This window comes from Nematostella vectensis, chromosome 4 (assembly GCF_932526225.1).
Source record: "Nematostella vectensis chromosome 4, jaNemVect1.1, whole genome shotgun sequence".
Classification (NCBI taxonomy): Eukaryota; Metazoa; Cnidaria; class Anthozoa; order Actiniaria; family Edwardsiidae; genus Nematostella; species Nematostella vectensis.
Genome location: NC_064037.1, coordinates 11,498,684 through 11,607,295, shown reverse-complemented (window position 1 = coordinate 11,607,295; position 108,612 = coordinate 11,498,684). Strand labels below are relative to the sequence as shown.

Genomic DNA, 108,612 nt, shown 5'->3' with positions numbered 1-108,612 from the left:
AATATCGTCAATAACGTACCAGACTTCACTCGTAGATTGTAATTTTGAAGTTTCCTTGCGGAATAAATATTTTTATCTATATCCTACTTTGCTGGATATAGATAAAAATACAAACATATATTTCAAAATCAATTTGTAAAATTTAAATCATTTTTTCTGAGTTGAGTCGATTTGATCTTTCTTAAGCCGATGATAAATCACACGGGAAGTGATCTTCGGGTATAGCGCCCGCATAGACAGCTGGGTCTCCGAGAGTGGGTTCGCAGACAACAAAGAGTTTAGCTAACTAACAACGGTTTACAAAAATAAAAAATCTGCTTTCCCAAAAAAGGTTCGGGACTCCTGTGTCCTCTTTTTTATCAAGTTAAAAATAATGAGGAAAAAATTAGGGAAAAAGTCGATCACAACGTAGAGTTGCTTTTTTACAATTTCAAATATCATATAGATAAAAAGTAACTATGTGTTGTGTCGATTTTTTAATTCTGCATGTCCCTAAATATCGACTCAGACCACAAGGTCCGACGCATACCAGCAGAATAGAAGTTTTAACAGTGGTTTTCTTTCTACGCGAATGGGTACGGGGAAAAGATTCAACCTAGGAAGTCCTGATATTTGAAGGCGCGATTGCCAAAAACGCGAAAAGAGTCGGTTTGGAGGAGATCAGAAGCGAAATCGAGACTGTTTTTGGAGTCCTGTGGTGCTGCCAATATGATGGATGTCGTCGACTTTTAATGAATGATATATAAATTTAGGCATTGCCTAAAAGCGGAGCTCCAAAAGACCAAATCTTTGATTATAGCTCCGCTATAAGTTCTTCTGTTACGCTTTTTTAAATAAATATAAGATTTTCTGTTACGCTTTTTTTTTAGATTAGAATTGTGAGCGGTTGGATAAATAGGGCTATATAAATAATCTATTTGCTATGCAAAACTGCACAAAGAAACAAAACAATACTAATAACGCTTTATCTCCATAGTACGGTGGCCCACAAGGGCACGGCAAAAAAATTTTCTTCATGGCAAAACTTTATTACCTCACGGCAGAACTTTATTATCTCACGGCAAAATTTTATTATCTCACGGCAAAACTTTATTATTTCACGGCAAAACTTATTTCTTCATGGCAAAATTTTTTCTTCACGGCAATTTTTTCTCTTCACGGCAAAATATTTTCTTTACGGCAAAATTCTCTACATTAAATAATGTATTAAGATTTTTTTGTGAACCAGTTGCATTTTCTAATATATTGATAACATAAATATAGCCTGATTTAGTCGAATCTTTTCATTTGCATGGACATTTAGCCGCTCGTTGTTAGGGGCTTTTGGCGCTTTTAGGCGGAAAAAGGCTGAAGGCGACTGAGGCTAAAGATGAACGTAAAAAAGTGGCGAGTAAGCATCAGTTTTAGTAATAGCGGAGCCAAGCGCGGCCGCAGGCCCCGCGCGTAGCTCCATAGGCATAGAAATATGGTATAGGTATGCGACTTGGTTTTTGTGGTCATCGCGCGGGTACCCTGTGGTGTCACTCGCCAGTCAGTCAGTCAGTCAGCCGCGCGACTCCCAGGCCCCACTCGGCCCCGAAATGGCGACTAAATACAAGCACGGAGCAAGGGAAAAAGTTCTCGTCGATTTGCGATGATTATTTATTTTGCCTCAAATTTTGTGACTTAAGGATAAAGTCAACTAGAGGAGATCTACTAACATTCATTCACGCCAAGATTTATCTGGTTTTAGCTAATAAATTTAAGCAAGTAGCAGTTCACATTAAAAAGCGAGCACAAACACAAGAAAGCGAAAAAAAAAAACAATGCAAGGTGAGTTTCGGACGACGATTTGTATTGTCTATTGAGGATATGACAGTTATTGGGCTTTTGTTGTCCTTTTTGTTTGCTTTAAGAATGCGAGTACTTTTAAGTACTAAATTAAAATTTAGTAATCAAATTATTTGAGCATAACAGCTTTTGTTTTGGCATTCTTCGTTTTATCTATATTCTTGGTTGTGTTGAAAATTTGACTCTGCCAAATTTTCGACTTTAATAAGACTTCTTCAGGGCAGATTGATTGGGTTGAGATATTTCATAAAGGCTAACCAATATCGTGTTGCATTTGTCAAATACTGCTAAAGAAGACCGTTCTTGTCTTTATATCCTGTGCTCTTAGTCCTAAGAAGATACATATCCTTAGAAGATACAGCAACTTTTTCAACTTACAAGAGAAATTTTGCTTACCGAGGATAAAAAAAAATCAACCCCTATTGTCAATATGTATTGTTGTTATTGTCTGCATCTTGCATCTCATGTGTTTATTTTTTTCAAATAGTTGTGGAAAATTAATTAGATTATAAATGGCTTGATGAAAAGATTGTTTTGAAAGATATAATAAATAATTGTTTTCACTCTTTCATGAACCAGGAACTACCTGAGGGCCAAGATGAATGCTAAAGACTGGAAGACATTTTAAAAAAAACCATGTCTTGGAGAGAACAGTAGGGAGTTCTTATTCACTAATCATTTGGTACCCCCACATCCATGGTCCCAGGAAAGGGTGGGGGATTAGACTTTTTTAAAAGCATGTTTCCAAGTTAAGAGTAAAAAACAGTCAATACCACCACCCCTCTTGACATATTCTGGTTAAAAAGTGGTCTAAAACCCCACATTAACCCCTGGCTTCTGCAGGACCATAAGGGAGGGGGCTCAAATGACTAGTTCATTACTATGTGATTCAGCAGTACACACTCAATATGTTTTTTTAGAACAAGATACTTATATAATATAAAACTAAAAACAAACTTTTGCTTTTTAAATAATAAATCTGTAAAGAAAACAGTTTTTTATCAACCTAAAGATAATGGGAATATTTTAGGAAAGTACTGAATATAATTGTCATATAATTATTATTGTTATATTTTCTTTTCAAACATTTAAAGAAGAGTCATATTTCTTCCTTTTACTTCTCCTACTTCTCCTATTTTTATGCAGTTGATGCTATTTGCTATTTCCCCTCTACACAAAAAATAAATTAATGAACAAATTTGATTTTTAAATTAGAAATTTTTATTTAGTACTTTCACTTATATCTTTTTTTAGGATTTCCTTTCCATGTCAGTCTCTTTCCCATTACATTTATTTTAGAGGTTTAGTTTTATTTTACTGGAATGGTTGGATCCAGGGTTTCTAAAAACACCAAAATATAATGCTTTACTGGATGTATATTTGTAGATATTAATTCCCATGAGGATGGGAAATCACCACATGGAAACTTCAGTATTGCATCTCATCTAAAACTGTGTCTGAAACTATACAATATCTTTGGAATCCTGTTTAATCCATTACTTGTTCTTTGTAAGGACAAAGCTTGTCAGAATGTAGCTTTACAAATGTACATTAATGGGACTTTTATGAGGGGAAGGTTTTTTTTAGGACAAGATACTTAAACTATATAACACTAAATAGCAACCATGTTCTTTTTCAATAATAGAATTTGAAGCTATATTCACATAGCTTGGATAGCATAGGCTTGGCCTCTTTAGAGGCCTGTGGTGGTGGAAGGGTTAAGATAATGGGAAAGGGGAAATGTCAATAAATACCCAATCAAATTATTTTCATTACTGTTATATTTTTTCACCAAACCTTTCAAGTTTAGTTGATTTCCTTTATATCTCCTCTCTCATCGACTATTTTTTTAGTCAATTGATATTCTTTGCTGTTTCCTCTCTACCCCAAACATAGATCAATGAAAGGGTTTGGTTTGAAATTAGAAGTTAGCATTTTAGCACTGTCAGTGATGTTTTTTCTCCATTGCATTCATTTTGGAGTAGGCCAACAACAACAACTATATGGTAAAGGGTGGGTGCACCAATATGTAATGCATTGAAGGAGATACATTTGTGGATTTTAATTTCCAGACATTTTTTCTGAATATTCAGTCCAATAAAGGAGAGAATCACCACTAAATTGATACCTTCAAATTACAGTATGGCATTTAAACAGTCTAAATATATATTTTTGGAATCTTTGAAATGCTGTTACATCCATGAAATATTCTGCACAAGGGCAAAGCTTGTCGGAGTATTGTTTTGATTATAAGAATATTCATAATGGAACTTCTTTGGTGGGGAAATAAGAATTTACCATTAGACTCTTGACAACTTTGACAGCCATATTTACACCAGGAATTGTGTTTGTTAACTTTGATGTACTGCATAATTTAAATTATTGAATAAGGCCTGGATCCATTTGGTTGGTCCAATAAATCTCAGTAAAGAGCAGGATCCTAGATCCCCCAAAAATACTTCGATCAGTCAATACAAAAGGAGTTCAATGCTGGCTCCGCTTTTAGGCAGTGCCTAAATCTGTATATTAAGATTAGAGCGCGGGTTCCGACGCATGCCTTTTGTCACATCCATTTACCCCAATAGGACATTCACGCCGTTTTTGCACCGATGTCTACCAGAGTATTTATAACGGGCCACTGTTTTGATTTGTGAAGAAAAAAGTAGGTTTCGACAACAAAAAATCTGTTGGGTAGCGTAAGATGTTTAGAAGTCGGGCCGCAAGAAAGTCGGCTAAGCAGCACAAAACCGTCCCGACATATCGGCGGGTGTGACGGCAAAGGGAACGGCAGAAAACAATTGGAATTTAAAGAGCCAGACATGAAATGTACTCTGAAATGGATTTTGCGTGATACACTTTAGCCGTTTTCCTTCAAACTACAACGTGAAAACTCCCAGTTTCCAGGTCTCGAGGACGGGAACGTGTATGCTGTTATGTCACCAGTTTACTTCCGGTCGATTACGTAACAATCTCCAATGATTTTTAACGGAAAACGCGAAAAATATTTCAACATATTGAAAGCAGTGTGTCTATTGCAAGTTTCTTCGAGGATGTAATTGACCATTTAGAGTGGATGGCATGTTAAATATCTTTTTCGGATGCCTGGGGCATTTTTTTAACTTTAAAAGATCCCTTAGTCACTTAAAGCCGCATTGTCACCAGTTTACTGGTAAAGCAGTATCCACTATTCATTTACAGTTGTTAATCAATGGCGCTCTTGGAATTGTCTGCTGGGTCAAACGAAACAAGTTGGCGATAAGTTTACACATCATCTCACACTGCTAGCTTCCGTAAAGCCCCTTCTTGAGAAAGCCTGGCGTCCTGCACCGAGCAGGGACGAGAGCGAATCGGAGCAAGTAGGACGACACCACATCTATCATATGCAGAAAGCTAGGTCTCATAGCTAGAGTGACTGCACCCCCTTCGACCGGCAAAAACTGTCATCTATTATTAAAGATTAATCAAATTATACATTTTAGTATGATTGCGCACCCCATGAACAAATCCTGAAGCTCTCAAAACTAGCATTATAATTGTTAAACCTTGTTAACTCTAGGCTATTCAAAACTTACGGGGAGAAGGCTTGTTTTGTTCATAAAAATATGTGTCCTTTCATATACATAAGGAATACTAGATATTACATGTGATCGTTTGCCCCAGGCGGTATTCTACCTGGTGCCGAAACACGGACTTCGACCAGAGTGTAGCCACCAGTTATACCGATACACGCTGGTCGGCGTCCGAGAATCCGTCGGGTAATTATACCAAGTGCAATAGGTCCCGGATGACGTTCCAAAATCACAAACATCAGCTACAGAAAAGATTATTAGAACTTATTAGAGATTATTATATTATTATACAATCACACATTTGTTGAAATTTGTGTGTGATACCTTGACTCTGATCGCAAACTGAAGTGCGATTAAGCAGCTTTTTATTGGCTCTGAAGCTGGTGTACTTATCATTGATATCGCATTTTTTCCCCTGTTGTTGCTGTTACTATTACAGCTATTTTGTCTATTCGTTGTTGTTGTCATTGCTGATGTTGTCTTTATAGCTTATATACACTTTTTTATATAAAAACGTCTAATTTTTCTATTTTTTAGTGTTCCAAGGCTTCTTAGGGATATTCTTAATCTGAAGTAGAAGAAGAGAATCACATAAAAGATCAATGACAATGACATTTAACAAGCGTGTTCCCGGGATTTTCTTAGGGGCTGTGGGGTGCGCAGTCATAGGTATCATATGGAAAAAGCATAGTATTTGAAGATTCCTTAATAAGAAATGACCCACTTGTTGGTCGCCACCCTGTGTACGCGCCTGATTTAAGGTTGTTGAACACAAATGAAATCTGCATTTTAGAACGCATCACAGTAAAAAAAAAAAAACACACAAATATTTTTAGTATGTTTTTAGAATATGGTGAAATCTCAGGTTTGAATTTCTTATATATGTAAGGCACGTGTTGCTTTGATTGTTGTTTTTGTTGTTGTGCTTCGGTAGTTGGTGACGCGCGCTGCCGTAATTGTTGTTGTAGTTACTGTGTAGGTACTGAGCGCATACCGGGTCCCAGTCTCTTTATTTTCTTGTGCCAGCAACGATGCACAAAGATTGAAAGGGCTCTGAGAACTAGCCCGCCTTAGTGTCTTACGTGGGATGGTTGGCGCATGCGTAATTGTTGTTTCTGGAGTGGGCAGTTGCAGTCACCATTCCTGAATGTGACGTCATCGAGAGCAATATCACCATAGTAACTTGTACCGCGAATCGCTTCAAACATCACCTTGAAGAGGTTGAACAGAAAAAATGCGATTAAAATGACAATCGGCTCACAAACAACCAGGAGAGAAATTGAATTCTTTTAAAATCTACCTGATATGTATCGCTACTCTTAATATCCACCAAGCCCTGAAGCCACTGGTTCCCATGGTTACCCCTCCTGGTCCACACTATGGCCATGGTGCGGGATGAGTTTACGAGGTAGACTTCCAGGCCCCCGATGCCGTCGCCGTACATGTGATAGAAGAAGCTGAGGCAGGTTGCTGAGGTCGCTTGGAACGCCTGGCTGATAAGGCGCGTCGTCTGGCCGTGGCGAACTGGAGACGAGGATTCTGCGTACACAAAACTTCCTAAAGGGGATAATCAGTAATAAATCATTTTTTGTTAACCCAGGTTATTTCCTATTTCAAGTCTGTTGATACGACTTGAGAGACGTCTCGTCACACATCGCTTGAATCACGGAGAAATTCAATTCATCCTAACATAAAAACTGCTCGGTTATATTTGTAACCATAGTATCAAACAATGCAGGGAAAGTTATATTTTCCTAAAAGGTAAGAGTTTAAAACATTCAAAACAAAAACAAAACAACAGGCAAGTTAGAACGAAGACTTTAAGGGAGATAAGATTGATTCCCAGACAGCCATAATGGCCTTGTTCGAAACAAAGCTCCACCATTGGGACTATGTGGCTTACTCGGATAATCTCTAAATGCTGGAGGTCCCTTCTCATCTACCTTTTGATAGAAATGGTTCCTAAGTATCCTTAGAACAAGCGCATCACCGTACCTAGACCGGAAGTATGGTCTTTTGATGGTCCAGTACCGGATGTGGGTGTGCCTTCTGAACTGCGTTTCCATGGAAATGGGCTAGAGCCTGTGTTGTCGTTAGACCAGTGACACCAGTTCTCGTCAAAGGTACAATCAGCGGTATCTTAAAAGCAAATGCAGAAATAAATTGACAATTGATTTCACTGTACATATAGTGTGTAGAGTATGTGCCTACGTGAAATGAAATGTTTGCGACATGCTCTGAATGACTAGAGGCCACCGTTTTCTACTTGATTAAGTCTCTTTCCAGGGGCGGGGAGTGGTCCCATAAGTGGGGGGGGGGGGGGGGAAAGTTGGGGGGATGGGTGGGTACTTGTCTAGAAGGTAGGGGTGGTTGGTGGCATCAGGGGGGACGGGTGGGTGGTAGTTTCAAATCCTATTTATAAGAACGCGGGGATTTAAAAATTTTTAAATCCCCGCGTTTTAAAAAACAGTTTTAAAAAACTGTTCAACAAATTTTTTGTCGGTTGCATATATACCGCTTGAAACCCGTTGTTTTAAAAAACGTTCATATATATCTAAAGAAACATCCGCTCAGAAGAATGGGGGGGTGGCCCCCTGCCCCTCCCCTTCCGCCGCCCCTGCTCTCAAAACTCAATGAAGGCTAGGCTAACAAAAAAATAGATTTCATTTTTATATAACATGTATTGTAACATTTTTGTTTTGACTAAGACTCAGGACTGGGAGAAGAGGGATGCGTGACGCCAAATATACACTGTAGCCAATAGAAGCCGTAAAACACCTCACCGGCGTCGCAGAATCTTGTCACGCAAGATCTGTGATCAGAAGCATTACCAACACAGGGTAACCCTTCATCAGACGGTACCGGGTCATCACAAGACCTCGTTCTGGTGCGGACGCCAAGGTCACATGACACACTGCAGCTAGACCATGAGGACCAGCGGCCCCAGTGACCATCCAGCGGTACTGAAAGACATTTTTAAAAACGTTTACTGAATTGTCTCTATACTGTAGGCTTTCTTATGATTGCAGGCAATAAACTGAAAGCAAGGTTTTCAGAACAGGGGTGCAGCCAGTCGAAAATGCAGTAAATGAGACATCTAAAATACAAGGAGAAAATGCCTTGAAATGGCCTTTGCCCCCCCCCCCCGTTAAAAGTCGTGGCTACGCTGCTGTAGAAAGCGTTCCGAGTTCATGTCCATGATGATATTTCATAATGAGGTCTTCTCCAAAAGGTGACGATGTCAAAGTGGGCTTAGCCAACTGTGATGTCATTACTGTAGTAACCGCTGACCCTAGTCAGTTAACACTTATTTGCCTTTCTTTACTGTCAATGCCTTTGCTTAGGCACCTCTGTTATGCACAAACCGTAGCAATATTAGCATTTAATAGCAAGGTTTCTTGCCTACACCCACTAGCTACCGTGACAGTCTTGATGCGCACACTCCAACGCTTCTGTCTGCACGCCGTGCCGGTCGGCTCCGGGGCACGATGTATCACGTGACTCTGATGTGCAGAACCGCTGGCGGTGTTTATTGCAGGCACTATCACATGGAGAGAAAGCCGTCCATGAACTCCACCCATCTTTTGGCCCTGATCACAGGAAAACCGGTTGAATGATATCGCTGAATTTTATATTAATTCACGTCTGATCAGTTATATGATAAAATATATAGTATCAATACAGAGCAAATTAACATCGCGAGACTTGTTCAAATGCGCTTCGCATCCAACTGACTTTACTCGTCGGTTTGTAGAGCACTGTTAGTCTGTAAGCATTGCCGTCAAAAGATCGTACAACGGGGGCGGTCCTCGCCATCATCCACCAACACAAGTTAAACCAATACAGGTTCATGATAACATTAACGTTTTTATCCGATGAATTTACAGTCCCCAATCTTCGAGTGAAATGGAAATAAAAAGATCCCGCGGTATCGCTAAGACCCCGTACCCCTAAGACCCCGTATTCCTAAGATCCCGTATGCCATAGATCCCTAACATCCCGTATCCCTAAGATCCTGTATCGATAAGATCTCGTATCCTTAAGATCCCGTATGCCGAAGATCCCTTATCCCAAAGTTCCTGTATCCCTAAGATCCCGTATCCCTAAGACCCCGCATGCCATAGATCCCGTATCCCTATAATCCCGTATACCAAAGATCCCCAATCCCTAAGATCCCGTATTCCTAAGACCCCGCATGCCATAGATCCCGTATCCCTATAATCCCGTATCCCAAAGATCCCCAATCCCTAAGATCCCGTATTCCAAAGATCCCGAATGCCATAGATCCCGTATCCCTATAATTCCGTATCCCAAAGATCACGTATCCCGAAGATTCAGTATCCTTAAGACCGCGTATCCCCTAGATCCAATATCCCTAGGATCCAGTATTCTTACGATCCCGTACCCCAAAGCTCCCATTACCTAAGATACCGTATCCCTAACATCCGTAACCCTAAGATCCTGTATCCCTAAGATCCCGTATGCCATAGATCCCGTATCCTTATATCCCGTATCCCAAAGTTCCTGTATCCCTAAGATCCTGTATCCCTAAGATCCTGTATCCCTAAGATCCTGTATCCCTAAGATCCCGTATGCCATAAATCCCGTATGCCATAGATCCCGTATCTTTATGATCCCATATCCCAAAGTTCCAGTATCCCTAAGATCCCGTATCCCAAAGATCCCGTTTCCCTAAAATCCCTTATCCTTAAGATCCCGTATCCCAAAGATCCCGTATCCTAAACATCCGGTATCCCTAAGATCCCGTATCCCAAAGATCCCGTATCCCTAAGATCCCTTATCCCAAAGATCCGGTATGCACCTTTACAGTCGTAAAGCGTGTCAATCTTGATCACGTCTCCTTGGCTCGGCCTTGATTGCCCCCCCAGTGGTCGCAACGGATTGCCCAGCGCCTGCAGCGTCTGTTTGCCGTTAGCGCCAAAGGCACGGTTACCGTAATGCAACAGACTGTTGAAGTCATATCTCAGCCCCATTGCGTCCACTCTGTCGTGACGGTATTTCTCAAAGTTCTGTTCTTTACCTGAAAAAACAATGATGCCTTTGATTATTTTATAAATTCTGATGCCTTTGAGTTGACTACTAATGACAATTTGTATTCGAGGTGTTGGAAGATGGAGAGATGAATTAAAGAATGAAATAATCATGTACATTTGGATGGCCCCCTCCCCACAAATCTTCATTGATGTGAGATGAAACTGGATTAATTGTATGACTCGGTAATGCGCGAGAGCGTATGATGGCTTTGTTATTGGCTTCCTTAACCACTATATGAATCAACTTATTTAATTAGTAGTTCTGTCCCATTTTTAGATATGGGGTCATACCCTAGCCCCCTCTCCACTCTTCCCCACCCCCTTGCCACACCCACCTGGCAAGATGTTCTCCCACATGACCTCCACGTGCTGGTCTCTATCAGGTCTCGACTGTTCGTGCCACAAGCCGATAGCGTGCATCATCTCGTGTAATATAGCACCTGGATTACTGCAACCACGTGACAACGACACTTCTTGGGCGCCTTTTTGCCAGTACTGCCTACCGACCGCTGACCAGCACCTGAATCCAAAACACATAAGCTTAAAGCTGCATTGTCACCAGTTTACTTCCGGTCGATTACGTAACAATCTCCGATGATTTTTAACGGAAAACGCGAAAAAATATTTCAAAATATTGAAAGCAGTGTGTTAATTGAAAGTTTCTTTGAGGATGTGATTGATAATTTAGAGCGGATGGTTTCCGTCGGACCTCCGGAAGTAAACTGGTGACAATGCGGCTTTAAATATAGATGAGCCATTTACAAGATTAAGATTTCGTGCTGTGGCCCAGATGAGCACACCATTTCCTAGAGGTATGATGACAAACATACCTACCAACCTACCAACCTACCAACCTACCAACCTACCTGCCTACCTCCTACCTGCCTGCCTACCTACCTACCTACCTGCCTACCTACCTACCTGCCTGCCTACCTACCTACCTACCTACCTACCTACCTACCTACCTACCTACCTACCTACCTACTCACCTACCTACCTACCTACCTACCTACCTACTTACCTACCTACCTACCTACCTACCTACCTACTCACCTACCTACCTACTTACCTACCTACCTACCTACCTACTTACCTACCTACCTACCTACCTACCTACCCACCCACCTACCTACCTACCTACCTACCTACCTACCTACCTACCTACCTACCTACCTACCTACCTACCCGCCCACCTACCCACCCACCTACCCACCCACCTACCCACCCACCTACCCACCCACCTACCTACCCACCTACCTACCTACCTACCTACCTACCTACCTACCTACCTACCTACCTACCCACCCACCCACCCACCCACCCACCCACCCACCCACCCACCCACCCACCCACCCACCCACCTACCTACCTACCTACCTACCTACCCACCCACCCACCCACCCACCCACCCACCCACCCACCCACCCACCTACCTACCTACCTACCTACCTACCTACCTACCTACCTACCTACCTACCTACCTACCTACCTACCTACCTACCACCTACCCACCCACCCACCAACCCACGATCTCCGCGACGCCCTGGGTCCCCGAGGATGATATGACACCACTCGAACAGGAAAAGACATTGAAGATGACTCCTAAATATAGTATTAATTTCCTAATAAGGAGTTGTCCGAGAAAGAAAGCAAAAGAAACCCGACGTTTTACAATACTTGATTGGGTAAGGTCCGTTTAATTAAGGATCCCTATAGGCCGATTAAGACAGCACGATTTAGTAGTATGCGAACCTGCCTACGACATGCCTTAACACTGAACTACACACTACTGCACTACGACTTTCGTAGCCGAATGTGTCGTAGCGGAGTCGTGGGCTGATTTTCACTCTACGACTCGAGTTAATAGAGGTGTCGCACACAAATGAATGCTGCTGTCTAATCAAGAGGTTTACTTACCCGTTTGTTTGAACAAAACGAACCCAGTTGACTTCGGTCCTCCTCGGCTCCCATTGTACGCATGTCAAGTTATTGAACTCGCCAATGGCGATGGCAATGTTTGTGGCCAGCAGGGTATCAGTAACTTATCAAAGAAATAGAAACAAAGAAGTGTAGGTTCTAAATTGGGGACTATACAATCCCCTATGGCACGGATGATTACGCCGAATGTCACCCTAATTAGGAAATGACCCACTTTTAGACGGACCAGGGGGGTACCATATGTTCTATCCCTCCCCTTTCACTGTAGAAGACTGGAGGATCCATTCTCAGACTGGGTACTAATCTGCGTAATCAAAGGGTGATTAAGCATAACGCGACTCTAATAGAAGACCAGACCCAGTAACTGGGATTTAAAACAATTCATGGGATGCAATTATCAATGTTATTTATGCATTGTATTCGGTATCTCGGTTCTGATTGGCTAAGAACATTCGGCCACTTATTTCTTTCGTCACCCTAACCGAAGGGATGCTATAAGACTCACGTGATGCGTCCATTTCGTACGGGATCTTTTTTGTCAGCCAAAGGCTTGCCCTGTGCCTCGGTGCGCTGCGCTTTGCGGGTTGGCTGTGGTGAGTTGCCGCTAAGACAATATCCCCTTCAAACAGATCGATATCGTCAGCTGTAAGAAGACAGAAAACAACTCAACGACAAATAATCCATACAAATATTAGGACTCAAATAAGACTCAAATAATAATACAAAACAGCTAGTGTCCATATTGATTTGAACAGTAGTGAATGAAACCATAGAAAGTGGCGGAATCTCATGAAGGGGGGGAACCATCCCGGAAGGAAGGGGTGGGGTATGGGCCTCCTGCGAAGCGGCTCAAGGAAAGGGGAAGGGTGAGGCTACATTTGACAGAATTTAAAATGCTACCAATAATTTCCCTAATATTATTCATGTAACCGTAATACCATCAAAACCTCCTCTCGCCCACCCCACACGCATTGTATCACACAGGAATTCCGTGAAAGGAAATACACTCTGAAAGAGAACAGATTGAAGTTATATGAAACGAAGAAAACTTTGGATTATACCTTGATTGGCGCGAATTATCTCATCAGCTATGCTAACATCAGGGAAGACTTCTTGGCCCGAGTTGAAGTCCTCTGTAATTTTCCGCTTGAACCCTAATACAAGCAGCATAATTATCTTACCACTTTGTAGCGCGAGATTATACACCTGTAATAGTTGCTTCCGGTCACTTCACATCCATTGGTCAGCGGTCATTGTTACCCGTGCGCCCTTGCGCCCCCTGCGTTGCCGCCATTATCTTTGTGTTTGTGCTCGTTAGAAGTGAAGCCACTACAACACCTATTTTTCAAAACGTTTTCATTGCAGATGTTCATTAGCAAATGGAAGTTCAGCGACCGAAAGGTATCATGGGTCTCTATATTTCTTCCGAATGTAGAATAGTAGGGATCGATCATCCAACTGTACAATAAGCCAGGTCTGGCTTTGGCATTGCTTAGTTCGTTGTCTGCTAACAATTAGTACCCATAAACCCATTTTGGTCTTGAAACGTACTTTTACCTGTTGCAGGAAGCGGAACGCTCTGCGCTGCGGACAGGAAGACGGTTGAACACAAGCAGAAGAGTAAGAACATGTCTTGTTCGTTGTCTAGTTTGTTGCTCTAACAAATGGTTAGAATGGTCCCTAGAAATAAATGACAGAGCGTCCTACTGCATACTCATCAGCACGCGCAGCTTGCATATTAATGGCGCATACCCACGTGCACACTGCACGTATCCTTGTGGTTTATCATTGGAAGCGATTAGAACACGACCATAGCCCCAATTATATCCGAGGTCTAATCATCCTAGCAACGCCCGTGGCGAAGCAATCACTCTTGTTATAACTCTTCATCTTTCCTTTTTTTTTTCCGACGTGATGACATGGTAGCTACTCGCAAATGCGCAGAAGCTACAAAAAAGCTTTAGTTAAATCCTCACTACTTAAAAATATAATTATGTACAAAACCTGATAACAAGGAATATTCGACAACAATAGCGTACTGTGTGTTAAACTCTAAAATAAATCAGAAAATAATATGAATGAATGGAAAACTAAGCCAGACGAGGAAACATGCCTTTGCGAAGAGAGTTGTGAAAATGTGTAGTTGCAGAAAATATCAAAACATCCTCCCCCTCCCCATAAAGGGGAATTGAAGTTCTAGGGGGTGGGGGTCGAACGCCCAGGAATTTCCAGAGGTGTGGGGGTCATACCTCCGACACCCTCCATGGGGGGGGATGGATATTTTCGGGAATTACACAATTGAAAGACCGAGAAGAGCCAGCTGCAGGTTTCTGCTGTCAGGGAGCCAAATAACAAATATTGACTTTCCTCTACAAAGCAGTTGCACCTTAGCTGCTAGGGGAAATTCATAATCGATGAATGAATGATACAGTTCGCGCAAAAATCGATATCGGGTCCAACAGTGAAATTTATCGCGAGTCGATGATGAACTATTTAGCTTTAACATTGAATTCTACATAAAATTATCAATCTGTCTATCAACAATAGAATTCTAACTAAAAAGTTTTGCTTTTTTATGGTATTTTCTATATAAAATATAGAGCAGATCGTATTGAGTTTTTGTTCCGCCAAGCCTACAATGTATAAAGTGGTCTTAATTATTCAATTCTATATGTATATTCTTATATTCTATAAGTTTTTGTGTTCTCTGCTTCATTCTATTTAACGCTTTAAAATATGTACCCATAGTTTTAGCGCATTATGAATAAATATATTACTATAAATTCTGTTTTACAATATGACCCATTAACATAATTTGCCCCGATTTTCAACTTAATTATGGTTCAAAATTAGATTTCAGTGTAGAAAAAGGTGCATTGTTAACCATAAAGACAGGTGCACAGAACAAAAGCGATACTTGAATTTAATAAAAAGAAAGTATCTCTCCAACCCATTCTCATTTTCGCCGCATACAACATTGGAAAAGGAATGACTTAAAGGATTAAAAATCACGGAGAAAAAACACGTGAGAAACCAGTTTTGTATCAAAAGTGACAAGTTCCAAGCTGGAATATAAGCGCCATGAACTGTACCAAGACATACTTTAAGTTAGACAACATTGCGCATTTGGCGGTCTACTTCGGTGTGAACGTACTTTTAGGAGCAATGTCAGCAGTTCTTAATGCCTTCATCATCTTTGTAATCATGAGTAGCGAGAGACTGAGATCATCACCATCATATCTCCTGATCTCAAACCTTTGTCTGACGGACCTCGCGACGGGCCTTATCAGCCAGCCGATATCCTTGATGGTCGTTTTGAAAGAGTCTTGGTTCGGCGTACACTGCTCCGTGATCAAAGCACAATTCGGGGGAGTACCCATCGCAAATTTTTTCTTCGGCGCTGCATCACTTCTGACCGCAACCGTTATCAGCATTGACCGCTTTATTGCAGTTCACTTGCAGAATTCGTACCGTCTTGTTGTATCTAAGAAAAGAAGTTACGTAATCATCGCTGGAATATGGCTTTATTCCCTGCTCACGCTGGCATACCAGGCCGACGCTCCTTTGCCGTTCTTCTACATCGTTGCGATCACAATATCTGTGTGTTTAATAGTGTTATGTATGAGCTACAGAAAATGTTTCACGGCCATACGAAATCATAAGCAAAGAATCGCGGACATGAGTAATGCTGCAACGGAAGCTGTGGATTTAGACAAGTACCGTCATGCAATGATCACGATGGTTATATCAGCTACGGTTCTATTTGGTGTATACTTCCAGCTTCTATGCGCACTGTCTCTTTATCGACGTATACGTTTCGGGGCGGAAATACTTCGATTATCTGAGACAATAGTGTATTTTAACTCTACCTTCAACCCGATTTTGTATCTTTGTAGGATAAGAGATATCCGTGTCGGCTGCGTGAGAATAATCAGAAATCTGCGATGCAATGCAGTTGTAGACTCCAATTCCCAAAAACTCAATGCAGTTAATCCTGCCGGCCATTAAGGTGCTACGGCAAGCAAGGCAAGAGGTTCAAGCGCAACCTAAAATATGTGAAGAATACGCACCGCATGATGGAAGTTGAGTTGAGCTGAGTTGCGTACCGCGTTTCGTAAGTGATGTATACGCATTGCACCTCGTGACGGAAGTTGAGAGTGTGAACCGCGTGACGGAAGTGAAGAATACGTAACACGTGACGGGAGTGGAGATCCAATTCAACATGACACATGTAAAGAATACGATTTACGTGACGGGATTGAAGAGTGCACAATGCGTGACAGAAGTCGTGAAGCTAGATAAAACGAAACGCGAAATGTGACGGAAGTGAGGATTACGCGCCACGGGACGGAAGTAAAAAGCTCGTACAGCGCAACGGAAGTGACGGTCACGCAAAATTTGAGGGAGGTGCCGATGGCATGTGTGACGCACAACTAACAGAAGTAAAAGCTGTGCACGACGCAAAGGAAGTGAGAAATATGTTTAGAGCGATGGTTGTGAAGGTCATTTACAACGTGATGGACGCGTACAGACTTATTCACTCCCAATCTCCTGTTCTTTTTTTGACCACGCCACAGGAAACCCGAAATATTAATAAAGCCCATTTTCCAAGAAAAGGCCCAAATCGCATACGAAGGAGGCTGATTCGTATTATTTCCAGTTTTTGAGCGCGTTATGTGGATATGCGATGTCCCTTTCTACTCTCCCAATGGCTATAAAATGTTTGTTTGATCGGACATGTTTCAGCATAGTGCAGTTTATGAGCACGTGCACGTGAAAGATCTGTACCTGCGCAACTGAGCAAAGGAGAACTAGGTTTTTAGGTTCCTAGAGCACAGCCTGCTCTGCATGATGACGAAATGAACACACATGATATCGACACGGTAATTCCCAAGAGACGCAAGCGTGATAATACCCCGATATTTTTCAGTCTATATATCAGCGAGCTGTGCGTGGCGTAACCGACTAAGACAGGGCTGGGATCCTTGTTATTGCCTCCCCATCAATGCGCAGGTCCCTCAGGTTCCTTTGCGGTGCTGGGGCCGAAATCTTCAGCCAGCCGTAAAGCTTTAGGGGCCAAACGGTGTTTCAGGGTGTGTGTGGGAGTATGGTCTATTTTTTCTCATATCTGATCTGAGGAGGTTCGATCTTCGGGCAATCGTGTCTGCCCTTCTTCTATTACTTTCTTTCTTTCTTTCTTTTTTTTATTCTGGTTGAATTCCCGCAATTTCGTACAACTACTTAAAGATCATACTAAAAGACACCGTACTATTTTCAAAATTCTCGCTTTTTGCGCGCTCGATTTGATCGAGTCCCCTCTCGGTAAAACCATATTATTATTTATTGGCAGAAGACCCTAGGGACTAGGGACATGGTTGAATTGGTAGTATAGTGGGCTCAGAAAAGGACAGCGCATAAATCATTAGACATGCGCGTCGAAGCTTACAAAATGATCAGTAACTCTAAATGACATGCGCTCTAAATCCCGGTCTAGGGTAGCGGCACGCGGTGCTTCAATCAAAGCGGGTTTCGACCTATGACAGATCCATTTTTTTCGCTAGCGCCAGCCCAGAGAAATGGCTCTGCTAGCAGCAAGGAAGCGCGATAATAGAAATAGATCTAAATGCAATCACACCGTAGGTTATAACACATGACCTAACCTTCTCTGCAGGCAACTAAGAAAAGAGGGAGAAAGAACGGGTTACCTGTGGGGAAATTAAGAAGGAGGGAGACTAAGGGAGAAGTAGAGCCCTGTTATTTACCTCGGGCTTTTTGCCCAAATCAGTTTATTTTTCTCTCTTTTTTTTTCTTTTTGCTCTTTGAGATTCCTGCGGAGGAAGCTTTGGTAAGCCATGGTGACACGCTTAATCACACCCTATTCACTCCATGAACGAGTTAAGGCTAACTTCAAACATCGTATTATCCATAAGCCGTATTCAATGCAAATTGCATTCAAATAAAGATGAAACAATCGACTCGATTTATTTGCATTTTATTGAATACGGCTCATGGATAATACGACGTTTGAACTTAGCCTAACTCGCACGAAAGAACAAAAAAGACAAGTAAAATACTCCTCGCGCTAATACTTTTAGGTTCTTGGGTTGTTTACTCTACTGTATTCAATGCATCAATGGATCACCCATTAATAATAAAAATAATAAAAAATGACTCGTCAAATACTCCTCAAGCTAATAATATTTACATCGAATATTCTCTGCTTTTTAACCCTGCTTATCCCTAGTCGTCTGCTGTTTATTTCTCCAAAACAAAACCCGAACGTAATTTTTCCCTTATCATCACACCTCTTCTGTACACTTTTCAAAAGTGGTGGTCAAAACACCGAGCATATACTCCAGATGTTGTCAGTCACTGACAGCAATAAGCAATATCTCTGCCTCCTCATTTGCACATAAATCGGTCTATTTTGCCTAAACAAACACATATGACACTTACTCTAATCCACATACAGCAGGTACAGGAATAGTGAAGAACTGGCGCCTGTGCGGAGTCGATGGAAACTTTCCATTGTTATGAACTCCCAGAGGATCTGCTAGATTATCGCTCAAGCGAATCACGTCGTAGGCTCAGCCGATGTTTGAGCAATGGCAGCGCCGTTCCTTTTCTTTCGTTATCGTCATGCTATAATACCCAATCCGAGCTGATGTTTTGTGGACTCTCTTCACTCGCTGTAACTCTCAATGCGCTGCGGATAGACCCGCAAAGAATTTGGAAAACCCCGTGGCGCTGGTTCACGGAGGAGCTTCTCGATAACTGCAGACCCATAGATGTGGTCAGAGAAGCTGGAGGAATCACGATGGAAGAGTTTTCGTGTCTCGCCAAGTGCAATGGTGCAGTGTGTAGCACGACGAGAGCTGAAGACACCGAGCAAAGCTTCCAGCTTTTTCGTGACACCGTGATAAGTGTCTGTACGGGTAGGCAAGGTTTGTGCACCGACAACCCTTTAGACACAAGAGAACAGGAACCGCTGGAGTTGATGGTTTTGTCGTTTCATCGCTCTGGATTGAATCAGATTGGCGCTGGTCATTATAGCCCGATTGCTGCTTACGATGATGAGAATGACTCAGCATTAATCCTGGATGTTTCTCGATACAAGTACCCGCCATTTTGGGCACCTGTTAGGAAGCTTTTCGATGCAATGTTGGCGAAAGACCCAGTAACAAATAAAAGCAGGGGATACTTTGTGCTGAAAGCGAAAAAGGAGGAAACCTTGGGATGTTGTTCTTGTCATCGAAAGATCGCATAATATATACGCCGTGTTTTTAATTTTCTTGTTGTCTTCGACGAAGAAGAGAAAAAGAAGAAAACAAAAAGTTTGAGGCCATGCTCTTCTCTTTTTAGTGGAGAAAGGATCACCACCGTCACACAATCAGCAAAGAGCTGCTTGGCTGACTAAAACCGTGGCTTTTTAATGTCTTCTGAAGAGAAAATGTTTAAGATATTGGCTTTCTTATTTGTAATCGTGAAAGTTGATGCTTTATATGTTTACTAGCATTCTGCCCGGATTAAATGAAAGTAAGAATTGCGAATCGAAGCGAAAAGACGCATATAATCATATACTAGGGAACATTGTATAATGTTTTTTTCTAGGTAGACGTGTGCTCTTTTGTTTGACAAATGACTATTCGTTATTCATGAGTTGAAAACCAGTCAGTTGTTTTTCTCTATGTCATAGAAAAAAATATAGCTTATTTTCGAGTGATTTTTGTGGTAAACCAATATTTTTAATAGCTATAAGCATGTCAATGTTCAGTTTTAGGATACAGTCCTGATGATGTAGTATCGTATGCACCAACAGGCTGCAAAAGAAACCAGTATAGCAGGCGCGAATCCCGCTGAACACTGTATAGCAGGCGCGGAACCATTAAAGCCGCATTGTCACCAGTTTTCTTCCGGAGGGCCGACGAAAACCTCAACCGACAAGAGACAAAAGAATTTATTAGAATCCGCGCTATTTAACAGGCCAAACCGCTCTGAACAAGAGACCATGATCCCTTGCTCTAAATTATCCGTCACATCCTCAAAGAAACTTTCAATAGACACATATTGCTTTTATAATTCGCAGTGGCCATATGCCCGACAGTTGGGAAAGGTCCTCAATGGACTGAATGCCCGACAGTTTTCAGTTTTTTTTCAAACAACCAAGTAAATTGTCGACCTAGTGAGTTAATCGTATTCTATATTTGTCGAGAAAGGGCAAACAAATCTGAATTGAGCTTTGTTGTCGGTATTGGATGTTTTGCGTCGTCTATGTACACTATAGAATCGTGATTTTAGTGGCAGTTAATTTTCTACAACATGCTGCTAAATGTATCGGCAGTTCTCATTTACAAAAATATATCACAGTAAATTGTCGACCTAGTGAGTTCAAAGTATTATATATTTGTGGAGAAGGGGCAAGCGAATCTAATTTGAGTTTTGTATTCGTAATTGAACGCATTTCCTTGCTTGTATACACTATAAAATCGTTATGAAAGTGACACTGAATTACAAACTACAACTGCCGGGACAGGTCTTCAATAGACTATATATGCCCGACAGTTTCCAATTTATTCAAATATGCCAGTATCTGTAAATTGCCAGCCTAGTAAGTTCAAAGTATCCTATATTTGTTTAGAAAGGGCAAGCGATTCTGAATTGAACTTTGTTGTCGGAATTGAATGTTTTTCCTTACTTGTATACAATATAAAATCGTTATTTTAGTGACACTAGCATTTTTTCTGATACAATAACACAGCCGGGAAAGGTGTTTTTGCGCGCACAAGAATGCACGCAAACCTAATGCGGGAGTCCGTCTCGATTTCTCTAATCTTCTTCCAAAAGCTCCCACAATCCCCTTGGGGTGTATTTGAGAAAATGTGCAAGCCCATGCGCCACTTTTTGTATATTGGTTTAGTGTACTCATTACTATCTTACATAAGCCTTTTTCTTACACGAGGTATCTAGCCTACCGTTCTACGTCATCGCAATACCTTCTCCATAATTTAAAACTGTATCATGGCCGCCATCTTGAATTTGAGATTCCAGCTCTCAGATCCATGTTTTTTTGCAGTTGAAGGCCCGATTCACGCTTTAATAACTGCATATTTTACCATAGCTTCAATTTCTACCAAGTTATTGTGGATTGATTTCGCTGTATTTACTCGTGTTTCCATTTGCAACCCGAAGTGACCCGGCAAAACACGTGAGGCTCGAGACAAGTGTCACGCGGGAAAATATCGCAGGGTGTCGGGGCTACGCTAGTACTTGCTACGCGGGAAATTAATACTAGGTGATGAGTTTCGCTATTTTTATAACTTCAGCATTTTAGTCAATTTACTGCCAACTTATGCCGGGAGTTAATGATGCGTTTTGTTTAGATATGAGTCGGGAATTGGCCCCTCCGCAATTGTAGGCGGGACCATATTGTTTTCAAGATATTTGTGAATCGTAAATCGAGCACCTATTTAACCTATGCCCGTTTCGTATTCATCAACCACCGGTATAAAGTTGGTTTTGACTTCGGGAGCAGGTAACTCTAGGTATCGTCCAGGTCTAGTGAAATTCTGGTATAACCAGAATTGGTATTAAGAAAGCAAGTGAAAAAATGATTGGAATGTTGTCAATCATGGGGGTCACGCATGAAGATTGTCATGCGCACTAGCTCGGAAAGCATGAAGTGCGTTACCTTCTAAGTCAACAATAATCGTATAATCATTATGTAGGTCACAGCAAGTCCAAGGGTAACCCACTGGCCAACACCCATTGGCCGAGAACTTTTATCCAAACGAAACTAAACGTTTTTCGGGGTGTCAGTGAAAGTCTCTTGTTTGGGCTTGCTGTCATTAGAGAGCATACAAAAGGGATGCAGTACGAAATACCAAAGGACTATTCTTAAAAGATCATCTTGAAATTACTTGTGCAAAGTAGTGTTTGTAACAGCGACCAAGTAAACCCGGTACCGTCCCCACATCTCGTCTCTGTCGTTTGTTACATAAGAATTACTGACTGCTTTAGACTCATACAGTTTACTTCAAGACGTAATTAAATGTGCTCTGGACACTCATGAATGGACTCGAGGTATTTACCTTGATTGCTTAATCTATTTTGAAGTGGAAGTAGTTTGAAACAATTAATGAAAATCGTCTCCTACAAATCGCTATGAATGAATCCCAAAGAATAGGCTACTCACATGGGATACTTGACCGGCTGTGTTTTCTTACTATAAAATACCTTGATCTCTCTCATTGAATGACATATCATTTTTACCAAGTACAGCATAGGTGTAGCTTGATACATTAGATTCCATTAGAGTATATATAGCAGCATACCTGTCAATCCTCCCGCATTAGGCGGGAGTCTCAAGATTTTGGACGCCTTCTTCCGCTCTCCCGCGTTGAGCACAAAATCTCCCGCTTTTTAGCGATTTTTATCGCTTCCGAAAAAATATTCTCTGGAAAATCGAAATTTTGCCTATTTTCTATTAAAATATTTGAAACATAAACCCTTGCGTAGCGCAATTTATCTAACACCCTTGTGAGATCTATAAGTGGTTTCGTGAGAGCGTTCTATACGACAAACGCCTGCAAGGTTAAACCCACCCCTCCCCCCCAAAAAATGAATATACCCCACCCCTCCCCCAAAAAATTCTCAAGCCTTGAGATTTTCGGAGGTTCACAGGTATGGAGCAGTTTTCATCAATAAGCGTCAACAATCTTGTACTAGAAAAGTTTAAAGCCTGCTGCTTTGTCTTTGGTATCTATTTAGAGAAAAACATGTCAGTAGTCATGTGTAGCGTAAGATGTGCAAATCTATGAAAATTATTTTGGTGCTTATCATTTTGGTATTTTGGTGCTTCCCTTAAAAAAAACATTTATACCCTCATTGGATGTCATTTTATTTTTACATTTTCATCAAAACCTAGATAACTGTTTGAACTATGTATGTGTTGTTGATCTCGAAAATATTCTATAGCCCTTTCACTGGACTTCACAATAAATAAATGTTGTTGTTTACTTAGCACTTACATAAATAAAATAATACATTTAAATAAAATTATTTTGTTGATACAATATGACTTACTTTAGGTGTTAAAATAAATTACCCCTTAGTGATAGCACATTGAGGGTGGTGAACCAAAGTAATTTTTAAGAAATAACAATTTCAAAACACATTCTCAGCTTTCCTTATTTTTTTTTTTTGGTGCCAACTCTGCTGTGGGGATAGTAAGATTTTTACACCGTAAAAGATAGGACAATCAGCCCTGTCTACTTTCATTGATATATATTTATTATATCCAAAGTGGTCATTCAAATCTTTGTCGTACATGTCACAACACAGTTCCCAAAGAAGTTTAGGATCTCAGATATCCATGTCAACCCTGCGAGCAGGGTCTAGTTTGAGGTTTACGTTGGAGCTACTGTTTTTTAACTTTTCTAAACAATTTCGCTGTTATAAAATGGCACAACTTCAGCTTTTATCTCGCTCGACTGAAAGCGAATCGGATTGGCACAGTTTTGCCACAATCTGACCAAGAAACGGGAAACAAATTGTGATGCAACTTCTGTTATTTCTTAAAGGAAAACCCCTGTCCTAAACAGCCATTTCCACCATCTAGCCCGCATTTTCTAACCTATAGTTACTCCTAGTATAGTGTATACTGACAAGAAAAAAACCTTTTCCGACAACAAAAGCTCATCAGATTCGCTTGCCCTTTCTAAACAAATATATAATACTTTGAGCTCATAAGGTTGACAATCTACCGTAATATTTTAGCAAATTGAGAACTGTCGACATTTAGCAGCAGATTGTAGAATATTCCACAAAGTGCCACTAAAATTACGATAGTGTATATAGTCAACAGAAAACGTTTAACCCATTGACTCCTGGCTATTTTTAAACTGAATTTACAATAAACAGACTGAAAACAGATACCTCCTCCCTATTCTGAGTTTTATACAGCCCGTCAAACTCCGCTGCACCTAGTCAGCGGTATCCTAGCTTTCCAACAGTGCTTTGCGGTCCCCAATTTTAATCCCTCGTCGTTGTGCTGAAGCGAGCACAAGTTGATGGTTGCTGGTATTTTTTATCAATAATATCATTAGTGTCGGTTAGGTTTCACGCTTCTTCTTTGAATGATAATACACGGAAAGTGATTGGTTTGCTTGCCATGGCGCGAACGGTTCTCGAAATATGGTACCCAAAATTGTATTGGCTAAAAGCAGGGAAGGAATTTAGTTCGAATCTGTGCAGCACCTACGGGCCGGGAGTGCTGTGTGACTCCGACCGCGAAGGAGACTAGTGCTGGCGCAGTTTGCACGTGGCTTTTAAGTGTACGAGCCCCCGAGAAAACAGCTCACCAGCAGGTACAAAATGCAGACTACATTTTTCGGTGATTCCTTTTGTAGCCCGAGTTAACGCTGGTGCAGCGTCTAGTTTTTCTATTTCTCTAAAAATCTCCGTACAACGTTTCAATTACTTGGGACCTGTGACTACGTCTCGAGTTCACGGAAATCCACTACCTCGTCTTGCTTTTCAGAAATAATCACAAATATGAGAACACTGTTTAAAAACTAAAACCACAATTATTAGTTAAAGATTCCCTGATTGAACTACAATTGGAAACTAGCATCACAGATGCGCTAATCCAGACCTCTGTTTAAGCCGCTAATTGAACCACTAATTGAAGGCTTGTAAAACCACTTGGATGCCATTACGGATTGCAAAGCATTCTGGGAGAGGGGAGGGCCAGTCAACACTTCTCTCCCCAAAGTCAGACGGTATTTTATAATCTTTGAAAATTAAAAACAATTTTGGAATCAATTTGGTTTCAGAAAAGACAACATTTAGGAGAGCTGTGGTGATTCATTAGAAAATTGTTTTCATCCAGTCGAATCCATGCAAAGCCAAACAAGAAAAATCCCCATGAATCCACCTTTGCTTGCAAATATCCATAAGCAAAGCACTCAATCATGCCCCAATAGACTTCATAAGCTAGCCGAAACTTGTTTGTTTAGTGCTAGTAATCCTTGTGAGATGCGGGAATGCTCGAAACACAAGACCAAACTGTTGCACTTGTTGACAAGATTCGGGTCAATTGGGGGAAAAAACCCTTTTGAGGTACTGGAACCTTTTAAGTCCAGCATCCTAAATCATTCTCGAAGTCATCATGGGAGAAAGAAGCGCAAGTAGTACATGGCGTTTGCGACGTGAAATTGCAACACTTTCGAAGCTTTTGGTGTTTTCCCATCGCCTGCAGCGCTAAGCAGACGCTTGATTCTCGGTTTTTCTCTTTTGAATGCACTTTTGATTTGTTTTTGTACATGTAGATTTGCTCTTTGAAAGAGCAAGAGATAATCTAAATGTACAAAAGCAAATCAATCTGTGTGACTCCGACCGCTTGGGGCTGCGAAGGAGACTACGCCAGCACCACCAGAATTTTCGCTTGACTGACTATAGGACAAATGTCAAAATGGGAAATTTAATTTCTGACATTTCCTTTGTCTAGTGGTCGGTCGAGCAAGAATTCGTGGGTCTATCGCAGACGGCGTGTACATTTATGTGAGTAGTGAGCGTCCCTCCGAAAGTCTTCCTCGAAAGCCGCCTCGCTTTCAGGTAGAGTATACCGCAGACCTCTGAGCATCGCAGACTTACACGTTTTCGACATGTAAACCTAGACTCGTGCTACCACAGGTAGCCCGAGTAATATAATGCATAAAAGATCATCTTAGGGACGAATTCTTCAGCCTAAGGGACAAATTCTATACCCTAAGGGACAAGTTCTGCACCCTAAGGGACAAATTCTACACCTAAGGGATAAATTCTACACCCTAAGGGACAAATTCTACACCCTAAGGGATAAATTCTACACCCTAAGAGACAAATTCAGTTTTATTTGCTTATTTATGTGCAATGAAGCAACGCTGGTTTAGACAAGCAGATTATTAAGGTGCAACCTTATTTGAGAAGGGTGTCTATAAATCATATGTACCTAAGTTTCTATCAGTGTAATGATAACACGTCCGTTGCCCTTGTTGACACCGCTCTCGTTGACGGGGTCACTGCCGTTGTTGAAAGACGCTCCCCCTCCCGCCACTACAAAGACATGTCTGTCACTTTCGACCCCGCCCCCGGAGTACCCTCCCCCTCCCCCTGGCCGTATCCTTGAGGATCCCCCTCCGCCAAACCCTCCCACGGGCCCTGCGCGGCTCTCACCTCCTTCTCCTCCGTTTAAGAAACTCTTCCCTCCCGTTTCAAAGTCACCAGGGGATGCACCTCCGTCCGAGTACAGCCCCCCTCCGGCCGACGCCCCAAAATTCATAGGGTTGATCCCCCCTACGGATTCAAACACGACCCCGCCTTTGCCTCCTCTGCCGCCGTGACGAGTACCATTTCCCCCGGCCTGTCCCGGGTCCCCATCCATACAATCTCCTTGACCTATACCAGCCCCACCCCCACCCCCACCGGCGATTACCAAAGGTGTATTATCCATAAGCGTGACAAATGTCCCCCCACCCCCACTCCCTGGGCGTATCGAGAATTCCGGAAAGGGAATCCCCTTTTGTCCCACCAAGATCTTTAGCTGCGTTTCCTTAGATAGTCGGAATGACCCTGTAATCCGGGCTCCGCGCCCTCCCTCTTTCCACGACAGAGAGCTCTGATTCGTTCCGTTCCCGCCTGATGCCCCGAGGGCCGTTATCTGATAGTTGCCTGAGTAAGGTATTCGCCATATTTGGATGCCGGCTTTTAGTCGTACTTTACCCTCAAGGGGGGTGCTCTTATACTCATCTGTGTTGTCTGGGCCTCGATTCGTTTTACCATTGAGATGTGTGAAAACAACTTTGAGACTTATCTTTTCCATTTCTGAAAGAAGAGAATGAGAATTTGCTTCACATTGTATTAATAATCTGTCCGTCCGTCCGTCCGTCCGTCCGTCCGTCCGTCCGTCCGTCCGTCCGTCTGTCTGTCTGTCTGTCTGTCTGTCTGTCTGTCTGTCTGTCAACTCTAACCTGGCTTTATCATGCGTGCATGAATCCATCCACTTGACTCGGCACGCCAGCTTTCTTCATGTCCTGCGGTTTTACGGTTTAGTTCGCATGCGCCATGCAGATTATGAAAATTGAAAGAGTCGCACTGGTCTTCAAGGGTGCACAAATGCGCGCATGTTATTACGCTATCAGTCCGCTGGTCTCTTATCGTGTGCTCTGGAAAAGAAGGTACCTCGTCATGGCAATACAGAGTCTATCTATTGCTACGCATGGACAAGAGTAGGCCAATAGACAAGAGTTGGTCATTCCACCTTAAACAGGGTAGTGAAGGGAAAAAATGGGGACTTAAATTTTCCTTGATTTTAGGCCGAGAAATGGGATTTGGGTAACCGGGAACAGGAAACGGGACTTGGGTGTGAAAAATGCTACCGGGAGAACGGGAATTTTTTCTCCAGCGAAGATATCGCAAACTTTTTGGATTGCCTTATGACGCTCTCATGGATGACAGGTCGGGGCCATATGGACCAATCCCCTCCCCCCACGCCTCTTCTAATAGCACCTCACCTACGAGTCTAGTGTCGTCTATGGAGTTGTACAAGGCTTGTCGCGTGGTGCTCGTCACCAGTCCACACGCGGTTACTAGTATCATAAGCAAGGGACACCTCATCGCCTACAATGGAAACGGCGGACAAACACGTGAGTGTGTCAGTGCTGAAAAACGCAAGACTAGTTCCAGTACCGCGCGGTTAAACCAGCCTTTTTGTTTTGAAATGGCGGCTTTTTACCGGCGAACTGTCACATTTTGGCGAATGCTAAGAAAACTAGACCAAACTAAGGCTATAATTTTCTTTATGACTCCCTCATTATCACACAAATCTGTCATCTTTTGTACAGTATGGTTTTAATGCTGTACAGTTAGTCAAATCAGCGACTGAAGTCAGCCTTTCGTACCTTTTCTCGAACGATTCAACACTACGATTGTGCTTGTTTTCGCCAGAGCACGCGCATGCGCATACGTTATTCAGCACTGTCGTCTACAATGGAAACGGCGGACAAACACGTGAGTGACAAATATAAGACAAGGGAAAGTGATGGGATCACAGGACGTTCAAATAGATCGAGTGTAGATGGCAAGGAGCAGTCGAGCGCACGAGCACATGTCGAGGAGTGAGTCAAACGCACGAGCACATGTCGAGTAATGAGTCGAGCGAACGATCACATGTCGAGGAGTGCATGAGTCGAGCGAACGATCACATGTCGAGGAGTACATGAGTCGAGCGCACGAGCACATCTCGAGTATGGGAGTGAATCGGAACACGGGTCCTTGATGAAATTTTTATTGTTCGCTCTTGTCGATATTTCCTCGTGCGCGTTGCAAGAGATATCGAGAAACACACGAGCGCACGAAAAACCTGGCGAGAAGCACACGAACATATTAAGTACAGTACACCATCACCCAAATAGGTGATGGACAGACGCGAGTTTTAACAGCAAGATGTGCAATTTTTAATTACCACCAAAATGTCTCATAATGGGTATGTGCTTAGGTTGTTATTTTTGGGTTTTTATTTTTGTTGTTGTTATTATTTTAAGGCGTGAATTATTCACTCTTGTCACTTTGTAAGGTGGACAAATTAAAGAAGTCTACCACATGGCTAGCAAACGCATTACCGAGCGTGTTAAAATCTGTAAGTCGCGGGGGTAACTGGGGCGACCGTCTCCCTCTACAGGCAATGTAAATAAACACAATAAATCTAAACAGGAAATTTAAGAATTTGCTCATTTTTTCACTCAATTTCTAGCTGCTTTTGTATCGTAAAAAGTGTAGAGTCTCATAGAGCTGATTTTTATCTACAAAAAATTGGAAAAAAGAAAATTAATCCATGGAGCAACCACCCTGTGCCTGTCGCTTGGCCGTGTAAATACTGGGTACTAGCCAGTCGCAAAGGAGGTAAAACAGACTACACTGTCGAATCTCTAAATCTCGAAACTCAAAAGGAAGTCGAACTTAGTTTTATAATAATAATGATTATGATGATAGTACTCTAGCTTTAGCTCTTCGAGCTAGTGTGTTATTATCATCATAATCATTAGAAATGTATAATGCATGTAAACTGTGTGCCTTAATTAAGGGAAATTGTTGCGAAAAAAGGTCATAGCAAAAAAAAAACTCGATAATAACGTAAAAGCTCCATTAATCCTCCCATCTCTTTCAAAATCTCCCTTCCTCTTTCTAGAGCCAGTATTTTAAATATCAAATACCATGCACCCCCTCTCTATAACCTCCTTCCCCTCCTGTTCTATAAGACGCATAAAAACCATTACACCATTTCAAGCGTTTAGTGAGATTGCTTTAAAAATACCCCCTCCCCTCAATCCCAGGAAAAAAAAAGCCACCGGAGGATGAAAAACCTTCAATAAATGCAGTAGTTTAAATGGTGTTTTTATAAGATTCACTACGTCACTTCTAAGAAGATTAGAGCTATGGAGGATAAGACTATAATATAGAAAAATTTGTTGAAAATTCGAGATCCAGGGTTTTTTTGTGGGTAAAGTGATTGTATTAAGCAACGAAGGTTAGCGCCTGTTTAACAAAGCTATCATACCGTGTTGCAAAGTAGAATTGCATCCCTGTAGCGATTCCCTTCGCTTCCATTCCTCTTCTTGCCCTTTCAGCTTGACTGATGATTGTGATTTGATTAAATCACACACAAAAGATGCGTTTAAAATCTAATAAGTCACTTAAACGAGTCAGTATTTGCTAAGAAGGCCTTACATGGCAAACAATGCATTCACAAAGTACGGTTAAAGTAAACAAAATATGATTCCATGCGGAAGATACTCGTCTCTTATCCCAATTTCACATAATTTAGGACAAATGGTGATAACAGCTTTTTACACTTAATTGATCTGATTATTTCCTACCTTCGATTATTTATTTCTTTTGACTCTCACAAAAACAAACTTCCGCATATATCCAACAAAAAGCGCAAAAAAGTTAATTTCATTATCCAATGTGTATATTTTTAATATACACTATTAATATATTAAAAAGAGGAAAGAAGACTAGCGTTATGGGTGTTATGTTTGAGAGAGTTATGGTTCAATAATTTCGCGACAAGCATATATATTCATTCCTTTATTTATTAAACAAAAAAAGCATACAAAACTAACCACAAAGAGATGTTCAATTCCAGCCCTAAGAATTCCACCCTTATCCTTCCTTCGTGAATCATTTATTTCTATTCCTTGTAGACCTGCGGAGCCCTGAGACCGAATCAACGCTCACGGTAGAACCATCCGTGTCTCGTCTCGTGCGACGCATGCGCTTAATGGGGGTTTCCATGGTAACTGTGTCCATGGTAACTATCTGATGGTCATCCTGCGGTACGTCTTCTTGGTTAACCGGAAGGTCTTCATCAACTCGAGGCAATTCCCTTTCGCTGCTTTGGCTTTCAACATCTACATTAACTGTTTTCTCGAAGTTCGTTACTTTTGCTGACAGACTTGCCCTCTTTTTTCGTGTTTTTGATGTTGGCTTTGCCTGTTTAATCAAATCTTCGCTGACGTTTCCAGTTTTCGTGTCGTCTTCGTCATTTCGGCTTGCTTCCTCTGCATTCTTGACATCTTTGCTTTTTGCTAGCATGCTTTTTCTTTTACCTTTCGGCTTTACCGTTATCTTTTTCGCTTTACTCGTTTTGTTATCACTTGGCACAGTGTCACCTGTCTGATTGTCCAGGGCACCCTCCCAGTCGTCCCCATCTAACCCCACTTCTTGAACCATTCTCATGTCTGGCTTTGTACTGATCTCAAAAAGGGGTACGGCAGATTCATTCTCGGAACCAGACGCTAACTTGGTCTTAACACTTTTGCTCTTCCCACGGGTCTTTGTTGCCTCCGCATTTGTTCTCTTATTTACTTCATCAGATAATGCATCCATTTCTTCCGGTCTCCCGGCTGCGGTTTTCGCCGGTGGCCTCGTCTTGGGTTTTTTCTGTTTGCCTATTTCACGAGATACATCACTTACTTCTACGGATTTCTCGGTTAAGTTATCTTTAGGGGCTTCGTTGCCATCGTCCATCTCATCTTTGAGTTCGCCAAGTTTTGTGTCTACCACAAAGAGCGGCTCTGACGGCTTCGCAAAAACACTGTCATCGGCAGTATCCATATAAAACTCTTCCTGTGGAGGGAAATATAAAACAAACTATATAAAACATATAAGGACAAAACAGCCTGTGATCAATACTCGGCAACTACTGAATATTATACGGAACTTAAGACCAAGGAACCAGGGGAGGATGTAGCTTTTCGCTAAAGGGGGGGGGGGGGGGGGTTCGGCTCAGTGACAAAGGGGGAGGGGGAAATTTTTTTGTTACATATGGCTCTCTGGCAGCCCAAAGGGGGGGGGGTTAAACCCCCTAAACCTTCCCCCTAGATCCGCTACTGGGGAACTTAAGCAAAGGCGAAGGTATCTAATGGCAGAAAACAATCAAAACTCAAAGAGACAGACGTGAAATGAACTCTGTCTTATACATTTCAGGCGTTTTTATTCAAAATACAACGTGAAAACTTCAAGTTCTACGGTCTAGCGAGAACCGGATCTTATGCGCTGAAAACCTGACTATTATTTTTTGCTACTTAGAAATAAAGTTCTAAGCTTGTCTTTTTGGGACTATTAGCGCTAAGCATGAAAGCATGTTTTGGATCACGTTCTCCTTTCCAGGCACATTGGCAAATAACAGGTTTACATCGCGAGAAAACTATTGACGGAAAATTAGACATTTTGATTTAATTGAAAGTGCGGGTAGTTCACTTGTTGTTTACTCGCATGATTCATATATCAACTTCTTTATGTTATGTTCCGGAGAAACTCTGTTAAAGAAACAAGACTTCATCGAATAGTAGAAATACAAACCTCTGACTCCGAGTCTCGCTCAATGCGAGTGATAAGCGATCGCAGCTGCTTTTGTAAAATCTTCTCCTCGCCTTCATACTCTTCATACTCTATTTCCTAAAAATTATTGGAACAATTTATAAGTAGACAATGGTTAGGTTATATACTCGCGCAACCAAACTCCTTAGAAAGTGATGGCGTTTTGGTGGACAACCCGGGATCAAAAGTTTCACCGGGCAAAGAAGAGGAAACCTAAGACGTAGAACACGTGGTTTTTGATGTGACTTAAAGAATGTCGACCAGTTATTTCAGTGATTTGTTACATTTCAAAAATCAACAGTCTATTTGCATGAAAACTTTATTAAAAATATTGGCTACTCGCTTGAACTAGCGAAAGTGTAAAATCGCGGTAAACAAAGGAAATAGGGCTCTTTTTATGTAAAGAATTCAAAATGACCAAAGTACCTTAGGCTCATTGTTTTCACCATCGCCGGCAGAATCGATGAAGAACAGTGGCTGTTCCCCTGTGATTCCTTGATCTTTTTCTTCTTCAGTAGCGTGATCATCATTCTGGTCTTCTTTCATTTCAGACTCGCTTGCAACCTTTAAAAGGGGAATCATTATGATATGTGTAAGTCGACCGCAACATTTAGGAGCAAACAAGGCGATTCTAAGCGATACAAATATTGGTCAGTGCCCTGCCTGACATTTGCACTCTAGGGTCTCGTATGTAAAGCGTAACGGTCTCCTCACAAGTAGAGCATACAGTATTTACTCGGATAACCCCCCCGGCACAAGGGAGGTGCTCATTCCTAAGCGCAAATTTCTCACAAAAGGACGGAGAATGTTTTAATTCATTTAATCTCAATTTTTTACTACTAAAAAGTTTCTTTTCTCTTTATCATTATTACAACTTGAAGTAGCTTTTTTCAATAAACTTTCATCCATTAAATATGTCTCTTTCTTGTCCAGAGTCTGTGATCCAGCGCTTTCTTAGAACTTCATGTATCATTTGACTCAGTTACATAAAACCTGAGGAGGGGGCGCTTATTAATAGTTTTGGTTGAAAGGGAGCGCTTATTCGGGGGAGGCGCTATTCAAGTAGATATCGTAAGTAGAGCGTAAGGGTATCATAAGTTGAGCGTAAGGGTATCGTTAGTAGAGCGTAAGGGTATCGTAAGTAGAGGGTAAGGGTATCGTAAGTAGAGCGTAAGGGTATCATAAGTAGAGCGTAAGGGTACCGTAAGTAGAGCGTAAGGGTATCGTAAGTAGAGCTGAAGGGTACCGTAAGTAGAGCGTAAGGGTATCGTAAGTAGAGCGTAAGGGTATCGTAAGTTGAGCGTAAGGGTACCGTAAGTAGAGCGTAAGGGTATCGTAAGTAGAGCTGAAGGGTACCGTAAGAAGAGCGTAAGGGTACCGTAAGTAGAGCGTAAGGGTATCGTAAGTAGAGCGTAAGGGTATCGTAAGTAGAGCGTAAGGGTATCGTAAGTAGAGCGTAAGGGTATCGTAAGTAGAGCGTAAGGGTATCGTAAGTAGAGCGTAAGGGTATCGTAAGTAGAGCGTAAGGGTATCGTAAGTAGAGCGTAAGGGTATCGTAAGTAGAGCGTAAGGGTACCGTAAGTAGAGCGTAAGGGTATCGTAAGTAGAGCGTAAGGGTATCGTAAGTAGAGCGTAAGGGTATCGTAAGTAGAGCGTAAGGGTATCGTAAGTAGAGCGTAAGGGTACCGTAAGTAGAGCGTAAGGGTATCGTAAGTAGAGCGTAAGGGTATCGTAAGTAGAGCGTAAGGGTATCGTAAGTAGAGCGTAAGGGTATCATAAGAAGAGCGTAAGGGTATCGTAAGTAGAGCGTAAGGGTATCGTAAGTAGAGCGTGAGGGTATCGTAAGTAGAGCGTAAGGGTATCGTAAGTAGAGTGTAAGGGTATCGTAAGTAGAGCATAAGGGTATCGTAAGAAGAGCGTATGGGTATCGTAAGTAGAGGGTAAGGGTACCGTAAGTAGAGCGTAAGGGTATCGTAAGTAGAGCGTAAGGGTATCGTAAGTAGAGTGTAAGGGTATCCTAAGTAGAGCGTAAGGGTATCGTAAATAGAGCGTAAGGGTATCGTAAGTAGAGCGTAAGGGTATCGTAAATAGAGCGTAAGGGTATCCTAAGTAGAGCGTAATGGTATCCTAAGTAGAGCGTAAGGGTATTGTAAGGAAAGCATAAGGGTATCGTAAGAAGAGTGTAAGGTTCTTCTTACATCAAGTAGATGTTCTTTGTCTTCTTCACTCATCTTGTCAATCAAATGTTTGGTCACATGACTTGACGTCATCTTCCGGGAAAGACAAAGCTTTTCTACTAGACTACAGAATTAGAAATAAAAATATTAACAACTTAATATAATAAAAATGTTTAACTTTAAAAATAGAAATAACAATAACAATTAAATGGGACCTTGGTTAACAAAACACAAGAACAGTATCAAGAGAATCAAACCTTCTGTTTCTTTGGTTCAGCCATGAGACAAATTTTGGAGGTGGAACTTGGCTCTTGACTACCTAGAAAAAGGAAATTCCCCATTTAAATTGCTACAACTGTATCAGGAATTTTTCACTGCTACAATTAATGTCATTCTTTGGCACATCATCCTTTGTAAAACTTTAAAAAATTTCCAATAACTGTCCTACTATTAATTTATAAAGTTACACATTAGTCCAAACAGTAAAGCCCCATCTACAAGTTGAAAATTTTTATGACACAATTTTTATTTGCTAGTGTAGATGGAGCAAAGTCACAAATTTTTATGTGGCAACTATAGTTGCTCAAAAGATAGGCCATTTGCTTTTTCTTGACAACTAAAATTGTCAAACAAGAAACAGATATAGTTGTCAACTAAAAAATTTCAACTAAAAATTGTTTGTGTAGATGGGTTTAAAATCCTGAACAGTAGTATGTAATGTATATCTTTTTACAAACGCTTACTAGATTTGCAACCATTTCGTACACATTTTTGGTGGTTCTACAAACCATGCTGCAATAATCAGATATATGATAAATTACCTCGTTTAGTGCTATGCAAGTGCCTGGTTCAGGAGTCGATCCTATCTGTAAAACCATGTGCGCTAAACAAACAAACCTACACGGAATAATATCAGATTGAGGATAAAATGTAAACCCAAGTGTGTGAGACACAAAAACCTACACTGGATAATATTAGGTTGAGAAATAATGTGTAAAACCATGTACACCAGAAGGACAAATCTACACAGACGCAGGTGTACACTCACTTGATGTAATCAGTATGTGTTAAGTTTCCTTTGTTCCGTTCAAGTACACATCTGAAAAAATATTAAATACTTCATTAATATAATAGAAAATAGAATGATACAATTATATGTAGTTCAGTCATTATATTTCATAAGAATAGATACTGTAACAATAAGATGACAGCAGAGACACTTAGCAACAATCACAAGAATGTGGAAGATAACCGCAGGGGGTGATTTCAGCATAAAAGCATAAAATAGTTACATAACAACTCAACTGACCTTAGGAAGGGTGTTAGATGGTTTATATTGTCACCATTGAGATTTGAGAGTTGGAGGCATGTGTCCATCAAGTGAACAGGCGAACGACCTGTTATATTAAACATAAAGGTTACATGGTGATATTCAGGCCTGTAGCAAGGATTTTGAGCGGGATGGTTCCTTTTTCTATTCCAGTGGACCAAATTTCCGGTATACCCTTCCCCTTGTCTTATTACATTAGGCAATCAATACTTCAAATAAATTCAATCTTGTATTTAAAATGTTATTAATAGGGTGCTTTTTAACATATAGGATAATAAAAAGGATAATTATTGAGAAAAGATTTTTATAGTCATTTTAAAGACATACAGTATTGATTTGCACGGTATATATACCCAGCCAAACATTATATTTTTTTTGTTTGCTCTGAGCGGACCTTCAAGCCGGGTTGGGGGTTCGTCTAAACCATTGGAACCCCCCCTGGCTAAGGGCCTGATAATTCTATATAACGCATGCAAAATAATAGACAGAATGTCTAGGACCTTGAAATCAGGGCATCTTTCAGTAAATGATCTCATATTTGTGCAGTAAATTTTGGTTGGCTTGAATCTCCTATAGCTACAATAGCTAATTTCTCAAAGTTTTCCATTAAATACTTACATAAGTACAGTAAATGGAAGTCGTTAACAAGGTAAGTGATTAGTGTGTCCTGGATAAGTGAAATGACTGATAGCTCTTAAAACCATTTAGAACCATAATAGACTTACCCAGAACAAGAAGAACTACACTTGCTAAATGTTTGTTGCTTTGATGAACCTCTTCCTCAGAACTGGCAAAACAGTAAATAATTATATATAAAAAAATAATAAAACAAAGAGATAAATGTATAAAATGGAAGAAAGGCCAATGCCTACAAATTTTCATGTTTAGTTCAGAAGAGGTGTGCCTTTTTCTAGCCAGATGTATGCATTGCATGCATGCAAAAGGATGTTACCTTGTCATACAAACTAGAACTAGATCAATGTACAAGGAAAAAAGTGCCGCCATGTAGTCTTCATATGTCTGCCTCTTGGTGGACACATAACCCTCAGCCTGCAACATAGACAGGAGGAATTAAGCTATCCACCTTAGTTGCAGTGAAATAGAAAAATCCATGCAGCTACAATGCAGCTACAGCAAAGGGCTCAATGGTCATCATTTCTCAAAGTGCATAATGTGCCATTACAGTGTAGCTTGAGTTTTAAGACACACAGTTCAAATTTTAGTAGCACAAAACCTCAGATTGGACATGAAATGTTGTTCTTACAAACATCTTCTGCATCCGAGCTCACATACTAAATGTTCTGCAGTGACTGTATCTGTATGTGGTTGGTAACCCAAGTAACTTCTATTTTTTGGTACTTGTTGGTCGCAGATTGTATTCTTTGGCATTTTGAAAAATCTAGTTGCAAATGCAACTGCTTGGCGGCCCCAAACTCAATCCCTGGTTGTCTTCAAACATTGGCGGTGTTTAGCTAATAGATAATACCAGCATACAATACCCGGTCAACACTTTGCCATCTCATGTGCATCATTACCACTGTCTTAAAAATGCAGTCTTTCAGTGCACTTGCTCTGAAGTTTAGATCAAAACAACAAAATATTAACATTAAACATACATTAGAAAATGTCATCAATTCAAACCTTTAATTACTGCATCAGAGATGAAACTGTACCTTTTTTTGTGTACAGGTTCTTGTAGATATTGTTCACATTTTTCAGACATTCTCCTAAAAATGTATTCAAGGTAACTTCTGGTTAACAATTTGATGAAAACATTAAAAATTCTGTTATAAGAGCATAAAACATTAAATGTGAATACACTATGTAGCTCACATACCTTACTATAAAATCCAAACTCTCACAAACACTCTGAAAAATACAATAGCATTCTTAGTGCCTCTCATCAGCAGATTTTCTTTCTTTCCTACCCAGCCAAAAGGTCAAGTCTAGCAATTCTTCTCTAGCAATTCAACCTGAGCTTGAATATCAGTGCATGTCAACAATAGACTTTGGGTTAATTATCCAAAAGCAAGTGTGACTTGTCTAAAGGCAAAATAGAATTATCTAAGTACATGGACATTGTTATACATCAGAGATGAGAAAATCTAGAGACATCACAAAATCACCTCACCTTTGCAGTATTGTGTCCAGATGTCATAGCCATGCACTTGTCTGTATCAGTCTCATCTGCCTGGAGTTTTGAGGAGAACAAACTTGAATAATACAGTACCTCTATGGAAATCAAATTTTGCATACGGCTAACTTCCCCAGGCCTATTTCTGGTAAAGAACAATTCTCTCTATATACAGTGTTTGCAATTTAGAATTGTAGTGAGTGAGTAGAAAATCTGAAATGGCTTTTTATGATGGTTTTGCAACTAGCAACCTATAAACTAGTGTAGAAAGTAATATTTGACAAAACTTTAGCAAAACTCTACTACATACTTTCAAAACTGACAACAACTTTTCTGAGTCTTGAATAAGGGGGTAGCAGGATCTCAAACAAGTATCTAAAATAGAAGTACCATGAAAATTAAGCAACAAAGGAATAGATGGAAAAACTTATATTTTAAAAAATGACACTTTAAAAATAACATATAAAATTGAAAGAAAGAAAACTGAGATTCAGTAAGGTAATGGTACCTATTATCAGACACTTTAGATCTACGCTAAAATACAATTGAGTCTTAGTTTTCATAGCTAGAAATCACTGACTATTAAACATAATAATTCGACCAATTAAACAAAAATTTGATGGTTAAATTTGTGTGAGAGAAAATTATTTCTAGTTTTGCAAAACAATAAACACTCAAAAAAAGCTTCGGAATGCATGTTTTCTGAATGTTTTTTTTTTTTTCGACTCGATGGGTCATTTTTCGGTGTGTTTTCCTATTGTTTGAGATATTTACAATTTTTTTTCGAGTGTCCGATTATAGGTCACTGTCCGATAATAGGTACTACTACTACCTTATATAAGTAAATTACCATGTGAAACATGTGAAAATGTGAGAATAATGGTCAATCATTTGATTTTCATTGTGTCCTCAACTCATTGCTATGTAACTACTCACCATCTATGTCTTGGTGTAACAGTTTGCAGATTGCTCTATCCAGCCCATGCTTACCAAATAAATTGAAAATCTGCAAAGTTTCCAAGAAAATTATATTTGATGAAAAAACCAAAATACAGGCAAAACATCTTTCTACAATAATAACATTATCACTGCACACTTGAATGACACTTCATTCATAATAATCAGACACTTATTAGACTAACTTACCTTTGCAGTTTCAGTTTGATCATCAACCTTGTTCTTCTCTTTGGTACTTTTGATACCTATTAGACTAAAGAAAAAAATGCTCTGTGAGGTCCTATCTGTGGAATCTATCTGTGGAAGATGAAGGTACAGAAGAACACAGCATAGGTGTCACCTGATTGACTCTTACTGTATGCGTTTTCTAAAATTTACTGACAGAAACTGCCAGTCACTCCAAAGCAATGATTTTATCCAAATTTCACTGCAATCCCTCTCTTTAAAGAAATTAAAATTAAAATTCTTTCTATATTTTGGAATATTTTATAAATCACAGAAACACTATAGGAGGGACTTTAAAACAGCTATAGCACTACAGTTTCACTTCTCAAGCAAAAGGACCAGGGATTGAACCAAGGAAAGCTAACATGTTCTTTTTTTTTTAGGTGTAAATCCTAGCTCTCTAAAACTGGGATCATGAATCCTTTTGCTTCTCAGATAAGGATGTAAGTAAGCCTGGGGTCCTGTCTCTTATCACACTTTATTAACCTCTATACATTACTATTCCCAATGAAACATACAGCAAATTGATCCCTGAAATGTATAGATAAAGTTTTCAACACTTATTTCTGGGCAACTGGTTTTGTTATGGACGAACTGGTCTATGGTTGAAACATCTGGATAAGCTGGGGATGCTGGTCAGTGGTATCATCTCAAGGTATTATAGTGATAACACACGAATGCACACTCATGATTAGCATGTGTAGCGAATGTGGTCATGCCTTATGAAGTTAATTTGCCAGATCATTGAGTTTTCAGCGATACCTGATAAAAGTCTTTAAATAAGCATTGTGTTGTTTTTGTAGAGCAGATTTGAGAGGAGTCTCTGGTAGACTAGAAATAGCAGTCCTTAAGTAGCTTTCAGCATCATCATTGATCTGTATGTTATCTGAAATAGGCCAAACCACAGTCAATAAGTAAGCCCGGTCAGAAGATTTTCACTTCTTGTGGTGTACAGTCATAACAGATTTGTGATGGAATAGAATTAGAGTACAAATCGGAATCAACAAATAGCTCTGGTAGATAAAATTCTATCGAGAGACACACTGAAAGATGTTTGTAACCTTTTTTTAGTCGGGATGCGAGTAAAACGACAAATTTCTTCGCATCTTCGCTCACACGTGCCGCCATCTTGGTTTACTCGGGTCCAGGAGTACTCGGTCTTGGGACGACAGGTAGACCGGATGAACCACCACAGGCAGCCCAAGGCTACTGTCAGTGGTTTATAAAGGAATGTACGGAAAATTTAGTTGTAAGCGAATCATAAAAGCGGCTCATGAAAGTTTTAATGTGGTTGAAGGGGGGTGGGGTTAAAGGCTGCACAGGAGACTAAGTCCCATGCAGTAAAATATAAATTTGTCCTGTGGATATGGACTAGTGATATGGCATGCAAAGATAGATATAGGTATATACAAGAGAGAATAAGATATATTATGCTCCATAAACTTTAGGGTATAGACTATCAGTTCTGGTATTATCAGATATTTCTCAGACTATTCTTCATAAGCGAAGGGTTCATTATTTATGGCCGGAGGGGGGGGGGGGGGGTTGGCATTCAGCGTCACTCCACTTATTTTTTCTGTACAACCCCCATTTGTCAACATCAAAACCTTGTTGACCCCCCCCCCCCCAGGAAAAACACAAAAACCTGTTTGACCCCACTTCTTCTTTTTAAAAATCCACTAAACAACATTTATAATACGAAATATAGATACATGTAGTAAACAAATCATGCAATGAAAAACAACCATGAAATAATATTTCTGGCCTAATGGAGTTTGAAACAGTAAAGAATATGACGTGTTAGCCGACAGAGGACAGAGCCGACAGGTTACCCAGTAAACTGGAATGCATCTAGCTCAACATTTCTTTTCTCGTGATCAGCAACAACACATTGCACAATTTCCCGAGAGCAAGAGTGGGACTGGGACCAAGTTTCTCACCCCCCCCAAAAAAAAAAAAAATAAAATAAAATAATAATTGTTATATGAATAAAAACAACAAAAACAGTAATGTAATACAACAGCGAGATTACTATTACATCTAAACATCATGGAAAAAGCATTGTATTTGGTATTTGAAGATTATAAGAAATGACCCACTTTTTGCCTGCCAAGGGGACGGGATTCATGCAAGTTTACATGGAAATTCTCGACTTACAAAGCTCTAGAGCGATAAAAAGTAAAAGAATGATAGAAGCGGACTCCCAAATATGGTATGTAATGCCTAATTAGGAAATGACTGGGCGCGCTAGAAAAACGACAGTTTTTAAAACAAGATTGACTGATATGGTCCGTAGGACCAGTCCCTCCTCCGCCTGCAAATTTATAGCTTCGTAACGCCAGCTCCCACATACACTATGATACTAATGATTGTAGTTAATGATTGGCAAAATCCGTAAATACGGTATATGTGTAACGCCTGCGAATAAAATAATAGTACGACGTGATTACTCAAAAGACTTCAACATATAATTCATACATAAATATTTACAAGGTTGCATTAACAAATCAATGCAAGAACTTTCCCCAAGCTCTGAACGGAAGCTGTTCGGGAAAAGTTGTATTTTATACAGACAACACGGTAACACCAAACAAGTTTTTGAGATTCCGAGACAATAGGAGACACGCCCATCCTTCCCAGAATGCGTTTCAAAATTGATGTTTCATCAGTAATTCATAGACAATCAGCACTTTTATGACATGTGCAACAACATTTCTAGCCGCGTGCTAAGTGGCCGTTTTATGCCAATCACGAAACCTGAAACGCCGTCACGCAATACCAAAGCAATGCATCATGGGTGAGCGATGCGAGCTTGTCCCTTAGGCACTGTCACGTGCTAGGCAGCCGATGTTATGTCAATCACATAACGTTATTTAAAGGAGCGGTTCCTTAGTGCCTAGAAAGTACACAGCAGAATCAAGTGGATTGTGAAATATTACAGGTGACCCGCACAACAGTCGTGGTACAGCTCTTTACTCTGTTATAGAAACGCTATTCATGAGTAATGATAACCGTCAAATTTAACCATGGAATGATTTCGCATTCTGGCATCCAAACGGGAACGTTTGATCGATACTGGGTCTCACGAGATCTCTACGGGAAATAGTTGCTGCATTACGTACAATTAAGCCTGGGGTAACCACATAGTTGCAATATAACATGGGCCAATACACCGAGCAATTAACAGGCAACATAGTGGGATATTATGTACAATAATTTGATGGTACATGATAGTCGAGGTACAATAAGAGGTACCACAGGTTCGATTTTACTCCCGTAGGTCCCATCCGGTGAAGTTTTTTTTACGGCTAGCAGGAACAGCTCACGATGAAGCATTCTTCAAGGATCAATTCAAGGTCCCACGGCATTGCGGCGCTCCACACAGGCAAGGGATTTTTTCATCTTCAATCGGGAACTTGTAATCGTAGGTTATTTCCTCGTCAACTTGGATGTCGCGCTTGGAGTAGATGACGATCTTTTTCATGTTTTCCACCGCTATGACCTTAGCATAACAGTTTGGCTGTAAAGAGAGGAATTAAATCAGTACTCAGTCGTTGGCGCTGTTTTTTACTTCACGGTAATAATGAAATCCGTCCTTATTTTACGTTATGCTTTGTAAAGTTATAACATAGTGCTACCATGCTTTAACGAATTCCAAGGGAAAAAATAAGACAAGCCCTCTTTCGTAGATCACAAACGACATTCGTTCAGAGTGGCACCGGTCACACAACCAACCCTACTATACCCCCACAGCAGGCGCCCATTTGGTTATTCTCCTTGTACGTGCAAGAGAGTTATGAGTAGTTGATAGTGGTCACACTAGTCACACAACATTCTTTAAAGAGCCATATTTTGTTGGACTGGACTTACATCACAGCAGTGGTTGATAAATCGTGCGAAATTGCCCATAGTGGTGGCATCAATGATGGTGGTCTCGTCCAGACGGAACATGTAGCTACTACCAATACCTCGCTCTTCATAGCACCTCTCCCTACAAGACACAAATACGCGAGAAACACTGAGAGATGTAATGATTTAAAAGCGCCGTTTCAAAGCGATATGGCCTAATAGTCCAGTTGACAAGGCGTGTTTAAACTAACAACTTTTGTCGGTTTTCTCGCGCGGCAATAGCTGTATTTTTTAGCGGCTTTTTTTTTTCGCAACCAAATCACGCGTGTAAACATCCTGAAATTCTCGGCGTTTTCACGGCGACAGCTTTCAAATTTGTCGCGACTTTACCCCGGTGTACGAACCATTCCCAGAGGACGCTATTGTATTAAGCTCTGTTTTCATCTTGATTCGTTTTACCATTAGTTTGATCAAAGAAGCTTAGGACGCAACTGAAAAGTTCTTACACCGGGAACGAGCCCTTATCACAGATAATTGAAGTCTGCTTAGCAGCCGACAATAAAAGCGGCTACTTAGTTGACACACAGTGGTTGTTGCGTTACCTGTAGTCGGCAATAGCTTGTCTGATGACTTCCCCAACATACTCGATCACCATCTCGTCAGCGGCGATGGGCTCAAGTGCGAACAAGCCCCAGTCGTGAATGGACGACTTGGCGAACTTCAGCTGCTTTTTACGAACCTGTGGAAGGTAACGATATCCTGTTATTCCCTTTCAACTTTGTCATGGCAAGATCCATTGCTCCACACTGTAGCAATTTCCTCTGTTGGTGCTCCACTCATTTGGGTAAAGGTTACGAGCGCCGCGAAAAAAAGAAGCTTGCTTGGTTAGCAACCATGGTAGCAAGTTGACAGAATGATCAATAAAATCGGGTTACTGCAGGACAGGGCGGTGGGCAGGCAAACCGAGCAGCTTGCCTCATTATAATTTATAAAGGTTATTATCATCTAATGACATGTGTACAGAGCTTTCCATTCTCAGCTCTGCCATTCGCTGGGCTTGTTGGCTAGTTATTTTGCCTTGGGAAGTGTTCATTCCTGGCTATTACAGAATAGTGGTATCAAAGAGAGAAGGTGTCACAAGGTTTACCCTTAGCTTGTTGAACTTGAGAATGTCGCCAAAGTCTTCATTGCAGACCGCCAACTGGAGTCGTCTCTGCATCGCACGGTTCTCGCGTGATTGCTGCTTGCCTTTGCTGGCGTCCAGTTTCTGGTGAACAGAATAAAGCAGCATGAATATATGGCAACCACATAAGAACAGGTTCCATTTAGCAACCTCTTAAAGGGATACGAGTGGGAGTGAAGGGTATAAAACAAACTCATATGTAGCCGTTTAAATTATAAAACGGAAAGGTCGTATAAAGCAAAAAATAAAATAAAAAATAAAATAGTAATCCCCAATTGAAGTCCAAAACTTATAAAACAATATTTGATTGAAAAAATCTCAGCGTGCTTCAGTATTATTTAGAAGCCACAAATGTCGGCCATTTTGTAATCCACGCAAAATACCAAGTGCGAGAAAGCATCCATTTCGTTCGGATGATTTGGAAAATAAGTTTTCGATTAAATTCGATGGATAAAAAATAAGACTTAGGGCGCGTTTCTTTTTTTTACTCGTGATTCTGGAATAAGAATGATTAGGATAGATAAAGCGCGCGTTCGTTTACCCCGCGTTCCCATTCCGGAACGGAATGAAGGCCATCCCACACATTCTCGGGTTGCAAATGACGTCACATCCGCCTCATTAGATATGCCAAAGTTGAAGTGGTGGTCAAAACAGACACGCGAAGACGGTTGTTTACATTTCAGACAATCCGTGCACCTGTTATAATGTCTTATAATTTCGCTGTTTTCGAGTGAACAAATCAATCTATCCAAAAAGAGGAAGGTTTCTTCAGGGTTCTGCGGAAATTTTTGAGAAAATGCGAAAGAATTTACAGAACAACGGCGTGAAAAGCTGCGAAATTCGTCTCTCCAAATGAAAAGGAGCCGAGTCGAAAATCGCAAGAGTTTCCAGTGATTAGTTTATGAAAGGTATGAAAACCATCCCAATGTCGTCTTTGATATTGTAAGTAATTCTGAAATGTGTAATTACGATGTAATTAGCTTTTCAGGCTAAAAATCGTCGCTTGGCTGTTCTAAATAATCGTGGAAGTGTTTTAAAGCCAGAAACTTGTTATTTAGGCTAAAAATCGAGAAAACTGGAGACAGCCGTGCAGCTAGTTATTTTTCCTCCTTTACCGGAAGCCGTGCAAGTAGACACAGCGTAAAAAGAGGACTGCAAGCGAAAGACGAGTGAAGGGTAAAAGTTGAAAATCTGTTGAAAAATCTACTTTTTTTTAAATGCAGTGGTCAACTCCGTTGGAATAACACATCTTTTGAAAGTAACGCTATCGAATATCTAGACTTAAAGAGCGAAAATAATTGGAAAACACGGGAGAAACCTGATTTTCGCCTACAGCTGCCATGTTCGCGCGTTGCTGTTTTTGACCACCACTTCATCACCGGAAGTAAATTCACACGCCAAAAGTCACGTGACTGAAACCCAAGAATTCTGCTACCTGTAGCAGAATGCCTCGAATGCCATTCTGAACATTCTCTACCAACCATTCGCATTCCAGAATGATAGGAAAAAACGCGCACTTAGTTTGTCTTCCAATGTTGAAAAAAACAATAAGAAATGTGTGGCTGACTTGACCTCTTTAAAGTAAACCATACCTCTTTGGCCTGCTCCTCCTTAGCTGCTACCTCATCTCGCTGAACTTGCCTTCGGATATTTTCAGCGTACTTGGCTTTCTCTTTCATGTCGATCTTGTAGTAGCCCTCTGTACGGGCGGAGCAAGTCACATGGACACGTGCATCTGCCTCGGATCGTAACCTACGGCGTCTGCTATTGGTTGGAGGTGATGGCTGGGCGGTTAGTGAGCAGAGTTAAGAAAAAATACAATATACATTTAAAGGGAAAATCAAGCACAGATACTACAGTTAGTGCCTTTAAGTATTTGGTACCCATTTATCATCTGTGGATAAAAAAATGTTTTTGCATTAAACCCTTTCAAAATGATTGGAGCAAGCATCTACACTTTCAGGATGTGTTTTGATGCCAAGTGAAACGCAAAATACGCCAATATTCAGACGATAAACTTTAACACGATCCAGGTGACGTGAACCTTCTAGGACCTAGTAACCATTCCACATTATATCAAATGCAGAATAATAAAATTGCCATCCATATGGACAATATACAAATGCTGAATAAATGTGGAGACACACACACACAAAACAATGTCGGAAAACAAAAGCTGTTAAAAAGGATATCACTGTGGAAGCTCCATTTAGCGCCTTTAACAGATTCTGAGCCAACCTGTACCAGCCTCTCGAACCCAACTTTGAGATAATGTGCATCCTCATAATCAAGACCTGACTTGAGAAGCTCATAAACAAGCTCATCATCTGCCTCAAAACTCCGCAGTGGGAATATGGGTTTGGGTTTTTCGGGAACTTTAGGCTCCTTGAATACCTTCTCCTCAACCTTTGGTAACTCTGGTTCTTCCTGGTTTACAGAGACAATGTCAATGATGGGGGAGTCCTCTCGTTTCACCAGTCCATACGAGTGGTCCAATTCAACGAGAGAGGCTATCAAATGACCGCCAGGTGAGAATAGTGGTGGATCTGTTCCACTGGCAGGGCTAGTCCTTTTATTGACGTCAATAGTTAATCCATCATTTAGAAGATTTTCTTGAGCAGTCATTTGTAATGACTCCTTCTTTATATCAACGATGTCATAATCTATTTTATTGTCGTTTGCTACTTTCGCAGCTTCTTCAAGTTTATCCTCCATAACAGGTACATCCTCATTCATGTCAACGACCTTCTGTTCTTCCACTTTCTCTTCAGGCTCCTCTTTCCCCTCGAGTGCTTTTGACTGCCACGATGTCTCTTCTGGAGTGACAAAGTTTGTGGTTTGGGGGACTGTATGTATCTCTACATTGCTAGATGACTTGTCAGCCACATCTTTTGGTTTAGCAGATCCAATTTCACTTGCTCTTTCCACCAAGACTTCACTAGCTTCACTGATTTTGTTTTCTACATAGACAAGAATCATCAAGGTTTGATGTTAGTTCAATAGATAGAAGCACGTTTTACATTCGCATATTTAAGGGGCAATGTGTTATGATTTAAAGAGAAAAGACACTTTTACAGTAAAATTTAACTTATCTCACTGATAAAACTAAATAGAGTTATATTTTAAGTAAAACACTAGTATTTGCAATACCTTCTTCAAGTTGCTCTGCAATATCTTTTTCCTTTATTTCCTCCTCCTCTTCTTCACTTTCCTCTGAATCAGACTCCTCGCTCTCTTCTTCTTCTTCACTCTCCTCCTCACTCTCTTCTGATTCACTCTCACTCTCGCTCTCCTCTTTATCGTCATCCTCTTGTTCACTTTCTTCTCCCTCACTTTCGTCTTCACTGGAGTAGATGGTCTTATATAGGGAAGAGCCTGTGTTTGTTCGCCTATCAACTGCAATAAAGGATGACAAAAGAAAAAAATCGTTATGTTGTTTCTTGTAATAAAATTAAAAATCAAGCATTCAAAAATTATGTCCAGTCTATTTGTAAGACCTCCAAATAGTTGTTCTCATCCAAGAAGATTTACATTAACATTTACATTCATATGTATTCACTGGTAAATTAAAGCTTACCCTCAGATTTTCTAACACTGATAGCGGCAGGAGCCCCATCCATGCTATCCTCCATCTGCCATGGTGATTGACTCCTACTGTCATCCTCCTCCAACCTACTAATGGTTCTATGCCTTCGATCACCTTCTCTGCTACTTGCCTCAACTTCAGCGTCATGCTCAGACTCCGCTTCAGAATCTTGCAGTCTTCGTCTCTTAGGAATGTGATTAAAGTGCAACAGTCTGCCATCACTCTTTTCTTGTGTACTATTTGAATCCTTTTGTTCCTGTGTCCGGCGTTTAAAGGTAGGAAGCTTGGGTAGGGAGGCCCGTAGACCTGGCGCCATGCTGTGGGAGCGGTCAAATGGGCTGGGTCCAAGCATTGAAGCAGGGGTACTGGTTGGTTGACCCACTGAAGATGTTGATACATGTGCATTGGTTGCTACACTCTCGACTTGAGGAGTTTGCTAGATTAAAAGATGCATAAAGAACAAAAATGAAAATGGGTTTGAAGTGTTTTAACACTATGCTTTTATGAAACACCAACACTTGGTAGGGTTGTCCCTAAGTGGCAGCTTCCTCTAACAGGTAACACCTGCCTGAATTATGGACTTAAAAGTCTTATTACGCTGCTTCACTAGTGGCATAATTAGCAACATGCAGATAAGCTACATTTAGATATTAACTACTTACTAAATATCAAACTGAGGCTTTGGCTTACCAACCAAAGTTTTGAGAGGTATAGATGTGCCAAGCCGAAGTTTTATATTTCCCAGCTTGACTGAACAATCAAGGTTAGTTGTTAGTATGGCATTTTTATATGGCATTTGTACTTGTGAAAATTCTGTTATGCCCTCTGAGATAATACGGGAATGTCATGACAACCAATTAGCCAATCACAGTGCATTTACAGTCACTGCCATATAATAAGATGACAGACTAAACCATATAAAATGTTATTGCATAATAAAGACTAAATATAGCAGGTATGATATTTTGTGTATCACAGACAAGGTATCATGCATAACACACCTACGAAGGGTTGTCCTTTAGGTATTTCTGCCAGTTAGGTAGGACATCAAACCAACTAAATATAGATGTAATGTGAATTAAAAGTGTTCCAAATCCATAATTCAGGCAGGTGTTACCTGTTAGAGGAAGCTGGAACTTAGGGACAACCCTACCAAGTGTTGGTGTTTCATAAAAGCATAGGTACATACAGACCACTAAGGTTATTATATAATTCTTACCTTTGGTTTAGTCTGATTGTCCCACCAAGCATCTAAAGATTTGAATGCAGAAGCCTCAACAAGCCTACGAAAAACATCCCTAGTGAGAATAGATTGTAGCTCTGAGTTGATGATCTTGGAGACGGCATCAATGATCTGTACTTTCCAAGCCCATTGCTTTGACTGTTCGGTCCTGTTGTAATTTGGCATAAAGCCAGGTCCATTATAGCCACTCCTTTGAAAAGGGTTGTTGTTAGGGTATAGGACGGATGGTCTGTTTGGTACTCCGATGGGCGGTGGTGGAACACTGGGTGGTGGTAGTGTCTGGATCATGGTTGGAGGTGGTATTGACGCCTGAGGAGGAGGGATCAGTGGAGGGGGAGGTACAGTCACAGGTCCTATCATAGGTGGAGGGACATGAGGGTTGAACATAGCTGGCATGGCTGGTGGTGGGATAGGTATTATAGGAGGTGGAGGGAAAGAAAACAGGAGGTTGGGAGGTGGCACTATCACAGGTTTATGAAGTGCAGAGTCAATGTTCTTAACAGGAGCATTAACTTCTAATGTATCTTCATTGGAGCTGATTGAGGACAGAGACATAGCGTCATCGTCATCATCATCATCATCCACTTTTCCACAACTTTTAGTATCATTAGTAGTTTCAACATCTGTTGATGCAATGTCCGAATACAGACTGCTCTGCTCTTCACATGGTTTTGCTACAATTGTTAATGACAATGTGCCAGGGGGGGAATTGCAAGGTGAAATGTCCTCAACTTGGGGTAAATCTGTTGACTTAGTCTTAGAGACTTCATCTTCCTGGCCTACCATATGCCAACCACCCTTTTCATCGCAGTCTCTTATGCTGTATTCTGTGTCGCCTTCACCCAGTTGTGTATTTTTCAAAACAATTTGAATCTTTTTGGCTTTCTTTCCATTGTCTTGCGACTCATCAACACTTGATGAGAGTTTTCTTTTCCTAATTGCATCTTGGGCCAGTTTAAGCCTATTACGAACACGATCTATTTGCACTTCATGTGAAACACAAGGCTCATCTCCTGGTGGTAGGGGTTCTTCATCTGAGCATGCCTCAACACCGACAGTATAAGCTTCATCATTTAAGTCCACTTTAGTAATACTCGATGTTGTGGCAGTCATTACGGATGATATAATATCAACAGCACTCTCTTTTAAACTGGAGGTTACTTTGTAAGAAGTCTTCTTTTCCGTTTGTTCCGTAGCTGTATCAGTACTCATGTCAAAGTCACTTAAGGACAAATCAGGTAAAGGGCTCTTACTTTTTTCAGAGTTAGAGCTGCTTATTTTCTTAGTTTCTTTAGGTGGTGTTTTCCTTGAGTGACGATCTCTAGTGTAGCAGCTATCCTTACCATATACATCCTTTCCATAGACTTCACTAAAATCTGTCTTCTTCCTTGATTCACTCCTGCGTGGACTTGATGGATATTTGTCACGCTCCTCAGCTCTTTTTGGACTGGTAGTGTATCTCTCATTGCTACGTTTGTATCTAGAGTCATCTGAATGCCTTCCTCGATCATGGTCATCCCTGTCCCTGTAGTCCGGCCTTCCATAATCACCTTTCCTTCTATAGTCATATGACGAATCTTTCCTGGAGTCATCTTTTCTAGAGTCGTGACGATAGCTGGTCCTATAGTCAGAGTACTTGTCATTCCTTTTACTCTCCCACCGTGATGAATAATCTTTTCCATCCCGATACTCACGACTTCGATGATCATTATGTCTGTATTTGTCTCTGCGATCATCTCTGTCATATCTTGAGGAATGACTACGTTCTTCTGACTTGTGCTTTGGTGAGCGGCTATTTTCCCTTTCCCTTGGTGGTGTTCGCTTACCAGAATCCCTTCTCAAGTTTTCTATCATCTTACCAATCTTATTTTCTTCACCCGTGGAACCCCCTTTTGATAACTCATTTGTTTTAATGGAATGATTCTCAGGAGGAGAAAACACAGGTTCTGGAGATATATCTTCGTAATTCATGAATGAAGAAGCTTTCTTATCAGGAGGATTCAACAAGATTGTGTGCTCATCTTCTGTTGATGGCGGTCCCTTACTACTGAAAGGCACTGGCGGTGGTGGTGAAACTGGTTCAAAGGAACTAGCAGAGGAAGCGCTTCTAACAGGAGGGAATAGGGGAGTGTGGCTGTGCAACATTGACGGTCGCTCATGAATCCTTGTAGCAATTTCCAAGTCTTGAGAAACTTCTGGAGGTGGTGGTGTTACAGGATGACCAACCTTTTTTCTTGGATCAACAGGATGTTTGAGTGTAGGTGTTAGCATTGAGCTGTCGACTGATGGCGAGTGTGAGTTGGACGAGGATGGTGGTGTGGGGTAGACACCAAACTGCTTGCTTGGAGGGAGAAAGGACTTCCCCAGAATTATGTTACTCTCATCAAGTGACTTTGTGCTGGAATCAAGTCTGTGTGGCTTGCTGTGACTTTGAAGACCTTAAAAAAATGACTGAATTCAGTAAATGAAATACAAATATTCAGGTTGGACTTCCAAAAAGGATTACAGAACTCTGAACTCTAAACAAAACAACAACAACAAACAATAAAGTAGCCAGGGGGAGCAAAATTGTTTACAATGTGGATCGAGGGCCAGAGAAATGAAAAGCCAATTATAACAGGTAAAACAAGACAACTATCTGACTGCTTGTTTATTCTCCTGTTTTTTTATTTAAAACAATGGTTATTTCATTCTCAAACATGTTAAAATAGGAACTCAAATCAATAGCTTAAATGTTCTTTGAATAAATTGATATCATTATGTTGTCAATGACACTTTCCCATAGCAGAGATGAATTAAATACCAGTTTGTCAAATGTAATTTTGAAATAAACACAAAATGCACAAAGACTGGTAAATTGTGCAATTTTCCCAACGTAGTAAACATAGTAAACACGATAGAGAAAAACTGATTATGACATACAAAAGCTTTAGAATGCTTTTACGATCTTTAGTTAAAAATTATGAGAGCAATGCTATGGTGTATGGTTTGTTTTGTATAACATTACAAAGCTTCTGCTATGAATACTATATCAAATGGTTTAACAGTACAATAAACCAATTAAAGTGATTATCACTTAGGGCGAATCATTAAGAGATACACATTGGGGGTTTCCTCTGTGACTGGGTTACTTAGTCAGATTTACCAAATTTATAGGTCTAAATCTTAAATTTGAACTCTCAATAATCTGTCAATCATTTGGTTTGTTGACACTAACCTTTAACATCAAGTGAGAAATACGACAAGTGATAAGCCACTTTGGTTGTTTACATACACGTCAAAATTAATTACTTGTCGACCTTACTACCAAATAACACACCAGAATCGCAAGATTACCTTTTAAATTTGGTTCTAGTTGAGTTCTGATAATATTTCCCATGACAGACTCGTGGTCCAAACACGAACATGCCGATTTCGCCGCTTTCGTCGAGTCAAAGGTTACTCTAGCTTTCCCCGTGTGTTTCTTTGTTTGTGGGTCGTAGTAAACTTTGATGGTCTGAATTGTTCCGTATTTCTGGCAGATTTCCTGGAGGAACTTTTTATCCACATTATCGTTGAGCCCGGAAAATAGAACTTCCCTTTGTGGTGGCGTTCCAACATAGTATTTATCAACCTGTGGAATGAAATAATGAAATGACAAGAAATGATTTGGAGTAGTAGTACATAAGCTTACACAAAAATAAATCTCGGTAGTTAATTAGGTTTACGATCAATGTGATTCGTTTCTCATATGAACAATTACACTCAGGAGACAAATTCAGATATAAATGCAGTTCAATCAAATGTCTCATAGCACAAACCTTGAAATTAGGAACCGGCAAATCTGCTTTATTCAGTGTCCAAATTCGAGTTCGTCTAGGACGTGGGTCCCGAAGAATAATCGGTGCTTGCTAGAGGGATGCAAAAGACAATCTCATTCAAATGTCGCCTAAAAACTTAACAAATACATAATTGTAACAAATCAGTGCATGAGCATCTAATCTGGTGGACCTACCCCTGGAAACTCGCCATCATATCGGTAGATTTTCTGGTAGCCTTTCTTTATTGCAGGGTCAATAAGAAGTTTGTAGTCCCTGCGATGGTCTTCATCTTCCGGACGCGAAGTACAGCTCGTGATGCCATTCAGAGCTATTGAAAACAGACAAACAGAATACTTAGATACCTTAAGGGTCTTTGGGTGTTACTAAAATCTGCAAAAATAAGTGAGAAAGCCAAATGCAACACTCGAAACATGCCTGGCTTCTCAGAGTTCACAATCGTAGGACCAACTTTGCTGCTACTTTGGTAGACTTTCTCGTGCCCATAGAGAGAATTTCTACTGAACCCAGGCGGTTCATAGGACATTGCCGTTCATGTCATATGTTCTGGGAGGCCTCTGTACCACTTGACTGGCCAATGAACGGCAAAAAGTTGAAATCTTCTGGCAGAACTATCTGTACATTGTTTTTCTCGTTTCTTCAAACCACACGCGCCACATAAGATGACATTAACCAACCCAGAAACCATTGCGGGCGTTGAGGGTATTTTTCATTACCCAAGGGGCAATGCGCCGCATGATTTGGCGCCTCAAAAAGGAGCTTGTAATCAGTTGGAATTACGGAAATTCGAATTATCCGAGTTCCAGTTGAAGATAAACACAAAAATGCTTTTTTAAAGTCGCGAATTTATCGCACGCGAAACTTGATTATTACTACTGAAGTATGGCCTCTACAGAGTAGTAAATATAAAATATAATGTGTCCTACAGTTGCCGTTCCGGTTGGGATTTTAGCGGAAATAGACTCTTTCTCGTTTTCTCTTATTCCGCTGAAACCCTACAGAAACGCTTGACCTATTTTGTTTGCGCGCTTTATATAGTCGCCCCAGATCTCTGCTCACGTGGCACCTCCCACTTGCCTCACTTTCGTGCTGAGCTGCCGGCTTTACGCTCCTCCATATCTTTGTGCCAAGCACTGACTTCCAACCTCTCTTCCCGCTCTAATTGCCTTCGGTTTGGCGGGGTAAAGAAAGGTTAACAGGGGTGTTTCAAAGACTAGGAGGATAGAAGAAGGCTCTAGGCACAATGGCACAAATTTTACCCATTCGTTTCCAGGAACATTTACAGGTAATTTCGCCTCCCGTTATTAGAATGCACGACGAAAGAGCACGCATGTGTTCCGCGTAGAAGCTTTCGACTTCAAGCTGTTTCAAACATTCTTGTCCCTATAGAGCTACTAAACGCTTTCTTAGATAAGCAAAAATACTAAAGCTAACTTGTACATACTTTAAACTGTCTATAGCGGATTTTTGCCTTGTTGAAATATGCGAGATTTTTCGTTTGGCAGACCAATGAAAATTGTGGTCATGCAAGCTTTGAGCTCACACTAAAGCGGAAACGTTACTGAGGGGCACTGCCTTATTATACAAACTTAGATCTAAACATCTCTTCCCTCAGTATCTGAATTCACCAAACTTGTTTTTTTTTTCGTGGTATGTTATTCTTTGAATAAGATAGCAGGCACAAAAATAGAAAGTGAAAATAACTTAGTAGGACTTGAGACCACTATGATTTTAGCTTCTGCTCTAAATAAAACATGTTCTCTTCTTGAAAATGCATTGCTTTCTGTTTACGATCAATTCCGTGACCGCCAATAATTGCAAAGTTGAGTTTTCTTCTTTCCCGGGTGGATTATTTGATTTGAGATAACTTTTTAATAGATTTTGCAAAGTTTAGAATACCTGTGTTGCATTCATCATCCTTGCATTATCAAAATGTTGACAGCTTTTTAGAATTGACATTATTGCTACCAATCACCGTTTTGATAACTTTTTTGAGTATTATTTCATCCTAATCATCTACAAAACTTTTCCTATTTGTTGACTAAAAGGAAACTATTGATATGGCGTATGGAGGCTTGTTACATTTGTAGTAGAACCCATAATATGTGAAGAACACTAACAAACTCTGATAGCATGCTGTTTTTTATATTTTGTTTTATTCTATTTCTTTATAGTGTGTGAAAGTAAACTTTTTATTTTCTAGTGTCTGTTACTGGTCATTTTCTTGACAAATAGATTTCAGGGAGGCATCACAAGAAAAATACATAAACTAAAAAAATGCATACTATACATCAACATACAACAAAACATCATCATCAGTATCATCATTTATTTCCACAACAATAAACTTAACAATTTCCCCCTTCATTGTTACCATATAAGCAAAACCATTGAAGAGTTCTGGTATGCCTGTTTCTCAGATTTATAGTTGTGTAAAATTGTTACACACTTTCACATGATATTCATAACAGTTGTAATTATACGGCTCTTACAGCTCCAGAATGTTGGAATCAATGCCGCAAACATTGGTTTCTCCACTCTCACGATGGAGTCTGATAAGTTCATCTGTGTGCGAGAGAAAGTTGGAGAGACTGCGCAAGTGGTTATTATTGACCTAGCGGATGCCAACAACCCTACACGCAGGCCAATCTCTGCTGACTCTGCTATCATGAATCCCAAGTCAAAAGTGATTGCACTGAAAGGTATTAGACCAGGGATAACATAATCTACAGTATTGTCACATTCTATCTATTACTGTAGTTATTGACTATGCTAAAGCATGAAATAGTCTGCAGTTCATTTCTATTCTCCTAAACAGTCAAACCAGCTACGCTCTAGAGCCAATCATCGAGTTCATTATTCAAAATTTTATTTGATTATTTGCCAAGAACGTGTTTTCAAATTTTCAAAGCAAAGCTTGACAACTTTGATAAGATTTTGGCATTTGTTTTATAGGTAATTGAAAGGTATTTACCCCCATTATCAATTCACACATATCTTTTGTAAACAGTGGTTCGAATGTTTGCCTATTTCTCAAGTTCATACAGCACTCAATGAACCAAAAAAGGCCTACAGAGTACATTTGAAAATTCAAACAATTGTTTCAAGAATGGAAATGAGAACCAAACTTTATGGCATTACAGTACCTAAGAAGAATTTGTGGGTATTTAACATACATCTGAAACTCTCCTCTTTCTAAAATTCCATGAAATGAAACGGATAATGATGTTTCTCTTTTAGCTGGCCGCACTCTTCAGATCTTCAACATCGAGATGAAGAGCAAGATGAAGGCTCACACCATGGTAGAAGATGTCACCTTTTGGAAGTGGATTAGTGTCAATACTATTGCTATGGTAACTGATACTGCTGTATTCCACTGGACCATGGAAGGTGAGTTGAATCATTAAATCTAAATTCATTAAAGCAATCAAAGACATGTTTAAATGTTATTCATTAAAGAACCAATAGATGTGTTCTGGTGTGGGACATGTAACCCCTATAGAGAATGATAAAACTGTAACCTCTAGAAATGGCCACATATCTATGAGTTTTTTGCCAAGTCATGGCTGGGAAGGAAACTTAACTGTCTAACTTTCGGTGTCCTGCATGCAGACTATGGAGATAATAAAATCAATACTGTCTAATTTAGATTCTTTGCTTTTCTCTAGGTGACTCCCAGCCGACAAAAGTATTTGACCGTCACTCCAGCCTGGCTGGCTGTCAGATCATCAACTACCGAACTGACAAGACCCAGCAATGGCTTCTACTGATTGGTATCTCAGCCCAGGTTTGTTATTGGATGACCTAGTCATTTGGCCTATTCTTATTAAAAAGAGAGAACTAGAATTCCAAAACTACTTACTTACATTCAGTTTCCTTTTCCAGCCAGATTAACTCTGTTTTTGTTTCTGTAGCAAAACCGTGTGGTTGGAGCAATGCAATTGTACTCAGTAGAACGTAAAGTGAGTCAACCTATTGAGGGTCATGCTGCAGCATTTTGTCCCTTCAAGGCCGAGGGCAACCAGAGTGAATCCAACCTCTTTTGCTTTGCCGTCCGTGGGCCTCAGGGTGGAAAGGTATAGCAAGATGGCATCCTTTTAATAATAATTCTGCAGTGTACGATTGTTTGTAGCAACAAGGTTCTTATTGCCACAGATTGATAAGCATGTTTTGTCAATCCTGTTTAGCTTCATGTGATTGAAGTAGGGACTCCTCCTGCTGGAAACAGCCCTTTTGCCAAGAAGGCTGTAGAAGTATTCTTCCCTCCAGAAGCACAGAACGACTTCCCAGTTGCTATGCAGGTCAGAATTCACTGCCTTTTATACCATTGTTTCTCCACCTCATAAACATACACCACACCAAACTGCTCTAAGTTTTTGTACAATACTTCATTGTTGCTTTTAACTGTACTGTGCAATTATTAGCTCTGTACCATTAAAAATCATAGGGTGGATGATAGTTTTATAGGACCTCAATGCTCAATCTTATTTGAGAATTTCACTCCAATGATGCAAGTATATTATATATACTTTTTTCGTTGTTGTCCTTAGTCATTTCTACATTTTCCAACTCTCAGAAATTTATACTCTGTTTGAATTTCTAGGTTAGCGAGAAGCATGGGATAGTTTTCCTGATTACCAAGTACGGCTACATCCACCTGTATGACCTGGAGAGCTGTACATGCATCTACATGAACCGCATCAGCGGTGATACCATCTTTGTCACGGCACCACATGACCCTACTGGTGGAATCATTGGGGTTAACCGCAAAGGCCAGGTAGGAGACCTACAGTACATACATGTGCATATGAATATGTCACACAAAGCATACAGTCATAGATACACAATGCGATGTCTCTAGCCTGCATAGCGGCTCAAGGGAAGGGGAGGGGTACTGGGAAAAGGGGAAGAAAGGAGAGCCTGCCCGCAAACTATTGTTCTAGCCATTCACTCTGGTCTCTGAGAGACCGGAGGCTCGCTATTGGCTGAGATGTGTCACATCCATCAATGCGTCGTACCAACAAGCTTTGGTGCAAGAAAATGCCTACTAGTTGGTTGAGTAAGAGTTTTAAAAATTTTTATCGAGCGTTTTGTTGACCCCATGAGATCCAAAAGGACCGGATTTTGCCCTAAAAAACCGATTAGTTGCAGTGCTTGAGGCAGCTGTTTATAAGGAATGATGTGTTAGCAATTATGCGGACGGGTTTGGAAAAAGTTCTTGCCGAAGCGAGAACGAAGCCAAAAGCATTTGTGCTTGTAATTGTCCCGCTAAACAGCATCATAGAGGGTCAGGTCAGCGAACTGGAATCACTGGGGATGTCAGCCTGTTCCCTTGACCTCAATAACATCTAATCTATCTTGAGCAGTCGGTTTTCGATTGTTTACAGCTCTGCTGAAAACGCCACAGACAAGAGTTTTATGAAGGCGCTAACACGGGACTCTACCTTCAAGGAAAACCTTGCTGCCTGTGTAGTCAACGAAACCCATGTCGTATAGACCAAGGGTATCGATATCATGTCTTTAGCGATAACAACACCAAAAATATCAGCTCTTTTGCTCTCTTTAAAAATATTGGCGATCGAATCATCAAGTCAGCTTTCGAAGATTTTTGTTGCAGTAATGACAGCACTCATTCATGGATTCGTTGATTGGATTTAATTTTATTTTCACATGGACATACCAGAGAACACAAAGTGCTAAGAAACAAGACAATGTTCATGTAGCGCGTTTATTTTGACAAGAAACTGAAGTAAAATTACAATGTAAACAGTTCATGTAATTTGACAGCTACTTGAGTACACATGCTAAGGGGCGGCGCTGCTAGAACAATGGTCTGCCGGCTACGCAGGCTACAATGTCTCATAACATGCTTCCAGGAGGTGTCACAGAAAGCAAACAGTCATAGAAAATTTTTTTAAACATACAGATAGAAGATGCCACAGATAGAAGATTCCTTTTTTACAGGATATACAACAGCCAAGCCCCCTTAGCAACACTGTGAATACAATGTATTCACCCTTGATAGGTAGTATTTATGTGGGCTTGTACTAGTGGTAGTTCATATGATAAGATTGCAGTATGTCTTAAAAAGATAGAACTACTATACTGCTGTTAAAGTCAGAAATCTTAGATGCATATGTTATTTCTGTGCTTTGATGATGATTAAATATTGTCTTCTTTTGAATGCTGTACTTCAGCAGTGTAACTAATCCTAACCTGAAAAGCACCAACTAATTTCCTGAATACTACCTGAGCTGACTCTAACTGGTTAACTAAATTTATAATATTTGAAATCATGAAAAGCTGTTCAGGGCAGTGTTAATGATATCTCTTTGTTGACATCATCAAACCAAATTTAAGCTCGATAATTCTCATTTAGGTTCTTTCTGTGAGTGTGGAAGAGGAGAACATTATCCCGTACATCACCAACGTGCTGCAGAAGCCAGACCTCGCCCTGAGACTTGCAGTCAGGAACAATCTTGCTGGCGCAGAGGAGCTATTTGTGCGCAAATTCAACACCTTGTTTAACAACATGCAGTACTCAGAGGCAGCCAAAGTTGCAGCTAATGCACCCAAGGGTGTCCTGCGTACACCTCAAACCATCCAGAGATTCCAGCAAGTTCCAGCCCAGCCTGGACAGACCTCGCCACTGCTTCAGTATTTTGGTATACTGCTGGACCAGGGCAAGCTGAACAAGTTTGAGTCCCTGGAGTTATGCAAACCTGTGCTGCAGCAGGGCAAGAAGCAGTTGCTGGAGAAATGGCTTAAGGAGGAGAAGGTATAGAAGCCATTTATGAATGGGGAAGAATAAATAATAGGCTTGTTACTTGGGGAGCAGAATTTGCAGTCCTCATTATATCACAACCATCACACAACTATTAGAATACTATCTTTTTGTCCTTTCTCATTAAGATGTTTTTACTCTCTTGAGAGAATGGAGAATGTAGAAAGTCTGATATTAGTGGTGGTATTTCCTTATAGAGGAAACCGCAAATTGTTGACAAAGTTCTATCAGTACTTATCTCTGTGATGATCACATATCACCATCTTTCGATTGATGCATAACACATGCAGTGAAACCTCAATTTGATTTCTGAGAGATAAGCATATACTGCACTGTACATATTATAAGCCAGTATAGTATTTTTTCAATTCCCTGGATTTTATAAGAAGCTTTGTTGTTTCAGCTTGAGTGCAGTGAGGAATTAGGAGACTTGGTGAAGCAGGTCGACCCCACCCTTGCCCTGTCCGTCTACCTTAGGGCCAACGTCCCTGCCAAGGTAAGACACCTTCTGTGTGTAGAAATAAATTTTGGTCCATCTCCTTGTCCATCTCTGTGATGATTATCTAACACCATCTTTCGATTGATGCATCAAAGATTGCCATGAAACCACTTCTACCTCTGAGAGATGTACATAAAATTTCCATACTGCCACATCTTATTTTTGTTCCTTTGAAACTAATTTGTGGTGTCTGCTTCAGGTTATCCAATGCTTTGCCGAGACTGGACAGTTCCAGAAGATTGTCCTCTATGCCAAGAAAGTGAACTACAACGCAGACTACATCTTCCTGCTGCGTAATGTGATGCGGGTAAACCCAGAAGCTGGATCCTCCTTTGCCTCAATGATGGTCCAAGAGGATGGTGAACCCCTAGCCGACCTGAACATGGTACGATAGCATGTGATATTTGGGGGCATTATGTACAATTTAGGGTGCAATGATACCAGTCAAAATAAAGTTTATACAGTATGCAGTTCTAATACTTTTACAAACAATGCACACATTTCTTTTGTTTCAGCAAGTTGAATATACAGTACCCTCCTTTCATTTTTAAGGGTTAGGGTATTTTCTCCTCATGACACCTGCAGTTATGTACCATTTTACATGTGTTATTTTACCTCGTATCTGTTGCTTGTTGTGTAGATTGTGGATGTGTTCATGGAGACAAACCAAGTACAAGCGTGTACTTCTTTTCTTCTGGATGCTCTGAAAAACAACAGGCCTACTGAGGCTGCCCTTCAGACTCGTTTGCTGGAAATGAACCTGCTAACCGCACCCCAGGTGGGTCCATGGCATGACGTGCTGGACTGCGCTAGATATTACTGGGGTTGTTTTTCAGATATGCGTGCTAATCTTGTGTGCTCGCTTTATTGACAGTTTTAAGGAATCTCCTCTACCTCATAATTTATGATAGGGTGATAAACATAAATCCAGATATTACATAAAAGATAATGTCAGACATCAGCTTTATGGAAAACTGCATCCTGCTCCATAGCTGTTCTTGTCCTTCGTATCCTGCAACATGCATTTCGACACTTTCCAAACATCAGCTGAGCTGTTAGGATTTTAAATTTTCCCTATGCATCTTTAAGGGCCTATGGTACTATCTCGTTGCTACGAAACTCAGTTGCTACGAATTGGAAAAGCGCTACATAGACTAAAATCGCTGCGCGCCTCCCAACTTGGTTCCGTGGCCCAGTGGTTAGCACCTTTGACTCGTAAGCAAGTGCTCCGGGTTCAATTCCTGATCAAGTCCTTTTTTTTTTTTTTCAAAACTCCAGTTCTAATTTTCTTTGTTTTTTTTTTCCAAGAGATTAAAATAAACTTTTGACGTTTTGTAGAAGAAAATGCATTTTTTATATGTTTTTCGAGAATAAAAAAAGATGGCAAAAAAACAAGATGGCGGCCATTTCCCCGAGATAAAAACACGCTAATTTTGAACATTTTACAACAATTGTGAAATTTTTTTCAATCAAACCATTGATATTACCATTCCTAACAACTTAGCGCATGGGATTTTTTATTTTTGAAGAAATAAAAAAGTTATTATTAAATATGTCATTTTCGAAGAACATAAATATTCACCATTTCTCGCGGTATCAAAAATTCTCAAATCCGATGCGTGAAGTTTTATAAAATAGTGATGTTAAAATATTTCTGCAACAAAAATTATGTTAGATTCCAACAGTAGCTTCTCCGACACGTGTTTCTATTCTGGGTCACGTGACCATGGGAGGGGACAGATGAAGTCATCACTTGTGTCACTTATGTCTAAAACACTTATGTTGAAAGTTGCAAGAGATTTGACAAAAAACAGAAGCTTTTATAAAACAAACAAATTTCCCTAGCAATGTACTCAAAAGATAGTACCATAGGCCCTTAACATGGCATGTTTTAATGGCTGACTGCTGTTACACTGTTTATGGTAGCTGCATTTATGGTAATTGCATGCTCGACTCTCTCTCTCTTAAAATTATGAATCTATTTTCCTGCAGGTTGCTGATGCTATCCTCGGCAACCAGATGTTCACTCACTATGACAGGGCGCATGTTGCTCAGCTCTGCGAGAATGCTGGACTTCTTCAGCGGGTTAGTTTTGTCAAACTTATACTGTCATTTTGTTATGTCAACTGCTAACATTGCCTAGATGTGAGCTTCAGGGATGTGTTACCGTTCATTGTTCAATCAATTGATTCTATACATCTTGTGTAGCTCACATCCTCTTATGTACATAGGGGATTTTAGTTATAAAGAGCGCAATTCTCATTATGGGGATGTTAGAAAACAATCAAATTGATTTTATAATTTAAAAGCGCACATGAAAATGCCTTCTATCTGCGAGATTCTGACTGTACTTCACCAAATCATGACATGAAATGATTTATGATCTGTCCCATAGCTGTTGCTGTTGTCGCATTTTAAGGCCCCAATGAGTGTGCAAGAGTTGTCATACTCTGTACCCTCTGTAATGATGATACACTTTCCATTCAACCATTGATGCACAGTGTGCCATGAAACCAACATATCTCGTTTATCTGAATGGTATTGTCAACTTGTATGGGGACTGTAGTTCTTAAGTGAGGTTTTGCTGTTCTTAGAATGTGATTATGTTTTTTGCCAACAGGCTTTGGAGCACTACACAGATATCTTTGACATCAAGAGAGCCATTGTCCACACTCATCTTCTCAATCCTGAGGTAGAGTTTGTTTACTCGGGACATACACCTATTTCAATAAAGGTTGTTAGTTCAAATGGCAAATGGTGATTGGCAAATGGCAGTCCTACGACGAAAGTAACCATGAGTCTCGAAGTATATGGATAAATCGAAACAATTATCCATTAAAAGTTACCAAGGCTTGGCTCTGACATTGCTGGACTTTATCTAACACCTTTAATTTTACGAAAAATTAGTACCCATTAGCCATTTGCCATTGGCCATTTGCACTGACAACCTTTTGTGAAATGGGTGTAATCAGTATAGTTGAAATGATGTGAAAAAGGTGCAAGAAGACCTCCACTTAGTGTTGATTAGCATTTTTATCATTATTATAATTTTTTCAAAAAATCTTTCAGTGTTTTGCCTACAAATTTCCAGATTTTCTAGTACAAATTCTAAATCTCCATTTCCAAGTACTGCTTCAAAATACTGACAAAGAAATCCTATCTTATTATCATGTCTCAATAAATCATGTAGAAAATTCTCCCCAAAACAAAAGATGATAGAAAAAGGGCCCTTTCAATACACCCTGGGTTTGTTTTTATATGCATTGCCTGAAATGATGAATACCATATTCCATTCATTCATTGATGCACAAAGTGCAATGAAACCTAACATATCTCGTTAATCTGACAGGCAACTATCTTAAGCCTAGCACAATAGTCTCCTCGTTATCTGGTATCTGACTCCATCCATTTTGTTCCAGTGGCTTGTGAATTATTTTGGTTCCCTGTCGGTGGAGGACTCTCTGGAATGCCTGCGTGCAATGCTCAGCCATAACATAAGGCAGAACCTGCAGATCTGTGTCCAGGTAGCCACCAAGTACCACGACCAGCTGTCCACCAATGCCCTCATAGAGCTCTTTGAGTCATTCAAGAGCTTTGAAGGTAGGATTATACAGTTAACTGTTTTTTCTCATCTCTATGGAGATTAAACCCTGGACTCAGCTAAGGGATTGTTAATGGAGTTCTACTGCTTACAACAGATATCTGGACACAGCATTTATGTTAAAAACTTGACAAATATTTTGGGACTTTGAATGGTGACTGCTGATAGTCAGTTGTATTTTGGATGAAAATAAAATGGAGAAAGTCTCAGGGTAAATTCTCAAGGGTTTTTGATGACAAAGAAAAGGAAACAAGCAATCACAGTAATTACCAAGAGAAAGAAAAATTGACTAGTGTCTTTAGAGTAGTGTCTTGATGATGAGCAACTCACACCATCTTTCGATTGATGGCTACTGCCATGAAACAAAATCAACGGTTCTGAAAGACACTATTACAGCTTTATAATTTATAATAACACATGATGCTATTCCATGGAGTATTTTAATTTATGCTTGGTGGGCATTTCATCCACAGGTCTCTTCTATTTCCTTGGTTCCATCGTCAACTTTAGCCAGGAGTCAGATGTACATTTCAAGTATATCCAGGTATTAAACAGATTTTATTGTGCATTGGATCTATGCCTTAATGATCATCAACCTATCACCATCTTCCGATTGAGGGCAAACAAGTCATGAAACCATTTCTGAGTTCTGAAAGGCACAAGCTGTCAAATTTATTCATGCCTTCTAGCTATACTGTAACAAATATATCCCTTTCTGCTGTGTTTTCTAGTCTTGATGATATACTGTACCTTTACCGTGTGTCCCTTGCGCTAGTGTCCCATAAGCAAGGTTCTACAATATCTTTTTGTGTAGCCTGTCTCCTTTGTATTAGTGTAACAACACTACACAATTCACGGAATCTGCTTGTTTCTCCTGTTGCTCACTAGATTAAAAAAACTTTTTCCTTTGCACGTTGCAACATTCCATTCTTTAGGAGTTCTCCACCCATGAAGCAGTAGCTACAGCAGTTCTTCTTATCCCATCTTTGATGTTTGTCAGGCTGTTCTGTGCAAGTCCAGCCAGTTTGTGAACCCTTAAAATTCTACCATGCTTAAGTGTTTGATTCTTTCAAAGTTCCATAAACCTGGAACAGTATCTAATTCCTCTTACACCTTTTATTTGCCAGGCTGCTTGCAAAACTGGCCAGATTAAGGAAGTTGAGCGCATCTGCCGTGAAAGCAACTGCTATGACCCTGAGCGTGTGAAGAATTTCCTGAAAGAGGCCAAACTGACAGATCAGCTTCCACTCATCATTGTGTGCGACAGGTTCGACTTTGTGCATGACCTGGTGCTCTACCTTTACCGCAACAACTTGCAGAAGTACATTGAGATCTATGTGCAAAAGGTGAGGATTATAGATCCATATATATATATATACTAAAGAGTAACGTAAGTTGCATGTGAAGCGCGTTTACAGTAATGCGTAATACTGAATATTCTATGTTTTCAGGTGAACCCATCCCGTCTTCCCGTGGTGGTTGGTGGCCTGTTGGATGTTGACTGCTCTGAGGACATCATCAAGAGTCTCATTATGGCTGTGCGTGGCCAGTTCTCCACAGATGAGCTGGTAGCACAGGTAGAGAAAAGAAACAGACTCAAGTTGCTGCTCTCTTGGCTTGAGGCAAGGATTCACGATGGCTCAGAAGAGCCGGCCACTCATAATGCCATGGCGAAGATCTACATAGACTCGAACAACAACCCTGAGAGATTCCTCAGGTCAGTTCCACGTGCACTTCTTTATCTAACAACAACCCCCTTTGTGACATTTTCATAATCACCACCTTTCCATGCCTGAAAATGTGACCACTGACAATCCAAGTATGTGGTATGAATAAACACGTGGTCTGTGCATCTGTGAGAAGTGCTTTTAAGCACTGCTTGGTTTCTGACCTTACGTGTCTCTCCCTTTCTGACAACCTGTAAATGTTGACCAATCTTCCCTGGTATAATATCTAAAAGATAGAATAGTCTGCAGTGATGAGATTTTAGTATATTGCCCAACTGCATTTGTCTTCTGGGAAAACCCGTTCTGTGACAAACTCTTAATTTCTACTTATATTTGTTCATCCTTGTCTACCCTAAGGGAAATCCATAATGAACTGTCCATTGAAATTTCGTGTTTTTTTTGCCCATCCTAAGGGAAAACCCGTCATGACAACACTTTGATTTCTCATGTTTTCTTCGTCTGCCATCACGGATAACACGTTCTATGACGGTCCCTTAATTTCTACTGATATTTTATTTGTCTTCCCTCAGGGAAAACCCGTTACGACACCTTATTGATTTCTCATTTCTTCTTTGTCAACCATCAGGGAAAACACGTTCTATGACAGCCTATTGATTTCTCGTGTTTTCTTTGTCCACCATCAGGGAAAACACGTTCTATGACAGCCGCGTGGTAGGTAAGTACTGCGAGAAGCGTGACCCCCATCTTGCCTGCATGGCGTATGAGCGAGGCCAGTGCGACCAGGAGCTCATCAAGGTCTGCAATGAGAACTCGCTCTTCAAGAGCTTGTCACGATACCTGGTGCGAAGGCGCGATCCTGAGCTGTGGGCAAGCGTGCTCCTGGAGACCAACCAGTACAGAAGGCAACTAATAGACCAGGTAAGACAGATAGAAAAAAATCAAAGTCGTGCCTTGGTTAGACGCTAGTCATGTGCCGTTCCGAGTACAAATACACTGAAATAAACAACATTGATTGTTTTATCTGCAGCGTTGATTGTTTTTTGTTTTTGCATGCATTTGGAACAGCACTTGAAAAAATGTGGTCTAAATTAAGCCTTATGCTATTTATGACGCATAGTCATCCATTATTTATACATTTTGATGCCCTTAGTTCTTCCGTATTTTACCTGCGCCCTCACACACGAAGGAGATTTGTAGCTTTCAAATTTTTCTGTTATGATCCTATGGCTCTGCCTAAAGGCCGATTTAGACAGCACGATTTATCCAACGGACCTTACAACAACATATCTTAACCCTGAATGGCACACTACGACTTTTGTAGTCAAACATCGTAGTGGAGTTATAGACTGATTAACACTCTACGACTCTAGTTGTAGAGGTGTCGCTGGCAAATTGCATATTGTTAAATTGTTGGTCCTTCCACCAATCTGACACCATGGAACACAAAGAAGACTTTGCTTTATTATTTTCATTTATCATAGGAAGTCAAATTATATGTCTAAAAACAGTATATCATACTTCATTTACCAAATGAAATCGAAAATATTGCGACAGCTTCGTCAAATCAACCTCCTGAATTTAGCCAATAGAGATTGGCGCTTTCTCACACTTGGTATTTTCTGGGTGACCAAATGACAGCTGACAAAGACCCTTTAATGGTGGGTTGTCCTGTATAGGTTCTCCAAACGGCCCTGTCTGAGACCCCTCTTTAATGGTGGGCTATCTTGTATAGGTTGTCCAAACAGCCCTGTCTGAGACCCAGGACCCGGAGGATGTCTCGTGCACAGTGAAGGCGTTCATGACCGCTGATCTCCCCAACGAGCTGATCGAACTCCTGGAGAAGATTGTGCTTGAAAACTCAGTGTTTAGCGATCACAGGTAAGCAGTGCAACCTGGGTCTGCTCTTTTGCTCTACCCCCTAAAAAAACTCTTGTAAAATGACATGTTATGTTGATATAGCCACAGCTCTCCAGGTTTTTTTAAAAATTCCTTGTGAAAACAATGCCTCATTGTTTGTGTAAACAGGCTTTGTGTGTACACCCTGTTGGGAGGTGTAGTTCACTTTCATTACATTACCTTGTGTTCAAACGAGTGTAGAGGTGCCAGCAATGCTAGCTGATGTTAGTCCTTTTTTGCTAGTGACATATCAGGGGTATAGAACAATGCAGCATCAATTGCTAGCGCAACGATTCTGATGCCATGGAGCAAAATGCATCTTGCGTTCCAATTTGCTTGTCAACATATCCTTCCGCTCAGCTCTGTATGCATAAGACACCCGTTCTTTGTACAGCTAAAACATCTGGTAATGCGATGTATTTTATAATTTCAATAATTACAATCTGTCCCTTAACTATCATTAAAGTGATAATTCTATAATCTATTTTCACAGAAACCTGCAGAACCTGTTGATCCTGACGGCCATCAAGGCTGATCGAACACGCGTCATGGAGTATATTACCCGACTGGACAACTACGATGCGCCTGACATCGCTAGTATTGCCATCGGCAGTGAGCTGTACGAAGAGGCATTCGCTATCTTCAAGAAGTTCGATGTTAACACTTCTGCTATCCAGGTACGACCACCACCACCACCCACTACCCTAGACGTTTTTAGGTACGATCACCCCCCTTCCCTAGACATCTTTAAGAAGTTCAATGTTAACTCCGTTATCCAGGTACGGCCAGCATTCTTAGACATGCCCATAGGGTGAAGGTAGCCGACCCTCTGTTCAAGAAACCTTTTTTTAACTAGATTTAAAATTGAGCACGCCAATCAATTAATCATTGAAATGATTAGGTAACGTCTCATGGAATAGATAAATGGATAAAGGAAATGATAAAGGTCAGCGCGTCAAAAACAACAGTCACGCAACTCGACAACATCGACATCTGCACGTAAAAATAAAAACGATTTGGTAATGGCATTGATAGCCCTTGATAGCTATTCTGAATATTCCTGGTACCCTTGTATTCCTTGTACTACGACGGCATAAGCACGAAAAATAGGTAATGACATTGGAAGCTCTCTGTTTGATAATCTGAATTTTCCTCGTACACTGGCAGGTACTTATTGAGAACATCCAGAATCTGGACCGTGCATACGAGTTCGCCGAGCGCTGTAACGAGCCGTCAGTATGGAGCCAGCTTGCTAAGGCCCAGCTACAGGAGGGGATGATTAAGGAGGCGATTGACTCGTACATTAAGGCAGATGATCCTTCAACCTACATGGAAGTTGTGGAGGCCGCTAACTCGGCAGGTGAGGTGCACGTGTATGAAAAGCTCATAGTAGTAGGGTAATAGAAGGTTGTGTTTGGGTTTTGCACAGAGATTTTCGACACACCAAGTTTGAACACAACACATTTATTCGCATCTCAAACAATCGTTGACAAACAACGCTAAGCGGCGGTGAAAAGCTGTAAAATAATAAACAAACTGTCTTAGCATGTGGATAATTACATGTAATCAGTGTAAATACAGCTATCCTCACAATTCTGTGCGATCTCCATGGTTATAAGTTACATAAATCAAACGAAGTCATATCTTTCCACCGAAAGACTCACAACTGGGACGCACTCACCCCGATCACGCCACTCTGCTACGTAACCGCGTCACCACAGGCATCCCGTGGAGTGGTTATACTAAAATTAGGGAAATCTCCCAAACAGGCTGTTGACCCATTGTTCTCAGATTCCACGCAGGAATGCAGCAGACGGCTTTGCTAGAATTGTATCAATTTTCTTTGAGCCGTGGTTACTTACGACACATGTTTACTTGGTCAGTTTAACTCGTGAAAAAAGGAACAAAAATTTGCGCACGTGATTTCTTTTTTGTAGCGCATATCCTCGTACATTGGAGAACGTTTCAATGAATAAAGAATTGTGAGTTTACAAATGAAAGATAACAAACTAGCATCTCAGGCAAGAGGTCTCATCGATTTTTTTCTCAAAGAGAGTGCATTAATAAATGTAAATCCTCAAATCCTCCTTTCTTACACAAACCCCTACTTACTCTAGGTGTTGTTGTTTTTTTGTATCGTGAGTGAGAACTGTAGAAGCCAGCTCTTTAGGCCTAACAGGATTGGCTAGATTCCTCATTGTTCTATTGTATTCTCGTTCTTCGTCTGTAGTGCATCAATCCAATCTTCTGATAGCTTCTACATGACCCTAGTGAGTAGGATGTTGTGTAATTCCTTGTGTTCTTTATTTTGTAGGCAATTTCGAGGACTTGGTGCGTTACCTGCAGATGGCCCGCAAGAAGGCTCGTGACACATTCGTGGAGACTGAGCTGATTTTTGCGTATGCGCGCACCAACAGACTTGCAGAGCTGGAGGAGTTTATCTCTGGGCCCAACCACGCCCAGATTGGACAGGTATTACTAATATCGGAAAGAGCAGACAAGATATGTCTATTATGACCTATCAAGGACAGGTATAACTAAATAACGGACAGTTTGGAAAGGTATTACCAGAACTAAGATAGATAGGGCAGGTTTTTCTAATTCTCTAAGATATTTGACGGGTATGGCAGAATAATAGGCAGTTTTAATCAATATAACTAAATGGTGGAGAGATCTGGCAGATATGACCAAATCACGGATTGAGCGGACTGTTAAGACACTGTTAGGAACAGGGATCACGTACCAGTAATTCGCCTGTACAATAAAGCAATCGGTTATAAACAACATTAATAACTACAAACCTCTATGTTCTATAGGTCGGTGACCGTTGCTATGACGCGGGGATGTATGATGCCGCTAAGCTACTGTACAACAACATCTCTAACTTCGCCAAGCTCGCGTCCACACTTGTGCACCTGGGCGAGTACCAAGCTGCCGTGGATGGGGCACGCAAAGCGAACAGCACCAAGACTTGGAAGGAGGTACGTGCAAATACAAGGGTGACATTTGTTGACGTGTCAGTGACTGACATTTGTTTTTGTGTGATTTTCCATGGGCAGCAGGTTACTCTATGGAAATGTACCGCATTTTCATAGCGCAAGTATCTGTGTTGGTATACTCACCAATGCTTAACCTGCAACTAGCAACCTGTTTACGCAGTTTACAATCGTATAACTTTAGAATGGTCCAAACGACACTTAAAACCCCTTGCAAACTAGATGCACAACGGATGCTCCTTTAACACTTTAAAGTTTTATGCTGCATTCACCTTAAAACCATGTTTAGGTAAACAAGGTTTTGCTTTGCCTGATAACTTGCCAAGTTTCTCATAGTGTTGAATTCTTGCTAGCTCAATGATCACTTAGTATCATGTACAGCAAAGTCTATTCAGTTTTGTTCTTGGTTCTGTCCAACCTTGGGAGATTGAGATTTAAACCAGTTTCATTAAACCACCTTTAAACTGGTTTAAGTGCTGGTGTGAATGCGGTGTTAGTAAACAGAACAGTCTGCGCTTACGATGCCGTAAGCATCTTACGTGTGTCATTGAGCATGTTGTAAGAATACAGCACTGTGCGCCATTGAAATCATTTTCATGACGTTTGCGTTATGCGTACCTTGTTATCCCAACACGTGACAATCTACATACAAGTGGTATTACATAGAATCGTATAGCGCTAATAGTGATATGTGTCCATGATGTATGGTCGACCTGTTGTGTGCGTTTATGCGCAGTTCATTATCGCCCAAATTTACTTTTAAAGGTGTGCTTTGCTTGCGTTGATGGCGGCGAGTTCCGCATGGCCCAGATGTGCGGTCTCCACATTGTGGTCCATGCTGATGAGCTGGAGGAGCTTATCAACTACTACCAGAACCGCGGCTTCTTCGAAGAGTTGATTGGGCTGATGGAGGCGGCTCTGGGACTGGAGAGAGCCCACATGGGCATGTTCACCGAGCTGGCCATCCTCTACTCCAAATACAAGCCTTCAAAGATGAGGGAGCACCTGGAGCTCTTCTGGTCACGTGTCAACATCCCCAAGGTAACGTACCCATAAACGTTTGTTCACTTGTTCATTCACGTTGGAGCTTCCAGTAACGAAAATGTTCGTTAGATGGAGGTGATTGTTTTGTGCTCGTTAATTGACGGGCCGCCTTTTGTCCTGTTTGAGGACTACTTTTGTCCTGTTTGAGAGCTACCAATAACGAAAGTATTAGTTACTAAGATTCGCACCAGTCACACAACCAACTCCAGTATACCCACCACGGCATAGACGCATTTGATCATTCTTCTTGATCTCTTTTAGAAAGTTTGTCAAGCGAACGTTTTCTTAAGTTAAAGTTTCACCGGTCGCACAACAAATTCTAGCATACCCACCACAACAAGCACTCATTTTTTAACTCTCCTTCTGGTAGGTTCTGCGGGCTGCCGAGCAAGCTCATTTGTGGTCCGAACTTGTGTTCCTGTACGAGAAATATGAGGAGTACGATAATGCGGTGCAGACGATGATGCAGCACCCAACCGTCGCATGGAAAGAGGGGCTTTTCAAGGATGTCATTTGCAAGGTCGCCAACATTGAACTTTATTACAGGTATGCCGTTATAGCATATAATCTTTATAATCCGCGCTACCTCATCTCTTCCACGATATTTTACATTGTTAGGAAGTGTGTTGTGTTGCAATATTGCTAGTAGTTTATCTTTAGGGATATATCTTATTTCGTTTATTCGCGTTTATTTGCCAGAATAGTATAGCATATATTACGTGATTAGGTTGTGAACTCATTTTTGAGTGCATCAGGGACAACTGATCCTCATTTCCCAACTTTGTTCTTTGTCTTGTGGTCAAAAAAGCGAGCGTGGGATCGTTTTCTGCAATAGCCATCTCGTTACTCAACCTACCACGTGTATTTTTTAGATCTCTTCAGTTCTACCTTGACTTCAAGCCAATGCTGTTGAATGACCTTCTCCTGGTGCTTACTCCTCGTATGGACCACACACGTGCCGTGGCCTTCTTCGCTAAAGTCAAGCACTTGCCTCTGGTCAAGCCATATCTGCGCTCAGTACAGAGCCACAATAACAAGGTCAGACTTCGCTTCGCTCACATCTGTTTGAAGGGACATTCGCACGCTGAAGAGTGCAGGTTTTGGAAATCTTGAAAACCGAAAGTATGCGAAGTACTCAGGATAACCATCCTTTTTCTCGATGACCTTTGATCTTTCTGGTAAATTTGATATAATGCTGTGTTCTTCTCACATAAAGCGGATGGAAACGGATTGAAAAAAAAAAGCACTTTAACGTTTTTGTACAGGCTGTAAGTTTACTCAAGCTAGACCCTCTTCTAGATGCGAATGGACATCACAAAAATATCCTTTAGAGACTCACATGCTGATCACATGAGCTATCCGTCGGCGAACTCAAATTTCGTTAAGTTTTTATTAGAGCATCAGGAAAGGCAAGTCAAATTAACGCACAAAAATATCCTTTAGAGACTCAGCCGATCACATGAGCTATCCGTCGGCGAACTCAAATTTCGTTAAGTTTTTATTGGAGCATCAGGAAAGGCAAGTCAAATTAACGCCAATCTATTTCTCTGTCCTTAGTCCATCAATGAAGCTCTAAACGATCTGCTGATTGAAGAGGAAGATTATAATGGACTGCGTGCCTCCATCGACGCCTTTGACAACTTTGACAACATCAATCTGGCGCAGCGCCTGGAGAAGCACGAGCTGATCGAGTTCCGCCGCATCGCCGCGTACCTGTACAAGGGCAATAACCGCTGGCAGCAGTCCGTCGAGCTGTGCAAGAGGGATAAACTATTCAAGGTAAGAAGGGTGTGGAACATGCCTTGATATATATATTTCATTACCTACGTTATCACCATCATGTGTGTTATACGTTACCCCCCCCCCCCCTTTTTTTTACTTTCATTAATTCCTTTTAGTCTTAGGCCATTACATGTAGCCTTTTTTGTGAATTCATTTCCCTCTTTCTCTCCCATTCCGTATTTCCGATTCCTTCACCCACTAGCACGAATAATGTTATCTTTTGAACACCCCCTCCCCCCCCCCCCCCATTTACTAATCTTCCATACTTTGCCTTTAATATTTTCAGTCAAACTTCTGTCCAACCTATGATAAATCTGTTCCTTTCCCTTTTTCCATATTCCCCTGCCAAACGTCTGCCTCTTCTGTCGCTCTATATTTCAGTCTCTTCTATATTTCAGTCAAACTTCTGTCTAACTTATAATGAATCTGTTTCCTTCCCCCATCCTTCCATATTTCCCTTCCCAACGTCTGCTTCTCCCTCTTACAGGACGCCATGATGTATGCCGCTGAATCACGCAAGAAGCAGACGGCCGAAGATCTTATCCATTGGTTCCTGGAGATCGGCCATAACGAGTGCTTCGCCGCATGTCTCTTTATGTGCTACGATCTTCTTAGTCCGGATTACGTGCTCGAGCTCGCCTGGCGCCATAAACTTATTGATTTTGCTATGCCGTATATCATACAAGTATTAAAAGAATATATAGATAAGGTACGTACTGTACGCGATATATGATACAAATAAATACAAAAAGCCCAAATTGCGTGATCGTGAAACAGAAGAATAAATACAATAAAATAGTATTTGACTCAAGTCTGTCCTCAGACTCAGTCTGCCCTGAAGAAGTCTTATAAAAGACAAACATTTGGCAGAGTTGAATACCAGTTTTTGGTGAATTCGATATATGATACAAGTGCATATGTAGACAAATGAGCTGCTTCACGGCACTAGGATGGACGACATGATGTGTTGTTGGTTTTAAATCTGAAACTGTTGCTTTGGTTTAATTTTGAATATTTTAATACCATCATCAATAGATGGTCTTATGCTTTAGAGATAGAAAAGAGAGGTTTTTAGGACTGTTTTTGTTGTATGATGGATTTAGTTTCACAGCGATTCAAGCGGATTTGGCTATTGCAATGTTCATTTCGTTTGTATTGATTTTTTGGGTGTAATATCGTCACACAATCGGTTTTTCTTGACATTTTAAACATGTACATTTCTTAGAATATAAATATATATCAGCTTTCTTGTAAAAAATGTAGAATTTTCTGAAACTGTCCATTTCTTAGAATTTGCATGGTAGATTAATTTTGGACCTGTGCTGTGTGCCTTGCAGGTCGATAAATTACGAGCTCAAGAAGCGGAGCGGAAAGATCAAGAAGAAACTAAGCAAGACGCACCTATAGTATTCGGTGAGTTTCTCCGCAATATTCGGTGAGTTTCTCCTCAAAGCCAGCGAGATAGGCCCAGATTAAACGGCGTGCAAGAGGCGTATTATCGTGTCGCTCTAAAAAAGTTCGGCAGAAAATCCAAATTGCTCTGGCAAGAGATCTTGAGATCTCTTTACGCTCACAATGTAAAGCATATTAGTACATTAAGGAGAATTTATTGCTATTCTTTTTTCTTCAGATAACCCACAGCTGATGATAACTGCAGGTCCTGCTTTTGCTCCACCTGGTTTTGCTGGACCACAAGGAATGCCAGCAATGCCCCCCCAACAACAACCCTACGGCTTTCAGCCAGGATACGGCATGTAACCCTCTACAGCATTTAGGGAAAAAATATTACCATGTAACCAGACAATTTGAGTAGGTAGTTTTTTTTTTCAAGAAATTTTTAAAAGCTGGGATGTGGAATGGGTTAGTGGCAGGATGGTAGAATTTTAGGTACAAAAATTTACTTCGACCTTGATTTAGTGATGGCTAAACTGATGTTACAGATTCATAGGTACGTGTTTCAAGAGAACTGCTCATTTTAATACGGCGGACATTTTTGGAAACAGCAAAGCCAAAAAAATTGTCAAATATGCTGCAGGAAGTTCTACTTCTAAGAATAACAACAAATAAATAACTTCTTGTAAGGGTGATTTAGGCGATTTAAGGAAAGCAGATGTTGGGCGCTAAGATGTAGAGTCTTGGACACATCAGTAAGGTTTTGTGATTTGGGTGTGGCTTCTTCCTCGTTCTAACACTCCAGCGAAACATGTTATTCGGGTAATTCAAGTCTTTTTGGTTCTCATTGTAAAAGCGGCTTTGCTTCTTTATTTTTCTTGGTGTACCTAGTGCACCTGAGTGAAAGTAAACTTAAAAGCCCATGCACCATTCACAATAGTTAAATAAATAATGCTTTGGTAAAAATTGTGTTTTATTGATTCACGGGGACACATAGACGTGAAAAATGCTCGCTTTGAATAACTTAAAAAGGACTGTACAGGACCCGAAATGATCCAAAGACTCGAAACGGACCAGGCGTTCTAACCAGGGTTTCTAATTGGGCTTTCTGTGGTTGATAAGAGTTGAGACATTCCGAGAATAATCAGGCTTGAGTTTAGGCTATGCCTGGTTCTAGTCCGGTCCTGGTCTACCCTTTTTTTTTTTTGGTACAAATAGTCGTGCTTAACTTGGCCCTGCCGAGGATCACATCCAGCCCAAACAGGACGTTCTCACATGTTCTAAATAGTCACGTTACGACAAACAAGACTGGTGTTTCTTGCACCACTAATCGTGCTAAACTTGGCCCAGTCCGGGACAGTGTCCAGGCCGAAAAGGCTAGTACCGTACACATGTAGACAGATAAGGAGGACAGTAATGCAAATCACGTTCATACCAAATCCAGCCTTTGCCTGAAAGAAAAATACAACAAATCCAATCAAACAAACCGACGAAATTACCCGGTTATCGGGAACTCCCCACTTGTTGAACTGAAATCAAACCAGACACTGGTATAAAGGGCGCGGAATTGGTTGTCAGTGCAATTTTCAGTGCAGCCTTCGTAAATATCGAAAAAGCACAGCCGCAGAATTACACATAAGCAATAACAAAGAACTGCTAGGAAATTTGTTTTCTACAACATCAACGACAGAATATGTTTGCATATAAAATTTAAAAAAAAAACCGCGCGCTTGTTTGAAATGAAGTTATTCTTGTGCGCACGCATTGAAATAATACGAGCGGGCTTCTAAACCAAAAAGGGGGGGGGGGGGGTGCATACGGCTGGGATCCAGTATTGGATTGTATGTAAAAGGACAGTTACGATACCCGACTCAGGTTATCGTATTCTAGAACAAAACGTGCTTACCATGTCTTTGACCTTCAAATGCCCATACGAGAACACGATGGCGTTAGGAGGCGTTGCGACAGGTAACATAAAGGCGAATGAACAGGATATAGTGGCGGGGATCATAAGGTACCATGGGTGGGTTCCGATACTCCGGCCCTGAGGGAACAAAGCGAATTGGTAGAACATAGTGGTAGATAGCACATGAAGGCGAACGAACAGGGTATATTGGTGGGGATCATAAGAAAATTCGACGACGGGGGAAGCACTAAGTTGTGGTAGAACATACGGAGAGATAACAGAACATATGGAGAGATGGCAGAACAACGAAAAAGTTTGCGGAACACTGTAGCTGGTTGTAAAAAGTGGTATAATATACAAGTTATCACAGGTAACATTAATGGTGATGGTTTGAATGAATTAAAGATACTGGTACTTACCACTGTGCCGAGAATAGGCAGGAATATGGTAACCGTGGCAACGTTAGATGTAATTTCAGTGAAGCCAGTGAGCATAACACACACTATGATGACGATACCATAGTCAGGGACCACCTTAAGTCCGCTCAACTGCTCTCCTAACCACTCCGAGAGCCCAGATTCCTACGAACGACATTCAGTCAAATAAGTTACCATCAGTACCGTAAAAACCCGCGAGTAAGAACCTAGAATTTACAGCTAAATTTGTTGTTGCGCGAACTCGGGAGTCAAAAATCCTTGTCTCGTTTGGGAAGAGCGCCAGTCAAACGCCAAAACCAATCGATACCTTTCATGTTGTCACTGTCGCTTTATAAATCATTTGACCGCACACGCTTTTCCCAGACGATCGGCGGTCGCTCAACAACAAATTCGGCTATAATCACCTGTTGCAATAGTTTTTTTAAAAACTCAATATCATATTAAACCTAGTTCTTGCGACGTCAAAATTTCTCGATTTTGAAATGTCGTATGATGTTGCTGATTTGTTCTTTTTGCTGTTACCTTTGCTCCTTGTGCGAGTGAGAAGCCCCCTCCGAGAAGAAACACGACGTTCCACGGCATCTTATGCGCCACTGTATTCCACGTGAGAAGGTTAGGTGGCGGCTTATGCACTGAGGGACGAGAAACAATATCAGCACAATTACGACGCGCGCTACCGTGGCCACCTTGACAGTTTTGTGAATAAGCCAAAAAGGATGTGAGAAACGTAAATTTTAAAACGACGCGCGCTACCGTGGTCACCTTGACAGTTTTGTAAAGTAAGCCAATAAGGATATGAGAAACGTACATTTTGATACGACGCGCGCTACCAGGCAGATGCTGATAGGCTGAGATTCGAGAAACCTCGTCTTGGTGGCCACGATAGCACGCGTGGCAATATAAACCAAACGATCCCACAATACGAATGTTTTGTTGGAAATAAAGTATGCAAGCTGTACAATATTAAGCCCAGCCCGGCGCAGTTTGTAAAGAGTAGCGAAATCAATAGCTAACACGTTTCATGTCCCAGCAAAGCCAAACATGAATGTAATCAAATCCGAAGCGATAGCAAAACAGTAGAACTCCAACACTGCAAGCGCTGCCTGACCATAAGCGATGTGTGATCCAAGGGTATGGTAAATAGCACAACACTTTGTGTGTGGGTTTTTTTTTTTTTTTTTCCAAAAGTGCTGGCGCTCTGTGATCGGGGTGCATTGGATCTGATTACGGGAAAAAAATGCTTCAGAACTGGACTGAAGTACCGCAAACTAACTCCAACTGTAAGAATTGCTTTTATAAACTCTTGCAAAAAAGGTAATAGACAAAGTGCAGTAGAGCGTTCTCAGTACTTGTTAGCTAAAGTGTCATCCACGCACGGCGGAGTTCATGAAATCCACTCTAATTTGAGTGAATTCTACGCCCAAAAGTATTATACAATTCTTGTGTAAACCACTGTAATGCAGTGAAGTCTGTGTCCAGTCCAAGACAATATATTCCTTGTGTAACTAACCTCCACCATCTGGGTTCCAACAGAAAATCTTTGGCTTCTGACTCGGGAACACGAACAACGAGAACGCAATCAGCATCGCCGCCGTTGCATCCTTTACGTAACTTATAGAAGAAAACGACGATTACAAAGAATGCTAAAGGCATTAGGACTTGTGAGACAGCTCCATATAACCCAATAATTCATAGATGATCATAGGTGATGGTGTCTATAAAAGGGAATGAGGAGTCTGTACCACATGACGTCACAGAATGCTCCTAATGATAGGTGTATCACAGAAAAGATGGAAACACCTTTTCCATGTGACACGGTGACACCCAAGTCCCAGACACTCTGTTCGGGTTTCTTATAACTGGCCGTGAGACAAGAGGGGCTAAGGATAGCCAACCAATAAAATGAGGAGATGGCTTCGGGTGACGCCACATCATCAACCACAGGAAACCCAAAACACCAAAGGAAACCCGAAAACGCCAGGAAAAAACAAAGCTGCCCCATTAATAATGACTTTGTTACGTGGGGTATACGGGTTTTTACAAAAAAAAACACTAGGGTAATTTTTGTGCCGAAACTGTGTACCTTTCACCCTCGCGCGCCAGCGTCCACCCCTCACAAGCCCCTTGGTTTATGAGAGGGGGTCAGACCCGTAGCCAGGATTTTGAACAGGGGGGGTCGTTTACCCATTTAGCGAACCATTTTCTCTTAGGTAGCTCGTCCTAGCTCGCAGTGGTTTCCATTTTTCCCTCATCAGGGCGGACCTTCAAGTCGTGTGGGATGGTTCTCCCCATCCGCCCGAAACCTACCCCCCCCCCTCCCCCACTGGCTACGGGTCTGGGGGCGCGCAGGGATGCGCACCCTTTTGCAAACATGACGGCCCATCCTGGCATAAACTTGGGATCACGTGACAGCCACAGCAGCGCCAGCACGACGAAATGGCCAAGGACCGCGTGTTCTGCGAATCTGAGAATAACGGGGTTAGCGTTTAGTATATAAGGCTAGTATTGGGAACTGTAGAGCTTCCGTTTCCCGGTATCGTCGACCATTGATCGAACATCGATATCGTCGAAAATTTTCTTTCGCGTGCGATATAGGCTAATCACTGCCCGCCGAACATTGCAAATCGAAAGGAACAAGATCGAGGCTGTACTGTTTATGTTATCATGTTCCAGTGGTCGCGTACTTACGTCATGCTTCCCATGTCCGCGTACTGTTTCCGCAGAACTCTGTTGATCGCTTGGTGCTGCATTCTGTCTTTGTCTGTTGTCTTTTTGCAGCTGTCAACAAGATATGAAAACAAAACGACAAAAAGTTTAGTACCATGAAAAGAAAATTACCATACACAAGGCTATAAGTCGGGACATGATCTTGCTTACATTTCGCTGTTTCCTGTTGAAGTAACTAATTGTTACCATACCATCCAGCAAGACTATTTCTCGACATGATGGCAGTTCGTTTATAATTTCGTTTCCGGTAGAATGATTGACGGTTGTCATACCGACCTACAGCACCCGAGAAAGTAGACCTGTAACCACGCCCACGCCACAAGCTCAAGCAGAATCATCTGAGGAAAGGCGTAGCTGAACCATTGTCCGAATCCGACCGCCGGACTGTCCGGAAAGATGCTGAAATTAACAAAAGCAAAAGCGTCTTTTGTTTGACAATTGGACCTTACGAACCGACGACGTTTGTTAGACGTTAGATTGCGTGACATGTCTTATAGAGGGTCCTGAAGGGGTAAAACGGGAGCCGGGATTTACCTTATTTTGGGATTAGGGTTACCGGGAAAACAGGATTAGGGTTACCGGGAAAACAGGATTAGGGTTACCGGGAAAACAGGATTAGGGTTACCGGGAAAACAGGATTAGGGTTACCAGGAAAACAGGATTAGGGTTACCGGGAAAACAGGATGAGGGTTACCGGGAAAACAGGATTAGGGTTACTGGGAAAACAGGATTAGGGTTACCGGGAAAACAGGATTAGGGTTACCGGGAACGGGATTTGTCTTCCGGGAACGGGAATCAACATGCTTCAACGGAAACGGGATTTTTCAAATCTCTTCTTGTTTATGCTGAAAACGTAGTTAATATAATTTTTCGCATTTTGAGAGCTTTTTAATAGCATCAAACTTCAAACTCCTAACCCTTCAAAATTTAGGCCATCTTTTCAGCCCCCTCCCCCCCCCTCCCCCCCTCCCCTGTATAGTATACAGTACAGCCACCGAGATTTTTCGAGAATAACGGTCGGGAAACGGGATTTGGAACCCCCCTTCAAGACCCTTCTTATACGCCACGCGCCAGTCAGAATTTAAGCATTTTCCCGCGTCCCGCCAAAGTCGACGGCGTTCAAAAAAACAATTCGGCGGCGTCGGGAAACCTCACAGGACGGGACGTTAAGTAAGTTTTGCCCTTTTGTTTTACCTCTAAATGCGAGTTTTTAATGTTTGATATTTAATTAACCATTGTTATATAGTTATGTAATTTACATTTAATTGTACTCGCTTTTATTCAGGAAACGGGCGGAAAATATCGATATTTTTTGCTCCATCACTAACTTGACGCACAACAACACTAGACAGTCTTTAGACTATCTGAATTACCTTTGTGCTTGTCCGTTGAACACGAGATTGGACCCAGTCCCGGTGAGTGTGGCCGTGCCGCCGATATTAGCAGCGTAGGCGACACACAACACCAGCGCTTTGCTCATCCGCCCGAAAAACACGTCTTCCTCTTCCTGAAAACATAAAATTTAACTCTTAACGTTGAACTAACTTTGAAGCAATTGTCGCTTTTCTTTCAGAACGGGAACGTAACATGCCATAGCTGTTTTTTTAATCATCAGTGAGTCATCAGTTATCAGTCACCAAAACCGACAATGTGTAGTGTTTGTGGGGTTCCAGCGGAATAAAGGCAGTTAGTGAATAGTGTTTGTGGGGTTCTAGCGGAATAAAGGCAGTAAGTGAATAGTGTTTGTGGGGTTCTAGCGGAATAAAGGCAGTTAGTGAATAGTGTTTGTGGGGTTCTAGCGGAATAAAGGCAGTAAGTGAATAGTGTTTGTGGGGTTCTAGCGGAATAAAGGCAGTAAGTGAATAGTGTTTGTGGGGTTCCAGCGGAATAAAGGCAGTGAGTGAATAGTGTTTGTGGGGTTCTAGCGGAATAAAGGCAGTAAGTGAATAGTGTTTGTGGGGTTCCAGCGGAATAAAGGCAGTAAGTGAATAGTGTGACCGCGCGGAGAATGGGGATGCGAGGTGCCATCCCTCCCATTCCCCTTTCTTCGCGCGGTCATACTCTTCGTTCGCTTTCTATTTCCGATAAAACCCCACAGAAACGCTTCGTTGGCCAAGCAATGTGCTGCGAATAAACGAGAGTTTTGGGAAGGTAAGGAAATGATTTACCTCGTCACTGTCTCTTTCTTCTGACTGATTACTTCTAAAATGGAAAAATGGAAAAAACTAAAAACTTTACAGTTGTGAGCACTATGAATGAGATGATAAATAAAAAATAACAGGAGGGGGCCCAAAAGGGACTTTCAAGGCATTTTCTCCTGTATTTTAGATAATGTCTCATACATTTACTGTATTTTTGGCTGCTAAAAAGGGGGATGCGGGCCCCCTAGGCTACGCCCCTGGTACAATATTGCGGCAATGAACATAAAGCAAACCTTTTGGTGACTTGATCACGTGACGGCGTTACACCTTGCTCAGCCTCCGTCTCGTTCCTTTTCCCCTCGTCCATAAGCGCTTTGCTATCTTTTTCCCCACCCCCCTCCACTGCGTCAATCTTGTCGCGCTTGAGCTCCTGTAACACGGCTTCAGCTATCGGCACCATCATAGCGGTGGTGGCGGTGTTACTGATCCACATAGAAAGAAAGGCAGTGATCGCCATGAAGCCCAGCATCAACCTATGACGCCAGGGAACAATATATTTTTTTTAGTCCCATCGAAACCGGCATATTTCAATTACGAACCTCGGGACTGCAGTCCTTTTTGCTTTTTTCACTGTAGTTTTTAAGAATTTGCAAAAACCTCATCTTTTCCCACCACTAAATCGGACCCAGCATCCGTCAAAATCCTTGAAGCATTTAAATTTGCCAGCAGGACATGACGCTTCCAATTTCAAAGCCCATTTCAAATCAAACATAGTCTCAACGGATAGCACAGGTAACCCTAGCACTCGGTTTGTATTCAGTACGAAAGAGAATTTGTTTAGTGATGAAAAATGGAAAATTAAAGAAAATAGACTTCATAGTGAACTCTCACGCTTGTATGTATGGGTGCTGAAAGGGAAACGAGTGAGTAAAATGGGCCCTTAATACTCAAGAGAGATCCCAAAGAGACAAGAATAAAGTGTTATAAAGATTTTCTGTATTTTCTGTAATAACTCAGTGATTGATTATGAGGGCGCAGGCTGCTTTGCGATGTGGCGTTACGCCGGTTTTCTTTTATTACATGTAATACCTTCTTGGCTGCGATCCCACCAATAGCAGCACGCGTAACGCAATCCTCTTGTGGAGATTCCAGTGTTCAATCGCCACCGCAACGATGAGCCCGCCGATAAACAGGGCAGTGGTATCCTTCAAATAAGGCAGGCTCGCTTCCTGAGCACTGAGTACGCCGAGCATCGGGAAGAGAACCAGCGGTAACAAAGCCGTGACAGCCAGAGGAATGACCTCCGTCACCCAGAAGATGGCCATGATGAGAATAGCATAGGCGCAACGGGCTTCCTGTAACGCAACCAACCTATATGTCACGTAATATAAGGGTCAAAGGAAAATTTTATTTATTATCCCGAGGAGGGTGGGGCTAGGAATTGTATAAACATAAACCCTAAACAACTGCTCCTCTATTAAATAAAGACAAACATGTACAATCCCCCCCCCTGAAACTTCCCAATATTTTCAGTGCCCCCCCCCCCCTTTTCCCGCTTCCACCGACAAGTAACGGCGTTGATACGAGTGTCAGAAAGTATAAGGAAATGCCAGCGTAGGCTGTGGCGCTAGATGTGGAGAAATTCTGAGTCACAGGATCAAAACTATCATAACTGGAGGAGACATTGGAAGCATTGGTGAAAAGGCTACAGAAGCGCAGAAATGAGTTGTACGTCCATGACACGTTCATGCGCCAAGAAGACTGATTCTCTCGATTGTCGGCACTTTAGTCAAATTGGCCAACGCCAAATAAAATCAGGGCTTTTCCCCTCTTTCAAGTTCGATACAGGCAAGAGGCGATCTTTTGACCCATTGTCTTTAGCACTAAATATCGCGTCGTGTGTGATTGCGCGAATAGGGATACTTCAGCCAAAAAGGGGATTTTCTTAGACAAGCATTCCACGAATCATTCCATATCGAAACTCTCATTAATTTTATGATATACTATTTTTTAGAACAACTTATAATTTTTAGTTGAGCCTGGGCCGTTCTTATTTTTGGAGCATTTTAAAGGCTAAACAAATGTTCTTAAAATTTAGTGTATATAAATACCCATGAATTACTAGGCATCAAAAGCAATAAAATATTTTGATCTACATTTTAGAACGCATCAGACTAACAAAACATTATTTTGCTGCTATCTGAGCCTCAGCATGTTCTTTAAATTTGTTGAATTCTAAACTGGACGTTCTTATTAAAAAGATTCTTATGTAAAAGTATAAAATGTTTCTCGAAATCGTCTAAAGCCTTCTGATTCGTGCGCACAATACAAGTAGAAAACATGAGTAATAACTGATACCACACCGTAAAGACCAAATAGTGTTAACCAAATAGTGTTAAGACAGCTTCTGTGATGGCATCAATATGGTAAAAATAAGTATCTTTTGTAATAGTATACCCTAATATACTATGTGTTCTATTAGTAAAACACGTAGGGTCTAATAGGTTTGGTAGAAATTGTTTTTAATGCGACTTAGGAAATTCAGGATCTATGTCGCTGTCCGACAGCTATGAGTGTCCGAATACCTGTCCACAACCATTGCTATAAAGGACCTTTTTAAAACGTTGATTTTGGATACAATAGCCTGTACTCACCCTTGCTTGTAGAATAATCGGGATCGGAGCGAACAACACTGGAGTCAAGATTAGGATCAGGTACCGTCGCCACGACAGTAGCTGCTTCAGAAACAACTTCATTTTCACTTGCAAGAGTTGTCCTCTAAGAAAACATTCTTTCCCAAAAGGAGACTTGAATAAGCTTCTTCGGATGTCCCGAACTCTGATTGTATGTTTTCCCCTTGAAAGCGGAGTCCTGGGTATAGACGCGAAAGCGAGGCTGTGTGGGATAAACATGGCGGCCATGTTTTGGTTCCTGGCGTATTTAGAGCAAGATTGATTTCGCTCATAAAAACTCCGCAATGGCGGAACTAGGGGAATCAGACGACCAGAGCCTGCCACAAGGTATTGTGAACGATATCAGTGAATTTTTATGTTTTCTATAAAGATAATGTGTATTTTGCTGAGATTTTCGAGGTGTTTCTCAGATGTGGAGGCGCTCAAATCGCTCGTCCTGCAACTACAGAAAAGAGAAAGAGAACTAATTTGGATCAAGCAAGAAGCGGAAAATGAGTTTGGAAGAAAGCGAGCTCAATTCAAAGAACTTTATTTATCTCGAGAAGGTGCGAATTATATGAACATCCTTCAACCCAAGCTTACACGCAAATTGGTCAACATCACCACTTCCTTTTTTGTGAACTTTGTAATAAGTTAAGCTTACGTTCTGTTAGTTATTTCCTTTTACACTTTTTATTTTATTTTATTTTATTTTAGTGTTGCTTAACTTGAATTTGATTTGAACAGATTTTTTTAGATCTTACGTAGCCATTTCTTATTAAATGCGTTAATTGTAATTGTGTTGGCTTTTGATTAGTACGGATGACTAGTTTATGATACGTTTGTATGCATATGCCAGGACGTGGGCCTCGAAACAACAAGTCGATTCCTGACAAGAAAAGCTATTTTTCGTTTTTGGAGACCATACAAATCATTCTAAATTCGTGTTTGAGCACTGTTACAACTTTAATTAAAAAGGCCAATTCTTACTCGCATATCTTACTATCTTGTTTACATCATTGAATTGTGTCGATTTGATACAGTTTACATTCTTTGAATTTAAAGGAGCAAAGAGGACTGCATTTCCCATAACCTCTTATATTTGTGTTTGTAATATGAATAAATTTATAGAAATCCATGACAGGACAAACAGGATAATCCGGTCATTCCTTTTCCTGGAATCCTGATTTAGGCACCAGGGTTCTCAAATAATTGTTTAAATAGAATAAGGCAAAACAATATCCACTACTAAACCTGCTGTGAAATGATCGAAAAAAATGTTACAGTATCTACAACCATGACTCTCAGTGCCTATTTCTAAATTTCTTATATTTCTAGCTGAGTTAGATGTACAGAGAAGTCGGGCTGACAAAGCTGAGGGAGCATTTAGTGATTGCCAGCACAAGCTTCAAGAGGCTTGGAATGAGTGTGAAACACTGCGGACTACAGCTGCCCTATTGGAAAGCACACAGAAAGAGGAAATGGAGCGAATACGATCCCACTTCCAGGAAGAGCTAGCATCATTGCAGCATATCATGAAAGGTACTATTCCTGGAATTTGTTGATCATGCTAGTCAGTTTTTTTAGTGTGTATTTTATGTGGTGTTGGGGAAATTAGGGAAATTAGCTCATTGTGAACTGAAGTGATAATGAATTTCTCCAAAACAAGCATCAATGCTTGGAAGTGGACCTGGGATCATGTAGACTGGTTGTTTTGATGGGAAGTTAGACATGGGCACATAGGGGGGTAGGGTGGGTGGGTATTTGAATAAAAATGGCTCTAGAGGGGGGCTTGTTAGAAAAGAGTCTTAAAAAAGATGAGCGGGGCAAAAGAGCTTTTAAAAAGGCAACTTAAATGTGCGGTAATAAGTCTTGATTTGAGTTAATGATTGGCCTTTCCATTTCAGAGGCTGTTAAGGAAGCAAGAAATGGGGCAGCTCATCAATATGAGATGGAGCGGCACTCTCTTATTGCAGCCAATCAGAAGCTTGGCGCTCAGATAAAAGACTTGCAGAATAAACTTGGTCAGGATGGCAGAAATGCTGGGGTAATGTCTGCCATGACAGATGCTGTTGCAGGTGTGGTCAAGAGGTCGTCTGCACCTTCCTCCCCAGCACCTGGTGGTCAGTCTAGTGATCTAGAGGAGGGTTTAAAGAAGGTATATGAATGATGGGAAAGAAGGTATAATAAATTGCAAAAAATGTTTATAGGTTTAGCCAGGCTTCAAGATAAAACAACTATCCTTGCTCTGTGGCAGTCTGTTGTCAATTAATTTTTTTATACATATATAATACTTTAAACCACACATAAAGCACTGCATTACTTGTATATCTGGAACTTGAAGCTTTTTTGACTAATTCGTAGAATGAGATTTAGGGCTTGAGTAAGCAATATCACTACCAAGCTCAAGTGCTTTACATAACTGACCTTAGAGAAGCGTCTAAAAACTTATCTGGTTACCAAAAAGATTTATTTTTTTTAATGTGAGAATGAATGTTAAAATTAAGCCCTGAATATGAAGTATAACTCTGTACCTTTTCAGTGATTTAAGAGTCCTTGTCAACTGCTATTTTGTCACGCTAGCAAAAACCACCCATTTTTATAAGCAATTGTGGTATTTTCTAGATTTTATTGCTTATAACATAGGCCATACCAGCTATGAGCTTGCACACGCATTACAATAGAAACCTACATCAATTACCAGAATGCAGCTTGTGCCAATTAAAGTTTGAACCTAAACAAAGTGTGGGATGGTAGTTGAGGTAGGTTTCCAAGCCGAGTGTGAGTGCATGCTTATACTGTAGTTGGAATAGCCTATTAACCTGATGCTTTGTTATTGATATGCATACGTTTTTGTAAAGGCTCAACAGGATGCTGATGCTTGGAAGTCAATAGTTATGCCCCTAGAGCAGGTGATGGGTATTTTATGACATACATCTAGACCAAACTTGCCTGCTTGACTGTGCTAATGCTGTGTTACATTGAAAGGAGAATGAGGGTCTGAAGACGAGACTAAAGGAGGCACAGGAAAAGCTCTCCACAACAGAAAATAGACTAAAAGTAAGTTGCCACACTTGTATGCCATTCAACATGGGATTATAGCTACAAATATCAATGACACTTTGTAAAAACTCTCATCAAAATTTAAAAAGTCACATTTTGTATTTAGCTTATTTAGCCCTGCAAGGAATTCTTTGTCTTATTTGAAACATTTTTATGTCATTTCATGGTAATCAGGGAATTTTATTTAACAATGAACAGTAACATTTTTGGACCATTCTTATACTTGTTTTAGGAACTGGAAGGGAAAAAAGAGAAAGTTAAAGAAAGTGAAACCAAAGGAGAACATGACAGTGAAGAATTAGAGGAAAAGGTAAATTGGAATTATTCTACACACATAGCAGACATAGTGGACAACGGGGCTAGCTCTCAAGTCTTGCTTACTCTTTTTGTGCATTGGAGAAATGAACTGCACTAGCTCTATGTAGTATTGTTCAGAGGAGCATGTATTTAGACCCCATGCATATGATATCAGGTGTCTCTTTAATCCAACAAAATGTGGGGTAACCTGTCAATACAAGGGATAACTAGTCTTTAAAGGCAAGCTGGCACCCTTGCCAAGGGTAACCTTATCTAAACTATTTAAACTTGATAGTCAGCAAGAAGAGTTATCAGGTGCCTACCAAGAGGGGCGTGTGTATTTCAACCACCCCCACCCCCACCCCCACCCCCACCCCCACCCCCCTTCCCTACCTCCCATTCCTCCTTGATGACCAAAAAGCTGTGCTTTCCTTATAGCCCATGTTCGGTAAGACATGTCAGGACTGGGGCAAGTGCATGAAGATGATGTTCTCGATTAAACAGCAATATTGTGCCTTAGATGAAAAAAAAAACATTTTAAGCACCAGTAGAGGAGCTCAGTTTTTGAACAAGAGAAAAGCTGAGCTTCTGAGCATATTATATGAAAATTCAAAATTCCTAAATTGGTAACAATTTAATCAGAACCTTGTATCCCCCTAGTTATCTCATGATATATCAAGGCTAATATAAATGTAGTTTTATTACCAAAAAAACTGTCTTTTACTTTATGAATGTATGCAGTCGCTGCTCGTGTGTATAAGTTTCTAGTAATTTCCCCTGCAGGTCAAGGAACTCTCACAGTATCTTGAGTCCGAACGGTCTGCTAGGACAGACCTAGAGATGTATGTAGCTGTGCTAAATACACAGAAAGGTGAGGATATAATCAGATAACTTTACACAGGTGCATGGAGATATTGTACGAATCAACACAGGGTTGAAAAGGTATGTTAAACGCCTCTGTAAAACAGATTGGTTGCGCTGACATTTGAGCGTTAGCCCTTGGTCGGAGCAAAAGGAATGCCTACACCACACAAAAGGAATGTCTACACCACGCCTACGCAGACCATCTAGTTTTTCTACAGCTTGCCTGTAGTCTTTCTAGTTATACCATGCATAGAGATATGGTATTTAGTAATTCAATTCATCCCCCTAAGACAAGTCCTTATCATAATTCCTATTTATGTATTCCAGGTGTGCTCCAGGAAGATGCAGAAAAACTTAGAAATGAATTACATAATGGTAGGTAAAAATGGTTCAATTCAGAGGCGAGATCAGCATATCTATTTTTAAATAGGGGCAAGCATTAGAGATTGCTCAGGATTTGAGACGTGACCCCTGGGTGAAATTTGAGATTTTGACACCTCTGGAATACTGAAATTGTTCAAATTTACTGCAAAATCAGGTGGTGAAGATTATGACAAAGTTTATAATTCCATTTTTTTCAGTTTGTAGATTGATTGAACAAGAAAAAACAGCTCACAGAGAACTAAAGAAAACGTGGCAAATGGCTAATGATCAATTTCTGGAAAGTCAAACTTTACAGAATAAAGAATATATTAGAGTATGGAATATACTAACACCTGAACAAAAGCAAACAATTGAAGAACAGCGTCACAGCTCAGCCGAACCTGCGGTGGGAGATCTTATAGATATCATTACTCCCAACTCTTCTATCACATCATTAGAGGTGAGTTTGTATGTTTAATGTGCTGTAGTTTTTGTGTCTCTGGATGTTTTCGATTTATTCTTTATAAAGTACTTTAGGAAAGTTTTCTCATTCAGAACCTGTTTTGCATTCTCGAAGAGTTTTTGACAAAACCCAATCTCAATCTTCCGTACAGAAACGCTGTCTCGCTTTGAAGAGTTTTTGACAATCTCAATCTCCAGTACAGAAATGCTTGCTTCGCAGGCTAAGCACAGTGGTGTGTTCGTATTTCCATATTCATTAGAGATTAATTTGATTGTTTTATACACTTTATCTTGCACTGGCCTGAGCTTTCCATTATCTAATTATTAAGGAAACACGCTGCTTATTTTTGCTTTTTTTCCATTTCAGTCTAGTCATCATTCTTTAGGATACCTTCCCAATGGACCCCCCTCCCTCGTCCACCTCACCAATGATGTTGATGCACACCCGGCTGAGAATGACAGGGGGGAGTCCACTACACACCAAGAAGGGGAAAGGGAGGGAGAATCTGAGGAGAGAGGAAGGAAGAGGGCGTATTCTGCATCTGACCTCAATAACCTGGAAGGTAAGAGAAGGAGGATTTCCCAGGAAGGGAGGATTTCCAGGAAGAGAGAAGTTCCTTGTAAAAGAAATGTTCCTAGTAAGAGAAAGGTACTCAGGAAGAAAAGGTTACCCAGGCAAAGAGGATTTCCAAGAAATAAAAGGGTTTCCAGGAAAGAGGATTTTCCTGGAATAAAATGGTTCCCAGGGGCCGGTTCCTGAAAAGTCGGATAAATTTATCTGCCGATAGAACTTATCCGTAGGTTAAATTTGCTTAGTGGTGGATAGCTATCTGACCGATAAAATCTGGTTCCTGAAAGCAAAGTTATCCCTCCGATTGCTATCGGTAGATAATTGACAAGAAAACTGGTTTGAGGAGTAAATTGTACACATGAAACCCGCTAAATCAGCAAATATTAGCCCGTTTTACCTTAATCTTCGTTTTATTTCACCGTAGAATCTGTGTTCTCCCAATAACCATGGCGACAGTTCATCCGCCATCTTGAATTTTATGACTTATCGGCAGATAGCGACTTATCGGGCCCTCCCGACCTCTGCTAACTTTATCTGCTACTTTATCCAGGAATAACTTTATCGGATGTTTCAGGAACCCAATTTATCTACGGATAGATTTATCTGGATATAAAGTGCATATTTATCTACCGATTACTGCTAACCGAGCTTTCAGGAACCGGCCCCAGGAAGAGAGGTGTTTCAGGAAGAGACGGGTTCCCAGGATTGAATTGGAATGAAGTCTGAGAAGGCCCGTGGATTGGGATTAAAATGGGTTGTCCAAAAATTATCTGAAGAAGAAAATAGATTGGCCTAGCCGAATGAACATCATCAAATGAACACAAAGATTATCGTTGCTCAATGACTAAAAAGTTCCTCAAAGTACACTTTTTTTGCCCAAAATAAAACAATAGCGCGTTAAAAGTACAGAAAGATTTGACGTCACGCAAAAGTTCTTGCGCGCGAATTTCCAAGTGACTGTCAAACAACCTCTTACCACCTGCGATATAACGACAAAATACGACAGGTACCAGCGGAGAAAGTGTAGACAAGAATGTTTGGTTTGGGAATGCCTTTATACATGCTTGTATAGAAAGTATTTTAGATAAGCTATCAAACAGGTTTTTTAATAGCCTGCGCGTTCCTAAAGAACAGGCTAGGTTTTGGATATAACACGTTTCCGCCAGTTTTGATCTTGTTGCGACTATTTGGCAAAATTAAGCGTTAAAGCGAAATGGAGCAAGCTACATTAAATTCATACATCAATTTCCGAGCAATTTGTTTACGGAACTAGTTAGTTATGAGATTGAAAAACTAACTAAGATTTGCTTTTTCCAGTTATTTTTGTTGTTTACGTTTTTATATGGGTGAGCCTCTAAATTTATCCTTAATGTTAGCTCGATAACCACGCCTCATAATCGCTGGATAAGCCTCAGAACCGAGAGCCGTATAATCTTCAGCCCTTTCTTGTGCCTACAAGCGGCTTGTTTATCAGCGATCGTCTCCGGATAAGAAAAAGAAGACTAGTGGGTAGGATAGGGGATGCACCCGATTTTCTCTAGCTAGCCATGACGGAGCTGTTGCTCGGATACATTCAGAGGAGCTTGTTTCTCGCCAACAACAAGTTGCCCGAGAAGCACTTCATTTTGGGTGTGTAGAATTGTTCTCAAAGTCGCCACTACAGACTCGAAGCTAGAGATAGGTGCAGGGAGGAGCGGACTTCTCGCTTCGGCCGCTAAAAAAATGGTATTTTCTCGTCACAAAATCGCGAAATCCTAGATTATGTTTTTCAAAAGAAATGCGTTAAATTGCGTTTATGTTTAATAATGCTTTTCGCAGCTTAAATAGCGTTGACTTCTGCACTATGTAAATCTACCTAACTGTACTCGCTATATAAGAAGTTGTATTAGTCCGTTTTCCTGTTGTATGTTAGCGGTTGAATTAGTCCGTTTTTCTTGTGCACTACTAGTCGTAAACTTCTTTACTTTTCTAGTTAGCTTTTAAAGGGGATAGTTTAACAGATGCCGCTGCGCAACTTACTAGCGCACAAAATTAAACGCTCCCCGTGGGCCCTGCATATAATCGAAACTGTTATTCTTTCAATGCATCAAATGGATGACCAAGAGAATCGAACCAAAAGGTTGTCAGATTCTTTAGGGTAGGGTTGCTTCTGCTCGGATTATTTGGTATAAAAACCGTGGTTTCCAGGGAGAGCGGGGTTTCAAGGAAAAGAGGGGTTACCAGGGAGAGAGGGGTTACCAGGGAGAGAGGGGTTGCCAGGGAGAGAGGGGTTGCCAGGGAGAGAGGGGTTGCCAGGGAGAGAGGGGTTGCCAGGGAGAGAGGGTTTCAAGGAAAAGTGGGTTTTTCAGGAAAAGAGAGTTTCCCAGAAAGTATGAGAATGTATGTAAACCGTGGTGCATGGAAGTCATATGACATAGATATCTTGACTCCATCATCGCGAGATGTGGGGCGAATTATGTTCTAATTATAAATATTGATCCCTTTGTTTTACCCACAACTCATAGCAAGCAATGTGGACGTCTCCAGAGCCAAGTCCGCAGACCATATCCTCACCACAGGGAGCCCGACACCCGCCAGTATCGCCGACGATAAGGCCATTCGTGACAGTCCTCTCCTTGACCTCGCGACAAAGCCGAAGACGCCAACCAAGGGCGGCAGGATAGACTGGCAGACCTTTCAAGAGGAGGTAACTCAAAGTATGAACGCATTTGTAAAAAAAAAATACAATCTTCCGGACCCTCTTTAATTGTGAGAAAATACGTTTATCTATTTTTGATGCCGATCTTTTCTTATTATTTAAAGATTTGATTTACTAAGAGTAGTATTACAGGTAGGTTTAGGTGACCATTTCCGTCCGAATTTTTGCCGTCGCATCGGCTGAATTGGCCGTCGCAACTGATACGACGACCGTCGGAATAGAATAGCCGTCGGAACTAAATAGCCGTCGCACCGGCTGAATTGGCCGTCGCAACTGATACGACGGCCGTCGGAATAGAATAGCCGTCGAAACTGAATAGCCGTCGCACCGGCTGAATTGGCCGTCGCAACTGATACGACGGCCGTCGGAACTGAATAGCCGTCGCACAGGCTGAATTGGCCGTCGCAACTGATACGACGGCCGTCGGAACTGAATAGCCGTCGGAACTAAATGACCGTTGGAACTGAATGGCCGTCGGAATTGAATGGTCATTGGAATTGAATACCATCCGCAAATTAACCCAAATTTTACCGTTAGATATAGGGATAACTCGTAGCGTGTCGTTTTGCGTTTAACTTAAAAATAATATTCTCAAAGACACCTCGAAGACAAAGTCTCCTTTTTTTACGAAGACACATTTTGTGTTTTTGTTGTTTATTATCCTAGCCACCAAGTCCACGGTTAATAGAAAGGGGAAAGACACTTCAAGCGCTCTGTTTTCTTCTTCTAGATAATGTAAAGTCGTTTGTTGACTTAGTAAAACATTATAAGATTAATACGTCTTTTGTTTACGGTCTTGTCATCCCAATACTCAATCTTGTTATGCTAATGGCGTGGTTTTGGATCGCGAGGTCACGCAAAGAGCGTAAGAAAAATCGTAAGGTTAACAGGTCTCTTAGATGGTACGTTCACCGGCGGAATTGCCGTCGCAATATACAACTTCACTAAACGACGGCCGTTGGAATAGAATGCCCGTAAAGAATACCAATGTAAAACTGGAACAAATAAAAAAAAGAAAAAAAAAGAAAGAAATAATACCGGGTCGAGAGTAAATAAAACGCACCATTGCTGATCGAGAGTGACAGAGCCGACAGTATGCCGAGCTATTAGGGTACTTTTCTTGATTTAGTTTTTAAGTGCTATTATTTTTACGGAGCCTAGGCGTTCTTATCTTTGTATAGCTTCACCCGCGTGGGACTAATTATTACTTGTCATTACTTTTAAATATCTGTTGTCCTATTAAAGCACTGTTGACATTTTCGTCTGTAAGGTCAAGATTTGTGGAGGCAACGTACCCTAATTGATGGGTGAGAAAGAGTCTTTGATCACATATTACGAGTCTTGTACTAGAAAAGGCAGGATTTGAGAGAATGAGGACCACCAAAAGGGAGAAGGATGTATGGAAATCATACGGGGTCGATCTCAAGACGTTGCATTGTTTATAGCAAACACTTTTTATTTTATGTTAAAAAGAATAAAAAAAATAACGATTGATTTTGGGAGCGTTTAAGTATAAAAGGTTTTTAGCTGACCACAAGATAACCAGTAGATCACATACACACAAAGAAAACAAGCATGTTTGCATTATTGGATTTTCACTGTAATGCCGTTTATCCTAAAATGGCCGAGTTTTAGTGACATTTGAATACGCAATAATGACTTTTCTAATTCCATTTGTAAGACTTTGTTTTACTTTGCTTTTCCTAAGAAACGCCTTTGTGGTTTCTTTTCCAGTTTCTTTCCCAGCAGTTTATCTACGATTATAAAATGGTTTATCCCAAATCGGAACGTCTCCCTGTTGAGGAATCGGCTGCTTCCGGAACATCTTTGATAGCAGGAATTTCCTCTTACTAATAGCGGCCTTGGTAGCTTCACTCCAGTCAAATCCGTCGTTGTCCATTAGGTTCTTTCGTGTATCCATGATTTTCTTGTAAGTAGGGTCCTTCCGTAAAGTACGCATCCATTTTAGATGTTCAAAAAGTACTTGTCTTAGCTCTTTTCGATAGAAGGGAACAAGGTCATTTGTTGCGTGGGCTTCAGCTACCTCTGTAGCGTTTCCTTGCTGCTCATATTTTGCAACAAGTTCTTTCCAATGGTCATGGAAGCGATCCACTGATTCAGCTTGGAGACGATCCCAGAAATTTGGGACAGTATCATCTATATTTTCGTCTGAAGAGGACTCTTCATTTGTAGTATGATCGAAATGGGTAGATTCACTATCCGAATAATCTTCAAATGTTCCTGTCGAGACGTTGGATTCGTCACCTGAGTAATGCCCAATAGATCCCATACTAGCGTGGCCTTTACGCTATGGCGTCCAGAGTAGAATGAGGAATGGTTCGTCCTTCTAGTCTTGTTATAGCTTGTTATAATACAATTCGAATTCAAAATGATTTGAATCTGTTAGGGCGGGAGAACCTGCGGTAACGGTTATGTGCTCGTACCTTATCAGAGATCATATATTTTGTAGCATCTGCTCGATGTTCAACAAATCTGATTCGAGGTTGAAGTTTGGCTTCTTGTAGCACTATCTAAGAGATGTACATCTGCAAGATGGTTAGCTAGTCGAACTAGCTGTTTCGCAAGGAAACGCTACAGAGGTAGCTGAAGCCCACGCAACAAATGACCTTGTTCCCTTCTATCGAAAAGAGCTAAGACAAGTACTTTTTGAACATCTAAAATGGATGCGTACTTTACGGAAGGACCCTACTTACAAGAAAATCATGGATACACGAAAGAACCTAATGGACAACGACGGATTTGACTGGAGTGAAGCTACCGAGGCCGCTATTAGTAAGAGGAAATTCCTGCTATCAAAGATGTTCCGGAAGCAGCCGATTCCTCGACAGGAAGACGTTCCGATTTGGGATAAACCATTTTATAATCGTAGATAAACTGCTGGGAAAAAAACCACAAAGGCGTTTCTTAGGAAAAGCAAAGTAAAACAAAGTCTTACAAATGGAATTAGAAAAGTCATTATTGCGTATTCAAATGTCACTAAAACTCGGACATTTTAGGATAAACGGCATTACAGTGAAAATCCAATAATGCAAACATGCTTGTTTTCTTTGTGTGTATGTGATCTACTGGTTATCTTGTGGTCAGCTAAAAACCTTTTTTACTTAAACGCTCCCAAAATCAATTGTTATTTTTTTTAATTCTTTTTAACATAAAATAAAAAGTGTTTGCTATAAACAATGCAACGTCTTGAAATCGACCCCGTATGATTTCCATACATCCTTCTCCCTTTTGGTGGTCCTCCTTCTCTCAAATCCTGCCTTTTCTAGTACAAGACTCGTAATATGTGATCAAAGACTCTTTCTCACCCATCAATTAGGGTACGTCGCCTCCACAAATCTTGACCTTACAGACGAAAATGTCAACAGTGCTTTAATAGGACAACAGATATTTAAAAGTAATGACAAGTGATAATTAGTCCCACGCGGGTAAAGCTATACAAAGATAAGAACGCCTAGGCTCCGTAAAAATAATAACACTTAAAAACTAAATCAAGAAAAGTACCCCAATAGCTCGGCATACTGTCGGCTCTGTCACTCTCGATCAGCAATGGTGCGTTTTATTTATTCTCGACCCGGTATTATTTCTTTCTTTTTTTTCTTTCTTTATTTGTTCCAGTTTTACATTGGTATTCTTTACCGGCATTCTATTCCAACGGCCGTCGTTTAGTGAAGTTGTATATTGCGACGGCAATTCCGCCGGTGAACGTACCATCTAAGAGACCTGTTAACCTTACGATTTTTCTTACGCTCTTTGCGTGACCTCGCGACCCAAAACCACGCATTAGCATTACAAGATCGAGTATTGGGATGACAAGACCGTAAACAAAAGACGCATTAATCTTATAATGTTTTACTAAGTCAACAAACGACTTTACATTATCTAGAAGAAGAAAACAGAGCGCTTGAAGTGTCTTTCCCCTTTCTATTCACCGTGGACTTGGTGGCTAGGATAATAAACAACAAAAATAAATGTGTCTTCGTAAAAAAGGAGACTTTGTCTTCGAGGTGTCTTTGAGAATATTATTTTTTAAGTTAAACGCAAAACGACACGGTACGAGTTATCACTATATCTAACGGTAAAATTTGGGTTAATTTGCGGATGGTATTCAATTCCAATGACCATTCAATTCCGACGGCCATTCAGTTCCAACGGTCATTTAGTTCCGACGGCTATTCAGTTCCGACGGCCGTCGTATCAGTTGCGACGGCCAATTCAGCCGATGCGACGGCAAAAATTCGGACGGAAATGGTCACCTAAACCTACCTGTAATACTACTACTAAGGAAAAGCTATTGCTAGCAAGGAACCTTGGAAAATTTATTATATAACCTGTTTGACTGGTTATAAAACAGGTTAAGCTGTCGCACGAGGGAGAGATTAGCCGCGCATGCGTAATGTGCCAGAACTACGAGCATCAGCTGCAGGCAGTTCAATCCGAGAGACAGAAGTTCAAGAACCTTGCCGCCAACCTACAGAAGGCGCTCGATCAGGAAAAGGTAACACTTGAGCCATACAGTATAACATGTTTAACCGTGGCCACCAATCAAAGGTAACACTCGAGCCATACAGTAGGACATGTTTAACCGTGGCCACCAGTCAAAGGTAACACTTGAGCCATACAGTGGGACACGTTTAACCGTGGCCACCAATCAAAGGTAACACTTGCGCCATACAGTAGGACACGTTTAACCGTGGCCACCAATCAAAGGTAACACTTGATCCATACAGTAGAACACGTTTAACCGTGGCCACCAATCAAAGGTAACACTCGCGCCATACAGTAGGACACGTTTAACCGTGTCCACCAATCAAAGGTAACACTTGCGCCATACAGTAGGACACGTTTAACCGTGGCCACCAATCAAAGGTAACACTCGCGCCATACAGTAGGACACGTTTAACCATGGCCACCAATCAAAGGTAACACTCGCGCCATACAGTAGGACACGTTTAACCGTGGCCACCAATCAAAGGTAACACTTGAGCCATACAGTAAGACACGTTTTACCGTGGCCACCAATCAAAGGTAATACTTGCGCCATACAGTAGGACACGTTTTACCGTGGCCACCAATCAAAGGTAACACTCGCGCCATACAGTAGGACACGTTTAACCGGGAACACCAATCCAAGTTATAAGAAAGTTAGCCAATAAGCAGCGCGAATCACAGTCTTGGATTGGCACGAACTGGATAACTAGAAGAATTTCGTCGTGCTCTGGTGTGCACTTGTTTCTTTTTCTAGTTGGTTGGTTCGTGAAGGATATGTCAATCAGATAGTACGTTTCTCGTACCCTTACGGGTTTTCCATATCTATTCGGGTTTGGTATAAATATTTTATTTGTCAGTAGTGACAACCTAAAATCGCTAATCTAGTTCCTCTCAGGGAAGTAGCTATGGTTTGCTAAGTGGTTACCTGGAGGAGGTAGAGCTTGCATTGCCTAGGCGTACATTCTACGGTGATTATGCCTTGTGGTGTTCATAAATGAATTACTTTGGACGTGATATGCTTCTCGTGCCAAAACTTCACGCATCCAAACGACTTATGAATTATTCGTCACAGAAAGCTCTATTCGAGGAGCAAAGACTGCGCAGCCGTTTAGAGGAGAGTGTGGCAAATGCTGGAGCTGATGCGCAAGCGCAGATTAACGACCAGGCCTCCACTCTCGCCAAGCTAGAGAAACTTATGAGCAGCGTGCAACAAAAACACGACGCAGCAAAGGACGAGGCAACGAAGACAATAGTGAGTACCAGGCACAGTGACCTATTGGTGTCATCTTCTGGCTGGGATAGGGGACTTGCGCTTAAGAGATCACGTGACTGTTTGGGTGGCAAACTAGCACGCGCTCAGGCTTTTAGCAGCAAAATAACAACAACAAAAAGCAATTTATTCAGCGCTTACGAAAAAAGCCAGAATTTTTTTTTGCAGAAAGGGTTGAGTTTCATAGAAATTTTTTTTCTCTGGTGTGACGGGCAAAAGAAATTTCTGTGATTATTTTGGTTTCAATTTGCCACCCAGCAAGGTCACGTTATTTCTTAGCCCAAGTTCGCGTTCAAACTACAAATACTCTTCCGACAATTAAATTGTTGGTCACACCCGCCATATTATTTTTTAAAACTTCATAATCGAGATTTTACCCACCGGGCGCATTGTTTCTCCATTTTCTGCTCACAGAGAATACCAGTCGTTTTATACATACCCTTCAACCACTCTTCATTAATTAAATTGTAATTTAATTATAATTAATATCGACGACGCTGTAAGCAATCATGGCTTTTAGAACACGCATGTGAGTCGAAAATATTGAGTGAAAGAATATTTATAGTTTGCACTTCAAGACTTTGTATGGGTTGTTCGCGTAGTAATGCAAACAACCTGAATGCTACCACTGCTATAATCTTCTTACGCGCTTGTGGTGGTGGACATATTAGAAATAATTGTGAGAATGGTCTGGTTGATAAAGGCTTAACTAACTTGAGACTTTTGTTTTAGGCCGAACTTGTCGCTTCGAGAGATGAATTAACGTCAGAGGTATGTTATCTCAGAATAGGTAAAAATTGGCCTCCACCTCGGCTCGTAATTACATATCTCTCATTGGCTTTACAGCTTGAGCGCTTGCGGTCCGAGTACAACACATTGCAGGACTCCGCATTACAGCAGATGACGCAGGTTTGTGTTATATAATAAAGGGCCAATAGGAGTAAAGCCCTGTGCAAACATAACCAACATCCTTGATGGGCCAACTTATATTGTGCTTTTCTCGCGGATAATTTTAATTCTAGCTTAAACGTCTAGCGGCTCTTGTTGGACTGTTTGAACATTGAAATAACAACATCATAACGTTAACCCTAGCTTAACGTTTTGTCAACAATGTTGCCAAAACGTCAACAATGTTGGCGCCATTATTGTTGGAAGTGTTTGCAAGCAGTTTTGATGGAGTTAAAAAAAATAGCAACGGGCATATCTTTCTCTGTGGCGTAATTTAATGGAGCTCAAAATAATGGCTCAGAACATATTTCGCTTTGTAGCGTGACTGGCCCAGGGCATATCTGTAAAGTGATTTGTTTATGTTAGATGGACTCAGATGCACGCGTAACGGAAATGAAGGAACAGCTTCTACAGATACGAGCCGCAGCCGAGGGGACTGAAGAAAAACTCAAGAGCGAGGTACGTTGTGCTAAACCCATGAGTGCGATACATGTGCTGTACATGCTGTAAAAGGGGCTTAGGAATACAAAGACGTGGTGCTTACACCGTTGACGAGTTAAGTGTTGTTTTAGAAATCTCGAAAACAGTCCAAAGATAAACAAAATAATTATTTAGGGTTTATTGTATGATTTGTGGTCATTCAAATAAATGAAATATTGGGGCTTGAAAGTTCCACGTCGAGCAGATGGCAATATAATTTTTAGGTGCCGGTACAGGATGTACGCGTAGATCGACTAAACCATTTAAGATCTTCTGTAAACATATTATCCATTTTACGTAAAAGTGTTTCCTTTATCTGGTATTTTTGGATGAAGTAAACAGCCAGTTTTACATAGTTTTGTGACTCATATTTCTCAATTTCTTTGTACAAACATGCTTTATATAAAAGCGGTAATGACATTACTTACCTTGTAGATTGCATTCCTCAAGGATCGTGCGGTCGCCGAGCAGATGAATAAGGAGAGTATGGAGGAAATGCTACAGGCCGAGCTGGACTCCGTCAGAGCTGAGCTAGGTATGTGCACGTAGACTGGTGGTTTGTAGTAAGATAGTATGGAGGGAAAGCTACAGGCCGAGCTGGACTTGTGTCAGAGCTGAGCTAGGTATGTGCACGTAGACTGGTGGTTTGTAGTAAGAGAGTATGGAGGGAAAGCTACAGGCCGAGCTGGACTTGTGTCAGAGCTGAGCTAGGTATGTGCACGTAGACTGGTGGTTTGTAGTAAGAGAGTATGGAGGAAATGCTACAGGCCGAGCTGGACTTGTGTCAGAGCTGAGCTAGGTATGTGCACGTAGACTGGTGGTTTGTAGTAAGAGAGTATGGAGGGAAAGCTACAGGCCGAGCTGGACTTGTGTCAGAGCTGAGCTAGGTATGTGCACGTAGACTGGTGGTTTGTAGTAAGAGAGTATGGAGGGAAAGCTACAGGCCGAGCTGGACTTGTGTCAGAGCTGAGCTAGGTATGTGCACGTAGACTGGTGGTTTGTAGTAAGAGAGTATGGAGGAAATGCTACAGGCCGAGCTGGACTTGTGTCAGAGCTGAGCTAGGTATGTGCACGTAGACTGGTGGTTTGTAGTAAGAGAGTATGGAGGAAATGCTACAGGCCGAGCTGGACTCTGTCAGAGCTGAGCTAGGTATGTGCACGTAGACTGGTGGTTCTTGCACGTGATTAACACGTGAACAAATGCATCACTCGAAAGAAAATGGTATCTCTACATTAAGCACAGGCTTGTACACTTGAACGAATGCTATTTGCGCGTTTCACTCTAGAACAAATAGTCTGTACACGTCAAACACAACCGGACAACTGGTGAACGTGGACTACTTTTTTTTACTTAATTTATTTCGTTTGTTTAGTGCTCATTGCACATCAGTATATACTGAAAGTACTAGATCAGCGAGAAATGTTAGCTAAATATTGTATTTTCCTGTTGTAGCCACGATGTCAGAGAGGTTAGAATCGGAACAGAAAGAACATGCACAGGTAAAATGGTACATGAACACTTTAGAAATAGAAACATTTTTGAAAATAAGTCAATGATAAACAATTTGTGTTAAGGATTTTAAAACTCGTCTAACGGTGCAACTTTTTTATTCATAGGCTGAAGCAAAAACACAGAAATCAGAACAGTTTCTACGAAATATTGAAGCGAAATCGAAGCAAGTGATTATAGCTCTTCGTGGGCAGTTAGACGAAGCAAGCGAAGAGAAGGTAGTGTGCAAGTTATCCGGGTTATATCATGATTGTGATGATAATATTTTAATCACGATAATGATGATGACGATAACTGCTGTACTGATGAAGATTTCTGATGGTAATAAAGTTGATTATGCCAAACGATAACTGCTGTACTGATGCAGATTTCTGATTGTAATAAAGTTGATTATGCCAAACGATGACGAACGTTATCACGATGATGGTAGTCTGATTTATGAGACCGCACGTGATCGTGAAACAAACGACCGGGTGCCCTCTGATAAATCAGGCTATGTTGATAGTGATGAAAATTGGTGGTGGTTGTGATGGTTATGATGAGGATAATTAAAATGATGATATAGATGATGGTCGATAATGATCGTGGTAGTGATGATGGTGATTATGATGTTGGCAGTGATGTTTGGTGGCGATGAGGGTCATTGAGTGGTAATTATTGTGATAAAAATAATGACAAGAAAGTTGGTGTGAAAGATTATGACAAATAGATCATAAATGCCGATTAACTAAAAAAAAATCATTCTTTTCGCAGGTTAAACTCGAAGAAGAAGTAAATAGATTAAAAAATCAAGTCCAGTCCCTGAATTCTCAGCTAAACGAGAGTGAGACAGTACAGAGGGACTTTGTCAAGCTTTCTCAAACCCTGCAGGTAAATATCGCAATATTCACCCGAGCTCAAACCAATATCCACCTAAGCTCAAACCCTGCAGGTACATATTTCAAAATTCACCTGAGCTCCCCATGCGCTAAGACTCAGCGCTTTCTTTCTTCGGCCTCGTAAATAACACCAGCAATGGCTGCCTTTGGGGAGATCCTCAAACACCACTGGCCCCCCGAATATACTATAAACTGCCAAATCGTTGCCCAAATCAATTCAGTAAGTGTTTGCGCTTACTCGGTTAACAGATGCAGCTCGCCGAAATGCAGGAATCAGAAAATGAAGTTCGGTGGGAGCATAAAGATGATGCACGTGAATGCCGAAACTGCCAAAAACCGCTAAACACAAACAAAGATAAAGTACGAGATAATGTTCTATTTCGGACAAATCACAAGAAAGAGGGGAAAACAGGGGAACTAGCCCCCTCCGCAGGCGTTTTTAAACCTTAGCAAAAGGGAATTTAATCGGAATAGCTTCGCAGGCTTCCTGCGGTGAAAAAAAAAGGTCAAATGCGTCCACGGGATCCCCTAGCGGCCTCGATTCTTTTCTTTAGCTGCTTGGGCAAAGGCATGCGGAGGGATTAGATTGTTCAAATCGAGAAAATGTTAGGCAATTTAGTCATAATACATATTACCGTGTTGTTGTTTTTTTACACGAAAAGAGTTCTGAATGATGACCTAGTTTGTACAGGTTAAAGTGCGTACTTAGGCTGTTTTCTGCGCTAAGCCACGCAAATTTTGCTTAAATATGGCTAGTTTTCTGTATGTCGGATACTTCTGTTTGCCCTTAAAAGAGACTTCACTTTCCTGTATCTCTTGTGCCTTCAGTATCACTGCCACCATTGCGGGAAGATCTTCTGTGAAGGATGTCGCTCCAAGACGTTCAGCAACTCGTCCACCCGTCGTCCTCACCAAGTTTGCGATGCCTGTTACGCCACGCTCACAAATGATCCCAAAGCCTTACTGGACGCTAAGCTTCACGAGAATGCTACTTTACTTTAATGGAAATTCAGATCAATCATAAAATCTATATTTTCGCATTAAAATTTTCTCCATTAAGTGTGCGACGCCTGTTATGCCAAGTTCACTAATTATCCAAAGACAGAGAGTCCATATTTTCTCATTCTTAAACAAGGCGATATAGATTTTTGTATATTACATACACGGGAGATTGCAATTTGATACACGATAAGGATTTATCTACATGTCATCGTGCGGAGACAATACACCAAAAACTGGAATTCGACTCTGCCAAAAATCGTGTGGAGAATTCACTGGACAGTCACATAATGCAGTGTTCAGTGTGGATTGAAAACATAGATATGGAGATAAAGTTGGTCTAGCAGTATCATACACAATGATTCATTCATGATGCTGTCTTTTGCATCTTTGTCGTTCTGCTTTACTATACATTAGGGACATCTTCTAAGTATTAGCAAGGATGGATGAGCATATCAGAGTCTACAATGGCAGGATTATTTCTGCATATCATCTATCCATGGCTAGTGCTACAATTTAAGATAGGATGGCAAATAAAATAATGATGGCCAAGCTAGCGATGAAACAATTTGATAAAAAAGAAGACTTGTTCACACAGAGCAGGCCATAGCCAGGATTTCGAGTGGGGGGGGGGGGGGGCATCGTTTACCCATAAAGCGCACCATTTTCTTTTGATAGCTAATCCTACCTCATAGTGGTACTTAATTTTCTGACCCCCCCCCCCCCCCCCCCCCCGGCTACCGTCCTACAACATCCCTTAGATAACTTGTTATTATACCAAAAAAACTATCTTAGGAATGGGTGGTCATACAAAGAAGATAGCATAAATGTTACATTGTAACACTAATATTGTTCAGTGGGGTAATGGGCAGATGGTTTAACCATTTTCAAATATAACATACTTTTCTACAGTGAGTAATAAAACATTGAAATTTGAGTACTTATGCAGCTTGTTTTTTTTTTTTTTACAATTGAGTCTTGTAACTTGAAAATTTTACTGACATCATGGTGTAAAAAGGGTGCAGATGTACCTGAAGGGACACAGATGTAACTTTGAAATGATGGGGGTTCAAACTATCACGGGTCAAAGCTATTACAGTCTTCCTTGCAGCACTTCTGAACTTTTCACACTAGGATAAGTACAGAATGGCTTAGAGTGAGACCAAAGCTATCAGGATTCCACTGCTCTTGGAAGAATAAATCCAAAGTTTTTGGTGCCATTTTCTAAGAAGTAGTGGGTCTGAAATATACAGGACATTTCCAATGTTAGAAATGTCGTGGTCATTTAATATTTGCTCCCCATGTGTTCAGAATATCAGGTGTCAGTTATAAGATTTTCTGAGAGGGGTACACAGGTATCATATGGAAAAGAATAGTATTTAACGGTCCTTCAATAAGAAATAGCCCACATTCTGCTGGCCAAAAGAGGGGGGTTGTATCATAAGTCATGTGCCATTTCTGTATTAGTTCATATACTCCCTTCTACCCTGGTGCCAGAGCCTCAAGCGTCTCTCTAACCTCGCTGGCCACTAAATAGAGGGACGCAGGAGGCTCTGGAACGAGAGTACCCTTTGTCATACAGTGAAATGATGTTTACACTGTTGAAAAGAGTTGCTTTTGAATTCTGATTTTGTATATAAATGCACTGGATATGCTCCTGATTCTAAGGACACAATTTTATTTATTTATTCCTAATATATTTATATCAACTTTAAAAGTCTTTAAATAACTTGACAGAGACTAATTTTAAGCTGAAATTTTAAAAATATAAAATCTACCTACACATCTATTTTACTAATTTTAAGCTGAAATTCTAAAAATATAAAATCTACCTACACATATATTTCACAAAAACGTCCGTATAAACAGCATGTGGTGATTGGGTATAGGTAGTTCTACAAATCAAGGGAACCCTGAGGCCATATGCTGTATGCAGGTTTTAAAAAATAGTTATATATATATATAGGACATGTGACTTAAAATATTATTTAAAATCAAACACAACAGTATGGAGAAATTGCTTGAGTCTATTGATCACTTCTTAGGTTCTAGGTTGCAGCCTCGGCATTTTTATCCAGTTATTTGTGCTCAAAAAAGGGGTTCAAAAAGAGGAACAACCTACCTATTCTCTTTGCCCCACCCTCGAATTTTCCTAGTGCTCGTAGTGCTTTACCTCCTTATCACTCTCTACAGATTGGAGAATAAAGTTAAGTGATTAAAGGGACCACAGGGGTGTTACCTCATTTGGCCACTTATCTTCTGTTCTGTGCATTCATATTTCGGATGAATAACTACTAACCAATCCTTTTATCACTTGAAAAGCGAAACAAAACAAAAACAGCGAGACTACATTTATTGAGCGCGTGGCGGTGCATCACATCATCTATGATTAACCATGGAAGTATCCCTTAGATTGATTGGCAATCTGATAACGAAGTTTAAAATGCAATCGAAACGTTTCGTGACCTCACCATCGTGACCTTATCACCTGTGGTTTGCTACAATGATGTCTTGGAGAATGTCGCGGGTCTACGAAGACCGTACTCTTCTTTGTCTGCGTCTATTTAGAGTTGAAGAAATCCAGAATACCTTTGGGCTTCGCGCGCTGAAGTGAACTCTCCGCTCCGAGGATTGACTCCTTGGCGATTTCAAGATTGGCTTTGGCCAGTTTCCTCTCGATCGCTCGGGTATGGGCGAGAGAGGCGGAGCAAAATGCATTCGATACCTTGCCCTGTTGCCATGACTTGTTGTTGGCGGTGCGCTCTTACTTTTGCGAGGTTCTTTGCCCGCTTCTCTAACAAGAATCCTTACCGGTTCGACCCGCCGTTGTTGAACCATTGTCCTCTCAAAGTCCCAGTCAGGTGAAATCTTTTTCTTGTTTATTATAAACGAGCCGTTGAGTCCTGATCCTGACGTTCGTATAATCAGACCAACTTCGACGGCTTTTATGATAGCAAGCTTTGCGAGTCGTATAACATTTTTCCCGCGTCGACAAGCACTCTGAACGTTCTCGACGATCTTCTGTCTCGAGACACTAGAATGGTACTCCTGTAGCTCTCTCACTGCGCGGTAAACGAGCTCAACATACCGCTCTTCCTGTGTCTTCATCATTACGCTGTTGTTTGTAATGCACACGTGAGGGAACTTTCAAATTTGAAAAAGATCACGTGAAGGGACCCACGTGACGGGACCCACGTGAAGGGACCGTCAGTTCGGAAAAAGATCAGTTACGTGATTTCCAGCGTGTTTTTTCCCTGCGACTCGCCGACGCTGGGCAGTTCGCTGGTCTCTCTGACTCTCAAGGTGGCCTACCCGCCCTGGTATTGATGTTGCTGGTCGAGCTATGAGAATCCTTTTTACTGTCTACTCGAACAAACTCTAATGGCCATTTAGCGCGCGCTAATTAATGTTCTAGGGTCACATGCGCGCGAAAAATGCACAGGCTACCCAATGATTGAGATATTAAATATAGACTTTATTATCTCAAGCATTGGGTAGCCTGTGCTCGACCTTTAGGCTGAGTTTAAACGTCGTATTATCCATGAACCGTATTCAATCCAAATACATGCAAATGAAGATGAAACAATCGACTCGAATCATTTGCATGCATTTGCATTAAATACGGCTCATGGATAAATACGACGTTTGAACTTTTTAAAAACCCTGAGTTCTATGCCTGCTCGAATAGAACAAAACCTCTTTTCTTTCTCGACAATCTCTAAATGAAACAATGATGAATTTTTCAAAGCAAATTTATGAGTGAAACAGAGTTTGTAACTCTTGCTTACAATAGAAATAATGCGACGTTTTGTTGACCGTCATTTCTAACAGACAGCAATAAACATATGCTGTAGAAAAAGGGGAGAATTGAAAAGTCAACACAATCCACCATAAATGAGCTTTATTTCATACATTAAGTTATTGTAGGATGCTTATATGTATAATATCTATAGTACTCAAGGGGCTTTGTCATGGCAAACAATACAACGCCAACTAAAGTACCTTATTCTGTCAACCCAGCTTCAGCTTGGACAGAAATCTTGTGAAATCGGGTGAAATACAGAAAATATGTAAAACCAAACTAAGACAGCCAATGTGGGTGAATACAGAGATCGTATGAATAATAATTCTTACAAAAAAATCTTGTGACACCCGTCTACATGCGGGTGAGTTGACAGCTATATTTTTTACACAATATAGTAAATAAAGAAAAAAAAAATAAATGCAAAGAGTAATGCTCTATTTCAATATATGAAAATCGATTAAAAATTACAGTACAATACAGCCGATAAATATTTCATCCAAAGCCTTTGTGTGTACTTCGCATGCACTCTCTTTTTATAAGAACGTCTAATTTTCAGTTGAGGCTGGGCCGTTCTTTTATAACATTTTAAGGCTGAAGATGTTCTTAACAATGTTCTTAAATTTTAGTGCTTATTAAATATGGTACCCAATTAATAGGCCATTCCAGCTATAAGTTTAAGCGCGCATAACCATAGAAACCTACCTCAACTACCAGAATTGAGGAAGGTTCCTAGTGAGTGCGCGCGCATACTTATACTTATAGCTAGAATGGCCTATTATTAGGAGGATAATCACACAAATGACCAATAGCAATATAACATTTAAGGTTGTATTAATGAACACAATTTAACACTGCATTTGAGAACACTGACTGAAACAGCAATATGTTGCTGCTATCTGAGCCTCGGCAGGTTTTAGCATGTTCTGGTGAAATCTCAGCCTCGACGATTTTTAAAGAAAAGGTTCTTATAAATAATAGTGTATCCCAATTTTTGCCGTCACCTTTCTGAATTTTGAAATTCGCGAAATTAGACGCGAAAATAGCGTGTAATCAGGTATAAACCTATTTCAATAAAGGTTGCACTCGAGAATCCATGTCAATGTTTTTGAGGGAAATAAACAAGGATACTATACTTTTCCAAACCTGGACTTGTTTTTGTTTACGCTATTTATCTGACACCCATGAAGCACGAAGAAATACGACACATGAATTCTCCGAGTGCAACCTTATTTGAAATAGGTGAATAAAAGAAGGGTTAGTCTGATAGGAAATCAAGGCATGGTCCAAATTTGGGATTCCAGCTAGCTAGCGTGCGCGCTCCTTCTCATTCAGAAATTCCGAGGCCGGCCGGCTACCACAGCTACCAGATTGCAGCGCGCGCATTTATATAGTTTGTTTGACAAATCTACCACAGTAATGCCTAGTGCACACTAGCAACATAACGACATGGGCGCGCGCACTATGTTTAGCCAGACATAACGACATGGACATAGACAAAAATATGTTTTTTTATGTCG

At 40.9% G+C, this 108,612-nt stretch overlaps 10 protein-coding genes and 1 long non-coding RNA gene across 16 annotated transcripts; 4 read left to right on the top strand and 7 right to left on the bottom strand.

Annotated features, from left to right (window-relative positions):
- Positions 1-5,424: 5,424 nt before the first annotated feature.
- Positions 5,425-14,065, bottom strand: LOC5516560 (zinc metalloproteinase nas-14). The gene is made up of 12 exons (XM_048726582.1): positions 13,943-14,065; positions 13,453-13,545; positions 12,897-13,034; positions 12,371-12,494; positions 10,789-10,973; positions 10,222-10,440; positions 8,819-8,989; positions 8,183-8,362; positions 7,395-7,538; positions 6,700-6,956; positions 6,482-6,610; positions 5,425-5,967 (listed from the first exon to the last, which is right to left on the bottom strand). The coding sequence occupies exons 1-12, from the start codon at positions 14,019-14,021 to the stop codon at positions 5,926-5,928; spliced, it is 1,761 nt and encodes a 586-aa protein (XP_048582539.1). The 5' UTR covers positions 14,022-14,065; the 3' UTR covers positions 5,425-5,925.
- Positions 14,066-15,472: 1,407 nt separating this feature from the next.
- Positions 15,473-17,007, top strand: LOC5516559 (adenosine receptor A3). Its single transcript, XM_001636633.3, has one exon. It carries the CDS (start codon positions 15,473-15,475, stop codon positions 16,397-16,399), a length of 927 nt encoding a protein of 308 aa, XP_001636683.2. The 3' UTR covers positions 16,400-17,007.
- A 1,898-nt stretch (positions 17,008-18,905) lies between these two features.
- Positions 18,906-19,658, top strand: LOC5516558 (glutathione gamma-glutamylcysteinyltransferase 3). Its single transcript, XM_048726205.1, has one exon. The coding sequence runs from the start codon at positions 18,906-18,908 to the stop codon at positions 19,656-19,658; it is 753 nt and encodes a 250-aa protein (XP_048582162.1).
- Positions 19,659-26,263: 6,605 nt separating this feature from the next.
- On the bottom strand, positions 26,264-30,375 carry LOC5516557 (ALK tyrosine kinase receptor). Of its 2 annotated transcripts, XM_032386430.1 has the most exons (5): positions 29,985-30,375; positions 28,330-28,412; positions 27,943-28,048; positions 27,400-27,594; positions 26,264-27,253 (listed from the first exon to the last, which is right to left on the bottom strand). In XM_032386430.1, the coding sequence occupies exons 3-5, from the start codon at positions 28,043-28,045 to the stop codon at positions 26,382-26,384; spliced, it is 1,170 nt and encodes a 389-aa protein (XP_032242321.1). In that variant the 5' UTR covers positions 28,046-28,048; positions 28,330-28,412; positions 29,985-30,375; the 3' UTR covers positions 26,264-26,381. The 2 variants fall into 2 exon arrangements, with proteins under 2 accessions (XP_032242321.1, XP_001636611.1); XM_001636561.2 differs by lacking the exon at positions 28,330-28,412.
- Positions 30,376-30,504: 129 nt separating this feature from the next.
- On the bottom strand, positions 30,505-40,653 carry LOC5516556. Of its 2 annotated transcripts, none has more exons than XM_032386425.2 (19): positions 40,196-40,653; positions 39,897-40,020; positions 39,099-39,162; positions 38,889-38,958; positions 38,263-38,327; positions 37,950-38,009; positions 37,656-37,687; positions 37,492-37,545; positions 37,318-37,390; positions 36,771-36,868; positions 36,544-36,605; positions 35,798-35,885; positions 35,537-35,587; positions 35,310-35,385; positions 34,746-34,807; positions 34,510-34,612; positions 32,738-32,875; positions 32,294-32,389; positions 30,505-31,558 (listed from the first exon to the last, which is right to left on the bottom strand). In XM_032386425.2, the coding sequence occupies exons 1-19, from the start codon at positions 40,260-40,262 to the stop codon at positions 30,611-30,613; spliced, it is 2,331 nt and encodes a 776-aa protein (XP_032242316.1). In that variant the 5' UTR covers positions 40,263-40,653; the 3' UTR covers positions 30,505-30,610. The 2 variants fall into 2 exon arrangements, with proteins under 2 accessions (XP_032242316.1, XP_048582685.1); XM_048726728.1 differs by having other exon boundaries at positions 37,354-37,390.
- Positions 40,654-41,580: 927 nt separating this feature from the next.
- On the bottom strand, positions 41,581-53,487 carry LOC5516621 (histone-lysine N-methyltransferase SETD1B). Its single transcript, XM_032386423.2, has 13 exons — positions 53,231-53,487; positions 52,990-53,123; positions 52,796-52,885; positions 52,332-52,608; positions 48,972-51,433; positions 47,744-48,188; positions 47,317-47,562; positions 46,359-47,126; positions 45,759-45,961; positions 44,131-44,250; positions 43,586-43,722; positions 43,005-43,125; positions 41,581-42,654 (listed from the first exon to the last, which is right to left on the bottom strand). Exons 1-13 carry the CDS (start codon positions 53,337-53,339, stop codon positions 42,481-42,483), a joined length of 5,286 nt encoding a protein of 1,761 aa, XP_032242314.2. The 5' UTR covers positions 53,340-53,487; the 3' UTR covers positions 41,581-42,480.
- A 421-nt stretch (positions 53,488-53,908) lies between these two features.
- Positions 53,909-75,461, top strand: LOC5516555 (clathrin heavy chain 1). The gene is made up of 30 exons (XM_001636631.3): positions 53,909-54,098; positions 55,308-55,515; positions 56,054-56,203; positions 56,482-56,600; positions 56,728-56,889; positions 57,001-57,114; positions 57,417-57,590; positions 59,193-59,591; positions 60,001-60,093; positions 60,296-60,481; positions 60,737-60,874; positions 62,089-62,181; positions 62,717-62,788; positions 63,516-63,696; positions 64,171-64,241; positions 64,825-65,043; positions 65,149-65,414; positions 66,069-66,303; positions 67,118-67,263; positions 67,775-67,958; positions 68,449-68,641; positions 69,596-69,753; positions 70,098-70,262; positions 71,043-71,318; positions 71,692-71,867; positions 72,194-72,359; positions 72,879-73,100; positions 73,591-73,812; positions 74,441-74,516; positions 74,734-75,461. The coding sequence occupies exons 1-30, from the start codon at positions 54,057-54,059 to the stop codon at positions 74,859-74,861; spliced, it is 5,034 nt and encodes a 1,677-aa protein (XP_001636681.2). The 5' UTR covers positions 53,909-54,056; the 3' UTR covers positions 74,862-75,461.
- Positions 68,736-69,043, bottom strand: LOC116620735. Its single transcript, XR_004297192.2, has 2 exons — positions 68,873-69,043; positions 68,736-68,798 (listed from the first exon to the last, which is right to left on the bottom strand). It is a non-coding gene; the product is annotated as an uncharacterized LOC116620735 (long non-coding RNA).
- Positions 75,451-84,627, bottom strand: LOC5516619 (solute carrier family 13 member 5). Of its 2 annotated transcripts, none has more exons than XM_032386427.2 (13): positions 84,361-84,627; positions 82,796-83,061; positions 82,000-82,239; positions 81,734-81,767; positions 80,939-81,072; positions 79,842-79,964; positions 79,527-79,616; positions 79,198-79,302; positions 78,349-78,449; positions 77,361-77,470; positions 76,821-76,982; positions 76,402-76,539; positions 75,451-75,946 (listed from the first exon to the last, which is right to left on the bottom strand). In XM_032386427.2, exons 1-13 carry the CDS (start codon positions 84,625-84,627, stop codon positions 75,776-75,778), a joined length of 1,941 nt encoding a protein of 646 aa, XP_032242318.2. In that variant the 3' UTR covers positions 75,451-75,775. The 2 variants fall into 2 exon arrangements, with proteins under 2 accessions (XP_032242318.2, XP_048582686.1); XM_048726729.1 differs by having other exon boundaries at positions 82,000-82,188.
- LOC5516616 (rab GTPase-binding effector protein 1) lies at positions 84,586-104,230 on the top strand. 3 transcript variants are annotated; one of them, XM_048726725.1, is made up of 23 exons: positions 84,586-84,726; positions 84,810-84,944; positions 85,717-85,920; positions 86,286-86,536; positions 87,240-87,290; positions 87,367-87,438; positions 87,674-87,751; positions 88,522-88,609; positions 88,930-88,977; positions 89,184-89,425; positions 89,795-89,990; positions 92,503-92,684; positions 97,069-97,212; positions 98,278-98,457; positions 99,208-99,246; positions 99,322-99,384; positions 99,790-99,882; positions 100,339-100,438; positions 101,357-101,403; positions 101,521-101,631; positions 102,167-102,283; positions 102,541-102,651; positions 103,120-104,230. In XM_048726725.1, the coding sequence occupies exons 1-23, from the start codon at positions 84,684-84,686 to the stop codon at positions 103,291-103,293; spliced, it is 2,769 nt and encodes a 922-aa protein (XP_048582682.1). In that variant the 5' UTR covers positions 84,586-84,683; the 3' UTR covers positions 103,294-104,230. The 3 variants fall into 3 exon arrangements, with proteins under 3 accessions (XP_048582682.1, XP_048582683.1, XP_048582684.1); XM_048726726.1 differs by lacking the exon at positions 87,240-87,290; XM_048726727.1 differs by lacking the exon at positions 102,541-102,651.
- A 1,396-nt stretch (positions 104,231-105,626) lies between these two features.
- Positions 105,627-106,671, bottom strand: LOC5516615. The gene has a single exon (XM_032386432.2). It carries the CDS (start codon positions 106,399-106,401, stop codon positions 105,820-105,822), a length of 582 nt encoding a protein of 193 aa, XP_032242323.1. The 5' UTR covers positions 106,402-106,671; the 3' UTR covers positions 105,627-105,819.
- Positions 106,672-108,612: the final 1,941 nt, after the last annotated feature.

Excerpts from the sequence above, each read along its gene's own strand:
- LOC5516557 (XM_032386430.1), bottom strand. The coding sequence starts at position 28,045 with ATGAGGTGTCCCTTGCTTATGATACTAGTAACCGCGTGTGGACTGGTG. Across the intron at positions 27,595-27,942 it reads AGACGACACTAGACTCGTAG|AGCACACGATAAGAGACCAG; the intron begins GTGAGGTGCTAT and ends CTTCTTTTCCAG. Across the intron at positions 27,254-27,399 it reads TGCACGCATGATAAAGCCAG|AAATGGAAAAGATAAGTCTC; the intron begins GTTAGAGTTGAC and ends CTCTTCTTTCAG.
- LOC5516560 (XM_048726582.1), bottom strand. The coding sequence starts at position 14,021 with ATGTTCTTACTCTTCTGCTTGTGTTCAACCGTCTTCCTGTCCGCAGCG. Across the intron at positions 8,990-10,221 it reads CACGCTTTACGACTGTAAAG|GGCCAAAAGATGGGTGGAGT; the intron begins GTGCATACCGGA and ends TCCTGTGATCAG. Across the intron at positions 6,611-6,699 it reads AGAGTAGCGATACATATCAG|GTGATGTTTGAAGCGATTCG; the intron begins GTAGATTTTAAA and ends AACCTCTTCAAG.
- LOC5516619 (XM_032386427.2), bottom strand. The coding sequence starts at position 84,627 with ATGGCCGCCATGTTTATCCCACACAGCCTCGCTTTCGCGTCTATACCC. Across the intron at positions 79,617-79,841 it reads TACTTTCTCGGGTGCTGTAG|CTGCAAAAAGACAACAGACA; the intron begins GTCGGTATGACA and ends TCTTGTTGACAG. Across the intron at positions 76,983-77,360 it reads CACTCGCACAAGGAGCAAAG|GAATCTGGGCTCTCGGAGTG; the intron begins GTAACAGCAAAA and ends TGTCGTTCGTAG.
- LOC5516555 (XM_001636631.3), top strand. The coding sequence starts at position 54,057 with ATGGCACAAATTTTACCCATTCGTTTCCAGGAACATTTACAG. Across the intron at positions 56,890-57,000 it reads GTGGGCCTCAGGGTGGAAAG|CTTCATGTGATTGAAGTAGG; the intron begins GTATAGCAAGAT and ends AATCCTGTTTAG. Across the intron at positions 73,813-74,440 it reads TAAAAGAATATATAGATAAG|GTCGATAAATTACGAGCTCA; the intron begins GTACGTACTGTA and ends TGTGCCTTGCAG.
- LOC5516559 (XM_001636633.3), top strand. The coding sequence starts at position 15,473 with ATGAACTGTACCAAGACATACTTTAAGTTAGACAACATTGCGCATTTG.
- LOC5516558 (XM_048726205.1), top strand. The coding sequence starts at position 18,906 with ATGGAAACTTTCCATTGTTATGAACTCCCAGAGGATCTGCTAGATTAT.
- LOC5516615 (XM_032386432.2), bottom strand. The coding sequence starts at position 106,401 with ATGATGAAGACACAGGAAGAGCGGTATGTTGAGCTCGTTTACCGCGCA.
- LOC5516556 (XM_032386425.2), bottom strand. The coding sequence starts at position 40,262 with ATGGCGGCACGTGTGAGCGAAGATGCGAAGAAATTTGTCGTTTTACTC. Across the intron at positions 37,688-37,949 it reads CTGGACACAATACTGCAAAG|AGTGTTTGTGAGAGTTTGGA; the intron begins GTGAGGTGATTT and ends TGTATTTTTCAG. Across the intron at positions 31,559-32,293 it reads AGCGAGACTCGGAGTCAGAG|GAAGAGTTTTATATGGATAC; the intron begins GTTTGTATTTCT and ends TTCCCTCCACAG.
- LOC5516621 (XM_032386423.2), bottom strand. The coding sequence starts at position 53,339 with ATGTCCTATGAACCGCCTGGGTTCAGTAGAAATTCTCTCTATGGGCAC. Across the intron at positions 52,609-52,795 it reads TGCCGGTTCCTAATTTCAAG|GTTGATAAATACTATGTTGG; the intron begins GTTTGTGCTATG and ends TTCATTCCACAG. Across the intron at positions 45,962-46,358 it reads TAAATGGAGCTTCCACAGTG|TAACCGCCCAGCCATCACCT; the intron begins ATATCCTTTTTA and ends AACTCTGCTCAC.
- LOC5516616 (XM_048726725.1), top strand. The coding sequence starts at position 84,684 with ATGGCGGAACTAGGGGAATCAGACGACCAGAGCCTGCCACAAG. Across the intron at positions 87,752-88,521 it reads GTGAAGAATTAGAGGAAAAG|GTCAAGGAACTCTCACAGTA; the intron begins GTAAATTGGAAT and ends TTTCCCCTGCAG. Across the intron at positions 89,991-92,502 it reads TGACCTCAATAACCTGGAAG|CAAGCAATGTGGACGTCTCC; the intron begins GTAAGAGAAGGA and ends CACAACTCATAG.